Genomic DNA, 144,179 nt, shown 5'->3' on the forward strand with positions numbered 1-144,179 from the left:
GATGGCGCATCTATCAAGAGGGATACAGTCCCTCCAAGGTGAATCTGAATCCCTCAGATCACAAATAGCTGAAGCCAAAACAAACTGGAGACTCTTTCAAGTGAATGAGGAAGAACTGAAGCTGGCAATCAAAGAGGTTTTGAATGAAGGATCCCTACTTCCGCAAACGCAGAGACCAACAATACAAGGAGAAGCTGAAGCACAGAGGGAACAAGGAGGTGTCCAATATAAAGCAAAAATCATATTAGAGGACTCTAAAGTAGCTGGAGAACAAGTTCTAAGGGACACCGAAAATCACATGGAGTCTCTGAGTGAATGCTTGCTGAAGATCAAGGATAGATCTTCTCCAAGCCTGGGAGCCCAAAGGGATGGTGGTCACCTGGAACTGGGAAAGACGAGTGAACCCGAAATTGGTGCTCACTTGGAGGATGAGTCCAAAGGAGCTTTGAGGAACCTGGTTTATGGTGATAAGCTAAAGGCCTCCTTAGAAATCTTGGAAGGAGGAAGAAATCAAAAATGTACTTTCTCATCTGAAGTGGAGAAAACCACGGAAGACCTTACAGAACACCTTAAAAGTCTGCAGACTGAACAGGCATCCTTGCAGTCAGAAAATGCACAGCTACAAAGTGAGAATGAGACCCTACAGAAGAACTTGAAAGTCATGATGGAACGCTATCAAGAAAATACGATGAAACTGCACAGGAAATTAAGAGTGGAGGGAAACTACCGTGTGGAGCAAGAGGAGAAACTTTCCAAAGTCGAAGAAAAGATGAGCCATACAATAAAAGAGCTGGAGACCTACACAAAGAGAGCCCAATATCTTGAAGAACAATTGCAGAGTACCATTCATTCCTGTCTGGGGAAGATTATTTCCTCTGAGAAAGAAGCACATGCCAGTGAGTTGGCAGCTCGGATTGCTGAAAGAAACCTCAGCTATTTCAGGAAACAAAATGCACGCAACAGACAAAAATTAACTGAGAAGGAGCTGAGATTTGAACTTGTAGGAAAAGATCCCTATGATGCACTGGATGTTTCCAACTCAGCAATGGGCCATCACCAATAGGTCACCCTTCATCTGAAAGGAGACCTCCTCATTTTGAAAAGAGTGGTCCACTCACACTCTCACCTTTCACTCCAGTGGGAGGAGGAAGAGGGTCAAGGGGCCCTGGAGAATCCTCTGGACCATGCGACTAGCAGTAAAGGAAGAGAATCCAGCTGTCATAAGTTCACTGATTTTCAGAGAGCACCTTCTCAGACTGGGCCCCTCTCTCCTCCAGGGGAACAGGCCAGCAGGCTGATGATCCCTCCGCCAGGCCAACCATATTCTTCTGATGCACGTCTTCCTCTACAAAGGCAAGATAGGTTTTACTCAAATTGTGGTAGAGCATCGCGACCAGCAGAACACAGAATTCCTAATATGCCTCCTTTGGACTCTGATGTGCCTGATTCACCTCTCCATGCTGAAAACCAAGCAACTGGCTCTGGCTCTGTGTTGGCACCTTTCCCTCCAGTCAGAGGTGCCTTGTTTCCAGTTGACCCAAGGAGTCAGTTCCTGAGAAGAGGACCTTTTTTTTCCTCCACCTCTCCCAGGAAACTTGTCTGGGAACCTGGAGATTATTTTCCACCTGACCCGCCACCCACTCCATTTCCAATGTGATGTGTCTATGCAGGGAGGGGGTTTTCCTCACAATCTTCCCCCAACAGCTGGAATTCAGCCCTCTACACCCCCATTCTGAAAGTACAAGTGAGTTCCCTGAAGGGTTCCTTCCACCTGCAAATGAGCCTGTTACTCAACATCCAGAACCAAACAAGAAACCTCACGCTGTTGCTCTCTCTTCAAATGTAATTTGACTTATCTCTCATTTTTAGTTTTTAAGTAACTGCTTTTACTTCAGTGATTGACTGTACTTTGGCTCCAATTGAAGCTCAATGAAACAATAATTCTTAAGATAGTATTTTGTGAATAAAGATGGTTTACGTAGGAATCTTCTGAGTAAATTATTCCTATTTTATTTTATTCCAGAGAACAGCATTTAATCTGATGAAGCCACTCTTACATAAACAAGAATGGGAGTTCTAGGTACTTGTATTCTAGCTCATGGAAATATCTTTTAAACTCCCAACAAAGAAGTGTATTTAGTATGACTGTAGCAAATGTAAAGTGACTTTAGGCTTAATGAAGAATTGTCACTGATTTACAGACTGGTTGGGCATTTCAGCTAGTTTTTCCATATCGGAATAACTAGAGCATGGGAGGACTAAAGGAGAGAACACAACTAAACATGTCACGGAAACAGGAGATCTCAACTACAAAGAAAAATGAAGACCTCTTGTTTATATTGGTTGCTTAAAACATTACATAGCTCTTGAGATACCATATTTCCTACATTAGATTCAAGTGAGTTATGAACTCCCATTTTCACCCCATATACAGATTGCACAATCACATTGTTTACACATCCACATTTTTACAAAATGCCATATTAGTACCTGTTGTATTCTGCTACCTTTTCTAGCCTCTACTATCCCCCCTCTCCTGCCCTCCCATCTTCTCTCTCTATCCCATCTGCTGTAATTTAACCCTTGGGAATTGGAAACCACACTTTAAACTCACTCTCCTCCCCTTGTTCCCTTCTGTCAAATTACTCATCATCTTCTTCTATTTCTCCTCCTCCTCCTCCTCCTTATACCTTTAATTCATTCATCGTACACTCATGCTTTGGTTCATTCATTCCTTTCACATATGGTGTTGGGGACCAACTCAGGACCTTTGAAAGTGTGAAGCCAGCACTCTAGTGCTGAGCCAAAACCCCAGCACCTGTCTTTTTGATTTTATGACTGTTTATATGAAATTGAGAATCGCATTCTGCTATGGTTTACTGATATGTGGATTGACCTAGTCCTTGTTTTCTGGGAGACTTTTGGAAAATATACATGAATTATTAGGAGATTGAAATGAAGAAACAAAGAGGAAATTCCCCAATTTCTTATTCTTAGAGTCCATACTCTGACTCTGCCTACCTACTGTAAAAACTTTTAAACCCTTACTCCCCATTTCTATATCATTGCCAACAAGTGAACATTCACTGCCCTACAACAAACCAGAGAACTCACATTGAACAATGTTTCCCCAGTAGAGACCAAGACACAATACTTATTAAAAAAATACCCTAGTTATGAGTTAGCAGGTAAAGCTTTATTTGAGTGTTAAATGTGCTCTAATTATGTGTTTGTGTGTTTGTTGATGTGTGTGGTGTGTGGGTGTGTGTGCTTGTGTGTGAAACAAGCACTGAGGTGTAAAACAAATGCAGGATTGCAACGGCCTTCTTAAAAATAAGAAGCAACTTTATCACATTTGAAGCCCAGTGAAGAATCTGCCTGATACTTAACCTACTAGTAATTGAAATGTGAAAAATTCAGGCCTCGAAAAACAAAGCCAACATACATACTGAATCTAATCAGTCTGTCTCACCTGTTTTCTAATCACTCCTTTCAATAAACCTAAATTGCCAGCATAAAACATCAGTTGTTCTAAACGAGTGGACGGATGTCCCCTGTCATGGGCTGTGTAAAATACATGGACGATCCGGCACTGATTGTTATCTAGAATGACTTCTGCCTGAACTACTATTGGAGAATTGTTGCTGATATACTGCGGTTCTTATACCAGTAAACTGGAATGAAGGTAATTTCAGGCTGCAAAGGAATAAATTGATTTTACTAACTGGTTTTTGGAAAACACTGCCATGAAAAATTATCAATATGTTCATAAAGGCATCTACATGTCTCTTCACAAGGGTTTTACTTAATGGGGGAGGTGGTGAGGTCTGGATATAACTGAACTGTCCATTAGTAGGTAGAACAATATCATGGGAATCAGAGTGCACATTCCGGTTTGACCTCAATCTAGGTAACATGGATTCATCTCTGTGTAATAGGCCTGCTTCTGAAAAACACAATGTCGAGCTCCAAAAGCAGAACGATACTTTCAGAATACCATGTTATGTTTGTAAATACATAGACAGATAGATATACAGAAATCAAAAATCTGAAAACGGTCTGGAAGTGTACATTTCTATAACTTACAATGTCAGTAGTGGGGGATTAATAGCAGATCAAGAAGACTGTATCTGCATGAGAAATGGTTCAATTTTTGAAGGAGTTTTTTAAATGAAAATGGACAAAAAATTTAAAGGGTTACAGTAAGTGTTGAGGAGTGACTTGGCAAAAGGAGCACAGAGGTGAGAAAGAATTAAGTAGAGTTCAATAGAACCAGGTATAATTTCTGTACACATGACTCCATGAACAGGAGCAAAGGGGACACTTAAAGAAATCATAGGACTAAAGAGAGATCAGGAGGGTTTGTACTAGTCTAGAAATGCTGACCTGAAAACCAACTAAAGTTTCAACTCCTTCTTTTGAGGAACATTAGCTGTGCCGTGCTTTTCAAAAAGGACTTGTCATAACTGATTGATGCCCATGTTAGCAACTCTTCTGAAATTACGTTGAAAGTAGACTAATGTGAGAGTTTCTCTTTAGAGATAATTCAAATTACTTGCATAGGAAGTGGCAGCAGGTCTGGGGATGTTGTAGCTCAGTGGCAGTGACCTTGCCTAGCTTGGGGCTGGCCTGCCATGGACTTTCACCCCAAACACTTGCAAGAAAAGAAAAGGGAGGGAAGGGAGAGAGAAAGTTGGAAGGGAGGAAGGCAAAGTTGGAGGGATGGATGGAGGTATAAAAGAAGGAAGCAGAAAAGGAGAAAAACCAGGAAGGGGGGAAGGAAGCAAGGAAGGTAGGAAATAGGGAGAGCACAAGGGCAGAAAAAGGACTGAGTCACTCAAACAAAAGGCAAGGGACACAAAGACCAATATAGGCCATAAAAGCTGTTTGAACAGTTTAGTCAGCTTTAGAATCTGAGTGACATCAAACTGAATGTTATTGTGACTGGATGGAATCTTCCTACTAACCCCGCCTTGGCCTGGCCTAAACCAAATCAAGGGGTGGGTGGCAGGGAGAGGAATTCTCTCTGGCTGGAGTGGGAGGGACCTAAACATGTGGCACTTGAGGATGCACTGGGTAGGGAAGGGGACAAGACTCCCCTGATGGGCAGTTGAGACAACAAGGCTCCTGGGAGCCCTTGATCAGGGCTCCCACCGCCATACGCACACCACCCACCATACGCTCAGCCCCTGAAGGGGCTCACAGTGGTCTGCTCCGTTGCCTGGTTCAGGTTGGAGTTCCGGACCAAACACCTGAGTGTCCACAGCCTGTGTTGGCCTGCCTGGGCAGGCTGTGGTTGTGGTGGCAAGAGCCAAAGCTGTCTTGGCGTGATGGAGGAGCCAAGGGCTGCCTCTCAGCCATACTAGTGGGTGGTTCTGGAAGAAGCACCCAGGGTTGTGGCAGCATTGTCCGAAGACGTGAAGCCAGGCCATCTTCCTTATGGCTTTCCTTGGGAGTTGATGATGTGTACAGCTCTTGGATTTTTTGCTGTTCTCTCACTTGTCTGGAGAGCTTTTCAGTCGGTTAGTAGCAGGCTTTACGTGGGAAGAGAAAAAAGGCTGGCTCTAAATCTTGCTGGACTTATTGAGGCAAAATGTGGACTTCTTGATAAAGTGAGCCTTGTTGAAAAAGAACATAAAGGCTTAGACTCATCTTTAAAGGATTCCAGGGTTGAGAAGGGTTCAAGGGAAGCACAACAGCTGGAGGCAACCTACGAAAAGCTGCATAGGTCCGAATCCAGCCATGGCGTTGAAATGCTCTTTCTAGAAGAAGAGCCCAAAGCACAGAAGGCTAAACATGGTCAACAGGATGAAACGATGGCGCATCTATCAAGAGGGATACAGTCCCTCCAAGGTGAATCTGAATCCCTCAGATCACAAATAGCTGAAGCCAAAACAAACTGGAGACTCTTTCAAGTGAATGAGGAAGAACTGAAGCTGGCAATCAAAGAGGTTTTGAATGAAGGATCCCTACTTCCGCAAACGCAGAGACCAACAATACAAGGAGAAGCTGAAGCACAGAGGGAACAAGGAGGTGTCCAATATAAAGCAAAAATCATATTAGAGGACTCTAAAGTAGCTGGAGAACAAGTTCTAAGGGACACCGAAAATCACATGGAGTCTCTGAGTGAATGCTTGCTGAAGATCAAGGATAGATCTTCTCCAAGCCTGGGAGCCCAAAGGGATGGTGGTCACCTGGAACTGGGAAAGACGAGTGAACCCGAAATTGGTGCTCACTTGGAGGATGAGTCCAAAGGAGCTTTGAGGAACCTGGTTTATGGTGATAAGCTAAAGGCCTCCTTAGAAATCTTGGAAGGAGGAAGAAATCAAAAATGTACTTTCTCATCTGAAGTGGAGAAAACCACGGAAGACCTTACAGAACACCTTAAAAGTCTGCAGACTGAACAGGCATCCTTGCAGTCAGAAAATGCACAGCTACAAAGTGAGAATGAGACCCTACAGAAGAACTTGAAAGTCATGATGGAACGCTATCAAGAAAATACGATGAAACTGCACAGGAAATTAAGAGTGGAGGGAAACTACCGTGTGGAGCAAGAGGAGAAACTTTCCAAAGTCGAAGAAAAGATGAGCCATACAATAAAAGAGCTGGAGACCTACAGAAAGAGAGCCCAATATCTTGAAGAACAATTGCAGAGTACCATTCATTCCTGTCTGGGGAAGATTATTTCCTCTGAGAAAGAAGCACATGCCAGTGAGTTGGCAGCTCGGATTGCTGAAAGAAACCTCAGCTATTTCAGGAAACAAAATGCACGCAACAGACAAAAATTAACTGAGAAGGAGCTGAGATTTGAACTTGTAGGAAAAGATCCCTATGATGCACTGGATGTTTCCAACTCAGCAATGGGCCATCACCAATAGGTCACCCTTCATCTGAAAGGAGACCTCCTCATTTTGAAAAGAGTGGTCCACTCACACTCTCACCTTTCACTCCAGTGGGAGGAGGAAGAGGGTCAAGGGGCCCTGGAGAATCCTCTGGACCATGCGACTAGCAGTAAAGGAAGAGAATCCAGCTGTCATAAGTTCACTGATTTTCAGAGAGCACCTTCTCAGACTGGGCCCCTCTCTCCTCCAGGGGAACAGGCCAGCAGGCTGATGATCCCTCCGCCAGGCCAACCATATTCTTCTGATGCACGTCTTCCTCTACAAAGGCAAGATAGGTTTTACTCAAATTGTGGTAGAGCATCGCGACCAGCAGAACACAGAATTCCTAATATGCCTCCTTTGGACTCTGATGTGCCTGATTCACCTCTCCATGCTGAAAACCAAGCAACTGGCTCTGGCTCTGTGTTGGCACCTTTCCCTCCAGTCAGAGGTGCCTTGTTTCCAGTTGACCCAAGGAGTCAGTTCCTGAGAAGAGGACCTTTTTTTTCCTCCACCTCTCCCAGGAAACTTGTCTGGGAACCTGGAGATTATTTTCCACCTGACCCGCCACCCACTCCATTTCCAATGTGATGTGTCTATGCAGGGAGGGGGTTTTCCTCACAATCTTCCCCCAACAGCTGGAATTCAGCCCTCTACACCCCCATTCTGAAAGTACAAGTGAGTTCCCTGAAGGGTTCCTTCCACCTGCAAATGAGCCTGTTACTCAACATCCAGAACCAAACAAGAAACCTCACGCTGTTGCTCTCTCTTCAAATGTAATTTGACTTATCTCTCATTTTTAGTTTTTAAGTAACTGCTTTTACTTCAGTGATTGACTGTACTTTGGCTCCAATTGAAGCTCAATGAAACAATAATACTTAAGATAGTATTTTGTGAATAAAGATGGTTTACGTAGGAATCTTCTGAGTAAATTATTCCTATTTTATTTTATTCCAGAGAACAGCATTTAATCTGATGAAGCCACTCTTACATAAACAAGAATGGGAGTTCTAGGTACTTGTAATCTAGCTGATGGAAATATCTTTTAAACTCCCAACAAAGAAGTGTATTTAGTATGACTGTAGCAAATGTAAAGTGACTTTAGGCTTAATGAAGAATTGTCACTGATTTACAGACTGGTTGGGCATTTCAGCTAGTTTTTCCATATCGGAACAACTAGAGCATGGGAGGACTAAAGGAGAGAACACAACTAAACATGTCACGGAAACAGGAGATCTCAACTACAAAGAAAAATGAAGACCTCTTGTTTATATTGGTTGCTTAAAACATTACATAGCTCTTGAGATACCATATTTCCTACATTAGATTCAAGTGAGTTATGAACTCCCATTTTCACCCCATATACAGATTGCACAATCACATTGTTTACACATCCACATTTTTACAAAATGCCATATTAGTACCTGTTGTATTCTGCTACCTTTTCTAGCCTCTACTATCCCCCCTCTCCTGCCCTCCCATCTTCTCTCTCTATCCCATCTGCTGTAATTTAACCCTTGGGAATTGGAAACCACACTTTAAACTCACTCTCCTCCCCTTGTTCCCTTCTGTCAAATTACTCATCATCTTCTTCTATTTCTCCTCCTCCTCCTCCTCCTTATACCTTTAATTCATTCATCGTACACTCATGCTTTGGTTCATTCATTCCTTTCACATATGGTGTTGGGGACCAACTCAGGACCTTTGAAAGTGTGAAGCCAGCACTCTAGTGCTGAGCCAAAACCCCAGCACCTGTCTTTTTGATTTTATGACTGTTTATATGAAATTGAGAATCGCATTCTGCTATGGTTTACTGATATGTGGATTGACCTAGTCCTTGTTTTCTGGGAGACTTTTGGAAAATATACATGAATTATTAGGAGATTGAAATGAAGAAACAAAGAGGAAATTCCCCAATTTCTTATTCTTAGAGTCCATACTCTGACTCTGCCTACCTACTGTAAAAACTTTTAAACCCTTACTCCCCATTTCTATATCATTGCCAACAAGTGAACATTCACTGCCCTACAACAAACCAGAGAACTCACATTGAACAATGTTTCCCCAGTAGAGACCAAGACACAATACTTATTAAAAAAATACCCTAGTTATGAGTTAGCAGGTAAAGCTTTATTTGAGTGTTAAATGTGCTCTAATTTTGTGTTTGTGTGTTTGTTGATGTGTGTGGTGTGTGGGTGTGTGTGCTTGTGTGTGAAACAAGCACTGAGGTGTAAAACAAATGCAGGATTGCAACGGCCTTCTTAAAAATAAGAAGCAACTTTATCACATTTGAAGCCCAGTGAAGAATCTGCCTGATACTTAACCTACAAGTAATTGAAATGTGAAAAATTCAGGCCTCGAAAAACAAAGCCAACATACATACTGAATCTAATCAGTCTGTCTCACCTGTTTTCTAATCACTCCTTTCAATAAACCTAAATTGCCAGCATAAAACATCAGTTGTTCTAAACGAGTGGACGGATGTCCCCTGTCATGGGCTGTGTAAAATACATGGACGATCCGGCACTGATTGTTATCTAGAATGACTTCTGCCTGAACTACTATTGGAGAATTGTTGCTGATATACTGCGGTTCTTATACCAGTAAACTGGAATGAAGGTAATTTCAGGCTGCAAAGGAATAAATTGATTTTACTAACTGGTTTTTGGAAAACACTGCCATGAAAAATTATCAATATGTTCATAAAGGCATCTACATGTCTCTTCACAAGGGTTTTACTTAATGGGGGAGGTGGTGAGGTCTGGATATAACTGAACTGTCCATTAGTAGGTAGAACAATATCATGGGAATCAGAGTGCACATTCCGGTTTGACCTCAATCTAGGTAACATGGATTCATCTCTGTGTAATAGGCCTGCTTCTGAAAAACACAATGTCGAGCTCCAAAAGCAGAACGATACTTTCAGAATACCATGTTATGTTTGTAAATACATAGACAGATAGATATACAGAAATCAAAAATCTGAAAACGGTCTGGAAGTGTACATTTCTATAACTTACAATGTCAGTAGTGGGGGATTAATAGCAGATCAAGAAGACTGTATCTGCATGAGAAATGGTTCAATTTTTGAAGGAGTTTTTTAAATGAAAATGGACAAAAAATTTAAAGGGTTACAGTAAGTGTTGAGGAGTGACTTGGCAAAAGGAGCACAGAGGTGAGAAAGAATTAAGTAGAGTTCAATAGAACCAGGTATAATTTCTGTACACATGACTCCATGAACAGGAGCAAAGGGGACACTTAAAGAAATCATAGGACTAAAGAGAGATCAGGAGGGTTTGTACTAGTCTAGAAATGCTGACCTGAAAACCAACTAAAGTTTCAACTCCTTCTTTTGAGGAACATTAGCTGTGCCGTGCTTTTCAAAAAGGACTTGTCATAACTGATTGATGCCCATGTTAGCAACTCTTCTGAAATTACGTTGAAAGTAGACTAATGTGAGAGTTTCTCTTTAGAGATAATTCAAATTACTTGCATAGGAAGTGGCAGCAGGTCTGGGGATGTTGTAGCTCAGTGGCAGTGACCTTGCCTAGCTTGGGGCTGGCCTGCCATGGACTTTCACCCCAAACACTTGCAAGAAAAGAAAAGGGAGGGAAGGGAGAGAGAAAGTTGGAAGGGAGGAAGGCAAAGTTGGAGGGATGGATGGAGGTATAAAAGAAGGAAGCAGAAAAGGAGAAAAACCAGGAAGGGGGGAAGGAAGCAAGGAAGGTAGGAAATAGGGAGAGCACAAGGGCAGAAAAAGGACTGAGTCACTCAAACAAAAGGCAAGGGACACAAAGACCAATATAGGCCATAAAAGCTGTTTGAACAGTTTAGTCAGCTTTAGAATCTGAGTGACATCAAACTGAATGTTATTGTGACTGGATGGAATCTTCCTACTAACCCCGCCTTGGCCTGGCCTAAACCAAATCAAGGGGTGGGTGGCAGGGAGAGGAATTCTCTCTGGCTGGAGTGGGAGGGACCTAAACATGTGGCACTTGAGGATGCACTGGGTAGGGAAGGGGACAAGACTCCCCTGATGGGCAGTTGAGACAACAAGGCTCCTGGGAGCCCTTGATCAGGGCTCCCACCGCCATACGCACACCACCCACCATACGCTCAGCCCCTGAAGGGGCTCACAGTGGTCTGCTCCGTTGCCTGGTTCAGGTTGGAGTTCCGGACCAAACACCTGAGTGTCCACAGCCTGTGTTGGCCTGCCTGGGCAGGCTGTGGTTGTGGTGGCAAGAGCCAAAGCTGTCTTGGCGTGATGGAGGAGCCAAGGGCTGCCTCTCAGCCATACTAGTGGGTGGTTCTGGAAGAAGCACCCAGGGTTGTGGCAGCATTGTCCGAAGACATGAAGCCAGGCCATCTTCCTTATGGCTTTCCTTGGGAGTTGATGATGTGTACAGCTCTTGGATTTTTTGCTGTTCTCTCACTTGTCTGGAGAGCTTTTCAGTCGGTTAGTAGCAGGCTTTACGTGGGAAGAGAAAAAAGGCTGGCTCTAAATCTTGCTGGACTTATTGAGGCAAAATGTGGACTTCTTGATAAAGTGAGCCTTGTTGAAAAAGAACATAAAGGCTTAGACTCATCTTTAAAGGATTCCAGGGTTGAGAAGGGTTCAAGGGAAGCACAACAGCTGGAGGCAACCTACGAAAAGCTGCATAGGTCCGAATCCAGCCATGGCGTTGAAATGCTCTTTCTAGAAGAAGAGCCCAAAGCACAGAAGGCTAAACATGGTCAACAGGATGAAACGATGGCGCATCTATCAAGAGGGATACAGTCCCTCCAAGGTGAATCTGAATCCCTCAGATCACAAATAGCTGAAGCCAAAACAAACTGGAGACTCTTTCAAGTGAATGAGGAAGAACTGAAGCTGGCAATCAAAGAGGTTTTGAATGAAGGATCCCTACTTCCGCAAACGCAGAGACCAACAATACAAGGAGAAGCTGAAGCACAGAGGGAACAAGGAGGTGTCCAATATAAAGCAAAAATCATATTAGAGGACTCTAAAGTAGCTGGAGAACAAGTTCTAAGGGACACCGAAAATCACATGGAGTCTCTGAGTGAATGCTTGCTGAAGATCAAGGATAGATCTTCTCCAAGCCTGGGAGCCCAAAGGGATGGTGGTCACCTGGAACTGGGAAAGACGAGTGAACCCGAAATTGGTGCTCACTTGGAGGATGAGTCCAAAGGAGCTTTGAGGAACCTGGTTTATGGTGATAAGCTAAAGGCCTCCTTAGAAATCTTGGAAGGAGGAAGAAATCAAAAATGTACTTTCTCATCTGAAGTGGAGAAAACCACGGAAGACCTTACAGAACACCTTAAAAGTCTGCAGACTGAACAGGCATCCTTGCAGTCAGAAAATGCACAGCTACAAAGTGAGAATGAGACCCTACAGAAGAACTTGAAAGTCATGATGGAACGCTATCAAGAAAATACGATGAAACTGCACAGGAAATTAAGAGTGGAGGAAAACTACCGTGTGGAGCAAGAGGAGAAACTTTCCAAAGTCGAAGAAAAGATGAGCCATACAATAAAAGAGCTGGAGACCTACACAAAGAGAGCCCAATATCTTGAAGAACAATTGCAGAGTACCATTCATTCCTGTCTGGGGAAGATTATTTCCTCTGAGAAAGAAGCACATGCTAGTGAGTTGGCAGCTCGGATTCCTGAAAGAAACCTCAGCTATTTCAGGAAACAAAATGCACGCAACAGACAAAAATTAACTGAGAAGGAGCTGAGATTTGAACTTGTAGGAAAAGATCCCTATGATGCACTGGATGTTTCCAACTCAGCAATGGGCCATCACCAATAGGTCACCCTTCATCTGAAAGGAGACCTCCTCATTTTGAAAAGAGTGGTCCACTCACACTCTCACCTTTCACTCCAGTGGGAGGAGGAAGAGGGTCAAGGGGCCCTGGAGAATCCTCTGGACCATGCGACTAGCAGTAAAGGAAGAGAATCCAGCTGTCATAAGTTCACTGATTTTCAGAGAGCACCTTCTCAGACTGGGCCCCTCTCTCCTCCAGGGGAACAGGCCAGCAGGCTGATGATCCCTCCGCCAGGCCAACCATATTCTTCTGATGCACGTCTTCCTCTACAAAGGCAAGATAGGTTTTACTCAAATTGTGGTAGAGCATCGCGACCAGCAGAACACAGAATTCCTAATATGCCTCCTTTGGACTCTGATGTGCCTGATTCACCTCTCCATGCTGAAAACCAAGCAACTGGCTCTGGCTCTGTGTTGGCACCTTTCCCTCCAGTCAGAGGTGCCTTGTTTCCAGTTGACCCAAGGAGTCAGTTCCTGAGAAGAGGACCTTTTTTTTCCTCCACCTCTCCCAGGAAACTTGTCTGGGAACCTGGAGATTATTTTCCACCTGACCCGCCACCCACTCCATTTCCAATGTGATGTGTCTATGCAGGGAGGGGGTTTTCCTCACAATCTTCCCCCAACAGCTGGAATTCAGCCCTCTACACCCCCATTCTGAAAGTACAAGTGAGTTCCCTGAAGGGTTCCTTCCACCTGCAAATGAGCCTGTTACTCAACATCCAGAACCAAACAAGAAACCTCACGCTGTTGCTCTCTCTTCAAATGTAATTTGACTTATCTCTCATTTTTAGTTTTTAAGTAACTGCTTTTACTTCAGTGATTGACTGTACTTTGGCTCCAATTGAAGCTCAATGAAACAATAATACTTAAGATAGTATTTTGTGAATAAAGATGGTTTACGTAGGAATCTTCTGAGTAAATTATTCCTATTTTATTTTATTCCAGAGAACAGCATTTAATCTGATGAAGCCACTCTTACATAAACAAGAATGGGAGTTCTAGGTACTTGTAATCTAGCTGATGGAAATATCTTTTAAACTCCCAACAAAGAAGTGTATTTAGTATGACTGTAGCAAATGTAAAGTGACTTTAGGCTTAATGAAGAATTGTCACTGATTTACAGACTGGTTGGGCATTTCAGCTAGTTTTTCCATATCGGAATAACTAGAGCATGGGAGGACTAAAGGAGAGAACACAACTAAACATGTCACGGAAACAGGAGATCTCAACTACAAAGAAAAATGAAGACCTCTTGTTTATATTGGTTGCTTAAAACATTACATAGCTCTTGAGATACCATATTTCCTACATTAGATTCAAGTGAGTTATGAACTCCCATTTTCACCCCATATACAGATTGCACAATCACATTGTTTACACATCCACATTTTTACAAAATGCCATATTAGTACCTGTTGTATTCTGCTACCTTTTCTAGCCTCTACTATCCCCCCTCTCCTGCCCTCCCATCTTCTCTCTCTATCCCATCTGCTGTAATTTAACCCTTGGGAATTGGAAACCACACTTTAAACTCACTCTCCTCCCCTTGTTCCCTTCTGTCAAATTACTCATCATCTTCTTCTATTTCTCCTCCTCCTCCTCCTCCTTATACCTTTAATTCATTCATCGTACACTCATGCTTTGGTTCATTCATTCCTTTCACATATGGTGTTGGGGACCAACTCAGGACCTTTGAAAGTGTGAAGCCAGCACTCTAGTGCTGAGCCAAAACCCCAGCACCTGTCTTTTTGATTTTATGACTGTTTATATGAAATTGAGAATCGCATTCTGCTATGGTTTACTGATATGTGGATTGACCTAGTCCTTGTTTTCTGGGAGACTTTTGGAAAATATACATGAATTATTAGGAGATTGAAATGAAGAAACAAAGAGGAAATTCCCCAATTTCTTATTCTTAGAGTCCATACTCTGACTCTGCCTACCTACTGTAAAAACTTTTAAACCCTTACTCCCCATTTCTATATCATTGCCAACAAGTGAACATTCACTGCCCTACAACAAGCCAGAGAACTCACATTGAACAATGTTTCCCCAGTAGAGACCAAGACACAATACTTATTAAAAAAATACCCTAGTTATGAGTTAGCAGGTAAAGCTTTATTTGAGTGTTAAATGTGCTCTAATTATGTGTTTGTGTGTTTGTTGATGTGTGTGGTGTGTGGGTGTGTGTGCTTGTGTGTGAAACAAGCACTGAGGTGTAAAATAAATGCAGGATTGCAACGGCCTTCTTAAAAATAAGAAGCAACTTTATCACATTTGAAGCCCAGTGAAGAATCTGCCTGATACTTAACCTACAAGTAATTGAAATGTGAAAAATTCAGGCCTCGAAAAACAAAGCCAACATACATACTGAATCTAATCAGTCTGTCTCACCTGTTTTCTAATCACTCCTTTCAATAAACCTAAATTGCCAGCATAAAACATCAGTTGTTCTAAACGAGTGGACGGATGTCCCCTGTCATGGGCTGTGTAAAATACATGGACGATCCGGCACTGATTGTTATCTAGAATGACTTCTGCCTGAACTACTATTGGAGAATTGTTGCTGATATACTGCGGTTCTTATACCAGTAAACTGGAATGAAGGTAATTTCAGGCTGCAAAGGAATAAATTGATTTTACTAACTGGTTTTTGGAAAACACTGCCATGAAAAATTATCAATATGTTCATAAAGGCATCTACATGTCTCTTCACAAGGGTTTTACTTAATGGGGGAGGTGGTGAGGTCTGGATATAACTGAACTGTCCATTAGTAGGTAGAACAATATCATGGGAATCAGAGTGCACATTCCGGTTTGACCTCAATCTAGGTAACATGGATTCATCTCTGTGTAATAGGCCTGCTTCTGAAAAACACAATGTCGAGCTCCAAAAGCAGAACGATACTTTCAGAATACCATGTTATGTTTGTAAATACATAGACAGATAGATATACAGAAATCAAAAATCTGAAAACGGTCTGGAAGTGTACATTTCTATAACTTACAATGTCAGTAGTGGGGGATTAATAGCAGATCAAGAAGACTGTATCTGCATGAGAAATGGTTCAATTTTTGAAGGAGTTTTTTAAATGAAAATGGACAAAAAATTTAAAGGGTTACAGTAAGTGTTGAGGAGTGACTTGGCAAAAGGAGCACAGAGGTGAGAAAGAATTAAGTAGAGTTCAATAGAACCAGGTATAATTTCTGTACACATGACTCCATGAACAGGAGCAAAGGGGACACTTAAAGAAATCATTGGACTAAAGAGAGATCAGGAGGGTTTGTACTAGTCTAGAAATGCTGACCTGAAAACCAACTAAAGTTTCAACTCCTTCTTTTGAGGAACATTAGCTGTGCCGTGCTTTTCAAAAAGGACTTGTCATAACTGATTGATGCCCATGTTAGCAACTCTTCTGAAATTACGTTGAAAGTAGACTAATGTGAGAGTTTCTCTTTAGAGATAATTCAAATTACTTGCATAGGAAGTGGCAGCAGGTCTGGGGATGTTGTAGCTCAGTGGCAGTGACCTTGCCTAGCTTGGGGCTGGCCTGCCATGGACTTTCACCCCAAACACTTGCAAGAAAAGAAAAGGGAGGGAAGGGAGAGAGAAAGTTGGAAGGGAGGAAGGCAAAGTTGGAGGGATGGATGGAGGTATAAAAGAAGGAAGCAGAAAAGGAGAAAAACCAGGAAGGGGGGAAGGAAGCAAGGAAGGTAGGAAATAGGGAGAGCACAAGGGCAGAAAAAGGACTGAGTCACTCAAACAAAAGGCAAGGGACACAAAGACCAATATAGGCCATAAAAGCTGTTTGAACAGTTTAGTCAGCTTTAGAATCTGAGTGACATCAAACTGAATGTTATTGTGACTGGATGGAATCTTCCTACTAACCCCGCCTTGGCCTGGCCTAAACCAAATCAAGGGGTGGGTGGCAGGGAGAGGAATTCTCTCTGGCTGGAGTGGGAGGGACCTAAACATGTGGCACTTGAGGATGCACTGGGTAGGGAAGGGGACAAGACTCCCCTGATGGGCAGTTGAGACAACAAGGCTCCTGGGAGCCCTTGATCAGGGCTCCCACCGCCATACGCACACCACCCACCATACGCTCAGCCCCTGAAGGGGCTCACAGTGGTCTGCTCCGTTGCCTGGTTCAGGTTGGAGTTCCGGACCAAACACCTGAGTGTCCACAGCCTGTGTTGGCCTGCCTGGGCAGGCTGTGGTTGTGGTGGCAAGAGCCAAAGCTGTCTTGGCGTGATGGAGGAGCCAAGGGCTGCCTCTCAGCCATACTAGTGGGTGGTTCTGGAAGAAGCACCCAGGGTTGTGGCAGCATTGTCCGAAGACGTGAAGCCAGGCCATCTTCCTTATGGCTTTCCTTGGGAGTTGATGATGTGTACAGCTCTTGGATTTTTTGCTGTTCTCTCACTTGTCTGGAGAGCTTTTCAGTCGGTTAGTAGCAGGCTTTACGTGGGAAGAGAAAAAAGGCTGGCTCTAAATCTTGCTGGACTTATTGAGGCAAAATGTGGACTTCTTGATAAAGTGAGCCTTGTTGAAAAAGAACATAAAGGCTTAGACTCATCTTTAAAGGATTCCAGGGTTGAGAAGGGTTCAAGGGAAGCACAACAGCTGGAGGCAACCTACGAAAAGCTGCATAGGTCCGAATCCAGCCATGGCGTTGAAATGCTCTTTCTAGAAGAAGAGCCCAAAGCACAGAAGGCTAAACATGGTCAACAGGATGAAACGATGGCGCATCTATCAAGAGGGATACAGTCCCTCCAAGGTGAATCTGAATCCCTCAGATCACAAATAGCTGAAGCCAAAACAAACTGGAGACTCTTTCAAGTGAATGAGGAAGAACTGAAGCTGGCAATCAAAGAGGTTTTGAATGAAGGATCCCTACTTCCGCAAACGCAGAGACCAACAATACAAGGAGAAGCTGAAGCACAGAGGGAACAAGGAGGTGTCCAATATAAAGCAAAAATCATATTAGAGGACTCTAAAGTAGCTGGAGAACAAGTTCTAAGGGACACCGAAAATCACATGGAGTCTCTGAGTGAATGCTTGCTGAAGATCAAGGATAGATCTTCTCCAAGCCTGGGAGCCCAAAGGGATGGTGGTCACCTGGAACTGGGAAAGACGAGTGAACCCGAAATTGGTGCTCACTTGGAGGATGAGTCCAAAGGAGCTTTGAGGAACCTGGTTTATGGTGATAAGCTAAAGGCCTCCTTAGAAATCTTGGAAGGAGGAAGAAATCAAAAATGTACTTTCTCATCTGAAGTGGAGAAAACCACGGAAGACCTTACAGAACACCTTAAAAGTCTGCAGACTGAACAGGCATCCTTGCAGTCAGAAAATGCACAGCTACAAAGTGAGAATGAGACCCTACAGAAGAACTTGAAAGTCATGATGGAACGCTATCAAGAAAATACGATGAAACTGCACAGGAAATTAAGAGTGGAGGGAAACTACCGTGTGGAGCAAGAGGAGAAACTTTCCAAAGTCGAAGAAAAGATGAGCCATACAATAAAAGAGCTGGAGACCTACAGAAAGAGAGCCCAATATCTTGAAGAACAATTGCAGAGTACCATTCATTCCTGTCTGGGGAAGATTATTTCCTCTGAGAAAGAAGCACATGCCAGTGAGTTGGCAGCTCGGATTGCTGAAAGAAACCTCAGCTATTTCAGGAAACAAAATGCACGCAACAGACAAAAATTAACTGAGAAGGAGCTGAGATTTGAACTTGTAGGAAAAGATCCCTATGATGCACTGGATGTTTCCAACTCAGCAATGGGCCATCACCAATAGGTCACCCTTCATCTGAAAGGAGACCTCCTCATTTTGAAAAGAGTGGTCCACTCACACTCTCACCTTTCACTCCAGTGGGAGGAGGAAGAGGGTCAAGGGGCCCTGGAGAATCCTCTGGACCATGCGACTAGCAGTAAAGGAAGAGAATCCAGCTGTCATAAGTTCACTGATTTTCAGAGAGCACCTTCTCAGACTGGGCCCCTCTCTCCTCCAGGGGAACAGGCCAGCAGGCTGATGATCCCTCCGCCAGGCCAACCATATTCTTCTGATGCACGTCTTCCTCTACAAAGGCAAGATAGGTTTTACTCAAATTGTGGTAGAGCATCGCGACCAGCAGAACACAGAATTCCTAATATGCCTCCTTTGGACTCTGATGTGCCTGATTCACCTCTCCATGCTGAAAACCAAGCAACTGGCTCTGGCTCTGTGTTGGCACCTTTCCCTCCAGTCAGAGGTGCCTTGTTTCCAGTTGACCCAAGGAGTCAGTTCCTGAGAAGAGGACCTTTTTTTTTCCTCCACCTCTCCCAGGAAACTTGTCTGGGAACCTGGAGATTATTTTCCACCTGACCCGCCACCCACTCCATTTCCAATGTGATGTGTCTATGCAGGGAGGGGGTTTTCCTCACAATCTTCCCCCAACAGCTGGAATTCAGCCCTCTACACCCCCATTCTGAAAGTACAAGTGAGTTCCCTGAAGGGTTCCTTCCACCTGCAAATGAGCCTGTTACTCAACATCCAGAACCAAACAAGAAACCTCACGCTGTTGCTCTCTCTTCAAATGTAATTTGACTTATCTCTCATTTTTAGTTTTTAAGTAACTGCTTTTACTTCAGTGATTGACTGTACTTTGGCTCCAATTGAAGCTCAATGAAACAATAATTCTTAAGATAGTATTTTGTGAATAAAGATGGTTTACGTAGGAATCTTCTGAGTAAATTATTCCTATTTTATTTTATTCCAGAGAACAGCATTTAATCTGATGAAGCCACTCTTACATAAACAAGAATGGGAGTTCTAGGTACTTGTATTCTAGCTCATGGAAATATCTTTTAAACTCCCAACAAAGAAGTGTATTTAGTATGACTGTAGCAAATGTAAAGTGACTTTAGGCTTAATGAAGAATTGTCACTGATTTACAGACTGGTTGGGCATTTCAGCTAGTTTTTCCATATCGGAATAACTAGAGCATGGGAGGACTAAAGGAGAGAACACAACTAAACATGTCACGGAAACAGGAGATCTCAACTACAAAGAAAAATGAAGACCTCTTGTTTATATTGGTTGCTTAAAACATTACATAGCTCTTGAGATACCATATTTCCTACATTAGATTCAAGTGAGTTATGAACTCCCATTTTCACCCCATATACAGATTGCACAATCACATTGTTTACACATCCACATTTTTACAAAATGCCATATTAGTACCTGTTGTATTCTGCTACCTTTTCTAGCCTCTACTATCCCCCCTCTCCTGCCCTCCCATCTTCTCTCTCTATCCCATCTGCTGTAATTTAACCCTTGGGAATTGGAAACCACACTTTAAACTCACTCTCCTCCCCTTGTTCCCTTCTGTCAAATTACTCATCATCTTCTTCTATTTCTCCTCCTCCTCCTCCTCCTTATACCTTTAATTCATTCATCGTACACTCATGCTTTGGTTCATTCATTCCTTTCACATATGGTGTTGGGGACCAACTCAGGACCTTTGAAAGTGTGAAGCCAGCACTCTAGTGCTGAGCCAAAACCCCAGCACCTGTCTTTTTGATTTTATGACTGTTTATATGAAATTGAGAATCGCATTCTGCTATGGTTTACTGATATGTGGATTGACCTAGTCCTTGTTTTCTGGGAGACTTTTGGAAAATATACATGAATTATTAGGAGATTGAAATGAAGAAACAAAGAGGAAATTCCCCAATTTCTTATTCTTAGAGTCCATACTCTGACTCTGCCTACCTACTGTAAAAACTTTTAAACCCTTACTCCCCATTTCTATATCATTGCCAACAAGTGAACATTCACTGCCCTACAACAAGCCAGAGAACTCACATTGAACAATGTTTCCCCAGTAGAGACCAAGACACAATACTTATTAAAAAAATACCCTAGTTATGAGTTAGCAGGTAAAGCTTTATTTGAGTGTTAAATGTGCTCTAATTATGTGTTTGTGTGTTTGTTGATGTGTGTGGTGTGTGGGTGTGTGTGCTTGTGTGTGAAACAAGCACTGAGGTGTAAAATAAATGCAGGATTGCAACGGCCTTCTTAAAAATAAGAAGCAACTTTATCACATTTGAAGCCCAGTGAAGAATCTGCCTGATACTTAACCTACAAGTAATTGAAATGTGAAAAATTCAGGCCTCGAAAAACAAAGCCAACATACATACTGAATCTAATCAGTCTGTCTCACCTGTTTTCTAATCACTCCTTTCAATAAACCTAAATTGCCAGCATAAAACATCAGTTGTTCTAAACGAGTGGACGGATGTCCCCTGTCATGGGCTGTGTAAAATACATGGACGATCCGGCACTGATTGTTATCTAGAATGACTTCTGCCTGAACTACTATTGGAGAATTGTTGCTGATATACTGCGGTTCTTATACCAGTAAACTGGAATGAAGGTAATTTCAGGCTGCAAAGGAATAAATTGATTTTACTAACTGGTTTTTGGAAAACACTGCCATGAAAAATTATCAATATGTTCATAAAGGCATCTACATGTCTCTTCACAAGGGTTTTACTTAATGGGGGAGGTGGTGAGGTCTGGATATAACTGAACTGTCCATTAGTAGGTAGAACAATATCATGGGAATCAGAGTGCACATTCCGGTTTGACCTCAATCTAGGTAACATGGATTCATCTCTGTGTAATAGGCCTGCTTCTGAAAAACACAATGTCGAGCTCCAAAAGCAGAACGATACTTTCAGAATACCATGTTATGTTTGTAAATACATAGACAGATAGATATACAGAAATCAAAAATCTGAAAACGGTCTGGAAGTGTACATTTCTATAACTTACAATGTCAGTAGTGGGGGATTAATAGCAGATCAAGAAGACTGTATCTGCATGAGAAATGGTTCAATTTTTGAAGGAGTTTTTTAAATGAAAATGGACAAAAAATTTAAAGGGTTACAGTAAGTGTTGAGGAGTGACTTGGCAAAAGGAGCACAGAGGTGAGAAAGAATTAAGTAGAGTTCAATAGAACCAGGTATAATTTCTGTACACATGACTCCATGAACAGGAGCAAAGGGGACACTTAAAGAAATCATAGGACTAAAGAGAGATCAGGAGGGTTTGTACTAGTCTAGAAATGCTGACCTGAAAACCAACTAAAGTTTCAACTCCTTCTTTTGAGGAACATTAGCTGTGCCGTGCTTTTCAAAAAGGACTTGTCATAACTGATTGATGCCCATGTTAGCAACTCTTCTGAAATTACGTTGAAAGTAGACTAATGTGAGAGTTTCTCTTTAGAGATAATTCAAATTACTTGCATAGGAAGTGGCAGCAGGTCTGGGGATGTTGTAGCTCAGTGGCAGTGACCTTGCCTAGCTTGGGGCTGGCCTGCCATGGACTTTCACCCCAAACACTTGCAAGAAAAGAAAAGGGAGGGAAGGGAGAGAGAAAGTTGGAAGGGAGGAAGGCAAAGTTGGAGGGATGGATGGAGGTATAAAAGAAGGAAGCAGAAAAGGAGAAAAACCAGGAAGGGGGGAAGGAAGCAAGGAAGGTAGGAAATAGGGAGAGCACAAGGGCAGAAAAAGGACTGAGTCACTCAAACAAAAGGCAAGGGACACAAAGACCAATATAGGCCATAAAAGCTGTTTGAACAGTTTAGTCAGCTTTAGAATCTGAGTGACATCAAACTGAATGTTATTGTGACTGGATGGAATCTTCCTACTAACCCCGCCTTGGCCTGGCCTAAACCAAATCAAGGGGTGGGTGGCAGGGAGAGGAATTCTCTCTGGCTGGAGTGGGAGGGACCTAAACATGTGGCACTTGAGGATGCACTGGGTAGGGAAGGGGACAAGACTCCCCTGATGGGCAGTTGAGACAACAAGGCTCCTGGGAGCCCTTGATCAGGGCTCCCACCGCCATACGCACACCACCCACCATACGCTCAGCCCCTGAAGGGGCTCACAGTGGTCTGCTCCGTTGCCTGGTTCAGGTTGGAGTTCCGGACCAAACACCTGAGTGTCCACAGCCTGTGTTGGCCTGCCTGGGCAGGCTGTGGTTGTGGTGGCAAGAGCCAAAGCTGTCTTGGCGTGATGGAGGAGCCAAGGGCTGCCTCTCAGCCATACTAGTGGGTGGTTCTGGAAGAAGCACCCAGGGTTGTGGCAGCATTGTCCGAAGACGTGAAGCCAGGCCATCTTCCTTATGGCTTTCCTTGGGAGTTGATGATGTGTACAGCTCTTGGATTTTTTGCTGTTCTCTCACTTGTCTGGAGAGCTTTTCAGTCGGTTAGTAGCAGGCTTTACGTGGGAAGAGAAAAAAGGCTGGCTCTAAATCTTGCTGGACTTATTGAGGCAAAATGTGGACTTCTTGATAAAGTGAGCCTTGTTGAAAAAGAACATAAAGGCTTAGACTCATCTTTAAAGGATTCCAGGGTTGAGAAGGGTTCAAGGGAAGCACAACAGCTGGAGGCAACCTACGAAAAGCTGCATAGGTCCGAATCCAGCCATGGCGTTGAAATGCTCTTTCTAGAAGAAGAGCCCAAAGCACAGAAGGCTAAACATGGTCAACAGGATGAAACGATGGCGCATCTATCAAGAGGGATACAGTCCCTCCAAGGTGAATCTGAATCCCTCAGATCACAAATAGCTGAAGCCAAAACAAACTGGAGACTCTTTCAAGTGAATGAGGAAGAACTGAAGCTGGCAATCAAAGAGGTTTTGAATGAAGGATCCCTACTTCCGCAAACGCAGAGACCAACAATACAAGGAGAAGCTGAAGCACAGAGGGAACAAGGAGGTGTCCAATATAAAGCAAAAATCATATTAGAGGACTCTAAAGTAGCTGGAGAACAAGTTCTAAGGGACACCGAAAATCACATGGAGTCTCTGAGTGAATGCTTGCTGAAGATCAAGGATAGATCTTCTCCAAGCCTGGGAGCCCAAAGGGATGGTGGTCACCTGGAACTGGGAAAGACGAGTGAACCCGAAATTGGTGCTCACTTGGAGGATGAGTCCAAAGGAGCTTTGAGGAACCTGGTTTATGGTGATAAGCTAAAGGCCTCCTTAGAAATCTTGGAAGGAGGAAGAAATCAAAAATGTACTTTCTCATCTGAAGTGGAGAAAACCACGGAAGACCTTACAGAACACCTTAAAAGTCTGCAGACTGAACAGGCATCCTTGCAGTCAGAAAATGCACAGCTACAAAGTGAGAATGAGACCCTACAGAAGAACTTGAAAGTCATGATGGAACGCTATCAAGAAAATACGATGAAACTGCACAGGAAATTAAGAGTGGAGGGAAACTACCGTGTGGAGCAAGAGGAGAAACTTTCCAAAGTCGAAGAAAAGATGAGCCATACAATAAAAGAGCTGGAGACCTACAGAAAGAGAGCCCAATATCTTGAAGAACAATTGCAGAGTACCATTCATTCCTGTCTGGGGAAGATTATTTCCTCTGAGAAAGAAGCACATGCCAGTGAGTTGGCAGCTCGGATTGCTGAAAGAAACCTCAGCTATTTCAGGAAACAAAATGCACGCAACAGACAAAAATTAACTGAGAAGGAGCTGAGATTTGAACTTGTAGGAAAAGATCCCTATGATGCACTGGATGTTTCCAACTCAGCAATGGGCCATCACCAATAGGTCACCCTTCATCTGAAAGGAGACCTCCTCATTTTGAAAAGAGTGGTCCACTCACACTCTCACCTTTCACTCCAGTGGGAGGAGGAAGAGGGTCAAGGGGCCCTGGAGAATCCTCTGGACCATGCGACTAGCAGTAAAGGAAGAGAATCCAGCTGTCATAAGTTCACTGATTTTCAGAGAGCACCTTCTCAGACTGGGCCCCTCTCTCCTCCAGGGGAACAGGCCAGCAGGCTGATGATCCCTCCGCCAGGCCAACCATATTCTTCTGATGCACGTCTTCCTCTACAAAGGCAAGATAGGTTTTACTCAAATTGTGGTAGAGCATCGCGACCAGCAGAACACAGAATTCCTAATATGCCTCCTTTGGACTCTGATGTGCCTGATTCACCTCTCCATGCTGAAAACCAAGCAACTGGCTCTGGCTCTGTGTTGGCACCTTTCCCTCCAGTCAGAGGTGCCTTGTTTCCAGTTGACCCAAGGAGTCAGTTCCTGAGAAGAGGACCTTTTTTTTTCCTCCACCTCTCCCAGGAAACTTGTCTGGGAACCTGGAGATTATTTTCCACCTGACCCGCCACCCACTCCATTTCCAATGTGATGTGTCTATGCAGGGAGGGGGTTTTCCTCACAATCTTCCCCCAACAGCTGGAATTCAGCCCTCTACACCCCCATTCTGAAAGTACAAGTGAGTTCCCTGAAGGGTTCCTTCCACCTGCAAATGAGCCTGTTACTCAACATCCAGAACCAAACAAGAAACCTCACGCTGTTGCTCTCTCTTCAAATGTAATTTGACTTATCTCTCATTTTTAGTTTTTAAGTAACTGCTTTTACTTCAGTGATTGACTGTACTTTGGCTCCAATTGAAGCTCAATGAAACAATAATTCTTAAGATAGTATTTTGTGAATAAAGATGGTTTACGTAGGAATCTTCTGAGTAAATTATTCCTATTTTATTTTATTCCAGAGAACAGCATTTAATCTGATGAAGCCACTCTTACATAAACAAGAATGGGAGTTCTAGGTACTTGTATTCTAGCTCATGGAAATATCTTTTAAACTCCCAACAAAGAAGTGTATTTAGTATGACTGTAGCAAATGTAAAGTGACTTTAGGCTTAATGAAGAATTGTCACTGATTTACAGACTGGTTGGGCATTTCAGCTAGTTTTTCCATATCGGAATAACTAGAGCATGGGAGGACTAAAGGAGAGAACACAACTAAACATGTCACGGAAACAGGAGATCTCAACTACAAAGAAAAATGAAGACCTCTTGTTTATATTGGTTGCTTAAAACATTACATAGCTCTTGAGATACCATATTTCCTACATTAGATTCAAGTGAGTTATGAACTCCCATTTTCACCCCATATACAGATTGCACAATCACATTGTTTACACATCCACATTTTTACAAAATGCCATATTAGTACCTGTTGTATTCTGCTACCTTTTCTAGCCTCTACTATCCCCCCTCTCCTGCCCTCCCATCTTCTCTCTCTATCCCATCTGCTGTAATTTAACCCTTGGGAATTGGAAACCACACTTTAAACTCACTCTCCTCCCCTTGTTCCCTTCTGTCAAATTACTCATCATCTTCTTCTATTTCTCCTCCTCCTCCTCCTCCTTATACCTTTAATTCATTCATCGTACACTCATGCTTTGGTTCATTCATTCCTTTCACATATGGTGTTGGGGACCAACTCAGGACCTTTGAAAGTGTGAAGCCAGCACTCTAGTGCTGAGCCAAAACCCCAGCACCTGTCTTTTTGATTTTATGACTGTTTATATGAAATTGAGAATCGCATTCTGCTATGGTTTACTGATATGTGGATTGACCTAGTCCTTGTTTTCTGGGAGACTTTTGGAAAATATACATGAATTATTAGGAGATTGAAATGAAGAAACAAAGAGGAAATTCCCCAATTTCTTATTCTTAGAGTCCATACTCTGACTCTGCCTACCTACTGTAAAAACTTTTAAACCCTTACTCCCCATTTCTATATCATTGCCAACAAGTGAACATTCACTGCCCTACAACAAGCCAGAGAACTCACATTGAACAATGTTTCCCCAGTAGAGACCAAGACACAATACTTATTAAAAAAATACCCTAGTTATGAGTTAGCAGGTAAAGCTTTATTTGAGTGTTAAATGTGCTCTAATTATGTGTTTGTGTGTTTGTTGATGTGTGTGGTGTGTGGGTGTGTGTGCTTGTGTGTGAAACAAGCACTGAGGTGTAAAATAAATGCAGGATTGCAACGGCCTTCTTAAAAATAAGAAGCAACTTTATCACATTTGAAGCCCAGTGAAGAATCTGCCTGATACTTAACCTACAAGTAATTGAAATGTGAAAAATTCAGGCCTCGAAAAACAAAGCCAACATACATACTGAATCTAATCAGTCTGTCTCACCTGTTTTCTAATCACTCCTTTCAATAAACCTAAATTGCCAGCATAAAACATCAGTTGTTCTAAACGAGTGGACGGATGTCCCCTGTCATGGGCTGTGTAAAATACATGGACGATCCGGCACTGATTGTTATCTAGAATGACTTCTGCCTGAACTACTATTGGAGAATTGTTGCTGATATACTGCGGTTCTTATACCAGTAAACTGGAATGAAGGTAATTTCAGGCTGCAAAGGAATAAATTGATTTTACTAACTGGTTTTTGGAAAACACTGCCATGAAAAATTATCAATATGTTCATAAAGGCATCTACATGTCTCTTCACAAGGGTTTTACTTAATGGGGGAGGTGGTGAGGTCTGGATATAACTGAACTGTCCATTAGTAGGTAGAACAATATCATGGGAATCAGAGTGCACATTCCGGTTTGACCTCAATCTAGGTAACATGGATTCATCTCTGTGTAATAGGCCTGCTTCTGAAAAACACAATGTCGAGCTCCAAAAGCAGAACGATACTTTCAGAATACCATGTTATGTTTGTAAATACATAGACAGATAGATATACAGAAATCAAAAATCTGAAAACGGTCTGGAAGTGTACATTTCTATAACTTACAATGTCAGTAGTGGGGGATTAATAGCAGATCAAGAAGACTGTATCTGCATGAGAAATGGTTCAATTTTTGAAGGAGTTTTTTAAATGAAAATGGACAAAAAATTTAAAGGGTTACAGTAAGTGTTGAGGAGTGACTTGGCAAAAGGAGCACAGAGGTGAGAAAGAATTAAGTAGAGTTCAATAGAACCAGGTATAATTTCTGTACACATGACTCCATGAACAGGAGCAAAGGGGACACTTAAAGAAATCATAGGACTAAAGAGAGATCAGGAGGGTTTGTACTAGTCTAGAAATGCTGACCTGAAAACCAACTAAAGTTTCAACTCCTTCTTTTGAGGAACATTAGCTGTGCCGTGCTTTTCAAAAAGGACTTGTCATAACTGATTGATGCCCATGTTAGCAACTCTTCTGAAATTACGTTGAAAGTAGACTAATGTGAGAGTTTCTCTTTAGAGATAATTCAAATTACTTGCATAGGAAGTGGCAGCAGGTCTGGGGATGTTGTAGCTCAGTGGCAGTGACCTTGCCTAGCTTGGGGCTGGCCTGCCATGGACTTTCACCCCAAACACTTGCAAGAAAAGAAAAGGGAGGGAAGGGAGAGAGAAAGTTGGAAGGGAGGAAGGCAAAGTTGGAGGGATGGATGGAGGTATAAAAGAAGGAAGCAGAAAAGGAGAAAAACCAGGAAGGGGGGAAGGAAGCAAGGAAGGTAGGAAATAGGGAGAGCACAAGGGCAGAAAAAGGACTGAGTCACTCAAACAAAAGGCAAGGGACACAAAGACCAATATAGGCCATAAAAGCTGTTTGAACAGTTTAGTCAGCTTTAGAATCTGAGTGACATCAAACTGAATGTTATTGTGACTGGATGGAATCTTCCTACTAACCCCGCCTTGGCCTGGCCTAAACCAAATCAAGGGGTGGGTGGCAGGGAGAGGAATTCTCTCTGGCTGGAGTGGGAGGGACCTAAACATGTGGCACTTGAGGATGCACTGGGTAGGGAAGGGGACAAGACTCCCCTGATGGGCAGTTGAGACAACAAGGCTCCTGGGAGCCCTTGATCAGGGCTCCCACCGCCATACGCACACCACCCACCATACGCTCAGCCCCTGAAGGGGCTCACAGTGGTCTGCTCCGTTGCCTGGTTCAGGTTGGAGTTCCGGACCAAACACCTGAGTGTCCACAGCCTGTGTTGGCCTGCCTGGGCAGGCTGTGGTTGTGGTGGCAAGAGCCAAAGCTGTCTTGGCGTGATGGAGGAGCCAAGGGCTGCCTCTCAGCCATACTAGTGGGTGGTTCTGGAAGAAGCACCCAGGGTTGTGGCAGCATTGTCCGAAGACGTGAAGCCAGGCCATCTTCCTTATGGCTTTCCTTGGGAGTTGATGATGTGTACAGCTCTTGGATTTTTTGCTGTTCTCTCACTTGTCTGGAGAGCTTTTCAGTCAGTTAGTAGCAGGCTTTACGTGGGAAGAGAAAAAAGGCTGGCTCTAAATCTTGCTGGACTTATTGAGGCAAAATGTGGACTTCTTGATAAAGTGAGCCTTGTTGAAAAAGAACATAAAGGCTTAGACTCATCTTTAAAGGATTCCAGGGTTGAGAAGGGTTCAAGGGAAGCACAACAGCTGGAGGCAACCTACGAAAAGCTGCATAGGTCCGAATCCAGCCATGGCGTTGAAATGCTCTTTCTAGAAGAAGAGCCCAAAGCACAGAAGGCTAAACATGGTCAACAGGATGAAACGATGGCGCATCTATCAAGAGGGATACAGTCCCTCCAAGGTGAATCTGAATCCCTCAGATCACAAATAGCTGAAGCCAAAACAAACTGGAGACTCTTTCAAGTGAATGAGGAAGAACTGAAGCTGGCAATCAAAGAGGTTTTGAATGAAGGATCCCTACTTCCGCAAACGCAGAGACCAACAATACAAGGAGAAGCTGAAGCACAGAGGGAACAAGGAGGTGTCCAATATAAAGCAAAAATCATATTAGAGGACTCTAAAGTAGCTGGAGAACAAGTTCTAAGGGACACCGAAAATCACATGGAGTCTCTGAGTGAATGCTTGCTGAAGATCAAGGATAGATCTTCTCCAAGCCTGGGAGCCCAAAGGGATGGTGGTCACCTGGAACTGGGAAAGACGAGTGAACCCGAAATTGGTGCTCACTTGGAGGATGAGTCCAAAGGAGCTTTGAGGAACCTGGTTTATGGTGATAAGCTAAAGGCCTCCTTAGAAATCTTGGAAGGAGGAAGAAATCAAAAATGTACTTTCTCATCTGAAGTGGAGAAAACCACGGAAGACCTTACAGAACACCTTAAAAGTCTGCAGACTGAACAGGCATCCTTGCAGTCAGAAAATGCACAGCTACAAAGTGAGAATGAGACCCTACAGAAGAACTTGAAAGTCATGATGGAACGCTATCAAGAAAATACGATGAAACTGCACAGGAAATTAAGAGTGGAGGGAAACTACCGTGTGGAGCAAGAGGAGAAACTTTCCAAAGTCGAAGAAAAGATGAGCCATACAATAAAAGAGCTGGAGACCTACAGAAAGAGAGCCCAATATCTTGAAGAACAATTGCAGAGTACCATTCATTCCTGTCTGGGGAAGATTATTTCCTCTGAGAAAGAAGCACATGCCAGTGAGTTGGCAGCTCGGATTGCTGAAAGAAACCTCAGCTATTTCAGGAAACAAAATGCACGCAACAGACAAAAATTAACTGAGAAGGAGCTGAGATTTGAACTTGTAGGAAAAGATCCCTATGATGCACTGGATGTTTCCAACTCAGCAATGGGCCATCACCAATAGGTCACCCTTCATCTGAAAGGAGACCTCCTCATTTTGAAAAGAGTGGTCCACTCACACTCTCACCTTTCACTCCAGTGGGAGGAGGAAGAGGGTCAAGGGGCCCTGGAGAATCCTCTGGACCATGCGACTAGCAGTAAAGGAAGAGAATCCAGCTGTCATAAGTTCACTGATTTTCAGAGAGCACCTTCTCAGACTGGGCCCCTCTCTCCTCCAGGGGAACAGGCCAGCAGGCTGATGATCCCTCCGCCAGGCCAACCATATTCTTCTGATGCACGTCTTCCTCTACAAAGGCAAGATAGGTTTTACTCAAATTGTGGTAGAGCATCGCGACCAGCAGAACACAGAATTCCTAATATGCCTCCTTTGGACTCTGATGTGCCTGATTCACCTCTCCATGCTGAAAACCAAGCAACTGGCTCTGGCTCTGTGTTGGCACCTTTCCCTCCAGTCAGAGGTGCCTTGTTTCCAGTTGACCCAAGGAGTCAGTTCCTGAGAAGAGGACCTTTTTTTTTCCTCCACCTCTCCCAGGAAACTTGTCTGGGAACCTGGAGATTATTTTCCACCTGACCCGCCACCCACTCCATTTCCAATGTGATGTGTCTATGCAGGGAGGGGGTTTTCCTCACAATCTTCCCCCAACAGCTGGAATTCAGCCCTCTACACCCCCATTCTGAAAGTACAAGTGAGTTCCCTGAAGGGTTCCTTCCACCTGCAAATGAGCCTGTTACTCAACATCCAGAACCAAACAAGAAACCTCACGCTGTTGCTCTCTCTTCAAATGTAATTTGACTTATCTCTCATTTTTAGTTTTTAAGTAACTGCTTTTACTTCAGTGATTGACTGTACTTTGGCTCCAATTGAAGCTCAATGAAACAATAATTCTTAAGATAGTATTTTGTGAATAAAGATGGTTTACGTAGGAATCTTCTGAGTAAATTATTCCTATTTTATTTTATTCCAGAGAACAGCATTTAATCTGATGAAGCCACTCTTACATAAACAAGAATGGGAGTTCTAGGTACTTGTATTCTAGCTCATGGAAATATCTTTTAAACTCCCAACAAAGAAGTGTATTTAGTATGACTGTAGCAAATGTAAAGTGACTTTAGGCTTAATGAAGAATTGTCACTGATTTACAGACTGGTTGGGCATTTCAGCTAGTTTTTCCATATCGGAATAACTAGAGCATGGGAGGACTAAAGGAGAGAACACAACTAAACATGTCACGGAAACAGGAGATCTCAACTACAAAGAAAAATGAAGACCTCTTGTTTATATTGGTTGCTTAAAACATTACATAGCTCTTGAGATACCATATTTCCTACATTAGATTCAAGTGAGTTATGAACTCCCATTTTCACCCCATATACAGATTGCACAATCACATTGTTTACACATCCACATTTTTACAAAATGCCATATTAGTACCTGTTGTATTCTGCTACCTTTTCTAGCCTCTACTATCCCCCCTCTCCTGCCCTCCCATCTTCTCTCTCTATCCCATCTGCTGTAATTTAACCCTTGGGAATTGGAAACCACACTTTAAACTCACTCTCCTCCCCTTGTTCCCTTCTGTCAAATTACTCATCATCTTCTTCTATTTCTCCTCCTCCTCCTCCTCCTTATACCTTTAATTCATTCATCGTACACTCATGCTTTGGTTCATTCATTCCTTTCACATATGGTGTTGGGGACCAACTCAGGACCTTTGAAAGTGTGAAGCCAGCACTCTAGTGCTGAGCCAAAACCCCAGCACCTGTCTTTTTGATTTTATGACTGTTTATATGAAATTGAGAATCGCATTCTGCTATGGTTTACTGATATGTGGATTGACCTAGTCCTTGTTTTCTGGGAGACTTTTGGAAAATATACATGAATTATTAGGAGATTGAAATGAAGAAACAAAGAGGAAATTCCCCAATTTCTTATTCTTAGAGTCCATACTCTGACTCTGCCTACCTACTGTAAAAACTTTTAAACCCTTACTCCCCATTTCTATATCATTGCCAACAAGTGAACATTCACTGCCCTACAACAAGCCAGAGAACTCACATTGAACAATGTTTCCCCAGTAGAGACCAAGACACAATACTTATTAAAAAAATACCCTAGTTATGAGTTAGCAGGTAAAGCTTTATTTGAGTGTTAAATGTGCTCTAATTATGTGTTTGTGTGTTTGTTGATGTGTGTGGTGTGTGGGTGTGTGTGCTTGTGTGTGAAACAAGCACTGAGGTGTAAAATAAATGCAGGATTGCAACGGCCTTCTTAAAAATAAGAAGCAACTTTATCACATTTGAAGCCCAGTGAAGAATCTGCCTGATACTTAACCTACAAGTAATTGAAATGTGAAAAATTCAGGCCTCGAAAAACAAAGCCAACATACATACTGAATCTAATCAGTCTGTCTCACCTGTTTTCTAATCACTCCTTTCAATAAACCTAAATTGCCAGCATAAAACATCAGTTGTTCTAAACGAGTGGACGGATGTCCCCTGTCATGGGCTGTGTAAAATACATGGACGATCCGGCACTGATTGTTATCTAGAATGACTTCTGCCTGAACTACTATTGGAGAATTGTTGCTGATATACTGCGGTTCTTATACCAGTAAACTGGAATGAAGGTAATTTCAGGCTGCAAAGGAATAAATTGATTTTACTAACTGGTTTTTGGAAAACACTGCCATGAAAAATTATCAATATGTTCATAAAGGCATCTACATGTCTCTTCACAAGGGTTTTACTTAATGGGGGAGGTGGTGAGGTCTGGATATAACTGAACTGTCCATTAGTAGGTAGAACAATATCATGGGAATCAGAGTGCACATTCCGGTTTGACCTCAATCTAGGTAACATGGATTCATCTCTGTGTAATAGGCCTGCTTCTGAAAAACACAATGTCGAGCTCCAAAAGCAGAACGATACTTTCAGAATACCATGTTATGTTTGTAAATACATAGACAGATAGATATACAGAAATCAAAAATCTGAAAACGGTCTGGAAGTGTACATTTCTATAACTTACAATGTCAGTAGTGGGGGATTAATAGCAGATCAAGAAGACTGTATCTGCATGAGAAATGGTTCAATTTTTGAAGGAGTTTTTTAAATGAAAATGGACAAAAAATTTAAAGGGTTACAGTAAGTGTTGAGGAGTGACTTGGCAAAAGGAGCACAGAGGTGAGAAAGAATTAAGTAGAGTTCAATAGAACCAGGTATAATTTCTGTACACATGACTCCATGAACAGGAGCAAAGGGGACACTTAAAGAAATCATAGGACTAAAGAGAGATCAGGAGGGTTTGTACTAGTCTAGAAATGCTGACCTGAAAACCAACTAAAGTTTCAACTCCTTCTTTTGAGGAACATTAGCTGTGCCGTGCTTTTCAAAAAGGACTTGTCATAACTGATTGATGCCCATGTTAGCAACTCTTCTGAAATTACGTTGAAAGTAGACTAATGTGAGAGTTTCTCTTTAGAGATAATTCAAATTACTTGCATAGGAAGTGGCAGCAGGTCTGGGGATGTTGTAGCTCAGTGGCAGTGACCTTGCCTAGCTTGGGGCTGGCCTGCCATGGACTTTCACCCCAAACACTTGCAAGAAAAGAAAAGGGAGGGAAGGGAGAGAGAAAGTTGGAAGGGAGGAAGGCAAAGTTGGAGGGATGGATGGAGGTATAAAAGAAGGAAGCAGAAAAGGAGAAAAACCAGGAAGGGGGGAAGGAAGCAAGGAAGGTAGGAAATAGGGAGAGCACAAGGGCAGAAAAAGGACTGAGTCACTCAAACAAAAGGCAAGGGACACAAAGACCAATATAGGCCATAAAAGCTGTTTGAACAGTTTAGTCAGCTTTAGAATCTGAGTGACATCAAACTGAATGTTATTGTGACTGGATGGAATCTTCCTACTAACCCCGCCTTGGCCTGGCCTAAACCAAATCAAGGGGTGGGTGGCAGGGAGAGGAATTCTCTCTGGCTGGAGTGGGAGGGACCTAAACATGTGGCACTTGAGGATGCACTGGGTAGGGAAGGGGACAAGACTCCCCTGATGGGCAGTTGAGACAACAAGGCTCCTGGGAGCCCTTGATCAGGGCTCCCACCGCCATACGCACACCACCCACCATACGCTCAGCCCCTGAAGGGGCTCACAGTGGTCTGCTCCGTTGCCTGGTTCAGGTTGGAGTTCCGGACCAAACACCTGAGTGTCCACAGCCTGTGTTGGCCTGCCTGGGCAGGCTGTGGTTGTGGTGGCAAGAGCCAAAGCTGTCTTGGCGTGATGGAGGAGCCAAGGGCTGCCTCTCAGCCATACTAGTGGGTGGTTCTGGAAGAAGCACCCAGGGTTGTGGCAGCATTGTCCGAAGACATGAAGCCAGGCCATCTTCCTTATGGCTTTCCTTGGGAGTTGATGATGTGTACAGCTCTTGGATTTTTTGCTGTTCTCTCACTTGTCTGGAGAGCTTTTCAGTCGGTTAGTAGCAGGCTTTACGTGGGAAGAGAAAAAAGGCTGGCTCTAAATCTTGCTGGACTTATTGAGGCAAAATGTGGACTTCTTGATAAAGTGAGCCTTGTTGAAAAAGAACATAAAGGCTTAGACTCATCTTTAAAGGATTCCAGGGTTGAGAAGGGTTCAAGGGAAGCACAACAGCTGGAGGCAACCTACGAAAAGCTGCATAGGTCCGAATCCAGCCATGGCGTTGAAATGCTCTTTCTAGAAGAAGAGCCCAAAGCACAGAAGGCTAAACATGGTCAACAGGATGAAACGATGGCGCATCTATCAAGAGGGATACAGTCCCTCCAAGGTGAATCTGAATCCCTCAGATCACAAATAGCTGAAGCCAAAACAAACTGGAGACTCTTTCAAGTGAATGAGGAAGAACTGAAGCTGGCAATCAAAGAGGTTTTGAATGAAGGATCCCTACTTCCGCAAACGCAGAGACCAACAATACAAGGAGAAGCTGAAGCACAGAGGGAACAAGGAGGTGTCCAATATAAAGCAAAAATCATATTAGAGGACTCTAAAGTAGCTGGAGAACAAGTTCTAAGGGACACCGAAAATCACATGGAGTCTCTGAGTGAATGCTTGCTGAAGATCAAGGATAGATCTTCTCCAAGCCTGGGAGCCCAAAGGGATGGTGGTCACCTGGAACTGGGAAAGACGAGTGAACCCGAAATTGGTGCTCACTTGGAGGATGAGTCCAAAGGAGCTTTGAGGAACCTGGTTTATGGTGATAAGCTAAAGGCCTCCTTAGAAATCTTGGAAGGAGGAAGAAATCAAAAATGTACTTTCTCATCTGAAGTGGAGAAAACCACGGAAGACCTTACAGAACACCTTAAAAGTCTGCAGACTGAACAGGCATCCTTGCAGTCAGAAAATGCACAGCTACAAAGTGAGAATGAGACCCTACAGAAGAACTTGAAAGTCATGATGGAACGCTATCAAGAAAATACGATGAAACTGCACAGGAAATTAAGAGTGGAGGGAAACTACCGTGTGGAGCAAGAGGAGAAACTTTCCAAAGTCGAAGAAAAGATGAGCCATACAATAAAAGAGCTGGAGACCTACAGAAAGAGAGCCCAATATCTTGAAGAACAATTGCAGAGTACCATTCATTCCTGTCTGGGGAAGATTATTTCCTCTGAGAAAGAAGCACATGCCAGTGAGTTGGCAGCTCGGATTGCTGAAAGAAACCTCAGCTATTTCAGGAAACAAAATGCACGCAACAGACAAAAATTAACTGAGAAGGAGCTGAGATTTGAACTTGTAGGAAAAGATCCCTATGATGCACTGGATGTTTCCAACTCAGCAATGGGCCCTCACCAATAGGTCACCCTTCATCTGAAAGGAGACCTCCTCATTTTGAAAAGTCCACTCACACTCTCAACTTTCACTCCAGTGGGAGGAGGACGAGGGTCAAGGGTCCCTGGAGAATCCTCTGGTCCATGCGACTATAAAGCCCCAACTCTGGTTACTTCTTTAAATTGAAGAATGGATTATTGAACTAGAACTAACTTCAATGAAGTTGCTTTTGGGTCCTTATGAGGGTTACCTGGGGTAGGATTTTTTGTTGTTGTTTGTTTGTTTGTTTTCCCCAGTGCTGAGTATCAAATCCTGGGCCTCACACATGCCAAGCAAGATCTCTACCACTGAGCCACATCCCCAAGCTCTTGCTTTTTTGTTGTTGTTGTTGTTGTTATAATAAAAAGACTTAAGACAGATAGAAACTATTGTTGGATATATAACCTTACTGAATCCAAGAGTCAGATTATTTGTTAACAAATCTTTGAAAAGACCATTTTAGAAAGCAATTCAGGGCTTTCCTGTAGCAGGGCAGACACTAGATAAAGAAAACTGCTGAACAAAACAAGTAAAAAAAATCTGGATTAGAAACATAAAATTGTCTATTTAAGTGCTTCACTGGACTGGGAGGGAAAGAAGGATTCCCCAGAGGCCAAGAACAGAAAAGCAAAGTTCCTGGGAAACATTCTTCTGAGATAAGAGACCTTGAACTTGGGCTCCTGAGCTGTAGGGGTGCAGAGGGTGCTCATTGGTCATCCCCACACAAAGTTGAGACTCTATGTGCAAGAAGCAAGGAGAAATAAATCTAGAGTATTGACAGAAAGCAAACGAAAAGAGCTCTGGTCAAAGATAGGGAGTAAAAAACCTTCCCCTGAGCATTCGTAACAAGGCAACCTTCACCTTCCTGGGTGTGCAGTCTGCATTCTACCTGTAGGATCTTAAAATACTTTCAAAATAAGATTTAATATAAAGTAGAATGAGAGAGTTTAAGGTTGTGCCTTTTTACAAATTGAAATGCAATTCTTTAAAATCCTTTCTTTTCTTTATTATACTGGTACATTTAATTAAAAAATACATGAAAAAAAAACAGAAAATGTAGAAAAGAAAAAAAAACAGGAGCAGATTTCAACAAACTCTACATATTCTGAATTAATAAGAAATTGAAGAGTTTTAGGAACTGCAGGCAAGGAGTGCCATGGTAGCAAAATGCTTAAAGTTCACACAATTTAAAGAGTGACTTGTTTTAATTATTGGCCTGTTTTTATTTTAAATATTTTTTGGGGGCTTTCATATGAGAAAAAGGAAATGAAGCTATAGGGGGATACATTGGGACCAGGTGATGGTATTAACCTCATTAGCTTACTAAATTAATAACAATCAATAGTTTTTTAAACTGATATCAATATTCAAGCTCAGCGGGACTGATACTAGACTTTCCCTGGACTTAAGTCAAACAGTGAACACTGGGGCCTGGCGCAGTGGCACACACTGGTAATCCCAGTGGCTCAGGAGGCTGAGGCAGGGGAAAATCAAGTTAAAAGCCAATCACAGCATAAGTGTGGTGGTAAGCAACTCAGTGAGACCCTGTCTCTAAATAAAATACAAAAAAGGGTTTGGGATATGGCTCTGTGGTTGAATGCCTCTGAGACCAATCCCTGGTACCCTGCCAGAAAAAAAAAAACAAACAAACAAACAAAAAAAACACATTTGACATGGAAGATCTAAAAAGCTACTAGATAAATAGGCTAACGCATCAGATCCTGGTACGCACTGAGGTCACTAGGGGAGAAGTAACATAAAGGGAACAATTATCTTGACATATCAGTGTTTTCCTCTGACAGTCAACCTCAGTCTTCCAGATGTTCAAATTTGCTTTATTTGTCCAAAGGGAACCAAGGAAGTCCACAAAGCACATTGTTTAAATAGGCTCCACATTTTATCCAAATTGATTTGTCCCCTATCCCATTCTTTGCCTGATCTATATTTCTTCTTGGAAACATCCCTCCTATATAGTATATCAAGTGATTCAAGCACTGCCATAAATTTAGCTATTGAGAGACAAGGAGATGAGACTGACACTTACCAATGCCTAAATAATTAGTATCTGGATGATGGGAACAGGGCTTGGTAGTGAGACTGGAACTATTTTAAGTCTCTAATAAAGATATCTCAGCATGACTCCTTTCAAACTATGAAAATAGGTCTCTATAGAATTTTATTAACCATAAAGGCACTTCTTCCACACGTCAAAATTAATCTCATTTTTTCTGAAGGATGACTTCAATAGAAAGAGTCAGAGCTCATCTTCTTATTTCTAAGCCAGCCTATAATAAGTGGGAGGATGATTTTTCCTCTAACTAAAGGTACACTCACCAAAAACTGGTAAAAAATATATACTGCATTGAAATTTAAGAAATAACATAAAAAGGAGTATATCTTAAATTATAAACATTTTTGAGAGAATAGTTATTGGCTGCCTCCCCTGAATAAGTTCTCAACCTTGTTCCTTTTTAACAGGAACAAAAATTTCTAAGTCAAAAGGTCTGGCTGGAATTGAACTCTCCGAAGAATCCAAGGGTAGGATTATTAATCAACACTTATTGACATAAGCCTTGACTGGTTTATGTCAATACATCCTTCTCCCAGCCAGTGTGAATGGCCTTTTGGAGGAATTCTGGGGAAAAAAGTATCTTATCTTTTCTGTGGAAGCTGCCAAAAGAATACATTCTCCAATCTGCTGAAACAGAAAAAAAAAATGGAGCTTCTGTTTTACCACCAGCCTTTTGAAGTCATGAAGAATTCCAACCTTTAAATGGAAGATAAGATGGAGAAAAGCAAAAAGCACCCTAGTGACATGGGTAAACCACTAGATCAATCTATGCCTGAAGTCTTAACCGATCATGGAACTTCTTGGTTAAATAAACTGATGAGCTCCTCTTATTGTTGTAGTTAGTCTGAGCTGGGTTCTCTGTTATCTTGCAAACAAATGAATCCAGTCAATTATTAATGGAGGTTGAAACCTCCAAGGTAGGTAGGTTTCAAAAGTCCAGACTTGAATATAATTATCCAAGTATCTTAGAGATTCACAACTTAATTAGACAGTGTAGGGCATCTTACTCAACTGTAGCTTGGTGTTTTGTAAAGTTGAATCTATTATGAAGAAAAGATTTCTAACAATAACATGTAGAAAAATCTATTACTGATTCCAGAGTGCCAGATTTTGTTAAAAAGAATTCACTGTGGGAAGAGTGAAGGCTCATACCTCTCCATCCATGATAATGAATAGGCAATGAAAAAAGAAAGAAAAAAGACCAAGTATATTATTTCCTTCATTATCTTCATGGTAGCTTTCAAAGTCTCTATCACAAAATGTTAAATCCAAGAGCACAGTTGGCTGGTTGACAGAAAGATTGGTTGGTTGATTGGAAGATTTGAAAAAGAAAGATAGGGATTCACAGAAATAGTTTTTGCACATCCAAGTTAAAGCAAAGAATTCTTTCCCACTTTTCCTTCTGAACGCCAGCAAAAAAGCAGCACATGTAGAGATTTCCTCCATGTACTATCCACTTCTCCATTGGTCCATGTAGTGTCTACCCCCTGGCTCAGTTCCCCTTTCTTTCATGCACGTGGTAACACTGGATTCCCAACAGCCATGATTATTTACAACTAGTCTGTACTTACTGGCTTCTATTTATTGCACAAGGAAAAAACTCCTAGTCCAATGAGTCAACCAATATATTTTCTAGAAATTTGGATTTGAAACGAAGAGGTTGTCAAATTACTATGCCTACTGAAGCTGAACTGGAACATACAAAATCTATAGGACTGAGCAGGTAGGCTAGGAAATTAAGAAATCAAGTATTCAGTGGTATATTATAATAAGAAGAATTCAAAGAGCTATCAGTCACTCTGATAAGCCCTTTTTGCATATGTAACCTGCTTAACACTCAGAATTACCAGTGAGGAGACTACTGTTATGTCTCCTTTACAGATAAGCAGATGGAGTGGTTAAGCAAATTATCTAAGGCCAGAGGGCTAATGTCAGAGGAAAGGTTTAAATTTGAACCATGTGACTTTAGACCATTTGTTTTGAATTTCTAAGTCCCATCCCTGGTGTCATTTTGTGTCTGAGTTTCAGATATAGCTCAGTCTTTCAATTCTAAAAAACCAACTAGGTTTTGCTTTTTGTTTTGTAGACCTGGGGATTGAACCCAGAGGTGCTTTACCAATGAGCTACATCTCCAACCCTTTTTATTTTTATTTTGAGACAGGATCTCAGTAGATGGCTGAGGCTGATCTAGAACTTCCGATCTTTCTTCCTCAGCCTCCCAAATTGCTGGGATTACAGGAGTAATAAAATTTCTCTTTTCGCATGAGTTGGTTTCTGCTTGGAAAAAAAAAATGTCTTAAGGAGAACATTACTAACAATCAGGGATCCACATTTATAGTTCCCAGGAACTCAATAAGCAGTGAGTAAATGGGTAATCGAACATCACAGAGCTCCCTCTGCAGTGGGCTTCTGGGCATCTTAATTCACGAGGAATCTGGACTCTGTGTTGCTGAGCAATGCATCCTGTTTGTGCTCTGTATGCAGCAGATGCTCCGACCCTGGGCATTTTGATGGTAGGTGGATAATTTCCTGGAACTGAAAGCACAGACAATACCCTCCTCTGCAGGCTTGGCATTTTGAACTACAGATGTAGGGCTCAGTAGTTAGAATCCAGGGGGAAATTACATTGAGATTGAATTTTTGAAAAACAAAGCCATACTACTTATGGCAAGATTAAGTCAAGTCTGAGAATTGCGCTTTGATATCAAGCAAATCTGAATTCCAGCCCCGGCTAGTTCCACTCTGAACAGTTTTGTGACATTGCCCAAGCTTCTGAATATTTCTCTAAGTTTTAAGCATTTTTAAAATATTACCTTGGGAATTGAAAAAGTAACCCAAGAAAATTAAAACAAAACAAAACAAAAAAACTATATTTCCCCCAGAACTAATTGTCATTACATCTCAGCATATTTACCCCTCTGTGCCACTTTATTATTAGTATTAGTATTAGTATTAGTATTAGTATTAGTATTGCTTATTAGACTACTTGGTTAAAAAAATCACACAAAGCTGTTTATAAAAATGATACATGTTCATTACAAGGAATTCAAACAATGCAAAAATTAAAAGGAAGACTTATTTTTATCACCAGAATTCTGCCATCCATAAATTACTATTATTTATATTAGAAAATTACAGAAAATTTTCTAGGTAGATATGCACTGATAGAGGGGTGACCACATACATAATTCATGTTTGATAAATAGATTTAGATAGATGGATAGAAATATTTTGCTAAAATCTGATCTGCTTTAGATGGTTTTAAAAATAAAGGGTTAAATTTAAAAATTTGGCTTTCATTTAAAAAGAATAATATATTTTAAACAGTGAACTGCAAGGATACTAAAAGCACTAGTACTTTTAACTTCTAATTTTCCTCTGTTTTTTTTTTCTATTTTAAGTGCCCATATCCTGGCTGATGCTTATGCAAAATTTCTCACACTCCCCCTACAACTGGGTTGCTTCAATTTCAGAAAGAAGATCCAGAGATCATGCATGTTCTTAAAACTAATCAAATATGTAGAAAATAAAATTTTGTCATTTTAACCATTTTGAAGGATACAATTCAGTGGCACTTAGTATATTTACATATTGTGCAAACACCTTTATCTGAGTCCAAAACATTTCACTACCGCAAAAGAAGATTCTCTATAAGAATAATAAATTCCCTCCTCACTCTCTCCTTCCTCCTTTCTGACAACCATTAGTCGACTTTCTAGATTTGTCTATTATGAGCATTTTCTATAAATTGAATTATGCAATATGTGAGTTTTTTGACTGTCTTTTACTTAGCATTCTTTCAAAGTTCATCCATACTGGAGCTCATATCATTATTTCATCTATTTTATGGATGCATAATATTCCACTGGCATTTGCAAAAAAAGATCATGATGTCTTCACTCATCAAAAATGGGTTGATGGGTATACGATAAACAGAGAAGAAAACGACTGTCCACACAAAATACACAAATACATTGTGAAAAATATGGTGATGAGGGGATTATAATAGGGAAAAATTAAGTTGTTCTGCTAAACATAAAGATCCACAGGCTCTTGAAAATAAGCAGGCACAATGGAAGTAGAATATGATTAATGGTGAAATCAAAGATTCCCCAATAATCCATGAAATTCAACAAACACCAAGACACACTAGGTTTAGAAACAAAATTAAATTTCTTTGGCAGAGAGTCATGGCATACTGTGACTCTCTAAGGGGAAGTATAATAAACGGCTTTTCCCAATTGCGTATGACCAAATTTCTTCATCTCTAATCTTCTGCTTCCCCACTGTAAAATCATGATAAAAACGAGATAACAAATATAAAACCAACCTGAAAAGGAAACGGGTCACACACAGACAAGATGAAGTGGTCAGCACTCTGTGCTCTACCTTTGCCATGCAAACCGAGTGTGGTCTGGACATTCCTCATCTCCCCCTCAAAATGACACCACATGTCTGGAAGAAGAAGGTCCTCTCCTGATCTCAGATGGAAGAGCTTACCTTTTTTTTTCTTTGCTGCTAAAAATATCTTCTTGAGGCCCTCTTCTAGGGCTGCCATCTTAATGCCAGACAGGACATCGGAGCAATCATGGTGCTGAGCCACTACCAAGGCTAACTAGAAAGAACAACCATTAGATGGATGACATGAGACAGTTCCACTGTCAACTCAGTGACCTGCCATAGCCTTTTATGGACCACTTAGGCTTTGGCTCCATCCCCCCAGCCCCTTTTTTGGTTACAGAGATTGAACCCAGGGGTGCTTAACCACTAAGCCACATCTCCAGTCTTTATTTTTCATTTTGAGACAGGGTCTTGTTAAGTTGCTTAGGGCCTTACTAAATTGCCGAGGTTAGCTTTGAACTTGTGATCCTCCTGCCTCAGCCTCCTGAGCTGCTGGGATTACAGGTGTGTGTCACTGCACCGGGTGGCTCCATCTCTTTTGTATGCTCTGCTTGCACAGCAATGTGTGATTATGTACTCATCATAACTTGTATTTGTGGTAACGAGAATTTCTTCCTCTTTTCATGATATGTTAAAAACTGGAATCTAAAACTTGTACTTTCTAAATGTTCTCATAGGTAAAGAAAAATTACTCTTAGGAGTAGATAGGATTTTAGAGGTTCTCACGATCCAGTCCTCTGACACTAGAGTTAGGCTGCCTGCTTGTCCTGAGAACCATTTCTGTCTAGACAATCTCTATGAAAACAGATGCCAAAGATCCCCCACCTCCAACTAATGGGGGAAGCTGGAGAGTTCAGGGAGCTTCTGGAGCCAATGTGAGACACAACGTTCCACACCGTGAACAGTTTCCTGAGTAACTATATTCTGAAATTCTCATGCATGGACATTATGTTGTACACCCTCTGCCTTTTGTTCTTATTTTAGAAATTCCTGAATGAACCAATAAACCGGAAACCACTTTGTTGCTAGTCACACACACCACCAATATGAAGAGAATGAACCTCTTTCAGCGTGGTTTCTAAATTTCTTAAGTGTAAGTTTTGGTTCAAAATTTGGATGTGGAGGGGCTGGGGATGTGGCTCAAGCGGTAGCACGCTCGCCTGGCATGCGTGCAGCCCGGGTTCGATCCTCAGCACCACATAAAAACAAAGATGTTGTGTCCGCCGAAAACTAAAAAAATAAATATTAAAAAAATTCTCTCTCTTAAAAAAAAAAAATTTGCATGTGGACTCAGGTCTTGGAGAAAACTATTGGTGTGGTAAATAAATTCACTACAGGTATTCCAAATGACAGACAAGCAAGCAAGAGATACTTAAGGTGCAAAAGGAGGATTCTGATGTAAGCAGAGAAGTGTTGTACTGGTTCCTTTCCTCTGCCTGTGGCTGGCCAGCAAACACAATCTTTTACAGAAACTTTCATGTAATAAATGATGAAACCCCCAGAGTTTTGAGACATATTTTCTTACTCTTCAGTAAATGTTTACTGAGCATTTCCTAGGAGCCGATACTATGTGGGATACTAAGGATAAAAAAGTCCCTACACACGAAGGGGCCTGGAGTCTAGTCCAGGGGATGATAAGGAAGCAGGGGACAGCGCTTAGGGGCTGTGATACTCAGAAGGCTGGGGGATGGCGAAGTGGTGTGGGGGCCAACCTGCTTGTTATGGGATGGACCCTGCTCCCCCAAATCCATGTTTTGAATTTAGGGTACTCCCAGTACCCCAGAATGTAACTACACATGGACAAAAGCCTTAAAAAGATTTATACCGACAGTAGAATGAATTGCAGATAACTCTCCTATGTTCATACATGAACACATAACCAGTGTAACTCCACACCATGAACAACCACAAGAATGGGCAGTTACAGGGCTGGGGATGTGGCTCAAGCCGTAGCGTGCTCACCTGGCATGCGTGTGGCCCAGGTTCGATCCTCACCACCACATACAAACAAAGATGTTGTGTCTGCCGAAAAACTAAAAAATAAACATTAAAATTCTCTCTCTCTCTCTCTCTCTCTCTCTCTCTCTCTCTCTCTCTCTCTCTCTCTCCCTCTTAAAAAAAAGAGTGGGCAGTTACACTCCATATATGTATGACATGTCAAAATACATTCTGTCACGTAAAATAAAAAGAAAGAATGGAGATTACTAAGTTAAAATGAGGTTATTATGGTGGGCCCTAATCGAAACTGGCTTGTGTCCTCTGAAGAACACAGTGAGAAGGTGGTCATCTGCAAGTCAAGGAGAGAAGCCTCAGGAGAAACCCACCTACCGACACTCTAATCCTGGACTGGTGGCACCCAGAGCTCTGAGAACATACGTATCTAGGGTTAAGCTGAGTGCCAGTCTGAGGCACTGTTATGGCAGCCGTAGCAAACCACTCGCATACTAGAGATCTTGGCCAGCAGGGGCAGGAAAGGCTTTAAGAGAAATTATTGGGAGCCAAATGTTAGTTCTGATTAAAAGATGTGTTTTTGATTTTAAACTTACCAGATCTTGCCCTGTGTTTCTTGACTCTTTATCATCAATAGGGAATAAAAGGACACCTCCCAAACTCAAGTTTGAGATTAAAAAAAGAAAAAAGAACAAGAGAAAGAACACTCAGTCTCACATGGACCACTGAAGGAGAATTACTCCGAACCCTACTGTGCCTGCTTTTCCAAATCCAGTTAGGTCTAGGACCTTACCTCTGCCAGTCATTCGTAGCCTTTTCTCACTCCCCTGTTCTCCTGACCTCGGTCACCGCCTTAGCCAGGTTGTTATCTGCTTCCCTCCTGAATTTTTCATGTTCTGCTAACTCAGTATTCCCCAAACGTCACCAGCCAAGTGCCCTACAGGCAACGGAGAGGGAAAGCAAGTGCTAGAGGCATCCCTGGGTAGGGAGGTGTGGAGGACTTCTATGAGCCTGAAATGCCTTTGGAAGTCTTAGTGTTTGTCTCACAACATTCAAATTCTGCATTCTACTACGGCTACCTATTTGCATGTTTTCCTACCCCATACAAATCAAATCAAACTGACATTCTAGGCAGATGTGCTCCTTTAATTCTGGGCTCTACATAACCCAGTTTAAACTATATGTTTAAACTAAAAAGGTAGATATCTTGCACACCCAAATCTTTTAATTCTAAAATATTGGCTCTGCTACATCATTTTCTTTTTAATTTTTTTTTCTAGGTGACAATGGACCTTTATTTATTTATATGCAGTGCTGAGAATCGAACCCAGTGCCTCACATATGCTAGACAAGTGCTCCACCACTGAGCCCCAGCCCCAGCCCTGCTATGCCATTCTTTTGATCAGGCTTCCTGTATGTCTAGCCGTGATCCACTGGATGTTGTCCTACTTAGAACGTATCCCCTAGACAAGCCATGTATGGTCTTCAATGATGTGGCCAACCTTCCCTTTACAAGTGAACTCTGCTGTTCCTTGGCCTATGCCTGGCCCATGCGTGGGGACTGTGCAATGATTTGGGAACAGTAAATACTATAGGGATACCAAAAAGAATGTGAAACTGTTAGGCATCTCTTGCCATTCTATCTACCTATTCAAATTCAACCCATCTTCCCAGACCCCAGATAACTCTTACCATTCCAGGAAGCCTTGTTCCAGTTCCACCTACTCTGATCTAGGCTATTTAAATCCTTCTTCATGGGGCTGGAGCTATAGCTCAGTGGTAGAGCTTGCCTAGCATGCATGAGGCACTGGGTTCAATCTTCAGCACCACATAAAAATAAAAAAATAAAGTAAAGGCATTCTGTCCATCTACAACTACAAAAAAAGATTAAAAAATATAAATCCTTCTTCAGAAAAGAGTGTACACCTTCCAACTCCATTTTCTTACTGACCACTTTTACCTTAAATCTATACAACCAGGTGACAGTCCTCACATTCCTCAAAGTGCTCCAAGGTCATGTGACTGATCATGGGTTGAATCCAGTGGCCTTTTCCCAATTCTTTTTTTTTATTGGTTGTTCAAAACATTACAAATCTCTTGACATATCATACTTCATACATTAGATTAAAGTAAGTTATGAACTCCCATTTTTACCCTGTATACTAATTCAGAGTCTGACACTGTAAACCACTTTGCCTTCTTAATATTCTCTCTTCCCTTACAAAGGTTGAGCAGCATCCCTAATCCAGAAATCCCAAATCCTCCCAAATCCCAAATTTTTAACAGTGTTATGATGCCACAAGTGGAAAATTCCACATTGGACCTCATGTGATGCACAGTGCACTAAAAATAATGTATGAAACTACCTTCAGGCTATGTCCATTAGTTTTATGTGAAATATAAGTGAATTTTGTGTTTAGACCTGATCCCATTCCCAAAGTATCTCATTAAGGTATACAAAATATCCAGTTTTTAAAAAAATCTGAAATACTTCAATTTAAATAAGCAAAACCTTTACTTCAAAATACTACATTCTCAAGATTCTCTTATTTTTCTGAAAATTCTTACTGTCTCCTCTTCGCTCCAAAAGTTTTCCACATACTGTTCTCTGCCCTCTCATTTCTCCAACACGATTTCCAACAGGGACCTCAGTCGGCACCTCTGGCTCTGACTGCTCCTGGGTTCTCTGCACATTTCTGCTTTTGTTTTGAATCCTGCCAAGTCAAGATCTAGATCTGGGTTGGCTGTTTCAACACACACCAAACCCTTCTTTCAGCAATGTGTTTTACATCCTTATTTTTCTCTTTACTTTAGAGAACTGGGCAAAAGAATTAGGAAAACCAGTCTCTAAGATATCTGGAGGGCCCTTCTTTGTTGGACAAGGTCCCGAGACTGCTCAACCGCAGAAAATGACCTCAGTGATCATCTTACTCTTGCTGACATGTGGCAACCTTGCCACGTAAAGGTGGTGGCTTTTTCCCTTCTGTGTGACAAAGGACAATACTTCTTAGTCTTCTAAGTTCTCCTAGTCCCAAACAGCCTTATTTCTGTCTCCAAGGAGTGTTGTACCCAGGCTCTGCTGACCTCATAATCCACCTAGCACAAACCTGACCCACCACCCACCAGTTTTAATAGTGTGTTGCATTTCTCTCCTATAGCTCTCTGACATTTTTATGGGATATTCCCTTATGAAGATGACATGAGTTGGATGAAACAATCTTTATTCTAATACTTGAAGATGCAGCAATTGACATTTTTCAAAATACCTACATTATCTTCACTGTAGTCCCACAGGGTAGGAGTGACAAAGTATGTACCTTACAGATGAGAAAACAGGCAGAGAGATGACAGAATTAAGATACCAATTGGTTCTCCTAAGTCTTCTTGAGGGCTAGCTAACCCCAATACCATCCTGAGTGTCTTTTCCTGTCTTATTCCATTGTTCTGTTTCTTACCTTTCATTTTTCCTGCCAGCTCATATTTTTTTCTTGGCTCAGCTGATCGTGCTTCCAGAGCCGTGACTAAGCCACCTCTGCCCCAGCGGCCAGAGTCATCTGGCGGAAGAAAGAAAATTTTCATCTGTAAGAGGCAAAGTCAAGCCCACAATTTAGAAAAACAAAATCACACAAGATAGGCTTGTAGAAGAATGATTTTTTCAAAGGGAAGGAACGATATATCTGATCTCCTAAGAGAATCATAGTTGGATTCCCAAATATGTTCAGGTTTTCTGAAAGATACACCTGGTCATCATAACAGAAAGGCAGCTCAAAAATGAGTGTTAAGAAGAAGCAGAAATCTCTGGTGGGTCTATAACTCTGGAGAGTGGAGAGTGGATGGAACACGGCAGTGACAAGCACTGTTAATACCACAGCATACAACTCCCGTTTTACAAGCAAGGAAGAGAAAATGTTGAATGACTCATTCAAGCTCACACTAATGAAGCTGGGTGGCACCTGATATTTATACTCATTCACACCACAACTACTCATGTACCTGTACCACACGTCAGACGACATTCTAGGTATGGGGTGATACAGTGAGCACACATGCACACACACAGTCCTCTTCCATTAAGCTTATATTCTAATGCAACGAGACGGTCAAAGACACACGTTAATACACCAGGAGGGAATAAAGGTTAAGTAGTGTAGAAATAGGACAGGGTAACAGAGGCAACATACAGACTGTTTTACAAGCAGACATTTGAACAATGCTTGATGGAATTATTTGGGAAAGTAGGGTTCCTGGCAGAGGATACAGAACATGCAAAGGTTGTCAGGGGAACACACAGGGAGTTTCTCAGAGAATACAGTTTTCTTCTAAAATGCAGCCTTATTTCACCCTCTTAAAAAATTTGTGCAGAGGATGAGACAGATATTGTCCCATTAACATAGATTAGGAGGCTGACACTCAGGGAGAGTGGGTAACTTAACCAGGTAAACCGAAGAGCTGATTCTATAAGCCATGCATTTCTGGCCACATGGCAGTGCACTGGGACCAGCCCTTAAGCCATGACTGTGCCTCATCCTCTCCCTTTCTTGGCACCATGAAGACGAGGCACCCTCCCTGTCCCACACCACTTGTCGTACCTACACAATGCACAATGAAGGCGTCCTCAGCCTGGGCCTGAGGGTGTGTGATGTCACCGATGACGTACTTGATGGAGGCTGGGTCTGGGTCTTCGCAGCCTAGCTTGGCAGCACCCCTGTCTTCCTCATCCTCCAGGTCTTCAGGCTCACTCTCCTCAGAGGGCAGGCAGAAGGACTGGTAGTTGTTGGACTACCACCAAGCCACCCTTCAATAGGCCAGAGAGAAGAGAAAAGTGACCTCTCCTTTGAGCACATTCTGCACTGCTATTCCAAATAGTAACTGCCAAGTGAGATGCAATCACAAACTCACCGACTGAAGTTTTCTGCTCAACTGTGAATAAACAAGTTTTAGTGATCAGCCCAACTGTCTCTTTATTACACTTCAATACTGAGCAGCCACCAAATGTCCCTGTTTTTAAGTACATGACTAAAAGGGACTGTTCAAATAAACAATTCCTTGTCAACTATAATAAAATTTTTAGAATTTCTTGTTTCTCTGCTTTAGGTACTCAAGACTTCTCACTAAAGTGGACTCAACGTTAAAGCTGAATCTTTGAAAAAGTGTTCTGTGGAGTCAGGCATGGTGGTGCACACCTGCGATCCTAGCTACTCCGGAAGCTGAGGCAAGAGAATCACAAGTTAGAGGCCAGCTGGATAACTCAGTGAGAGCTGGCTCAAAATGAAAAATAAAAAGAACTGGGGAAGTAGATCATGGTAGAGTGTCCCAGGTTCAATCCCTAATCCCAAAAAAAAAAAAGTATTCTGTTACCAACAAGAACTACCAGGTTGATACTTTTTTGAATTTTTAAGTGATGTTCAATTGTGGAATCCTTTGCCAACTGTGATCCTCAGCTTGGTTAGTAACACAGACATACTTTTTTTCCATCAAAAATATATTAAGGGCTTGGGGATATGGCTCAAGCAGTAACGCGCTTGCCTGGCATGCACAAGGCGCTGGGCTCGATCCTCAGCACCACATAAAAATAAAGATGCTGTATCCACCAAAAACTAAAAAATAAATATTTAAAAATTCTCTCTCTCTCTTAAAAAAATATTAAATTTCCCATATGAATATCCTTCCCTTCTCCACAATCCAGCAGAGGAGACGAGACCTACGTAACTGGAAACCACAGTACTTTATGGACATACTTTTTCTTATGTTCAGCCTCTTCCTTTGCCCTCTTCTTTTCCTCTATTATCCCTTTCTCTTGGCTGCTGCTTCTTGTCTTCTTTTCTGTCTTTCCTCCAGTTCTTCTGGGCTCAGAATCTGCTTCCTTTTGGTGGACCCCTCCACTAGGCCTGGGATAAGAACCTGTGGGAAAGACAGGACCACAGCCCAGAAGGTCAGAGACGTCCTATCCTCTCACATCTCCTTCACCCTGAAGCACACTCTACAGAGGTGACTCGCGTGGGATCTCACAGAGCACAGCATCCCTGTGTGGTGGGCACTGGCCGCCAGGTAATCCAATTTAACATTCATATTTTGCATTGCACTGGCACGGCGCGCAAAGCACTAGCATGGCTGCTAGTCATTTTGATTCATCTCATTAGTAATAAGGTGCTTACTTTTTTCTTTGATTGAAAGCATACACCGTAGGATGGCATTTAAAGTTTAAATAATTTTAACACGAATCTTTCTACAAATGTACAATTCCTTTTAATACAGTATTTTAGCATGATTATCTTAATGATAGCTAACATTTAGAAAATACATTTTAAGCACAAAATACTGTGAACATTACATGTATCGGTTATGATTGCCATCATCTCTTAATGAAACAGGGTCATGATTATCAACAGCAGGATATGGTATTTTGATGTAACATGGTGATCCCTTTAGGGTGGCTAGAAGAGGGACAGGCCTACTTTTACCTGTATTAAATGGTATAATATACTCAGCTTGTTAATGTTTTTTATACTATATTTTTATGTAGGGTTCAGTTAATTTGCTATATTTTAACAGACACTTATTTCTTAACAAATCATCCTAAGATATAATTTTTTGGAATTATGATTTCACAAAAATTAACAGCTCTTACAATGCCTTTATTTCGGAGTAACCGGCCTTCTTGACTTGTTTTCTCCAAAAGGGTTTTCTGAAGATTCACCAGTTGTTCAAATGATTTTCTGTCTTCCTTACTGGCCTCTTTAGAATAATCTTTACCTTCGAATAAGTACATATGGCTTTCTAAGAACATAAAACACAAAGTGAGAAATGTTAAGACATTGAAAGACAGGTTAATGCTATTCAAAGCAATAACTAGGTGAATAAGAGAATAGCCCTTACTCTGAAGGGCAAAGACCAGCTTGTGATGAAGGCATTCCATTTCCTGTTGCACTACACTGATAAGTTTGGGTTCTACACATGTTCACTTTTCAAAGGACAGAGCATTGGCTTAAAACCCTTTTGGGTCTATCCAAGATGATATGGGAATCTCTGCTGGATCCTCTACCCTGCTGAGTCTCAAATCACTCATTCATTCCACAACTATTCCCAGTGTAAATCTCACTGACTTTTAAGAACCGCTAATAAAATCTCTACTTTTTAATCCCAAACACACTTTTAATACTCTTTTTTCCCTTTTTCTATAATATTAAAAGGAACAAGTGGCAATTCTATGAAAAAATGAAAAAAAAATCACAAAAAAATAATCCCTTGGATTTATAATATTCTTTACAGATCTCACAAAGCATCTTCATGTTTTTTACATCAATCATGTTATAGCTAACCCCACTTATGAAAGGGGAAACTGAGACTCACACAGGGATTAAATGGTTCCAACTCTTTCTGCTACAAAATGAACATGGCAGGTTTTTCTAATTCTAAGATCAATGTGTTCTTTTCAGTAGATTAGTGTGTATGGAAAAGTAGAAAAAAGCTTGCAAATAATCATGGCAAAAACAATAAGAACAGTAGTATAATCTTTTTTCTTTCTTTAATTTTTGCAGTGCTGGGGATCAAACCCAGGGACTCACAAATGCTAGGCAAGAGCTCTAACACTGAGCGGCACCCCCAGCCAATAGAATATTCTTAAGTAGCACTTTATGCTATCAGAGCAATTTCACATCTAGTATCACATTTGATTTTTGCAGCTGTGTAAAAGAGTAAAGCAGACATTAATAGCACCATTTTACAGATGAAGACACTAAGGCCCAATGAGGCTAGGTGGTCTGCCAAGATCATGAATCAAGTGATAACCAGGCAAGACTAGTAAACACAGACAGGTAGAATAATAAGTCAAAAGTAAAATGTATGTAATAGCACATGTTACCAAATAATGTATTTTCACAGCATTATGAAATCAGCTACAAGTATGTTTTCCCCAGAGAGTATGAAAGCAAAACATTTTCATTCTCAAGAGATCAACTGCTTCACACTTGTACCCAAATCTAACCAGCCATAATTCTAATTGGCATTTGCTAATTAAATCAGCAGGGGGCTCTCAAAGAGGCACTCTATCAACAAGTAGAAAAAACATAAAGGGCTGAGAAGTTTCAATTATGATCAACATTATGTAGTATCATACTGCATGAAATTCTCAGCTTACCATATAACTGTGCTTTTTAAAAAACTTGGCATTAAAGATAAAGCTACCTTACTTTATACTTAATTGTGAATGGGCTGCTCTAACTACTCCTCTTTCATATTCCTTTGTTATTTTTAACCATGCTTTATGTCTTCACTCTGTTTTGAAGAGGCAGCTGGAGCCCACAGGTCTAGACCCTCATGTGGGTCCTGCCAGAGGAACCATCTACCACAAAGAGAATCAAGACAGTCATCGAAGACAACATTCCAAATTTTAATCCAACTAGAGAATCCAACAGTTAAACTGTCTGCAAAAATGTAATTTTTTGTAGGTAGACTGAGATATATAATTATCTTTCTGAAAACACTGTAATTTTATTTTGTTCTAGTAAATAAAGTCAATCTAGATGAGTATAGAAAAGGGTGGAAACTTGGTACTAAGGTAATCAAATACAACTTAAAAATATGACCACACACATATCTATTTTTTCTCTCACCTGAAACAGCTAAAGGACAATACACAGATTTCTAAAAAGATATGAGGCAATGGTAGATGAAACAGTGCATGAATTCTTTGTAAGATAAAAAGTGGATAAGAAGAGAACAACAGATTCAGAAGAGCTGTGGAACCAAAACACTGGTATCTAGCTGGGGCTGACTGCAGGAACCCTTTCAGTCCTCCAAAAACTCAGACGCACAAGCACAGGCACCACAGTATGGAGGAACAGAGAGGATCCGCACACTAAACACCAGGAGCACCATGAGCCCTCAGCTCCCTGTCTTTCCAATTTAAACAAACAATTTCACTGTAATGGTATAGGACTCGTCTTAGGATATGATGAGTTGTCCAGTGAAATCTTCAAATCTGGCTGTCTGAAAAGCTCCCCCAGTGCAAAAGCTGGCTTGCTAACCAGTGCTGTTGGCATGAGGCCCAAAGGCCACCCACCTGTTCACAACAGAGCTGCCTGTCAGCTTTGGGGCATTTCACCAGCACCCTGATCAGACAGGACACCAGATGTTTCAGGTAAACTGCTAACAAGAACAAGAGACTCCAAAACAAAATTTTTAAAAAGAAGAGGAAGAAGGAAAAGCAAATGGAGCAAAAAGAGATAATACAGTGGGCAGGGTAACACTTTTTGAAAAGATATAATAAATATCCTCCCTGAGATATATTTTAAAAAGCTACAATAAATGTCCTCAGGGAGGATATTATATCCTTGAAATGGGAATAGGATACGACTAAAACAACAAGCTGAGAACAAGAAAGAGTTCTTGAAGAATATAAATGTGATACTATCATAACAAATTTTTAAGATAAAACACAAGAAAAGTCCAAGAACTATGTTCTGTAAAATAATGCCAGTTGCCTAGATTTTTAATTCTCCATATATTCCATAAAAACCACACCAGTCAACAAGGATAATCAAACCTCCCCTAATCTAAGCCTACCAAAAAATTAGGAGTCGGGAACTACTATAAACTTCCACTTGAAGGTAAACAGAGAATGAACATCCCAAACCAGCTGAGCTCTGAAGCCCTCACTGGTCTGGGGAGGCAGACGGAATCTGCACAGGAGCAGGACAGTGGAGCTCTAGCAGTGCCAGACAGATAAAGTTCATCCTCCATAATGAGGTCACCCCAGGAAGGGAGAGCAATGAGGACATCTGAGATTGGTAGTTCAGAGCAGTGGCTGGTTAGGAATTCAAAGGAAGGGCTGGAAGGAGATGCAGTCAGACATCTGGGGGCGCTCTGCTCTCGGGTGATAAAGAGGTAATGCAGACAGCCTTCGACAGTCTATGGCAGGGAGAAAGAGAGAAGCAATGGGAGAAAATTCAGAAGGACAAAACCAAAAGCCTCGCCCAGCCCCTTCCCTACCAGTAAAGGAAGCACCCTACTGAAGCCATTGTGCTTCTCTGTATTGATGGGAGAAAGAACTCTTTTTCTTGGGCGGGGTGGGGTGGGGTGGGGAGGGAGGTACTGGGGATTGAACTCAGGGGCATGAGCCACCGAGCCACACCCCAGCCCTATTTTGTATTTAATAGAGACAGGTTCCCACTGAGTGCCTCACTTTTGCTGAGGCTGGATTTGAACTCACGATCCTCAGCTTCTGGAGTCACCGGGATTACAGGTGTGCACCACTGTGCCAGGCTAGAAGGAACTCTTGAATTAAGAAGGTCAGTAAGGGTGAAAAATCTATATAATGAAAATTACAGAACCCTAAAGAAAGAAATCAAAAAAGACCTTAGAAGATAGAAAGATCTACCTTGCTCTTGGATAGGCAGAATTAATATTATCAAAATGACCATACTTCCAAAAGCGCTATACAGATTTAATACAATTCCAACCAAAATCCCAATGATATTCCTCATAGAAATAGAAAAAAAACAATCACAAAATTCATCTGGAAAAATAAGAGACCCAGAATAGCTAAAGCAATCCTTAGCAGGAAGAGTGAAGCAGGTGGCATCACTATACCAGACCTTAAACTATACTACAGAGCAATAGTAACAAAAACAGCATGGTATTGGCACCAAAACAGACTGATAGACCAATGGTACAGAACAGAGGACACAGAGACTAACCCACAAAACTACAATTATCTTATATTAGAAAAAGGTACCAAAAACATGCACTAGAGAAAAGATAGCATCTTCAACAAATGGTGCTGGGAGAACTGGAAATCCATATGCAACAAAATGAAATTAAACCCCTATCTCTCACCATGCACAAAACTCAACTCAAAATGGATCAAGGACCTAGGAATAAAACCAGAGACTCTGCGTTTAATAGAAGAAAAAGTAGACCCTAATCTCCATCATGTGGGCTTAGGCTCCAACTTCCTTAATAAGACTCTTTTGGTGCCAGAATTAAAATCAGGAATCAATAAATGGGATGGACTCAAACTAAAAAGTTTTTTCTCAGCAAAAGAAACAAATCTGTGAGGTGAATAGAGAGCCTACATCTTGGGAGCAAATCTTTACCCCTCACACATCAGATAGAGCACTAATCTCTAGGGTATATAAAGAACCTCAAAAGCTAAACACCAAAAAAACAAATAACCCAATCAATAAATGGGCCAAGGACCTGAACAGACACTTCTCAGAAGATAATATACAATCAGTCAACAAATACATGAAAAAATGTTCATCATTACTAGCAATTAGAGAGATGCAAATCAAAACCACTCTAAGTGTTGCAGTCTGATAGGACTGCAAATTGGTGCAGCCAATATTGAAAGCAGTATGGAGATTACTTGGAAAATTGGGAATGGAACCACCATCTGACCCAGCTGTCCCTCTCCTCCATCTATACCCAAAGGACTTAAAAACAGCATACTACAGGACACAGCTGCATCAATATTTATAGCAGCACAATTCACAATAGCTAAACTGTGGAACCAACTTAGATGCCCTTCAATAGATGAATGGATTAAAAACTGTGGTGTATGTGTGCGTGTGTGTGTGTATGTATACACACACACACACATAATGGAATATTACTCAGCAATAAAAGAAAATAAAATCATGGCATTTTCAGGTAAATGAATGGAGTTAGAAAAGATAATGCTAAGTTAGCCAATCCCCCAAAACCAAATGCCGAATATTTTCTTTGATATAAGGAGGCTGATTCATAGTGGGATAGAGAGTGGGAGATGGGAGTAACAACAAGCTCTAGATAGGGCAGAGGGATTGGAGGGGAAGGGAGGAGGCATGAGATTATTAATGATGGTGGAATGTGATAATTATTATCCAAATTACAGGTATGAATACACGAACTGGGTGTGAATATACTGTGTATACAATCAGAGATATGAAAAATTGTGCTCTATATGTATAATAAGAATTATAATGCATTCTGCTGTCATATATGAATAAAAAAATTTTAAAAAAGATCAGTAAAAGCCCTCTCACACCATCCCATATTGACTCCCTGTTGCTGATACAGGAGAACAGACATTTTAAAAATGATCATGAGAAAAAGAAAAAACAAAACAAAACCCCTTTCAAGTCTGAAATTCAAATATTTCAGAACAGAAAATGGACAAAAAGATAAATATTGGGGCTAAGGCTGTAGTTCAGTGGCAGAGTGCTTGCTCAGCATGTGTGAGGCACTGGGCTCGATCCTTAACCACCACATTAAAAAAATAAAAAAAGGGCATGCTATCTATCTACAACTTAAAAAAAAAATTCGGGAAAAAAGAAAAAGGAAGACAAAATGATCTCCTACACCTCATGGGTCTTTTTTTTTAATATTTATTTTTTTAGTTGAAGTTGGACACAATGCCTTTATTTTACTTCTGTTTTTATGTGGTGCTGAGGATCGAACCCAGGCCCTTGCACATGCGAGGTGAGTGCTCTACCGCTGAGCCACGACCCCAGCCCCCACCTCATGGGTCTTAAAAGACCTAAAGCACATGACATAGTCAGTACTGTTGATGAACACAATAAATGTCCATAAATATTAGTTGCAATTTAAAAAACATTCTACTATTGAGAAAAGGAATCACTGTGCAAAGCACCATCATAAAGATAGCAGGTTTCACCAAATAAACTTCAAAGAAGATGTCTGCGTCAAGGGAGAAAAGGTTCAAATTTAATCCTTGAGACTGACAGGACCATAAACATTAATATCATTCCTTGGATTCAAAGTCCAGCTTCAAGGGAACAACGATTACTCTGGCAGTTCTTGGACCAGGAAGCCTTAAGAATGTCACAGATGACTACAGGGCTGGGTAGGAAGAGAGGTCCCCGGGGCAGGACACAGGACTTCCCATGGGGATGCATCTCACTCACACCCTAGCTTGAGGTGACGGAGTCATTGGCTCACCTAAGCCCAACTCACTTCCTTCCTCCTGCTCTCTGATCCCTCCTCCAGCTGCAGGCAGGGCACCAGAGGCCCACTGGCCATTTTCTGTCTCTCCCAGGATGGACTCCAGGTCTACCTCCTCCAGGATGCTCCCCTCAGAAGAGAGCAGTTTATCCAAGCCGAATTTCAGTATTTCACTCAACTTGAATGAAGAAAACGAGAGATCCAGTTAGTTCTCATGAAAACACAGGTGAGGATGTGTGACTCGCTAAGTGTCTAAATGACCCCCTGACGGACTTTCTTCTCTTCCATCACAAATGACACCTGCCAGGCTGTTCTGGAGTTGGATGAGGAATAAGCAGAGAGGTGATGAATGATGATCAGAGATGTTGACTTTGACAATTATTTACGATACCAAAAAAACTTTTTGGCCTCCAATTTTTTTTGAGGAGTGGGGGCAGATAAGATGATCCCCAGCATCTTCTCTAGCACTCTCACCAGCATTTTCTACAGGCACTTCCAGTAGTCGAGAGAAGTCAGAGACCCTGCTGGCTACCTTCTTACCTCTCCCACTGCCAAACTAACCCTAAAGAGAAGGTGCCACTGAACACCTCATCTCACCATGAGCTGCCACCTGTCCTTGCCAAGCCACTTTGCTACTACAGTGCTTTACGGTACCCACTTTGGCAAAACCATGACCACCCTGATCACCAGACCCCAAGCCTTTCTCAATTTCAATCTCCCTGGACAGTCCTGGGGCACTCCCCATCCTGCCCTCTTGCTCCCACTAGGGGACAGACTCAGCCTACTTCCTACGGCTGCAGGAACCAGACTCTTAGATATGTTACCTGGCTTCACTTGCTACCTGCAACTCTCCGCCTCCCTAAGTACTCTCTCTTAGGAATTCTGAACCAATTGGGATCCACATCATGGGACTTCATTTTCATTCTGCCCTTTTAGATTTGGTTAGTTATCTCTAGATTGCCTATTCTGTAATTTGGAAACTTCAGCTTGAAAATACCTGAGATGAAAACTATGACAAAAACTAAGCAAAACCACACCTGATATATTTATATTTAACCTTGGTGTACCTATATTTATAACCAAGCCAAATGGCTTTGGCATTTAGTACCCAAAACAGAAGAAAGCCAAGTATTCATGATGAGGCTCAGTCCATACTGGGACCCTTCCCCCTTCCACTCCTTGGACTAAGTCTCCTGGCTTCCCTCGCTACTGCTCACTCACAAAGTGTCTTTAAGGAACTACCCATTTTTTAAATGAAAACCACTTTATTACAGTAACTAAGAGCATGTAGTTGGAAGTTAAAGAGTGCTCGGATTACAGTCATGAACCTGATGTTTGGAAAATTTCTTAAGATGGAGATAAAGACGTCTATCTCATTTTTTTGTTATTCTTCTTCTGAAACAACTGGAAAAAAGTGCGCGTCACACATGCTTAGCACACAGTAAGCATTCAATAAGTGCTCACCGCATCTTTATCTGCTCTCTGTTTCTGCTGTGTTCTCCTGGTAAGACAAGGAACCTGCTTTCCTTTTTCAGGCCTTCACTGCTCTATACTGCTTAGATCTGTCAAACCAGAACCACGTCTTTTACTATTAGATTCTTTTAATAACTTAAAAAAATGTCCTGTTGTATTTTGAGACAAGGCAGTGAGTTATCACCCTTGTTCTTGGCAACCATAAATAACTCACAGTCTGGTGGCGAGGAAAGAATCAAGACAGAACCAGAATGTGATTTCTTGCCATGGCCTGGGCAGGAAGTCCCACCAAGGTCCTCTCCCACAGCCAATAGTTTGTACTGGCCCAAGGATCTGGTCCCATGGCAAAGTTTGTGCCTGTGCATTTCACAATGATGTGCTAGCAGCCAATGTCACAGGGAAACCCCTGATTGAATGCCTGGAGCTCCCTCCACTGGGGAAGCGTCGAGCATCTGAGAATTCATCTCCTCTAACTCCTGATGCCTGTGCCTTCACAACAGCCCATGATGAGCTCCTCCCCCAAGGTCCTGTGAAGAAGTGTATTTAGACACCTACAGTGTACACGTACCTCTCTCTCAAGCCTTCACCTTCCATTTGAAATTGCCTCTTCAATAGTGTGAAAATAAAATGCACAGCCTGCCCGGCCACCATGACAGATGAGCATGCAGAAGACTCAAAACAGAAAAGGCCAAAGACTCCACAGTTACTCTCTAAGATAAACAAAAATCAAGCAAACAAACAAAACCTAGGGTTCTTCTTTCAGGTTCTAGTACCCCCAAATCTGTGACCCTTTCCTGCAGGTCAATGACTCCCTAACAAAAACAGCACCATCCCTGTCTCCAATGCTGATGTGTAAAGATACATATGTGAGAAAATTGACATTTTTAACTCATGCATGGGCTAGTTGTGAATTTGATAATTCTGCTTGTGATACTGTGTAATTTTTCCCCTTTCACATACCTCTTGAATTTTTTGTTTGATAAGCTGATCCTTTTAAGGCCTGGTTTTTCTTGCAAACTTTTCTAATTCCTTTCTCTTCTGAGTCTCCCTCTAACAATAATTTATATTGATTTTTAATACAAACTCTGTTGACTAAAGCCTACATTATTTTCATCTTTCTAATTTCTATCCCTATCTTCCTACTTTCTACTCTCATCTTTCAGGCTTAAAGGCTTAAAGCCATCTTTGAACTTGCTCTCTCTCACTGCCTGCCTCAAAACAAGAGCCAACTCCTGTCATTTCTCTGCAGTTTCCTACAGCAGACCTTCCCACAGCTACTACCTTTTGTCAGACATTTATTACTCTCTTCATGCCTGAATCATGCTAGATACTAGGGGTTGATCTCTCTGCATCTAATCCCTCAAAAGGACCTGGGGTATATTATAATATAGGTTCAATTTTATTTCAAAGGCCTCCTACCAAAAGAGAGCTCTCTAGAATATTCTAAGCCAGCATTTGACTCCCATCTAATTTTTCCATCTTCAAGCAAACTAACTCTAGTGCTTTCACCCCTATGTCCTATGGCATAATTTTGAATTCCTAATCTTGTTCACTCATCTCTGAGTATGGAATGAGTACTGTAAGTCACTACTCAAAGGGTCTGGGATTAAGGAGGAGGTATGGAACTAATCATCACGGATTTTAAAAAAAAAGGAAGAAGAAAAAAGAACTTAAAACAAATTCTCTCTGAGGTAACTCGTGGCACACTCATCTTTAGAAGCCATGAAGAGATTAATCCATGATGTTCAGTTTCATGCTCAAAGTCATATATCCAATAAGGGATAAGATGTGAATTTCAATCCAAGTTAGATGGTTCAAAGCTCATTCTCTTTATTCTATTTTCTCTGCCTTTAAATGCCACCCTCAGTTTTAGCTAGTATGGCACCTTGCATGTAGTTAGGTACTAAGAAGGTGAGAATTAGGCCAATGAAAAAATGTGTAATTTGCAACAATGAGTGGTTAATGCTGGTCCTTTTTATTTGCATTCTCATCCACAGAGAGTGCTGGTTATAAATCATGAGACTCTAAAAAGAACACATTTTACCTGGAGGTCAGTATCAGCCAAAGGTTTCTGGGCTCCCAGAGTAAAATGGCCTCTTTCTATGTTCGTGTTGGTGAGCTGCAGTTTGGAGGCTGCTTTCCTATAAACTATTTCTTCCACGGTGTCTTGGCCAATCAGCCGGATCACTTCCACAGCCCTGTACGGGAGTCAAATGAGAGCAGTGTTATGAGTCTGCAAAGCTGGGGAAAAAAGCATGCCAGGAAGATACACCTAAAAGGAAGCAGAACCAAATGCCACACTCAGGGAACAATGAAAAGGACACTGCTCATTGGGACCTGAGCATTTGTTAGAGAAATCTGGCCTCAACTTCTTTCTGAACTTTTCCCCAAAAGAGTAAGAGGAAGGAAGATGAAGTGACCACTATTGGGCCTACATCTGTAGCCAGGATAACCCCTGGCAGGCATGTTACCTCAAGTCAAAGGGTAGCTGAACACAACTTTGTTTCCTCTTTGTGGTACTGGGAACCCAACCCAGGGGAGCTTTACCATGAAGTTATATCCTAGCCTTAAAAAAAAGTTTTGAGACAGGGTTTAGGTAAGTTGCAAGGTTGGCTTTAAACTTGATCTTCCAGCTTGAGTCTCCCATGCTGATAATGATTACAGGCATGTGCACCCACTGGCTTTAACTTCATTTTTAAACTGAATTAGGATCTATCATGAGAAACATGAACTAAATAAATTCTAAGTTTTTTCTAATCATTTTGGAATTTAACTGTGCAACAAAGTGAGTCTGAACTGATCATGTGACCACTGATCCCCCAACATGACTCTACAAGCCAGCAGCACATTGGGGTTCAAACCCAGTGGTCTCTCAACTCCAACGTGGCACTGTTGTCAGGACTACCCTGTCCACCTTTCTCCCCAATGCACAGCTGCAAGCCAACAGAGCAGAAAGGTGCCAATGTCTAACTCACTCACTTGTTCTGGCCAATTCAGTGAGCTCTGGCAGCTGCCTGCAAGTCATTTTGAGGGTTAATATCACTGTCAAAAAAAAATAACAGTATCTGCTACTGTTAAGTTCATGCCAACTCCACCTAAAAACCATACAAAAAAGGAGCATGATCAGCAACACACAAATAAGGAACTAGAAACACACAAGGGAGGACTGGGTCATCCTGAAAATCTGAAATCAGTCCAACTGACTGGCTTCATCCTTCAAACTGACATTTCTGCCCCCAAATTCAGGTTTTGACCACCCTACAGTGGTCAAAGTGCTACCTCACCTTTCATTGTGTGAACTGGGAAAATTTAATTATCAACTATAACAGAAAGAGAGGTAAGCAAAAGAAAAGAATGCTTAAGTTAATTGCGTGAAGCCATTTAATATTTGTTTGAAAACCTTGATTGGATTTTGCTTCAGTCTGTGAATAAGGACACAAGTTCTTTCAGAAAACAGCTCCAAAAATAAGAGGTCTGGGGGCTGCAGTTATAGCTCAGTGACAGAACACAAGTGATAGAACACGTGAGGCACTGGGTTCCTTCCTCATCACCACATAAAAATAAATGAAATAAAGGTATCATCTGTTATGGTTTAGATGTGGTGTCCTCCAAAAGCTCACATGTGAGACAATGCAAGAAGGTTTGGAGGAGAAATGACTGGAAAATTGCTTTAACCTAATCAGTGAATGAATGCCTAATGGGATTAACTGAGTGGTAACTGGGGCAGGTGGGTGTGGCTGGAGGAAGGGGTTCACCAGGCACATGGCTAAGGGGTATATATTTTGTATCTGGACAGTGGAGTCTCTCTCTCTGCTTTCTGATCACGATGTGAGCTGCTGCCCTCAGTCACACACTCCTGCCATGATGCTGCCTCCCCTGGAGCTCCAAGGAATGGAGTTGGCCTTCTATGGACTAAGACCTCTGAAACCATGAGCCCTCCAATAAACTTTCCTCCTCCACAGTTGGTTCTGGTCACAGAGGTGAAAAAGCTGACTAAAACAGTGCCCATCTACAACTAAAAATATATCTTAAAACAATGAGAGGTCTGCAGTGGGCAGTACGAAATGCACATGACCACACTTGCAGCTTCAACAAGGTAGGAGGACCTGACGCTAGCTATGAGAAGAGCAGATGATACCTGACTCTGACTGGAGAAAACCTGATAGTGTCTTCCTGTACTGGTTTCCACACTGATCAAAGAAGATGTCGTAAAATCAGTTCAAGACAAGAACACTCAATGCAACAACTCTCTGGTCTTTCTCCAATGGTGCAGGAAAAGGCCAAAAGAGCACTTTGGGTTCAGGAATTTTAAGAAGCAAACCAAAGGCTTCTCTTTGATTAATGTGGAAACTGTACAGAACACACTCTAGCTAGGGTCATTGGAGCTCATTGCTAAATCAAGCCTAAAAGGGCTTGTTCCAAGAACTGAACGAAGGGTTCCTTCCCACAAGGACTACTAACTCCTGTCTGGATGTAAGACAAGCCAGGCAGGAACATTCTCATTGAAGTCTTCCTATAAAATCAAAGTTGGAATAAAGAAATACTAATGATTGAATACGGAGACAGGCTAAGTTATACCCAATAATAAGACCTACACTTCTACTTTACTACTGCCAAGTACTGCTCACAGCACTTTACATGTGTTGACTCTTTTAACCCTCACAACAACCCTGTGCCCTTGCTAGCACTATTCTCATTTTGCAGATGCTGAAATGGAAACAGCTAGATTCAGGGATTTATTTGAAGTTGCACCACTAGAAGATGAAACAGTCAGGATTCCATCCCGTATTCCAGAATCTGAGGTCATTACTCCTGGGACACAGACAGGGTCTCACAGTGTTGCCCAGGCCAGCCTTGAACTCCTGGGCTCAAGCCATCCTCCTGCCTCAGCCTCCTGAGTAGCTGGGACTATAGGCATGCACTACTGTGCCAGGCTCCAGAACCTTTTTATCCACTGTATGCTAACTATCGAGGCAGTCATCTCATTTGAAAATCTATTTGTGTTCCATAAGAATTATCTTTCTCTTGAGTTAATAGTGGCTAGTGCAGCCCTTGTTCACCAAAGATGATATTTTAAGCTGCATTTAGTTGTTTGGGACATATTCCTAAGCTATCGCTGGCATCTGCCGGCAATATGTGGTAACAACCTCGTGGAAAGCTGGAAGGAAACACTGAATGAAAATGCGGCACATCTATAGCTGCAACATGACGGCACGTATGACAGTCAGTGTGTGGAAAAGGCTAATGTCCAGGATGGCTTCAGCTCCTAGATAATCTACTCTAAGGCCTCCAAGGAGATTAATTAATTTTAGATGTTTCCAACATTTGCTTTCTAAATATGAAAAATGAAATCTTAAACGCATAAATGGAATTCCTCTCCCAACACTGACCATGCCTTTGACCAGATCCTTTGAGCTTCCCCTAAGACTAATCATGAGACAACGGGACTGAATGACAGGGTGTGGTATATGACCTGGGAAGAGACTGGACCAAAGGAATCTGATTGTATCTTATTATTGGCTTTAAGAGAGAGGTAAGACACACACTGGAGAAATGATCTCCTGATACTCAAGGATCATATCTAACACTTCTTTTATAGACCCATATAGTACAAAGCACTTACTAAGTGCTTTCTACATAAGGGTGACCTTTTGTTCCATAAGGACATTAATCTCTCTTTCATCAAGGACACCATTCCTGTTTGTGTTCCTATATCTATTCCATCAGGATTACCATCAAAAAAATAAGATCATGAACTTAGATTATGAATTCAAAATTAATTTAGGGCTTTTTGATTCAGAATGTAAGAAAAATTCCAATTCCCCAAACTAATTTCAAATTATTTAATACTATATGAAAGCAACTGGCAAAACACCACAAGTGTCATTTATTTATGATTAAGTCATATGGACAATACCATAATAATCATAAATAGCTGTCAGTTTCACTCTAGTCACATTTTAAACAACAAATCTTTATTAAACTTTATAACACTCTTCCAGAGGTACTCCTGGAGGAAGGGAAACTAGAAAAGAGATTATCTTATTTTCCAAATTCATGGCTGGGAAAGAGAATAAATGAATGTGAATAAAACTTTCCCTAAAATTAAAAACAAAACAAAACAGGACATTCCCGGTCAGTGGTCTAAGTGGATTAGAATTACTTTCCAACAGGCCCAGGTTTCAGCCTCACTTCTCACGATGACAGCTTTACAGGTTGAACAGAAAAGAGCTCCACAAGAGAAGTCCAGTACTAGGCCACGTAAGTGCCTCGATTCTCTCCTTTTCAATACTCCTTGGTAAGAACCTCACCTTTCAGAGAATGAGGGGAAAACGTACCAGTGGTGGGATGCCTGTCTGCTTCCTCAACACCCCTGGGCTTACCTGCCCTGGTGCTCAGGAGAAAAATAAAGATGGGCTGCTGTCCAAAGTTCTTGATGGCCAGGTGTCTCTCTTCGCTTCTCACAGAACCTTCCACATGCTCATAGCTGTAGCCTTTACACAGAGAAGACAACAACCACACACAGGTCCTTACTCTTTGCAAGGACTCTTAGGAAATAAAATAATTGAGTCATTCCTAAGCCAATGCCTATTTGTCCTTTCCAACCCAAGCCTGCCCTACTTTCAATAAAGCCCAAGGGAAAGATCTCAACTGTTTGATAACTTGATCTTGTTTCTTATTTTATGTGGTACTGAGGATTCAAACCAGTGCCTCTCACATGCCAGGTAAGGGCTCTACCACTGAGCCACAACCCCAGTCTGAAAGATCTAAATTTAGGGAAACAATTCATCACTTCACCAAAAAAAAAATCACCATAACACACTATCCTGGGTTTTAAAAACACAGGCAGCCAAAGTCTTTGGCATTTGCAGAGTTAATATTTGGTTTTGACTCTTCCCAGGCCACCCTAAATATCCACATGCTGGCAGTTGGTGCCTGCTGAGACACAATCCTGACTTAGGCAAGCAGTAAGACAAGCACTTGGGAGCCTGCCTGATGACCCAGCACCTACTTTTCAGTGAAGCTCTAGGGCTCTCCACTTGTCACCACGCATCAGGTCAGGAAGGGAAATTGCAATCTCAAGTCATGTTTTGGCACTCGAGATTCCTCAATGTGCCAGTAGCTGAAGTGTCCAGTTACTGCAGTACTTGGGGGGCATCAAGTAGATCTGAGAGACCACTCTCAACTAAACTTTAAAACAGTTATTTCTGAGGCTGATAATCTCCCACAGGCTCAAAAATCAACCTCTGTTCAAGCTTTGTCCCATTATCCCACATCAATTTTATTATATATTAAGCAGAGTTCTCAAGTAACTGCCTACATTCCCTACTGTCGCAGAAATAATTGCTCTTACCCTCCCCCTGCTTGATTTGTGAAATCTCCATACTATCAATCTTCATTTTCTTACTAATCCTGAATAAGTACATAACTGCTGAACTGTCGAGAGACACTGCAAGTGTTTGTCACTGAAACTCGACTCACACATTTTTGAAGCCACTCAACATTTTCACATCTGCTCCATACCCATCACCTGTATCACCTGGTGAGAATGTGGGTGTTACTTCTGCCCATGCGTCTCTACCCTGCTGTCGATCCTTGCTTCACACACCACTGTCCACTCTCCTCAGCCTTTTCACCTTCTTGTCTTTAACCTTTTCCTCGGTAACCTTCCCACACCCCTTATGATTCTCAGATGATGTAGTGGCCAAGGGGAGTCACCTTTGTAGTCCATATAGTCCTGGAGAATATCCAACATCTGGGTCATCTGAGAGAAGAGTAAGATGCGATGGCCCCTGGCAAGAAGAAGAAAAGGAGAAACTGCCAACTCTAGTAGTGTTTAGGGGGAGTGACCCTCAGGCAAAATCTACCAAAGAGGACAACTTTACACATAAGGGAAATGCTAAAGTAAAAATATCAATGTCCTGTAACTTTCTCAGAAACTCTGAATACTTTATACAAGAAAACAAAGTGCCTCCACATGTAGCGGCATTCCTCAGAGCAGTCCCAGGGCACCTGTCAATTCACCAGGGAGTGTGGAAGCCCTGGCGTAACCAAGGAGCCTCTTTCTGGAATATTACACTTCACTCAATGAAAACAGAAGTTTCATTTCAATAGAAAAATAAATACACATGTGAAGAGTAAAGGCAAAGTTCAAATATGTGTGCACCCGTTCCCCAAGATCCTGAAGAGCTACAGAAGGCTATCTACTGCTATTCCCACTTGGCGGTACAAGTCATTACCATCTAGAAAAGTCGAGAAGCATGTTAGAGAAGCAATCCCCCATGGTACACAAGAAACTTACATATAGAGAGTGAAGAAAGGAAAGGAAAATTCAAAATAATGTAAAAGGAACAAAGTCAAGGTGACTGCCTTTCTTATCAGACATTGTTTTAAATTTGCCTGAACAAATAAGGACAATGCTGTTAAAACAACATTCTTTTTAAGAAACTAAACTTACCTTAAGGCTGCCAGGAGAGTAAGACCAAGAGTTGGGGAGAACATTGGCCAGACTCTAGCCCCAAATTGTTGGAAAAAGCACTGAGTTTGAAGGTGAGTACGTCAATTCTTATCTCTCTCTGCCACTTATTACCTATATGACATTGGGCATGACCTTTCGAGGTCATTAAAAACTTGGACGGAAGGTATCTATAGGTTCTTCTCCATCTCTAACACACACACTTATGGTATATACGTCAAAGGCCATAAAATACAGTAAGACGTGTAATTATAATTTTTAACAATTTTTTATATTTACGTGTTAGTCATAGTTGAACACAATACCTTTATTTTATTTTTTCAATTTCTTTAGTTGTAGATGGACACAATAACTTTGTTTTATTTATTTATATTCTTGTATGTGGTGCTGAAGATCTAATCTTCTGCCTCACCGTGAGGCGAGTGCTTAGTCACTGAGCTATTTATTTATTTTTGTGTGGTGCTGAGGATTGGACCCAGGGCCTTGCATGTGCTAGCTAGGCAAGCATTCGACCACTGAGCCACAATGCCAGCCCCAAGACATGCAATTATTTAATTTGCAAAAGACTGGGCAATTTTGAAAAATCTGAAGTTTTAGATTAGTTCAGGCCACACCTGGGGCATTCATCCTAAAGGCACAATTCTGAAATTCTTGAGTCTCTGGTCTAGACTCCCCCTTTCCTGTGGTGATGAAGATGTACATGCTGGATACCAGGCTGTCTAACACTAAACAAATGTCATCTTCTGATACCCAACTTGCATTTCTGGGAAAGAGTATTCCCCAACTACGCCTTGAGTTTAAATCAAATCCCAAAGATTAACAAGACCCAATGTTTACTCAACCTTTATTATGTGTCAGTTCAACTCAAGGAAGCAGCAGGCAATTTTAATAGAAATGCTCCAGGAGTGCTCTCTACCACTGAGCTATGTCTAAACCTACTTATTATTATTTTGAGACAGGGACTGGCTAAATTGCTGAGGCTGGCCTCACACTTGGTGATCATTTTGCCTCATCCTTCAGAGTCAACTGGGACTACAGGTGTGAGTCACCTTGCTGTCTTACTTTTAGATGGAACCAGGGCCTCCTTAGTGTGTCTGTTCCACCACACAGCTATATCTCTAGACAGCCTGATTATGTTAACTTTTTTTCATTTAATTAAGATGTTTTCTGCCAGATTTCTCTGCTCTGTTTTTCTATATAATCGACATTCTATGGAAAGACACATTAAAACTATCTTATTCTTCAAAAAAGAAATGCTCAATGTTGACTCGTCCTTGTGGATGCAACCAACATAGTTGGACTGATGAGGTGAACACACACTGATCAACAAGGTAGCAGAGTAAGGCAGGGCTTGCCAAGTCCTGGACTGGAATCCTAAATGCTGTAGGAATTCAGGAAAGAAAGGATAAAAGTGGAGGAGTAGGGTTGGATGAGATGGAATCGGGGGTGGGTGTACAGTTGCAGAGAAAGTAGGCCTTGAATTCCAGGCTTCTAAAAAAAAGGGAACTTGAATCAGTCTCAAGAATCAGTAAGTTCCTCATTATTCAGGTTTGAACCAGTCACTCCCTAGAGCAGTACATGTCAACCTATTCCAACCTGGAATGCAGGAATGCCAGCAGCTTATCCAGCAGGTGAAGTTTCCCTGCTAGCCTCAATCAGGTGGTCTCCAACTTCAAAAGGCTCTGGCTCCACACCTGGAAAGCAGAGAGCCCAATCCTAATTGTGTGCCCTGAGTCAGGGCAAAGTTCTTGAGTAGAAAACCCAATAGGTAGCCCACAGCAAGAGAGCCCAAGCTCTTTCTAATGCAGTAGGCCCTTCAGTCTCACCTATTCAAGGCATTTTGTAATTATTTGCTTAATACCACCTGCAGAGCCTGGCACATCCAAAAAGTCTAATAAATATTTATCTAAGAAACAAACTCACTCTTTAGGAAACTGAGGGAAAGGAAGATGCCAGAGATCAAGAAGATCCACAAAGGAAATTCTAAGGCTCTCACTCTAGATAAGGAATCAAGAAAGAGGCTTAGGTGTGTATAAAAGCGATTCTCAAGATACAGGCAGCAGTCAGAATATTATGGAAGATGTCCTTCAAAATCTATGTTCCTAATGCCCCTCCTCCCTTAAAAAAAAAGTTCTAATGTGCACTTGATTAAAGTTCTGTTAAACTTTTAAACAGCTCATAATGGTACTTGGCAAAGACTCCTTAAAACAAGTACAGCATGTAAGTGACATCGCGTTGTATTACATGAGTATTCACTAGGGTTACTAAATGCAATCTATCTGCGGAGTCAAACATGTTATGACCTACATGGGGGAATTAACGGGAGTATCTCGGTAAACACATTCATTCAAAGAGTTAGAGAAACCAGAATTATTTATAGTATCAGGCCTCAATGCTACAAGCAAGCAGCAAGATTTACACTGACACAATGTCTGTTCATAAACTTTGCAATATATCAGAGTCAAGATATCAAGATTTCTAGATGTTTCTGGATAGTAAGCCATGGACAGTCCAATATAAAAAGGGATTCTGTAAATTTTTGAGAAACAGGGCTGGGAATGTGGGTCACCAGCAGAACGTTTGCCTAGCATGCATGAAGCCCTGGGTCAATCCCCAGCATTTCCAAAAGAAAAAGGAAAAACACTGAGAAACAGATAAGAACACGGAGGAGAAGAGACTAATGAAGGAAGAAAAACAGCGACAACAGATATCAGGCCAAGCAAGGTCAACCTCTGAGCTGACATTAACAAGAACTTACACCAGCAGAATTAAGTAATGTGGAAAAGTCACATCCTATGCATGTGTATTATTTTAAATATAGAGTACCAACTCTTGGGAAGGACACATAATCAAGGGTCCCTAAAAAGAAAGCAAAGAGGACAGCAGAGATAGAGGATGCCCTACCAGGCAGGGGATAACAATATTTGAAACTAATAAAAATGATTATATCTTCAGTAAAAACTCTAAACACTGCAACTTTTAGGCCAATAAATATTAAATACATAATCCAGGTCTAAGATTTTCCTCTAAATTTAAGTGATTTATTATAGGATGAGGACCAAATTTTGATTATCTCAGAAATTAACAAGTGTGGTCTCATGAATGAGCAAACTTTCAGGTCAACAAGGAGAAGGTACTTCACATTTCATTGGCTTCTCAGAAACAAGGGCAGCTCCAGGCCACAATGATCTTTCTCATCTACTTTGCCAAATGATACAAGAGATCAAGAGAAGGGAATGCAATCAAGTGTATAATACTAAAAATACAACAGATGAGAGACTGAAGGCAATATGCTGTAAGAAATTGGTCTCTTCATGACTCCATGTGAACGGTAAGTTTCTAAATAGATAAATTGGGGGAGGCGTAAGGTATATCCAATGCATCTGCAACTGCAGACAGGAGTATAAGATCTTTATTTGTAAAAAAAAAAAAAAAGAGAAAAATTAAAAGCACTCAAAAGAGAGTTGAAACATCTCCAAAAATAAAATGCATTTTATTGGGGTAGGGTCTGACTCATTTGATAACAAGAGAAAGGAATAGTAATTAGCCATATTAAATACTACTTTTGTCATTGCCCTCCAAAACAGGTTTATTTAGCTCTGCAGAAGTCTGACTACAAAAGTTTTAATTTATGAGATGGACATCATTATCCGAAGTACTTGTATGAAGACACGAATGGTGTGACTCTACTTTGTGTACAACCAGAGATAGGAACAATTGTGCTCTATATGGGTAATGTGAATTGTAATGCATTCTGCTGTCATATATTACAAATTAGAACGAATAATAATAATCATAATGTTTCCATTTAGTTGGCTCTGTATAGACTAGTCTAAGTGGTTTTAAAGGGGAGTTAGAGGGGAGAAGGAATGGTGGACAGATGGGTATAGGATTTCTGAGCCAGGAAACCCGCTCTGCATTATACTATAGGGTGGAAACATGCCATCGCCTGTTGTTCCAACTCACAGGACACGCAACAGCGAGTGAATCCAGCATTACGGACTCTGGTGACACTGAGCTGCCAACGTAGGTTCATTAGTTTTAACATCTCTCTTCAGGGAGAGGCTGAGAATGGGGGAAGCTAGGCTTGTAAAGGGGCAGGGGATATATGGGAACTCTCTGTACCTTCTATTCAATTTTGTTGTAAACCTAACTTACTCTAAAAAATAAAGTCTATTAAAAAAGGAAGGGGTGTGTGTAAAAACGAAGACTATCCTTTGAGTTTACCTCTGAGAGTGTCTTATGCAGCAGAGAGCTTTGGCTTTTCAATATGTGGGCTTCATCCACAACAAGAAAACTCCAGGAGAAGCTATGAGAGAAAATACAAACTTTCAGTTTCGTGTAGCTCAAACATATTTCACAACCACATCTTACTATACAATTATGACGTGTTAGAAAGACTAACAGCCCACTCTGTTAGAAGCATACCTGGCATCGTGACCTTCCTATCTTGAAAGGTTACTACCATGTGCTTTGTTTTCCCCTCAGATGAGAAAGATCTATGCAGAAAGTAAGGAGCCAGAGACAGAAATGAAAGGATACATTTATCATATTGTACTATGTACCAGACATTGCGCTTGTGGCTTTATGTGCAATTTAATCCAAAGAATAAGACAAGTAACCATAATTGTGCCAACAAGGACACTAAAACTCTGAAAGGCTAGGTAACTAGGTCAAGATCATAAGGGCAGAGCAGATATTCAAACCCATAAGAAAAATCAAGAGACAGTGATGTCACAGCTAAAGGAGTAGGACTTTAAAATGGGAGAGTGGTGAACAGGATCACGGAGATGTCCACGATGATGTAGCCACTGGACTTGTTAATGTGGAGGTCACTGGAGGCTGCTGCCACAGCATGTTTATAGTATAATATGTCATGAGAGCAATTTCTCAAGAAGTTTCAGTCCTAGAATCATATTTTTAACAGATGCTACTGGTGGAAAGCTGTTAAAAAATCCAAAATATGGAAAAAGATTGGATGATATTCTAGATGCATTAACTTAAAATAGCAAAAAATGAAAATAAACTATCTAATAATAGGTGATAAAATGATAAATAGTAGCTGCAAAATACAATAATGAAAAAGGTATAAATATTGAATATCCTTTTAAAAATGGGAAAATCATGCAAAAGATAAAGTGGGCGTTTTAAGACTTTTAAGTTTTTAATTTTATTGGTAAACATTATGGAATCCCACTGCATTATTTTTGCACTTGTAAAACTAAGTGTGTCAAACAAAAAAGTGGGTAAGGAAGGACAATACTTGACAAATTAAAACAAACGTCTGTGTAAAGGCTGGCCTACAAAAAGGAAGCCTTCTTTCCAATACCACGACAGACACTACAGACATACAGGAAGATAATCAGAAATGATGTTGAAAACTTGTACTCCAATAAAATAGAAAACCTCAAAGGCATCGACAAATTTCTAGAGTCATATGATTTGCCTAAATTAAGTCAGGATGAAATACACAATTTAAACAGATCAATTTCAAATCATGATGGGCTGGAGATGTGGCTCAAGTGGTATCGCGCTCGCCTGGCTTGCATGTGGCCCGGGTTCGATCCTCAGCACCATATACAAACAAAGATGTTGTGTCTGCCGAGAACTGAAAAATAAATATTAAAATTCTCTCCCTCTCTCTTTAAAAAAAAAAAATTTCAAATGACGAAATAGAAGATACTATCAGAAGTCTACCAACCAAGAAAAGCCAAGGACTGGATAGATACACAGCCAAGTTCTACAAGACCTTTAAAGAAGAACTAATACCAATACTCTTAATTTATTTCAGGAAACAGAAAAAGAGGGAGCACTTCCAAACTCATTTTATGAGGCCAATATCACCCTGATTCCAAAACCAGGCAAAGACATATCAAAAAAAGAAAACTTCAGACGAGTATCTCTAATGAACAAGATACAAAAATTCTCATAAAATTCTGGCAAATGGAATACAAAAACATCAAAAAGATTGTGCACCATGATCAAGTGGGATTCATCCCAGGGATGCAAGGTTGGTTCAACATAACAGAAATCAATAAATGTAAGTCATCACATCAATAGACTTAAAGATAAGAATCATATGATCATCTCAATAGGTGCAGAAAAAGCATATGACAAAATACAGCACTCCTTCATGTTCAAAACACTAGAAAAACTAAAGATAACAGGAACATATCTCAAAATCATAAAGGCTCTCTACGCTAAGCCCCAGGCCAACATCATTCTAAATGAAGAAAAATTGAAGGCATTCCCTCTAAAAGCTGGAACAAGACAGGGATGCCCCCTTTTACCACTTCTATTTAACACAGTACATGAAACACTGGCCAGAGCAATTAGACGAAAAAAAAACAAAAGGGATACATATAGAAAAACAACTCAAATTGGCATTATTTGATGATGATACGATTCAACACCTAGAAGACCCTAAAAGTTCCACCAAAAAACTTCCAGAACTAGTAAATAAATGAATGTAGCAGGATACAAAATCAACACCCATAAGTCAAAAGCATTTCTGTATATCAGTGACAAAGCCTCTGGAAAGAAATGAGAAAAACTATCTCATTCACAATAACCTCAAAACCTGAACAACAAAAATAAAACAAAAGCAAAACAAAACAAAAACCCCAGAACACACACAAAAAAACTTGGGAATCCACTTAAGGAAAGAGGTAAAAGATCTGTATAAAGAAAATTATAGAACCCTAAAGAAAGAAATCAAAGAAAGCCTTAGAAGATGGAAAGATCTACCTCACTCTAGGATAGGCAGAATTAATATTTTATCAAAATGACCATACTACCAAAATCAGTATACAGATTTAATGCAATTCCAATCAAAATCCCAATGGCATTCCTCATAGAAACAAAAAAGCAATCATGAAATTCATCTGCTAAGATAAGAGACCCAGAATAGCTAAAGCAATCCTTAGCAGGAAGAGTGAAGCAGGGGGAATCACTATACCAGACCTTAAACTATACTACAGAGCAATAGTAACAAAAACAACATGGTATTGGCACCAAAACAGACTGGTAGACCAGAATAGAGGGCACAGAGACTAAGCCACAAAATTGCAATTATCTGATATTAGACAAAGGTGCCAAAAACACACACTGGAGAAAAGATAAACTCTTCAACAAATGGTGCTGGTAAAACTGAAAATCCACGTGCAAAATGAAATAAACCCCTATCTCTCACCGTGCACAAAACTCGAGTCAAAATGGATCAAGGACCTGGGAATAAAACCAGAGACCCTGATCTAATAGAAGAAAAAGTAGGCCCTAACTTCCTTAATAAGACTCCTTTGGTGCCAGAATTAAAATCAAGAATCAATAAATGGGGCAGATTCAAACTAAAAAGTTTCTTCTCAGCAAAAGAAACAATTTGTGAGAGTGTACATCTTGGGAGCAAATCTTTACCCCTCACATATTAGACAGAGCACTAATCCTTAGGGTATATAAAGAACTCAAAAAGCTAAACACTAAAATAAATAAATAGATAACCAACCCAATCAATAAATAGGCCAAGGAACTGAACAGACACTTCTCAGAAGATGATATACAATCAGTCAACAAATATATGAAAAAAATGTTCATCATCGCTAGCAATTAGAGACATAAAAACCATAAGTACTCTAAGATTTCATCTCACTCCAATCAGAATGGCAGCTATTATGGATACAAACAACAATAAGTGCTGGCGAGGATGTGGGGGAAAAGGGACACTGCTGGTGGGACTGCAATTGGTGTAGCCAATATGGAAAGCAGTATGGAGATTCCTTGGAAAGCTGGGAATGGAACTACCATCCGACCCAGCTATCCCACACCTCAGTCTATACTCAAAGGACTTAAAAACAGCATACTACAGGAACACAGCCACATCAATGTTTATAGCAGCACAATTCACAATAGTTAAACTGTGGAGCCAACCTAGATGCCCTTCAGTAGATGAATGGATTAAAAAATATGGGAAACATACACAATGAAATATTACTCAGCAATAAAAGAGAATAAAATCATGGCATTTGCAGATAAATGGATGGAGCTGGAGAATAATGCTAAGTGAAGTTAGCCAATCCCAAAAATCCAAATGCTGAATGTTTTCTTTGATATAAGGAGGCTGATTCTTAGTGGGGTAGGGAGGGAGAGCATTGGAGGAATAGACGAACTCCAGATAGGGCAGAGGGATGGGAGGGGAAGGGAGGGGGCATGGGGTTAGAAATGATGATAGAATGTGATGAACACTATTATCCAAAGTACACATATGAAGACATGAATGGTGTGAATATACTGTGTAAACAACCAGAGATATGAAAAAAAACATGCTCTATATATGTTATATAAATTGCAATGCATTCTGCTGTCATATATAAATAAAAAAACTAATATAAAGAAAGATTATTAACCCATAATGAATGTGTTGGTCAGCTTTCTGCTACTGTGACAAGTAGCTGAGATAATGAGTTTATAAAGAGAAAAGTTTTACTCTGGCTCACAAATTTGGAGGGTCAGTCCACCATCAGCTGGCCCCCTTGCTGTTAAGCACATCATGGCAGAAGGGCATGGCAGAGGAAGCCAGCTATCTCAAGGCTGGGACATAGAGAGCAAAGAAGAGAAGAGGCTGGATCCCTGCTACCCATTCCAAGGACACACCCTCAATGAATGACCAGAAGACATCCCATGAGGGCTCACCTTTCAAAGGTTCCACACACTTTCACCAGTTTCATGCTGGGGACCAAGACTTTAACATATGAGCCTTTGGGAGATATATAGGATCCAAACTATAGCAGTGAATCTCAGTAAGTACTAGATGTTAATAATATCATCTTCTTCCTCACTTTTACTCAACTCTTTTTTAAGCATCTATCATTTTTCCCTCTTATTTAAATCATTTAATAAATAAGTTTGCACAGTTCTTGTATCCCACAAGCAGTGTAAGAGGAATTTTTGATGGAAGGAATTAAATGTGGGAAATATGATCACAGAGGCTCACAGTATAGGCGGTGGGCAGGTTAATAAGCACACTGGCACTCTACCTACTGGTGAGTACATGCCACCCTTTGCCTTTGTTTCTGTTTGTCTGCATTTGCTACAAGACTACACACCCCTGAAAGTCAAGGTCAATGTCTTAATCTTCTCTATCCCTATGGCCTCATCTGGATCAATAAATATTCAATAAATATTTGCAGAAAAACAACAACAAAGGAAGCCTTCCTCCTTAGGCTACAGAGAAAATTGAGAGGAAGAGAGCCAGAGACAGACACTCAGCTAATGAGAGTGGAGTAGGAGAAGACTGAACTGGGGATCCAAAGAGAGGGCAGGAAGTGCAAGGAGAGCACTGGGCAGAATAAGCAGGGAATATATTTAGGATTATAAGGAGACAGGGTTCCCACGAGGTTGGACGGTGGTTATGACATAGGTGGTGAGCGTCCATAATATAGTTCCACTCAAAACAGACTAGGTCTGATTCCTTTGGAAGGACTAGACACAGATATGTATATACACAAACATCTAAAAATGCTTATTTAACGCAAAAGACTAAGTGAAGTGGATTTTGGTTCAATGAGTGAAAGTGGATGGAATCACTCATCAAAGGAAATTAAAGACTGTTTCCCAGAAACGAAAGTAGAGGGAATTCCAACACAAGAATGGAGAGTCCAACAAGGGAACTCCTGATCATCTCGATCCAAGATTTCACAAGCCTACTGCCTGTTGTCCAAAAGATTTCAATATTTCATGGTGATAACATACAACTTAAAAATGGCCTTCATAAACCTCTTGGGTGCAGATTTTATCACATTGCCTATTTTCAGAATGTAAAATATAGCAATGGAGAAATATAACATTAACAAACATACTAAAAGAAACAACTATGTTGTTGGGATTCTTGCTATGAGTCAATATTATAAATGTCCCTTTATTACTAAGGCTCTTAAATCCACCCAGAAATGCATTCAGACCAGACTGAAATATAAAAATGTGTTTCTGCTGAATAAGGTGACATTTCAGTGCTTCTACATACTTAGAGAAGCTTCTCTTAAAAACACGGTCCAGGGACTGGGGCTGTGGCTCATCAGTAGAGCACTCGCCTAGCATGTGCGAGGCCCTGGGTTTGATCCTCAACACTACATAAAACTAAATAAATAAAATAAAGGTATTGTGTCCAACTACAACTAAAAAAAAATAAACATAAAAAAAGAGGCCCAAAGCACCAAGTGCTGGGTTTGAATGTCTGCTCTGCCTTACTTGGATTCTTAATCTCTTAATATCCTTTTTTGTAAAATTCGAATAATAATCCCTGCCTACTAGGATTTTCATGAAACCAAAATGGGACAATTTACATAAAGTACCCAAGAACATTTATGTCCCAATCTTATTACCTTCTGAGACCAGCCAGATAGTACCGTGTTTCATGAATATCTTTGTACTCCTCATCCCTCTACTGTACAGACCATGGGGCAGCTCTATGATTTACTTTCCTGGTTATTACCAGTAACTCCCTTTCCATGGAGAGACTTTAAAACAAGACAAGTTGGATATTAAGAAGACAAAAAGAGCTGGGGTAAGGACTGAGTGGTAGAGCAGTTGGGAGGCCCTCAGCTTAATGCCCAGAACCATAAAATGAAATGACATGAAATAACGTGACACGACATAAAAATAATAAAGTAAAAAGAAAGAAAAAGAGGGAACACATCATATGCTCATTTAAATGTAAATTAAGTAAAAAAAAATACTGGATGGAATCATAAAATCTTGGGCCCAGTCTTCAAAATAAGAGTAAAACAGAAACTCATTTACAACAATCTGGATGAGGAAAAAGTATTTAAAATATTGGTAAGGCCCTTTAAGAACAAAACCTTCTGAGTATGAAAGATGCACACAGGGCACGATGGGGCACACCTACAATGACAACTACTTGGAAAGCTGGAGGATTGCAAATTTGAGTTCCATCCCAACGACCTGGTGAGACTATCTCAAAATAAACAATGAAAAGGGCTGGGCATGCAGCTCAGTGGTAAATGACCTGAGTTCAATCCCCAGTACCAAGACATAGTTAAATGGACAAATTACAAGTATACTTCAAACTTCTTTTCCAAATAGTCAGTTCTATAGCACTGACTGCTACCTGGTAATTGCCAGGAAAAGGCTCCTATTCTACAGTAAGATCTCAAGCAGCAGTCCTCACAGGTGTCTGTGCAGTTACAGTGTAAAGAATCCAGTGTCCAGGCTGGATGCAGTGCCCCACCTGTGATCCTGGAGACTCTGGGAGCTGAGGCGGGAGGATCACAAATTCAAGGCATTCCTTGGCAACTTAGAAAGACCCTGTCTCAAAATTTAAAAAATTAATAAATAAAAAGGACTGGAGATGTTGCTCAGTGGTAGAGTACTCCTGGGTTCAATCCCCAGTACCAAAATAAAACCAAAAAACAACAATAAAAATCTGCTAGTAATAAAAATCTCTAGTAATCTGCTAAACACCAACCATGTAGATCTAATCTCAGTTGTCACAATAGTCATCCAAAGTAAGAAAGGTAACTACCCCCAGTTTACAGATGAGGACACTGAAGTTGATGGAAATTAAGAAACCAACCCAATAACACATAGCTAATGAGTAGAGGTTAGATCACAGAATTCCCACCATGCCTGCCTATACATCAACAGGACCCAAAGACGACAGACCAGACATATCAGGAAAGAGGCCAAGTATCAAAAAGTGTAAGACAAGACAAGACTTCCACAAATTCAGCACAGTTTCTGACAGGGTACAGTATACTCACGATTTTAGGAATGGTGCATCTTTCAAGCAAATCTGAAAAATTAAGGAAGACACATTAAAAAGACTGGTATTGCTGGGCATGGTGGCCCACACCTGAATCCCAGCAGCTTCTGGAGACTCAGGCAGGAAGGCGGCAGGCGCAAAGCCAGCCTCAGCAACTTACTGAGACTCTGTCTTCAAAAATAAAAAAGGCTGAGGATTGGTTCAGTGGTTAAGTACCCTTAGGTTCAATCCTTGGTAACAAAAGAAAAAAAGTTAGAATTAAAAAAATAAAGACTGGTATTGATAAATTCTGATTATTAATAATCTAGTTTCTTATTTCTTGTTAACTCTCTTAAACCAGAGGATCTAAGCCTTTAACTTGTTTACTAAGTTAAAAACTAAGCACAATTTCTAAGTAGCACTATCACACAAACAGACAGAAGTTATGGTTAAGTAGAAGGCCTTACAGTTGCCCAGTCTTACTCAGATAAGGATTTAAAACAAGACTGAAACTAGGCATCCTGCATTCCTATCCCCCGGTTATCAGACATGATGCCTCTGTACATGAAACCCTCTGCCCTGCTGCCTGCCTCCTCCTGTTCATCAACAAAGAGGCAGCTAAAGTGCCAATTTCTGGGAAGCTTTCCCCTTAATCCACAAGTAGAGAGGGAAATATGTCTAGCTACCTTGAAGCACAGTGATTCTGCACTTCGTTTGGTCACAGTCCCTCTTTGACAATGTGATGAAGGTGGATGTCCTCCTAGAAAAATGTGTGCTCTCAAAAAAAAGTCAATATAATTCAGTGGGTTCTACAACTTCTAAGAACCCAGGTTAGGAGAAACGAATGAATACCTCACAGGTGGTCAGCAGCACATGAAAACGTGACTTCTGTTTTAGGTCTTGCTGAAGATGGGCTCTTTCCTCCTTGTCCCCTGCATATGTTACACAAGAAAGACCTGGAGCAAATCTAAATCCAAGAAAAGAAGCAGATGACCAAAATGCCACAACTATGAGATGGTGTGTGCATGTCATGGCCGGACTGCAGTGTGCAGACGCCATTCATTAGGTGCTGGTCACAGAACCGTACCTAGAATAATGGTTAGACCTCAGGGTAAGGTCTGTGTTAAGCAGGGAGAAGGATCAGGTCTAAGAGGGTCTCATGCTAACTAAAAATGCAATAATGTTTCTCACTTTAGTTACTTCCTATGTTACTATGAGAAGGACAGTTTCTCCTTTACATCAGCAAAATTTACTGAGAATAAGTACTAGCCTTTAAATTGTAGAAGGGTAACAGTAACACCCACTGGATCCTCCCCCATCAGACCTTGTGTCTTGCCTACACTGTTTCAGTTCAACCTTTCTGGAATAAAATCATTGAATATGACAAGATTTTGCTTCATGATCTTTTATCCATCATCTAGAAAAATATCTTCACATAAACAATACAAGTTCAGCTACATCTACTCTGTACCTTTCCATTTCTTCTTTCCAGTTGTTCAAAACAGACAGAGGACTGAGAATCAGAAATGGTCCTTCATCATTTAACCTTCCCGTCAAGTAAATGAGGAGAGCAATCCTCTGAAACAAAGCAGGCAGTTTTGATCACCTTTCCAGGAGACACAACCATAAAGTTCCTACAACCATAGGCAGAGAACACAAACTGTTATACAAGATTTGCTTTATAAAGAAATTCCGTACAATCTTCCTCATATTAGGAAACTAGCACGTTCTTAGAAGTTCTTAGAACGACATCAGGTAAGCTGAGTGACTTTGCTAAGGAAATTGATGGTGTTCAATTACCTTAGGAGTTAACGAGCAATGAGGCTCAATATTTATGTAACTGAACCAAAAGGAAAAACGTCAGGAAAGAACAGAAATCAATGAAACCAATACACCTGTTGGAAAACAGCAGTAGTACTTTGAAAATATAAAGCCAGAAGTGCTAAGATCTGACAGCAAAGAGTACATGCACATCACGGCCTTGGCCCTTGGCTCGGCTGTTCTGATGAGAGTGCTTTGCTTCCTCCCCAACTTTCTCCCTCCTTCTATAATCATTTAGAGGGTGCCTTCTACTGGCTCAAGTTCTAAGCTCAAGTTATATGTGAACAAAACAGATACAACCTTTGGTCTTTCATAATGGGTGCATTATAATCATACTGTATAGCGGGATCCATATGCCATAGATGTACATGCATATATCTACAACACGCATTCAAATGCACAAAACAGACAATAATTCATTCTCACAAGAAGTATGAGTATGAAATGAAACTTTGCAAAGCCAAATGTGCATACTTCGGGACATGTTTGAGTACACTTATGTCTCTAAAGTTGCTCTCAACAAACAAAAACACGTGAAGAGCTTGCATCCCCAAATACTGTGCTATTTCTGAGGAAAAATATGCCCTAAGGATCAAATTCAAAATCCTGAGAAAACTATAGGCTCAAAAGTGTTCACATCAAAATTAATTTAAGTAACCCAAAAAAGGGGGAATTCATGATTCCTCATCAATAGGACGTTAAGCAAATTATAAATTCTCGATGGCATACTATGCGGCCAGTTGAATGATTTTGAATATAATAAAATGCAAAACTATAGTGCCAATGTTACATTAATGAATAGAAATCATATGGGCTAGATGTGCACTGTAACGTCAATGATGTAAAACATACCTTGCTGCTTATGGCTGTGGTTAGAATGCTGTGATGACAGAGTGGCAGTTCATTGTTTTTGACACAATCATATTAATCTTAAAAAGGAAATGATTTTCTCATTTAACTATCCCAGCCCAAAGTGTGCCCAGAGCATCCCTCTAATAAGTGGCTTAACTGGATTAAAACCATTCTGTTGAATGCTCGCTGGGGATGCAATTTAGAGAAAGTTTGTCTTTACTACCACAAATCAGAAGTGTCTACCAAATAAATTCAGAGTCACTAGTGAATTTTATCAAACATCTAAAATGGAAATGAGAACAATTTTACATAAGCTCTTGCTGAAAATTGAAGAGGAACACTTTTCAATATATTCTATGAGGCCAGCTTTACCCAAATACTAAAACCAGACAAAATTAGTATAAAAAAGAATATCACAAAACAATATCCTTCATAATGTAGATGCAAAATTTCTAAACATACTTTTACCAAAACAGACTTGGAGTTGGTACATTTTTAGAGAATTTAAAGTAGAGGTGGAAAGGCAAAGGACAAGTGGAATTTGCTGGCTCTCTGTGAAGTCAGTAGGACAATTTCAATGACTGAGACAAAGGAGATTATAGGGAGGATACCTCCAGGAAACTGATTTTTAGTTTCATAGTTCTTGTACAGGAATATACCAGAAACATATTTGTTTGCCCAAGAGAGAGAAGTGATGAATCTCAGGGGACCTTATATAAGTGGTCGCATTGTTTCTGAATAATGCCAAGATTGATGAGGTACATCTACCTAAGTAAAGGACGCTTCAACATATGATCAGAGTAGCCTATGTGCACCGCTGCTCCAGCTTAAAGTTTATATATATATATATATATATATATATATATATATATATATATATATATATATATATATACACACACACACATATATATGGTTAGAGTCGGACGGGACAGTTGAACTTCTAAAAAGATTATGAGACCCTTGCTCATTCTCTCCAGTGACCACTGGTGAAACTTTCCTGGGATTGAAAAATTTTTATCTTCCTGATTTCTGATCAAGCTGCCTCTGACATATATCACGATTGTACCCGGATATCTTTTATATCCTTCAGATAAGTAAGTGATTAACCCAAGAGGTGTTATGACTGAATTTTCCATTAATCCAAGGCCATGTGTCAACCCAGGGCAGTATTTCTTATTATCCTGGCAGAAGCATCAATTTCAACACTCCACCATTGATCACTAGATCAATGCCCGAGGGGGCCACATCTGATTCTCCCCTTTTAAGGTCAGAGAGTCTAAGTTTTATTTTGGAAAACATACGGTACTTCCTCCATATTTCTCTATCACTGTAGAAAAATGGGCAGCAGCCTGACCCCAACCCACCCCCACTGAGAAAGAGAGAGTAATATTAGAAGCAATACAGTTAACTTCATATAGTGTTACTAAGGAGCACAGTCAATTTAGTCCTTGGGCAAGTATACATGCTTTACACAGAGAAAAACCCTAAACCTGGGCCCAATAACTGCACTTGTAACTCAAGTAACTTTTCTTACAGACACATGTCAATGCTCATATAAAGGTAATGACATAGTTAATAACTACCCCCACAACTAAAAAAATCAATCCCAAGGTTGTGATCTCTTAAAAGTTAAGCATTTCACATTCTAGTATATACATACATACACACACACATACACCCTCACACACACACATATATAACAGCACTTAAAGATGGTATTAAGCCAGGTGTGGTGGCACATGCCTATAATCCCATTGGCTCCGGAGGCTAAGGCAGGAGGATCATGAGTTCAAAGCCAACCTCAGCAATTTAGGGAGGCACTAAGCAACTAAGTGAGACACTGTCTTCAAATAAAATACAAAAAAGGGCTGGATGTATGGTAAAGTTTTTAAGTACACCTGAGTTCAATCTGGGGTACCCCCCCAAAAAAAAAGATGGAAATGAGTTGTGGGGAGGTGTTTCAGTGTAGGTAAACAGTGCTTCTTCCACAGTAACATACCTGGCAATTCTTACCAAGGCCCATCTCATCTCCCAGGATGCAGCCATTTTGACAGTGGAATCGCTGGGCTAGCCAGTTGACTCCCTCCAGTTGATAAGGGCGTAAATAAATTCCTAGAAATAAAAAATATAGCAAAACCAGAGAGCAAACATTTCAGCACATATGTGGGCTAAGCTCTAAGGCTTTGAATGAAGAACATGGCTTACATTCCCTTAATGTCAAACTTTATTGGCTATATCTTTTATTGGGACGTTCCATGTATACAAACATTAGCGGATTTCCAAATTTCTTTTTGGGCAGACTTGGGTTACCATTCAAAGCCCTGAAATAGCCTGTCACTGTTATATAATCTTCTTGATCGATGAGAAACTCAGCCTGGGATCTGTTCTGTAATACCCAGTCTCAAGCCACTGTCCTTTCCTGGAAATAAGTATTCCTGGAAGTGATGCGACAAACAACACATGGACTGTTCATATGCTTGCTTAATGGCACTCATCTAAATCTGCCATTCCTGCTATATTGTCCCTTAAAGAAAAGGGGGACAGTAAAACACCATGATCCTGAATGCTCCCTTTCTGTTTATAAAAACCTAGCAAAATTAAGGGACCAATGAGATCAAGCCTAGGCTGGAAAGTCCAGATAAATATCATCTTGGAGGACACTGGCTTCTCTCTGCACACTGGGCACTAGGGCAAGTTAGTGTTATCTGTAAAAAGCTACTTTCTTGCATGTATGCTGGTCATACACACAAACTAAAGTTGACGTCACTGCTTCCTCAGTCTAACATGTAAGCCTCCTCCCTGAATGGGGCTGGGCAGAGAACTGAGGGCTCTGTGGAAAAGATACATGTCACTTGTTTGGCCAGAGCCACCAGGCAAAACACCAGGAGCAAGAGAGGTACTGCTTGGAGAAGCACCTTCAGGGACACAGGTGCTATCTGTTCAGTCTGTTGCCACGGAACTCTTCCTGGAGCCGTCATTGATCTGTTAGAAGCTTTCCCCGATAAACCATGTCTCCCATGCTGTCTCCAGCACCTTCTTTGGCCTCCCCACAACCTAGTACAACTGGGCTGTGGACTGCCCCTGCTAAAGGACAAAATGAAAACAGGACTACACTGTGCACCAACAGAGAAGCAGGGTTAAGAATGGAGACGCTGCTACATAAAGGGTGTTTAAAACTGAACAAGGATGGCAAGAGACTATCAATATTTACATTATATATATTTATAATTATATCTATATCCTCATAAATAATAAGTAAAAATAAAGATATATATTTTAAAAAGTAAAAGGTTGAAGTGGTGGATAAAGAGTGACCCTCAAAGAGTTCATGCACAGACCTCAGAATCAGTGAATGTTACCTTACTTGGCAAAAAGGAGTCCACAGCCATGACTAAGGTTGAGGGTCTGGAGATGGGGAGACCATACTGAGTTATCCTGAATTACCCAATCTAATCACTCACACCTTTAGAAAATAGACCCTTCACCAGATGCGATCAGGAGGAGGTGACTATCATGAGGCAGTCCAGGTACCCCCGCCCAAAAGACCCTGCCATGATTAACCTTCTCCTCTTGTGAGATCAGGATGCCTTGCAGTTTGAACCTTCCTCTTGTTCTAAATGATCTGTTGGCTCTCCAGAGTCAGGCCTCTGTCTAAAACTCCAGTCAATATCTGGGCTATGATATTCTACAGAAGCTTTGCAAGATATTATCATTGGGGAAACTGAGGAAGGTTCCATGGGATCTCTTTTTTTTAAAACTGCAGGTGAATCTATAATTAGTTTAAAATAACATGTTTAATTAAAATGATATGAAACTATACAAAGATAACAGTATTTAATACTTAGAAGATGACTGCAAAAGGAAAAAAAATCATCCAAAAAGAAGTCAGAAAGAAAAGGATTTAATATAGGGAATCAGCTCACCATAAAATTTTTTGTTGGAAGGGCTGGAAAAGCAGCCCCTGGTTTAGCTTCCTGGTACAACTGCTGGATAACTATCAGAACTGGCTCATTCAGGTGATATCACCTCCAGGACCAGGAATCCAGGAACCGACGAAAAGCGTATGCTATTTCCCCAAATGTTTCACAAAGAACACACACTGCTGCTGGAATCAGGAAAAGAAGATTCTTGACCCACCCACAGTTTCCCTACATATCCACCTACTTTAACGAACAGGAGGGCCAGTCGCCGCCCCCCCCCCCCCCCCCCCCCGCGCTACCGTTCCCCGTCTTCCCACACCGCCTGGTGGTGGACGCCCGACTACTCCCCCCAAGGCTCCCTGCGACCCCCGCCTCCGCCCACCCTCCTCACCCACCTCCTCACCCACCTCCGCATCCCCCGTCACTGCGGCAGACCAGCCTGCCCACAGGCCCCTCTCCACCCGTCCTCCACTCTGAGGGAAGCGGCACTGCGCCTCGTTTCCCGAGAGCCACGGAGCCCTAGAGGCAGGAGCAGGCCGAGCGCTCTCCACGGAGAAGCGCCGCACTCCGGGCGGGAACCTCGGGCGCCCCGCCCCCCCCCCTCGTCCTGCCGTGCCCACTCCGCCTCGTTTCCCGAGAGCCACGGAGCCCTAGAGGCAGGAGCGGGCCGAGCGCTCTCCATGGAGAAGCGCCACACTCCGGGCGGGAACCTCGGGCGCCCCGCCCCCCCCCGCCCCGCCCTGCCCGTCCTGCCGTGCCCACTGCGCCTCGTTTCCCGAGAGCCACGGAGACCTAGAGGCAGGAGCGGGCCGAGCGCTCTCCACGGAGAAGCGCCGCACTCCGGGCGGGAACCTCGGGCGCCCCGCCACCCCCCCCCCCGCCCCCCCCTCCCCCCGCCCGTCCTGCCATGCCCACTGCGCCTCGTTTCCCGAGAGCCACGGAGCCCTAGAGGCAGGAGCGGGCCGAGTGCTCTCCACGGAGAAGCGCCGCACTCCGGGTGGGAACCTCGGGCGCCACGCCCCCCCCCCCCCCCCCCGCCCGTCCTGCCGTGCCCACTGCGCCTCGTTTCCCGAGAGCCACGGAGCCCTAGAGGCAGGAGCGGGCCGAGCGCTCTCCACGGAGAAGCGCCGCACTCCGGGCGGGAACCTCGGGCGCCACGCCCCCCCCGCCCCCCCCTCCCCCCGCCCGTCCTGCCGTGCCCACTGCGCCTCGTTTCCCGAGAGCCACGGAGCCCTAGAGGCAGGAGCGGGCCGAGCGCTCTCCACGGAGAAGCGCCGCACTCCGGGCGGGAACCTCGGGCGCCACGCCCCCCCCGCCCCCCCCTCCCCCCGCCCGTCCTGCCGTGCCCACTGCGCCTCCTTTCCCGAGAGCCACGGAGCCCTAGAGGCAGGAGCGGCCGAGCGCTCTCCACGGAGAAGCGCCGCACTCCGGGAGGGAACCTCGGGCGCCACGCCCCCCCCCCCCCGCCCGTCCTGCCGTGCCCACTGCGCCTCGTTTCCCGAGAGCCACGGAGCCCTAGAGGCAGGAGCGGGCCGAGCGCTCTCCACGGAGAAGCGCCACACTCCGGGCGGGAACCTCGGGCGCCACGCCCCCCCCGCCCCCCCCTCCCCCCGCCCGTCCTGCCGTGCCCACTGCGCCTCGTTTCCCGAGAGCCACGGAGCCCTAGAGGCAGGAGCGGGCCGAGCGCTCTCCACGGAGAAGCGCCGCACTCCGGGCGGGAACCTCGGGCGCCACGCCCCCCCCCCCGCCCCCCCCTCCCCCCGCCCGTCCTGCCGTGCCCACTGCGCCTCGTTTCCCGAGAGCCACGGAGCCCTAGAGGCAGGAGCGGGCCGAGTGCTCTCCACGGAAAAGCGCCGCACTCCGGGTGGGAACCTCGGGCGCCACGCCCCCCCCCCCCCCCCCCCCCGCCCGTCCTGCCGTGCCCACTGCGCCTCGTTTCCCGAGAGCCACGGAGCCCTAGAGGCAGGAGCGGGCCGAGCGCTCTCCACGGAGAAGCGCCGCACTCCGGGAGGGAACCTCGGGCGCCACGCCCCCCCCCCCCCCGCCCGTCCTGCCGTGCCCACTGCGCCTCGTTTCCCGAGAGCCACGGAGCCCTAGAGGCAGGAGCGGGCCGAGCGCTCTCCACGGAGAAGCGCCGCACTCCAGGCGGGAACCTCGGGCGCCACGCCCCCCCCCGCCCCCCCTCCCCCCGCCCGTCCTGCCGTGCCCACTGCGCCTCGTTTCCCGAGAGCCACGGAGCCCTAGAGGCAGGAGCGGGCCGAGCGCTCTCCACGGAGAAGCGCCGCACTCCGGGTGGGAACCTCGGGCGCCACGCCCCCCCCCCCCCCGCCCGTCCTGCCGTGCCCACTGCGCCTCGTTTCCCGAGAGCCACGGAGCCCTAGAGGCAGGAGCGGGCCGAGCGCTCTCCACGGAGAAGCGCCGCACTCCGGGCGGGAACCTCGGGCGCCACGCCCCCCCCCGCCCGTCCTGCCGTGCCCACTGCGCCTCGTTTCCGAGAGCCACGGAGCCCTAGAGGCAGGAGCGGGCCGAGCGCTCTCCACGGAGAAGGGCCGCACTCCGGGTGGGAACCTCGGGCGCCCCGCCCCCCCCCCCCCGCCCGTCCTGCCGTGCCCTCGCCTGCTCCACCAACTGATGGCGAGGAATGGGGAATGGGAGGCCGGCGAAGGTCGCTGCGGCTGCTCCCCGAGGGCAGTACAGGACCCGACTGACCGCTCAGAGCGGGCCCGAACGCCGCGGGAAGGACCAACCGTCGGCCAGCCACCTGCGGCGCGCGCAGGCTCCCAGAGTCAAGGGGGCGGTGCGTCTTCCCAGTCCAACCGCAGCGCCACCCGCACAGCCGGACCGCCTGGACCCGAGCTTCGCGCCCCACCGGGCAAGTTTCCTTGCCCACCGCCCGGCTACCCGGAAGTACCCCGCGCCGAGCTGCGCCCACCGCAGGAGCGCCCACCCACTACCGGCGGAGGGGAAGCCCCGGCTCGCGGAAAGCTGGTGTGCACGAGGTGGCGCATCTGGGCGGCCCTTCTCCTGCAGCCCACTTACCTGTCAGGCCGCACTGCCTGTCAGCTCCTGCACCCACGTCCTCACCGCCTCGGGTATGCCCTTCGCCTGGAAGGCTACGACGAAACCCGGCACGCTACCCTCCATCTGGCTGCGAGAGGCTCCGCCCCCCACGCCATGCGTGCGCAGCCTTTCCTGTGAGCCGCGGAGGACCCTGGGAGCGCCGCTCAGGGCTGTGGGAGCGCCGCGCAGCCGCCAGGGGACGCCCGCTGAGGGCGTCTATTGCGAACTGCTGGAAGTCCGCATCCAGGTCAGTGTTGGAATTCTTGGCTGGAGCCATGGGTGGCTACTCTGCTCTCAGGAGTCAGCTCAATTCTGTTGACTCTAGCAGTAAGTTGGGCGAGACTCTGAAGCCCCCTGAGCTGTTCCCTGTTAGCTGTAAGCGAAAGCCTCCAAATGTTGCTGCCGCCAAGGGCATTTCAAGGACGCTATGAGAGTAGGTAGATTGCCCACTGGGTTAGCTTCAGGGTGACCAGCCTCAGTTCTGGGTGATCCCGTGATGTAGTTTACCACTAGCACAAATATTATCATAACCTCAAAGTCACTGCATTTACCCCCATACCTCCTAGGTGCTGCCCTAGGAGCTGATACATTGGGTCGCCCCCTCTGGACCTTTAGGAAACTCACGAGCGTTCCACTGTAGGTATGGCTCTTGGACCGAGGAGTATCAGGAATACAGCAAAGACCCGACCAGCAGAAATACCGCCTGCTGGGTCCCAAGGTCATCCATCAGCAGCAAGGGGCACGGCTGGCTGGCGGTCCACGTTAACAGCACCAGCAGGACAGCTGCCATCAGACCCTTTGATCAGCTGTTGGGGTGCAAGGCATCGGTAAGACAGACTCTGCCCAGAGTGGCCCACATCACTGCATGGCAGGGTCTCAGCGCTGCAGGGGTGGGACTATGTTTGTGCTGCTGACAGTGGCAGGTGGCTCAGTGGGAACACTGCTGCAGATTTGGGTTGCATGACTTTTGTGCTATGGGGACTGGCCCTGGATGTTGCAGGATGTCTGACCACATTCCCAGACACTGCTCAGGAGATGCTGTCAATACCCCTGTTGGAGATGAGGATCAGGCCCTAGTTTTCCTGGTGTTAAAGAGGAAACGCCCCCAAGCTTAGAAAATGAGTTTTATTTAAGAAAGAGACAGGCACAGCTGAAGAGAAGGGACCCCAGAGCTGGGAGTCCAGGGAACTGAGCGTGTCTTGCTCTTTGACAGACCCCAGAACCCCCACTACCATCTCGGGCTCCTCCATGTAGGTGCCCAAGGGCAGGCGGGGACGGGAGCACAGGAGGAGTCCTGAGCTATCTATCCACTGAGCAGCAGTAGTGGGAGCCCAGAGTTTAGCTAATCACTGAGCCACCTCCCCAGCCCTTTTTATTTTTTATTGTGAGACAGGGTCTTGGTAAGTGGCTTAGGACCACCTCACCAGGTTGCTGAGGCTGGGTTTGAACTTGAGATCCTCCTGCCTCACCCTCCCCAGCTGCTGGGATGACAGGCGTGCACCACACTGCTCACTTTCTGGGTAGAAAAATGGCCCCCAATTATAGGAGGAATTCATGCGTATGTAGGTGACACTGGGAGATGACTTAAGCATGAGAGACTGTAACAGAACGTATCAGTTTGGGCATTCAGGAGACAGGTTGTGAGAAGAGAAGGTCTGGGGATGGCGTTCTACTATAGTGTCACTGGGAAAGGATTTATTTGGGGGAGAAGGATTCATGTTTTGGCTCCTTCCCAAAGAATGTCATTTTTTAGGCTTGATGGATGGTTCCTTCCCAGGGACTCTCCTGTCACTAGGAAAGGATGTGTTGGGAAAGGATCAATGATATCAATGGGTCACCTTCTTCCTCCTTCCCTCTCCCCAGGCCACACTGTGTGGGGGTTGTCATTTCCATATCTTTCATTTGGAACTCTACCTGGCATAAATGTTCCATAAAGACACAGACTTGTTATTCACAGGGCAGGATTTGGTTGTGAGACACCTGCCATCAAACGGGAGCCTAAATCCGGCCCCAGAATCGGACCCTTTGCTATTCCCTTCAATGGTACATTTCCTGTGCAACCCCCCAAACGTCCCTTTTATGAAAATAGGCAATAAAAGATTCCGACAGAGACCTAAAAAGCAAACGATAATGGGAAAATGGTTCTGAGCTGGTGCAGGCGGCAGGAATTTATTTTATGACCAAGTCCTGGGATTGCTAAAAGAATGAAGCAGTTTCTTGGTTGAGAACGTTCTGCTTTAGGGAAGGGCTGACTTTGAAGCCATCAGATCCCATTCTGAGTGTGTCTCTATGATCTGTTCATTGTGAGATCTCAGTCCTAGAATCTGGGACAAGGATGTGCATGTGGAAGTACTTTATTTCCAGGGACCTTACAATGGAGTCATGCCCTGAGCCAGGGCATTGGTGGGGGGAATTCATCCATGTAATTCTTTTTTTTTTTTGGTACTGGGGACTGAACTGAGGTGCACTTGACCACTGAGTCTCATCCCCAGCCCTTTGTTGTATTTTATTTAGAGATGGTTCTTGCTGAGTTGCTTAGGGCCTCGCTTTTGCTGAAGCTACCTTTGAACTTGTGATCCTCCTGCCTCAGCCTCCCAAGCTGTTGGGATCACAGGCATCCAGCCATCCAAGCAATTCTGTCAGTCGCAATCTCTTCAGTTTACAAGAAGGGTCTCTTTTTCACACCACTACAATGCAGGAGTCCTAAGGAAGTCACAATCTTCCTGTGGCTTGAGATGAGCTGATTCAGATCTAATGATAAAGCCGGGTGCAGTGGTGCATGCCTGTCATCCTAGCAGCTCAGGAGGCTGAGGCAGGAGGATCACAAGTTCAAAGCCAGCCTCAGCAAAAGCAAGGCGCTAAGTAACTCAGTGAGACCCTGTCTCTAAATAAAACACAAAATAGGGCTGGGGAGGTGGCTCAGGGCTCAGTGGTCGAGTGCCCCTGAGTTCAGTCCCCACAAAAAAAGAAAGATCTACTGGTAAATCTTGAATGCCTGGAAAGGTGTGGGTGGATTGGAGTCAATTGGCCCTGATCACCAACTCATGTCACTGACCTCTCCTTCTCTAACCAGCTCGAGAGAATCCGCCAACCAATGTCACAGCCCAGATCCAGGTCTCTCCATCCGATGGGACAAACCCATTTCCGCCTTTCCACAGCACTGCTTTGATTATGAAGTGAAGATACACAACACAAAGAAGAATTATTTGCAGGTAATTCCTCAGAGGGTCCCAGAAGTCCATAACAAATATTCATTGTATAAACATTGAACAATTTTTTTTTCTCCATTGGCTGCTCTGGTTATAGCTGGATATGAACAAGGTCAAATACATCTACCCAGGTGTTATGGAAATCAACCAAACCTTACAAGCCTTTTGTTCTTCTTATGGATGAAAATAATCCCCGGGGTCAGATGAAACCTCATGGGTACTGGTGTAGGGAAAATGTAAAATGTCATGGCTCGGTTGAAAGCAGAAACGTCAGTGTTCCAAGACCTAGAGCCATGGTTTTGGCTGTGTTAGATCCCATCTCAGCCCAAAGCTACAGGCAGCCCAGGTGCCATCGATGGATGACAACACACCCAAGATGTGGTGTGTACATACAGTGGAAGGTGTCACACAGCCTGGGTTTATTTACTTGTTAATTTTTATTTTTGGGGGGGCATTAGGGATTGAACCCAGGGTGTTAACCACTGAGCCATATCCCCAGCCCTTTTTAATATTTTATTTAGAGGCAAAGTCTCACCAAGTTGCTTAGGGTCTTGCTAAGTTGCTGAGGCTGGTCTTGAACTTGGTATCCTCCGGCCTCAACCTCCTGAGCACTCAAGTTCTCAGAACAAACCAGAGCTATTGCTCATGATTCAACCTGAGCTTGTGCACGGAGCTACATCCCAGCCCAGAGGGCCAGTTTTGCAAGATGAGAAGCATGGGAAGATGGACTGTATTTAAAACTGCTGATCTGTACACTTAAAAATGCAGCAGATGGTCAATTTTATATTGAATGTATCTTACCGCAGTTTTAAAAAACACATACGGGGTACAATGGCATGTGCCTGTCATTCTGGCTACTTGGGAGGCTGAGGCAGGAGGATCGCAACTTCGAGGCCAGCCTAGGCAATGTAAGTTGATCCCATCTCAGAAAAATAATAAAACAAAAATGAAAACCTCCCACCTCATTAAACTGCCAACATTTCTTGAGGATAGATTACATGTCAAGCTTTGTAATTTTATCTTATCCTCACAATAACTCTTGGGTAATTACCATTCTTTTTGGAGTGGCAAGACCTGGAAAAAGACAGTCTTGCTCACAGTCACCGAGCTAGAGCAAAACACAGGGGTGGCAGGCTTCCAACACGTGTCTCACTGATAACAGAAAAAGTAAATGCAGAGCAATGAGATTTCATCAATATATTTTTTGTGGGGTACCAGGGATTGAACTGAGGCGCACTCGACCACTGAGGCACCTCCCCAGTCCTATTTTGCATTTTATTTAGAGACAGGGTCTCACTGAGTTGCTTAGCACCTCGCTTTTGCTGAGCCTGTCCTGCCTGCATTTTTTTTTTTTTTTTTTTTTGGTAAATGGTGAGAGGCTTTGCAGGCCATTCATTTTTCTATCAAAATTACTCAGAATTAAAGTGGCCACAGTGTCAACAAATGGGTAAGACTGCTTCCCATACGGCTTTATCTGTGGACACGAAAATTTCCATTTCATGTGGTTTTCATGTATCATGAAACAAGACTCTTCTTTGGAGATTTTCCAGCCACTGAAAAATACCTAAGCCGCTGAGTGAGGTGGTGCACACCTGTAAGCCCAGGGGTTTGGGAGCCCGAAGCTAGAGAATGGAAAGTTTAAGTCTCTGCAAATTAGCAAGACCCTAAAGCAACTTAGGAAGACCCTGTCTCAACATTAAAAATTTTTAAAAATGCTGGGATATGGCTGGGTTGTCTATCACCTCTGGGATCCATCCACTGTACTAAACCCCCTCTCCATAGAAACCTCCAAAACGTAGCAGGTCATAGTTTGTAGGTCATTCAAAATCAGGTGGCAGATGAGTTTGCAGACACCAGAATGGGCAGCCCTTGTGACGTTGTTTAGGATTCAGGATGCAGAGGGAGAAGGCCACGGAGCCTATTCACACTGGTAGAGGCTCCTCTGGTCTTTGCATCTGAAACATCAATTGGGCCCCTACGGGAGCTCCTGGACTTAGCATGGATGGCCAGATGTCTTTGAGTGACTTCCTGAACACTGGGTCACTTTATTTCTACAGGACCCCTCAAGCTGGTCATCGACATACCTTATGGGTTTTGAGATTCTTACAAGACTTTTTTCCCCCATTTAGATCGAAAGGATCACAACCAATGCATTTGTCTCCGTCATTGACCATCTCTCCAAGTACTCCATTCAAGTGAGGGCGGCCGTGAGTCCCGCCTGCAGGACAGCCGGGCTCTGGAGTGAGTGGACTCCACCTATCTATGTGGGTGAGTCTCTGAGAACTTGGGGTGGGGTGTCTTGGAACGGTTTTGCGTCTCTGCTGGGTCACATCTCCTATGACTCCACCGATAGTTCCATCAGAGGTGGCTTTTCCAGGAAGCCAGCCAAGCCTGGGTGTCCACCCGGTCCCCAGAGCAAGCCCTTCTCATGAGTCCTACCTGTTGTCTTGCTTGGAAGCCTCTGTTCCTCCTTCTCTCCAAAGGCTTGAACTTTTTCAGCTAAGTGTACATCTACAAGCTGCTCAAAGAAAAAAGAGCTCAACTGCCTTTTACGAAGCTTACCCCAAGTACAGTGTCCTGCAAAAAAACTTAGTACCATATGATGGTCAGATTATCAGGGATGACACTGCACCTATCTTATTCAGATTCCCTTGGCTTTATATGCATTAATGTGTTCAGTTCTATGCAATTTCAGCACATGTTGAACTGCAAGTGTCAATATGTATCTTTACAGAGATCCAAAGTGTATCATTAGTCAGGATACAGGACAGCGCATTTCTAGGATTCCTGATGCTGTTCCCCCATCTCCATTTTTCTTTGGTACTGAGGATGAAACTCAGGGGTATTTAATCACTGAGCCACATCCCCAGCACTTTTTTATATTTTATCTGGGTGCACAGTTTCACCAAGTTGCTAAGTGCATCATTAAGTTGCTGAGGCTGGCCTCCAACTTTCCATCCTCCTGCCTCAGCCTCCAGACTCACTGTGATTAAGGTGCATGCCCCTGGGAGAGGCTCCTCTTGCCAATTTTATAACCGCACCCAATCTCTCTGTCTCCCTCCACCTTTCCCAGCAACCACTCATCTGTTCTCCAGCTCTGTGATGTTCCCATACCTAATTCTGAATTTATAATGCAGTTCTTTTTCTTCAAAAATGACTCTGAAATTGAGTGATCTTCAGAAAATCTAGATCCCTCCCTGAGCCTTCTCTCTCATGGACAGAAGATCTGAATTTCTGGGTATTTCTTGAGCACCTGTGTTGCTCTGGTCAAATTGGCTAGTTTTTGTGGCAAGTAAAAATGACCATCTTTTCTGTTAGTGGGGTCTTTGAAAGGTCACAGACATTAGATGGTGGCTGTGCATGAAGTGCACATTCCCAGGCCCTCCCAGTTAAGAAGCAGCTGTAATGTCTCACAGGACAGCCGGGTTCTGGAGTGAGTGGACTCCACCTATCTATGTGATTAACCTGGTTGAGGGTCTACGGGAGCAGGGAGGGTGGGAATAACCCAGGAGTGCCCCACTGAATGCCGGGGTTGAACACCCAACCTCTGCACACACGTATCCTTGAACACACTGGTCTCTCTGCGGGACAACAGGAAGCAACTCCAACCTGTCTGCCTCTTGGGGTTTTGTGAAATACAGCAACCAGAGCAGGCCACAGGTATGGGAGGTTATTTGCCAGACACAGTGCTAAATGACTCTCTTGCATTATCTCAATTAATTCCCTGCACCAACCTGTTTTGCCAGAAAATTTAGGTCACTTGCAAGTGGCAGGAAGAAATGGGGCTCATCCCTAGGCTGGTGCAAGCACCCCATCTCTTAGACCCCTGGTGTGGGGTGTCAATATCCTACAAGGCGCCAGGTGCTGTGGAAGTGAAAGACCCGTGTAAGAGATCTTGGTGGCTAACTCCGTGGTCATGGCTGGTCATGGTGTGGCATGGCTGCTGGAAGAGTGGATTTAAGATTTCTTTTGGGAATGGCAAAAAAAAAAAATACTATGTAGATTTTTACAGATGGTGGTACATGTCTGTCATCCCTCTGGTTCAAGAGGCTGAGGCAGGAGGATCACAAGTTCAAGGCCAGCTTCAGCAATTTAGCAGCCCTAAGCAACTTAGTGAGACATTGTCTCAAATTAAGAAAAAAAATGGTGGGGGTTGCGGCTGGGGATGTGGCTCAGTGGTTAAGCACCTCGGAATTCAATTCCTGGTTACCCCTCCACCCTGCACCCCCAAAATCTGCTCTGTATTCCATTCACTTCACTACAGAGTGCCCTTGAGGCAGTGACCCATTAGACCCTGAGAATGGGAGTCAGACCTAAGGCCTATCAGGTAGACTTCCACGGAAGACCAGGGAAGGGGAACACTGTTTAGAGTCAGAGGAGCCTGGATCCCATAAAAATTGTGCAGTGCGCAACACACATGGCCTTATGTTGTGGCCCTGACATCACTAGAGGGCTCGGAGAGCAAGCAGGAGCCTTCCAGAGGAGAGGGAACTGAAAGTGGGGTAAGAGGAACTGAGAACACACCACATCACCTGCTGCAGGGTTCTGCTGAGCCTCAGCACCCCCCTCTCTGTGCCCCCAGGTTGACCTACCTACGCTGACCCCAGTGCAAAAGGGACTTCCCTCCACCCTGCTTCGTGTCCCCAGATAAAAAACTCACTGTGGGGCCTGAAAAAGAAACACACAGAAGAACCACGCCTCAGCAAGGCTTTTGAACAAGATGATTCATTTTGTCAGATGCCTGGGGTGGGGGCTTCATTTTTATTCCTCGAATTCACAAGGTTTCCATTTTTAAAGTGTTTTCTGTGACTTCCCACGGGCACCAAGCTCGGTGGCCCCATTGATATTTCTAAGCACCTTCCTAACACCACCACGTAGGCTGTTGCAGACAGACAGACAGATGTGAGCTCCTTCCCCAGCCCTCTTAGATTTTATTTTGAATGCTGCCCAAGGAATTTCAAAGCACCATGCTAGAGACCAAGAGCAAGGTGGTGGCTAAGAATCCACTTAGGATTTGGGAAGGGGTGCGATGTGAAGCTGTCATCCCAGTTGACCAGAGCGTGGGCCATCTAGGTGTTAGCCAGGGCTCTGACCATGTCCAGATCTCCCACCCAAGTTAGAAGGGACCAAAGATAATACGGTGAAGCAGGTACTCAGAGGCTGCCTAGGTACAGTGTTCAGGAGGATTCTGAGGATGAATGTTGATCCGAGGGCATGGAGATCATTAGAGAGGACCGAGTGGGGACTCAGCCCGTCCAACCAAACCCCTCTTGGCCTGTGTCGTCAGCTGTGACTCAGAGTCCCTTCCCCCTGTCACCAATCCTGTTTCTCCGCCCCCGCATCACCCCTCCTTGAATCTGCTGAGCGGCGAAGGGGATCCGGACGGAGGGTTCATTTTAAGCTGATTTTGAATTTGTCCCTCACTGGCCACTTTAGGGCCCTCTTGCCATTACGTCCTGGTCCTAGGCAATGGCTGGCTAGTGCAGATCTCAGCTCATTACGAGTCCCTGCCCCCTGCACCCCACCCCCAGGTGTCCCTCTTGGATGGGTAGCATCTCACCCATTTCACCGACAGCCACCCCTTTCATGAAGACGAGGTTAGACTGTCTCAGCCCCAGGGGCGTTTTCACGTTGTCCTGGGGTCACCTGCTTTCACTTTTCCAGCAGTGTCTTGTCACTGTGTCAATTCAGAGGTCCCCAGGTCTTACGGCAGATGTTGAGTTTGCAGAATTTGGGGGGAAAGGCCAGGAGGAGGCCAAGAGGGGCCCTCCTGCCCTGGGTCCCTTCGGCTTCCCCTCTCCTGTTGGCACCACAGTGTGACAACTGCAGAGGCAAGGGCTGGTGCAGATCAGCAGGCGGGGGGACGAGGACGGCAGCTCCAGGACCTGGGTGCCAGGCACAGTAAAGCCGAGGAGATGTATTTCATGGCCTCACGGGGGACTCTGGGTTCTGCAAGTGGGGGATGTTGGCTGGGCTGGGTCTGGTGAGGCCACTTCCTTTCCCCAGGCTCCTGTGGTTTCCAGGCTGGGTAGACCCCCGCATGGCAGCCCCACCATTTGTTCACTACAGTGTGTGTGGGGGGCTACCTGTGATTTTTTTATTTTTTATTTTTTGGTACTAAGGATGGAACCCAGGGGTGCTTAACCACGGAGCCCCCTCCCCAGCCCTTTATTATATTTTATTTAGATACAGGGATCTTGCTGAGTTGCTTGGGGCCTCACTAAGTTGCTGAGGCTGGCTCTGAACTCGGGATCCTCCCAGCTCTTGATCTGCTCAGCCTCCGTCCTGCCAAGCAGCAGGGCCAAGTTCCTGGACCTCTTCCGGCTCCTCTGACCCACCTGTTCCTCTCCAGTTCTCCTCCACGTTCATTTGAATGCAGATCCCTGCAGGATAAGACCATCCTCGCCTCCCGTCCGCTGTGCATTTTTGTTGAGGATTCTGACAACACTCCGATTTAGGTCATGCTCCAAGGATTTGCCTTGAGGCTTGAATGCTGCCTGGGCATTGAGCATCTACTACGTGGGTTCCGTGCCAAGCCCTTTACACACATCCACCCCCCATCTCCATTTTGCAAAGTGAGAGATAGACTGATACCCTGCTTGGCCACCTCCAAAGCAAAAGGTGAAACCTGGATGGAACCCCTGCACCCTTGCTGTCACTTTGGTTTGATGATCGCACCCCTGCAGCTGCCTTTGGGGATTGGCAGAGGCGATACATCAGCTGATCCCACAGGGAAGGGAGCTGCAGGTTCAGGACCTGCAGAAGGTGTGATGCCCTCGCTGCCGTGAGGCCTTTGCCTACAGAGAAAGAAATGGCCCCAAGCCTAGCCTTCCTGGGGGGTAACTCATACAGGGGCTCTCCAGCCCTTTGTAAAGGCCCCAGGCTCCAGTCGCCATCACTTCTCCAGATTTCACTTCACCTGAGCCATTTCTCCAGGTGAACAGGACTGTGTGCCTTTTGGGGGTGGTGACCTCCACCCTCTGCTCACTCCTGTTGTCTTTTTGGGGGGCTCCAGCTGGGGCCCATGCTGCACTGGAGAGCCCAGGCACCTCGGGGTCACCTTGCGCCTTGCACTGGGAACCCAGGATCTCCTGAGAGCCACCACAGCTTCGCCCTTCCACCAAGGAAAGCTGGTTGAACCCAGCATCCCGGATGAGCACATTGAATTCTGTCCATGACTCAGCCCTCTTGGGGCCTAATGAACGTCTCTAGAACCAAGTGAGCAAGAGGGACTTGCAGGGCAAGAGGGGCTGCAGCGTCCAGTCACAAGTGGCTTCACCAGGTCCCGCACCAGCCAGGAGCAGAGCTGGCACTCACTAGTCCAACCCTGGGGACTTCCTGGCCCCTGGATGCCATCCCACCCCACATCCACCCCCAGGCCACAGAACAATAGAATTTCCACCCTTTGGATCATCTGCAAAGTTGAGATGTCAAAAATACAGGAGATCGAGGTCCCCAGAAACCCAGACAGCAGGGTTCCCCAAATGCTCCAAGTTGGGGTTCCCAAATGCTCTAAGTTGGCCACGTGTGCAGAGTGTCCAGGAACCAAATGGTCAATCCCGAGGGCTGATGCCCCTCAGGACAGGCTGTGCAACTCCCTCTTTCTGGAACTCATCTTGACATCAACACAAGGCACTGCCCAGCGACTTTTTAAAAAGAAGCATCTGTGGCTGCGATTTCAGGGGAGGGAAGAGTAAAGATTCTTTAGAGAAAAGATTCAAGTTACCTGGAAATTGTGAACAGTTCTGGGACTGAACCCAGGAACGTGTGCATGAAATAGTTCTTTAAAGAAAAAAGATCTACAAGGCCAAAGACTCCAAAATTCCAAGTAAGGATGTGAGATGTAGGATAAAGAGAAACACTGGATCCTCAAGGAAACACTCAAAAGCCACTGAGATGAAGAAAACTTAGCTGCCTGTCAATCTGGGCCTGGGCCCTTGTAAATGGAGGTAAATAGGCAAATGCAGGGAAAATGGGTATGAAATTGTGCAGCTCCGTCCTGAACCCACCTCCTGTCCTGCCCTGATAGAGCCCTTTGATAAATATGGAGTGCCCAGCCCAAACCAGGGCCTCTCGTTCTTGAGACAGTGCATATTCTCCCCTCCATGTGCATCAACCTTCCTAAATGAACCTTTCTGTGCCTTTGTGTGGCTTGCACAGAAATTCTCTTCTGTCACTTATGTCGAGAACCCTGCTGGTATTGAGTTGAGCTCCTGTCTCCTCTGGGAACTTCCTGGAACCTTCTCTGCAGACATCTATTCTCTCGTGACATGTTCGAAGGGCTCTCCCAACTCTTAGGCTGCTGAAATCCTTCATCCTCATGACCAGCATAGCTATACCATTGGTGGGGCCTGCTCTCCTTATTCTCCCTCAGCAACACCATAAGACGTGCCCAGTTCATTTATTTATAGTTAACTCACTTATTTATAGCCCCTGACTCTCAATTCTTTGTTCATTAGGAAATAACTGGAAATAGCAGGTGATTGACAAGTCAGATGGTGAGTGCTCTTCCTGCACTAACTGTACCTGCCAACATATTTGGTCTTTGCAAGGAAGCTGACCTGGTTGTGTTCTTGGTTATGTCCTTTCCAGGCTGCATGTGAGTAGACCCTGCTGGAATCAGGCCAGCGGCCATAACCCCCTTGCCAAACTCCCCCCAAGCACTCACGCATGGTACCTTAACGTACATGGATAACATTGTTCTTTTCTGATGGAATGAAATGAAATCAGGGGCCTCGATCTCTTTGCAAATAAGGGGAGAATCTTTGCTTATCAAAGGGATAGCTGAACTCAATAACCCGAGAGTGGTTTAACTGAAAAGATCTTTGTAATCATGCTCACAAAACAACAGTGCTATTATCAGGACTTGGCTAGTGGGTGTTACACAATGTGAGCCACATATGTGGCCGTGTGTGTGTGTGTGAGCCTGATAATATTTACAACACTGCTTCTTCTTTCTATAGGACCCCCAACTTTCTCTGTCCGCTGAACCTAGTTGTAAACAGGCTACCTTTCTTCTGGATTGACAGACTCGGTACAGAACTCGCATCCGCGCTGACGAGTCCAGCATCTCTGGATAGACTCATTAGGGTTCTTGCCTAATGAGCAAGAGAGGGGGATGGTTTATGTTGAGGGAACAAGGTGGAAGCCGAATTCCTTTTTTCAGACAAGAAGAGTGGGACAAGGTGTGAGACAGTATTGGAGGTGACGCTGTGAATTCACCCCAGTTGCTCTTTAGCTATGGGCAAGTGTGGTCAAGCTTGGGGTCATTGGGGCGCTTCATCTGCAGAACTGAATCCTACCACTGATGAGCATGGGTGAGATTTGGAAAAATAAAAGGTCGAGCCTCTCCGAGGGTGTTCTCCCTAATTTTAAAAACCAAGGCTAATGCACACAGAACATTTCAAAATGAAAGCTTTTTTTTTTCCCCAACAGGATGGCTATCTTTTTTTATTTGTTCTAAGTAGTTACACTTGACAGTAGAATGCATTTTGACACATTGTATACAAATGGAGCATAACTTCTCATTCCTCTGGCTGTACATGGTGCAGAGTTCTACCAGTCTGTGATCATGTGTATATAGGGTAAAGATGTCTGTCTCATCCCACCATTCTTCCCACCCCCACCGCCCGACCCCTCCCCTGACTCCCTTCTACAAAATCCAATCTTCCTTTACTCTTTCTTACCCTATTTTATTTTATTTTTTGATGCAAACTTGGGTTGGGCTGTTCTCAGCTTTGCAAAAACACTCAAGTGAATTTCATCTATGGGAGGTTTTATTTTATTTATTTATTTTTGGGGAGGTATCAGGGATTGAACTTGGGGGCACTCGACTACCGAGCCACATCCCCAGCCCTATGTCATATTTTATTTAGAGACAGGGTCTCACTGAGTGTTGTTTAGCACCTCGTTTTTGCTGAGGCTGGCTTTGAACTCACGATTCTCGTGCCTCAGCCTCCTGAGCCGCTGGGATGAGAGGCATGTGCCACCAAACCTGGTTTATAGGCACTTTTTGATCTAGACATGGAACTGTGCATCCTGCAGGGTCAAGAGGAAAGGCCTGGGAGAAGACTTAAATTAAAAGATAAGATAAAAGATAAGGTAATAGTTGCAAATATCCAGGGGTCACGGGATGAGCAGAGAGGGCCAGCTGAAATTACAAAGAGGGAGAAGGAACATTTGCGTAGCAGAACCCACAGTTGTGTTTAAAGGAGGACTCGACCTTTGACAGACTGAAATCCAGAAAGGAGGTTACGAAGACTTGACTTGGGAGAAAAATATTCAAGAATCCTTTGGCTTTGGCTTTGAAGACATCACCAGGGATTGGTTTGGGCAAATGAGGCAGCCCAAATCCTTTAGTCTAGGAACTCGGGCTGGAAGAGGAAGGAAGAGGCATGATAGGTTTGAGGACGTGGCCAAGCCAAACCACGGCTTCTTCAAGACAGGACCTCTGTGAATATCCGAAAGCAGAAGGTAAGAGATCGGCGCTTTGGGGAAGTACAAGAGGAACCTCAATCAGAGTCCCCAGAAACCCTCAAAGCAAGAGATGAGGTGGCGAGGAGTCACGGGCGCCCAATCTAAAGACACTTCTCTCTCTTGGTCCTTGATTTTTTTTTCTTTTTTGTTTTTCTTTCTGGTTTTAAGTCATCTGGGGTTTTGGGAAGTCTTAGTCTATTTACACAGCCTGGAACTCTCCACCTGTATATGCATTTCACATTTTATAGACCAAGTCAAGGGCAAACTGAGGATTGGAGGCTTCTTCTCCCCGGGCACTCAGAACCCCACCACACCTGGGCTCAGGTGTCCCAATATCCTGTGTTGTTATTGACCTCCTGCAGTTTTTTCCACCTGTTCTCTTCACCACTGTGTCCCAGGACCTTGGACAGTGCCCCAGACATCTAAGGAGGCTCCTAAATCCTTGTTAAATGGATGGATGATGAAGGAGAGGTCGTTGCCACAGAAAGGAACCTGCTGTGTTCAGGGACCTAACTCAGGGTTCATAGAGGCATTTTAGCAACCATGCACACCCCTCTGCTGCCTTTGTTGTTTGTACTGGAAATTGAACCCAGGGCTGCCCCATGGCTGAGCTGTGCATATGCCCAGTCTTTTTTTTTCCCCTAAGACAGAATCTTGCTAAGTCACTGAGACTGCCCTCAAACTCAAAATCCTCCTTCCTCAGTCCCTTAGACACAGGTGTGCACCACCCACCACATCGACTAAGGACATCGATTCTTTAAATACCACTTAGAGAATGGCCTTGGGTTTTTCTTGAACACATTCCCAGTACCTTACCAAAAAAAAAAAAAAAAAAAAAAAAGATTCACACACCCCAAAGCTATCATTGAAACCCCCAAGTGTCTGTCCCTGGAATGTGGATTAGGAACACATTTAGATGGAGACTAAGATGCACGCCAAATGCTTACTGCACGGACCAATGGTCATTTCCGTCTGCTCTCCTATCTGTAAAGTGGGAATATGGGTAAAGGAGGCTTTGAGGGGAATCTAGATCATAAAGCACTTACAGCCGAGTCTGAGACCACTGTGTCAACTACAAATATGCTCTCTTACTCCCTCCACAAGTTCTGTTTTCGACTTTGTAAAAAATGCTTTTACAATGAGTTTGCTAATTGTGAACTAATTGTGGGCTTTTCCATCAAAAAAATCTGACTCCTCGAGTGGATGGGTTCCAGGTGCAGGCGGATGGGACTCCGCAAGTCCTTGCCGAATGAATCAATAATGCATTGCGATTAAAAGTGGCCTCACTGCTATTTCATTTCATTTCACCCTCTTGGCCACTGCAGGACTATGATCATCTCAGTCTCAGGAAGGTGAAGCCACCTGCCCAGCATTACCCACCACTTTACCACTCACACCCCAGCTTCCTGATGCCCCAAGCCTCAACCTTCCTCCTATCTACCTCTGATCCCTAACTCGGATCTTTCTCTCTTTTTCCCCTCCACCAGGAAGCGAGATGCGGAAGCCCCTGATGGAATGGCTCCTCATCCTGCTCATGGTGACCGCCTGCTTCGCTGTGTTGATCTGCCCGCTGCTCTGCAGGATGTAGGTCTTCTGTCTCTGCATCCATCAGACACAGGGTGTTAGCTATCAGGTCGAATTGATAGTATTTCTTTTTGTTTCTGGGTGACCTTTCTGAGGTCAGCAGAGACCAAATAGATAGCGAGATGCATCAGCAGGCCTCACTCAGACACTGGACAGAACACCTCGTGGCCCTTGGCCACTGCCCACACTCTCAGATTCCTCAATGACCTCCTCATTTCTGTGAAGCTTTTGACCTGGGTGTTCTAGCCTTCCCATTCAGTGCTAACTGGGCTTTTATTTTATTTATTTTTATTTTTTTGCTATGGGTCTTTGATAACCCACCAAGTCCCAAATTTTCAATTCTGCAATGAAATCAACACAGGTGCAATGAAACAGAGTGCTAACCATACTCATATATAGGTATTCAAATGCTCTCACCAATCACCTATTACTTTTCTCCAAGGAATGGAGCACCAAATACCTACCATTTCTATGGCATACGCCTCAACGGTGAAGTGCTTCCTTCCACCACCTGGCCCCAAGGGGCTGGTGGCTCTTAGGTCCAACACAGATCCTGGAAATGCCATGCAGACCCAGCAACTTGCAATTGGCTCCAGACCCCTCTCCATCCCTGGTAGCACTCTGTAGGATACAGTACCCTTCCGAGGCTTGATGGCATGTTCTGTCTCAGCCCTTTCATAACTCAGAAAATGAACTTCATGTGAAACAGCTTTACTGTCCTAAATGTTCTATCCAAATGGCGTCTCTGGGCTGGGGCCAGGTGAATGGCAGTCACAGGAAGGGAAAAGCAAGCAAGCCATGTCCGGGCGTGAGCATCGCAGGGAACATGCTAGATATGAAGGACACAGTGTCAGGACCCAGCCTAGCGACATGCACCCATGTCCCCTCTCCTCTGGAAGTCTGGATCGGCAAATTTTTGGTATTTTTTCATACTAGGGATTGAACCCAGGGACACTTAACCCATGAGCCCCCTCCCCAGCCCTTTGAATATTTTATTTAGAGACAGGGTCTCACTGAGGTGCTGAGGGCCTGACTTTGGTGGAGGCTGGCTTGGAACTCTCGATCCTCCTGCCTCAGCCTTCCGAGCTTCTGGGATCACAGGTGTTCACCACCGTGCCCGTCGTGGGTCAGCCCACCCTGGATTTTGAGTTGATCCATCATCCAGTCCTGGGACTGACGAGGTCAACTCTCAGAGTAGATATGGAGGGACAAGAGAGACACCCGTGCTCACTGGCTCCTTCCTTTATTCTGTTTTCAGATGTCACTTGTGGGCCAGGTTGTTTCCACCTGTTCCAGCCCCGAAAAGTCACATCAAAGATCTCCTGTTGACCGCTCACTGTGAGGTAAGCCTGAAGGTCTCGAGAGGCATCGTGAGCACCCAGGGTGCAGCCCCTGGGGAACCACCGCTGAGCTCTTGGCTTTCTATATGATAAGGCAGGGGTTTCCCCCAGGAGGCCAGGGGATGGTCATTGGAATGGTCTTGTTTGGCTGATTTGGGTTGGACATGTTCACTGCTGTCTCACTAAGGTCCCACCCCATGATGAGCGCCCTGGCCTGCCCAGGCAAGCTCTGTACCGCTGAGCCACAACCTCAGCCCATAATCTTCAGATGGACACCTCCTTTCCCCAGGTGAAGTTATCTCGGCATCTTTGTGGTGAATCACTTTTCTATTACACGGTTGCACTCTATCTTTGACTCCATTGACCTCCCTGTCTGTTTTCAAGAGGAAGAGAGAGAATGGTGTGGTCTGGTGCGATCAGCCCTGTGGCCTACATTCCTAACCACAGTGCTCATGGGGCTGGCCACAGCTAAATGACACCTGGCAGGGACCCAACCTCTATCTCCAAAGGCAAAAGCCCTCTGTCCTACTCTTGGGGCCTCTGCTACAAGAACAAGGGGACCCACCAGCGTTACTGGCAGTGACCACCAAGAAGTGACCGGCTAGTGAGAAGGAAACCCTCTACTTTCAATTCTGCTGCTGTCCCTCTGTGTCCGCGGGGCATTTGCTCCAAGGCTCACTGTGGATTGCAGAAGCCACAGATGTTCAAATCCTTTATATAAAAGGGGGCGGTATTTGCACAGAACCTGTGCGCATCCTTTCAAGCCTAATGCCTGATCTTGTGCAACTGCTGGGTAGAAAACGGTCTCACTGCGCTCTTCAGGGAGAAACGACAAAGAAAGCCAAGTTCATACAGGTTCAGGACAGATGCAGGTTGTTTTTTAAAAATTTTTCTCAAATATTTTTGTTCTGGAGTTGGTTGGACCTGCAGATGCAGGATTCAGGGATTCTAGAGGACCGACGATGGTACCTGGCACAGAGCTCGGTTCTGGGTGCCCAACGACTGGGAACTTGGGGGATCTCTGCCACCTCACAGCCCTGGTTAAGCAAGGGCTTGCTCAGACCTCATTTAGAAACGGGAACATTCAAGAGACAGTGAAGCAAGGAGATCAGGTGCCCTTACAAGGTGAAAAAATCAGGGGGCACTTATTTAAGAAAATAGACAGACAGACAGACAAAATTATGGTGAGCTTTTAATTTATTGGAGTCTGCTTTCTATCTAACCAGGGAGTTGCTCCCCGAGCGAGCTCAACTGTAAACCTTTAAATTAGGGGAGGCTGTATGTGGGGTAAGAGGAGGAGGAGAGGGCCATCCACTCTTAGAAGGTTCCAGACTTTCCAATTATCTGCATAATGTTGGAGCCCAAACTGTGCATATCAAATGTCCAAATTGAGGGGAATATTGTAACGGACAGTGGAAGAAAATGAGCGATCACAAAACCAAAGAACATATATCCATATTTAAAATAGCACATTATGTTACAGAGGAAGAAAGAAATTTGCAAAACCTCTGGATGGCTGGGGTATACACTGCATGCTTAGCGAGGATGAGACTTGGGGTTCGATCCCCAGCACCAAAAATAAGGAAAACTGGGCAGCCCTATGACTTAGTCACAAAAAATGTACAGAATGCTTGATGCATATCAAACGCTTTAGGAGAGACAGAGGTGGGTGACGGGTAGGTTTTATTTTACTCTTCTTCCTACTTTGTTTCTTCAACAGTCACTCTATTTTTATTTTTTAAAATCACTTGAATCATGAAGAGTTTGGAAAGATGAGGCGTTTCTGCTCCTTTTGCAGAAAGCAGGTTCCAGTGCCACAGAGACGGAAGTCATAAGTTTCGTGGAAGGGCTTGGATGTGAGGTCTTGGAAAATTCCGTGTTCTGATGCCTTGGAGCCTTCTTGGAAGGACTTGCATCATGTTCTGGGCCATGAGAACAGGGACGGCTGCTTCTTCCGCGAAGACGTGGTCAACATTTAAGGAGCCCTCAGCAGGGCGAAAGGGGCTCACGCCTCTAATCCCAGCGGCTTGGGAGGCTGAGGCAGGAGGATCCAAGCTTGAGGCCAGCCTCCGAAACTAAGCGAGGCCCGAAGCAACTTAGCGAGACCTTGCCTCAAAAGAAAATAACAACACTCAGCTGAAAAATCTCAGAAAGAAAGCAGAGTACACCGGCCTACAGAAAATCACGAATCCGGATTCAGAGAACTGTCTTTCCCATAGCAGTCAGGAGCTGCCCATTCTTGAGGGCTTTTTTCTTGGAGTTCTAGAATCCCTTTTGCTCAAGGAGCCAGCATGTGTGGTGAGAGACAGAACCAAACAGACTGTCTCAAGCCCCAGCGGCCTGATCCAGGGACCATCCTTTGAGGCAAACTGATGTGAAAACATCACCCTGCTCTTGAAGGTAGCATTAATATTCTGGAAATATCAAGGAAGTATCTCTGTCACCTTGGCAAGCCTACTTGGCCTCTAGTCACCTTATCAATGCCCCATTCAACAGAGGCACTCACCGAGGTTCAGAGAGGCCCTTAGGCAGAAAAATGGCATAGTGAGGAGGTGAATGCCAGGTTCAGGTGACCCCAGGAAGAGCCCATGGGGTGGGGGGAGATGAGACCTGCTGTAGGGAGCAGGAAGGCCGAGCCTAGGGTTATGCTGTAGTCATTTACCAAGGGTTTGCCCCCCGCCGTCTGACCCAGGATCCCTGGAATGTGTCCAGAAAACTATTTTTAATAAACACCTTAGATCAGGAGTTGTAAGCAAGCGTCAGCTGGGCACCGTGGTGTACACCTGTCATCCCATGGACTCGGGAGGCTGAGGCAGGAGGATCGCGAGTTCAAGGCCAGCCTCAGCAATCAGGGAGACCTCGTCTGAAAATAAAAAGGGCCGGGGATGTGGCTCCATGGTAGAGCGCCCCTGGGTTCAATGGCTAGTACCACAATATGTAAATAAATAAAGCATCAGAGTCACCTGGAGGGACATTAAAATCCTGATGACCAGGTCCCATCCTCAGGTCTGAAGGAAGAGGTCTGGGACAGGCTCTGACAATTTGCACTGCCCACCAGCTCCCCGGTGTCCCTCGTGCTGTGGGTCTTGGGATCACATTTGGGAGATTCGCTGCCCTGGGTGACTCTGTGCCTCACCCACGTTGAATGTGGACTTCAGGCCTGTGCACCCAGAAGCACCCAGGAGCCAGACAACTGAAGCTGTGGGGGACCTTCTCTGAACAGGCAGGCACTGGGACATGAGAGCCACAGTGCCCAGCCTTCCCAAGGCTGCAGAGAACTGGGACCCCTCGAGGGGATTGATAAAGTCCCCGGGGCCCTCACTAAAACAGGTGAGTGTCAGACACGTGGGGTCTCCTACATCCAGAACCCAGCTACAGCTCCTCAGGGGATGCAGTGGTTTTCAGATAAGTGATGTCGTTATCTCTTGCGACCAACGATGTCCTAACCACCCTGGGTTCAGGCCCTCACAGAGGAAGTGGCTGGGGCCTCGCCAAAGGGTATGGTTTAGGGGAGACGGGCAAATCAAGGCAGGAAGAACACAGGACTCAGACCTGCGAGCACCCCACCGTCCTCAATTTGAGGCAGTTGGTGCTGGACATAACCCTCTCCTTTCACTCTCTCTATTAAACGTTTTGTTTACTATCATGCGTTTCACTCAAATTCTTCCTGGTGAAGTCACAAGGACCTGCCCCCCGCTCCCCCCCACCCTGGCAGCCCCCCCAGCCCCATAACCACCTCCCTGGGAAGCCTTCAGAAGCAAAGCTGGTGGACACTATCTCTGGATTCTCCTTCTGGGCCTCCATGCCAGCCTCAGAGCGGGTACCCACGGGAGGAGACTGCTCCCCACTAGACTGTGAGCTCTCAGCACCCAGTGCACAGGAGAAATGCATCTTTTTTTTTAATCCTCGGTTCCCAGAACAGGTCCGGGCACCGGGGCACATTCCTGTAAGCCCAGCGGCTCAGGAGGCTGAGGCAGGAGGATCGCAAATTCGAAGTCAGCCTCAGCCACTTGGCAAGACCCTGAGAAACTTAGCAAAGACCCTGTCCCTCAGTGAAATATTTTTCCAAAGGGGTTGGGGGTGTGGCTCAGTGGTGAAGTGCCTCTGAGTTCTATCCCCAATACCCCTCCAAATTGCTGTATGTATAACAGGGGTCAGACTTCAGAAGTGGCTAACTTTGGGGGGGCCTACTCTGTTCCCAGTTTACCTTTTGAATATAGCACTTACTGTTTATTTAAAATGGGCAGATTTTTCTTGTTCTTCTCCTTCTCCCCAACAAGATTAGAGAGACAGGGCTCTCTTTTCCTACCCTAGTTAATTGTCCTTGGACACACTGGCCACAGGAAGGGCTTATCTGCCAGAGGATGTAAGAAGTAAATATCTTAAATACATTCAGGGTGCCCTGGGACCCCCACCCCCGCTTTACAGCCACAGGATCAGAACCAACCCAGGTCTCTCTCCAAAACATCCTTTGCAAGACTCCAGCCCAGCCCCTTTCCTTGAACTTGAAATTGGATGCACATCACGGCAGGAGTGTGCATGTAGGGTTGCAGGGGGTGGGGGTGCTGAAGTTCCCAATTGCTAACACTTGAAGCCCCTGAGCCCCCCTGAAATGCCGGGGGGGGGGGGCTCAAGCTATTTATGCAGCCCAGGGAAGAATGCACTTGGGCAAAGAACGTCCTGATTAAAAATCCAAACATTTTTCTGATGAGACTTGTCTGTGGCAGGACCATCTGTTAGTGGAATTCATAAACCCCTGGTGCTCATTTGTTCAAGAAAAAGTCGATTTCTGGAAGCGAGAACAGGGCACTGAAAACACTCTTTGATGGGGGCCCAGGTAAAAAGCTTTATGGCCTAAGGATCTCTGTGACCTGTGACTCTGTAGCCCTGTGTGCATCTACTGCCTGTGAACCAAGTTCCAGGACGCTGCAGACTTCTCTAGAATTTCATATTGAACTACCATCTTATTTTCTCTCAGTCACCCTTGGCTTTAGGTAATAGATGTGAATGTGAACGTGATTTAGATGAGAAATGTTTAGCACGAATGGCAGTGAATTGTCCAAACACTGAAGAGAGACACTTTTCTGTTTTTTTTTTTCCTTCTTCTCCTTGTCTGTGCACATTATTGTCTGACCTCTGGGCTGGGAGTGGTGCAGTAGCCTCTGACCTGAACTGACCTACTTGAGTCTTTTCTTTCTGTTCAGGACACATCTGCTGGTCACCCATGCACACCTGTCCTCCGACCCGCCAGGAGCTGCTTCTGGGAATATACCCCAAATAATGGAACGCAGAGTATCGAGTAGATATCTATACACTCATGTTCTTAGCAGCATTACTCACAATAGCTGGAAGACAGAAATGATCCAAATGTCCATCAATGGGTGAATGAATAAAACAAAATGTGCTGATTCATACAATGGAATATTATTCAGCCTTAAAAAGGAAGTAAATTCTCCTACATGCTGCAACACAGATGAACCTCGAAGACATTATGCTAAGTAAAATAAGCCAGACTCAGAAGGACAAGTATTGTATGCTCCCGCTTATACGAAGCCCCTAGAGTAGTCAAGGTTATAGACAGAAGGTAGAACAGTGGTTGCCAGGATTCAGAGGAAACGAAGAATGGAGAGTTATTGTTTGATGAAAATGTCTAGATTTCTGTGTCTATGTTCATCAAGGATGCTGGCCTCTGATTTCCTTCTCTTGTATTGTCCTTGTTCGCTGTTGGTGTCAGGGTGGCGCTGGTTCTATAAAATGAGTTGGGTAATTTTTCCCTCTGTGTAATCCATTTGGGCTGATATAATAAAATTACCTAGATTCAGTAATGTTGTACAATAGAAATTCAGAATTCACAGTTCTGCAGCAGAGAAGTCCAAAATCAAAGCTCCAGCAGATTCAGCATCTGGTGAGAGAACAGACCACCTCAAAGCCGGACCTCCTTTGGTGTTGAAGGAACAGATGCTCCTTCAGCTTCTCACAAGGTCCTGCTCCCACTGAGGAGGGCCAAGCCCTGGTGGCCCAATCGATCCCAGAGGTCTCCATCTGATGTATCACATGAGGGGTCCAGTGTTGACGCAGGGGAAACACCAACAGCCAGCCACTGCACCCTCTTCCTCTTCTCTTTTTTTTTTTTGGAAAGAGTCTGAGAAGGGTCATCATCAGTCCTCATCAGACTGTAAGCTCCGGTGGAGTCCAGCAGTGCAGCTCTTGGGTTCTCTTTTTGACGGGGTGTTTCTGTCACTCCCATCTTCTCCCTCATCATTGGGCTGCTGGGATCTCTGTGGCCTCGTGGTCCGGTCTTCTCGACTGTATTCACAGTGTCCTCAGGTCGTCTGATTTGCGGCATGTGTGACTGTCACAGTCCTCCCGTTATCCGTTGTGCTCCTGTGGATCAGTTGTGATAAGGCCTCTTCCACTCCTTATCTCTCTTCTCTTAGTGAATCTGCTAAGGGTCTGTCGACTTTATCAGCTCTTAGTTTCATTGTCTTCTCTGGTGTTTTCTGGTGTCTACTTCATGTATTACTAGTTTATTTTCTCCTTCTTCTTCTCCATCTTTGGGCTTAGTTCTTTTCCTTTTCCAGTTTCTTCAGTTGTGAGTTGGGTTGTTTAAGTGGGTCTCCCTCTCTTGGACCAAGCCACTTACTACTGTGAACTTTTAGAGTGCGCCCGGGGCACTGAAGACCGCTGGCGTGTCGGGTGCCCATTTTGGATGGTCTCCGATATTTTGCAACATCCCCTTTCACTTTCCCCTTTGACCTATTGGTTGTTGGGGAGCGTGCGCTTCACTTTCCATGTACTTGAGGTTTTTCTGAAATCCTCCTATTACTGATCACTGGTGTCATGATGACAGAGCCAGAAAAGACACTTTATGTGACACTTCAGTCTTCTTACATTTGTCAACCCTAACATACGATTCACCCTAGAGAACGTTCCACATGAGAAGAAAGTTGTCCGGCTGCTCTTGGTAGAATGTTCTACACACATCTATCAGGTCTATTTGGCCTAAGTGTAGTTCAGATCCAATATTTCCCTGTTGACTTTCCGTCTCAATGATTCATCCATTATTGGAAATGGGTGTTGAAGTCTCCTACTATCACTGTATGCAGCTACTTCCCTCCTCAGACCTTTTGTTACTTGCGTTATGTATTTAGGTGCTTGATGTCAGGTGCACGTTTTGTACAACTGTTACATCCTCTGGAAGAATTGATTCCTCCATCACTACAGAATGACCACCTTGTTCTCTATTTTTACAGTTTTTACTTATCGTCTCTCTTACCTGATGTGGGTAGAGCAGCTCATGTACGCACGCACCTTTGGTGTCCATTTGCATGAGTATCTTCTTCCAACCACCATTTTCAACCCATGCGTGTGTAATGGTGGAGGAGTCTCTGGGAGGCAGCATATTGTTGAGTACTGTCTTCTTATTCATTCAGCCATTTCAATTGGATAATTTAGTCATTTACATCCAAGGTAATTATTAATAGGTAAGGACTTACACTGTCACCTGTGGGTTGTTCTGTGGATCTTTCCCTGCCTCTCTTGCTATCTTCTGTTGTGATTAAATGATTTTCTCTAGTAGTATGCTTTATTCCTTACAACCCCATACATTTTTGCTTTGTGGTTACCACGCGGCTTTTATAGAACATCTTAGAACAGGCCACTCTAAGCCAATATTAATGTTGATCACAAAAAAATACGACCACACTTTTACTTCACAATACCCATTCTGTTTTCAGTGTTATAACTTACGTTTCATATTGCATATCCAATAGCAAATAGTTGTATCAATTATCATCTTAATAGTTTTGTCTTTTAACCTTCATACTCAAGACATGGTTTATTCACTGTTCACTTAGTTTTATCAGGGAGTTTCACACTTTCATATGTTTTCGTGTTATGACTTTCCTTATTTGAAGAACTCCCTAACGTCCCTTGTAAGACAGGTCTTGTGATGAATGACCTCAGCTTTTGTTGCCGGAGAAAGTCTTTATTTCTTTTTTATTTTTTGGTAACCGGGGATGGAACCCAGAGGCACTTTACCACTGAGCTACATCCCCAGACTTATTTTTTATTTAGAGATAGGGCCTCACTAATTTGCTGAGGGTCTCACTAAATTGTTGAGGCTGTCTCAAAATCATGATCCTCCTGCCTCAGCCTCCTGAGTCACTGGGATTACAGGCACGCACACCAGGCCCTCCTTCGTTTCTGAAGAACAGCTTTGCTGGGTACAGTGTTCTCTGTGGGCAGTTTAGTTCTGGCAGCATTTTGAACACATAACCCCACTCGCCTTGTCCTGGGACGTCTCCTTTGGAAACCCACGATAGCCCTTGGGAAGGCCTTTTTGGGTCATCTTCTCCTTTTCTCACTGCTTTCAGGACCCTCTTTTTGTCTTTGATTTTTTTTTAATATTTTTTATACCTTCACTTTATTTATTTATTTTTAGGTGGTGCTGAGGATGGAGCCCAGGGCCTCGCCGTGCCACATGAGTGCTCTGCTGCTGTGCCTGAGCCCAGCCCTGGTCTTTATTTATTGGCAGAGTGATTATAAACAACACGTCTGGGTGTACTCCAGTCAACGGATCAGGAATACCACTTAAAGGGAGATTAAGATGGTCAGGTGCCTGTACCTGGCTTCTAGTTAATCATGGTGAACTGCCTGGAGGAGCTCTTTGACAGGCTGTGTTATAGAAATTTCCCCAGGTGCCCATTTGGGTGTCTGAAGCAGAGTCCCAGTGGGCAGAACCCATAGGATGTCCTCTTGGATCCTGCCAGATGCTCTGGTTGCTGTGCAGACAAAACAGTTACCATGACAACACCCCCACACACACACACCACACACACACACACACACACACACACACCCCACCCGCAAGTTTTTGCATTTCTCCTTTTCCAATAAGTACCAAGGTATTCTAGGGACAGGCGAGCATAGATCTCTGGACAAAATGTCCTCTGCTCCAGGAAGGGGGAGAGGGAAGGGGGGAGTGAATATGAGAGTACATTATGATTGAATGACCCTTAATCAGTATAAATGCATGTGTGTTTGCTCTGGGTTAAAATGTGTCCTTTTGGTTATGTGTCAATGCATGTATCGGCACGGATCACGCAAAGGGGTGGCTCACCAGTTATCATCCTTTTATTTTCCTGTTCTCCCCTTCCCCGCTTTGGCTGCCCCTATGCTGGAAGAGTGGTCCCGCTCTTTGCGAGGGGAAGTGCTGAGTCACGGCTCCAGCTGGGTTTCTGTCTCCCATCCTCCATCTCCATTCTTCCTCTGGCTCTCTAGACTCTGGGCCTTCTTCACCACCTCATCACCAGCCTGGACTCACCTCCCCCAGGTTCACTCCTGGGCAGTAAAGAAAAGTCATCTTATCCTGTTTCTACACGTACTCTTTTCTCCCTTTGCCTCCCCAAAAGACCATTTTGGAAAAAACAGAACTCTGACCAAGTTTGACCCAGGAGAATAATTCTTACGTGTTTTCGTGTTGATCCTCCTACAGTCCCTCACAGCTAATCGGATTAAAGTAGTGGCTCATGCTTTGGGGCATGGTAAGGAAGGTGAGATTTAAGTTAACACCATTCCTTAAGGCCTTTTTCTCATTCTGGGTCCACAGTACCAGACCACAGATTCCAGGAGGGGTGTGTGTGTGTGCGCGCGCGCGCGTGCGTGCGTGTGTGTGTGTGTGTGTGTGTGTGTGTAGGTGTAGGTGTTATGTGTGGGTTGGGGGCAGTATTTAGAGACTTCCGGAGGGCAGGATGTATGCGGGTCTGCCTGGGCTCTGCCGTCTCCATATCACTCCCTTTAGGCTCCTCTAACTCAGAAATTTCAATCAAGTCTCGCTAACTAGTTCCAAATTAGAGAACCAGGATTGTTTCTCCCTTGCCAGAAGTGGGAGAGTAGAGAGGCGGCCCTGCTTTCTCAGTCTGGTTACTATTGCGACAGCCGCGGAGTGACCCAAGTGATCCTCCCTCCCTCCTCCGAAACCAGGAGAGATGACGGCACTGCGCTGACTGCGCCAAATTCCAGCCAATGGGTGGCTGCTCCCGCCTTCTCTTCCGCCAGCTCCCCCCCCCCCAGCTCGATTCACAAATCTGGATTGAGGATTTCCGGCTCCAGGCCGGGTGCTAAAGCTCTGGGCTGAAGACGGGTGAAAGCCGAGTCTTGATCTCTCAGGAGGGCAAGTGGAAAGCGACATTGCTGGGGTCTCGGGCCAGACTTCTGTAACTCGCCATCAAAATACCTTACATCCTATTTCTAAATTATCCAGAAGATCTAGTAGCGACCGAGTCCCCAACTCTTCCTGCCCATACAAGTCCCCACCCGCCCAAACGTGCCTGTCAGCACCACGGACAGCGAACCTGAGGCCTGGTCTTGGCCAACCCCTCCTGGTTCTCTCTTTGGTTCCTCTAGGCCACGGTGGTGATCGGGGTTAGAGCCTCAAGAGCTCTGTTGAAGCCAGGCCTCCTTGAGCCATTGGAACAATAACCAGAGCACTTAGCCATTTGCCATGCAGCTGAGCAGGGATCTCAAGCCAAAAGCTCATTTTCCCTCTTGTTCCAATGCTGAAAAATAGCTTTCGTCTCCTCTTTTCATCTCTGTGCCTCCCTGACTCAGGGTCTGAGTTGGAAGCAGGGATGGGCCTCCCAAGACTGCCCTGGGTGGGCTTGTAACCAAAGCAGCCTCCAAGCTGCCCAGTAGTGGTGAGGGTTGGACACATGTGGGGGTGTGGGTGGGGTGGGGTAGCTGAATGTAGCCATCAGGCCCCACCTGGGAACAGTGAACACGGACCTAACTGGACTCTAGATCCACTATATGGTAGGGAAAGAGGAAAAGCAGCAATAGTGACTAGTTAATTCTTCCTCAAGGGGTCACCTCATGGAAGGAAAACGACTTCTACTGTCCTTACCTCTTGTCTCTAAGTGGCCTGGGCATTTATGAGGAGCTAGTTTGACAAGATGGAGGCTGGGTTGGGAATTGTGGATTCAGCCTCAACCCTTGGCTAACCCACTTTACTCTGTAAAATTGAAGCTGATGTGGGAGGGGTCAAGCAGGTAGCAGCTCTCAGGAACTTGATCTTCCCCAGTAGACCCCTATATCTGGTCCTCCTGCTCTACCAGTGACAGTTCCATTTCCGCTTGCGTTCCCTCCCTCCAGGGGCCCAAAGAAAGGCCGGCGCAAAACCATGTGCAGGCGCTTCCAGGGCTTTATAGTTCTCTCCGGGATAGACGGACAGACAGACAGTGCGGCCCGCGCCGTCGGCCCGCATCATTGGCACCTTGGACACGGCCCCAGGCCCAACCCAGTTCCTGGTACTCTCCCGGGAAGATTCCGGTCCCTCCCCAGCTCAGCACCTCGGACAGTTCTCGGCCCAACAACCCCCCTCCCCCCTCCCTCCGGAAACAGTGAAATAAATTAAAAGGGGAGAGGGATAACAAGAAACCTAAGGATAAGGAAGAGGGACGCCCCTCCCTCAAAATAGTAGAGTTTTCTTTCTCTTGCCGCCCGCCCACTTGAGGCCATCGCCGCCGGGGTGTTCTCGCAGGTTGATTTTGCCCCCAATCTCAGCCTCCTGAAAGAAGCCAGCAGTCCCTCCACGCCCCCATCCCCCGCCAACTCCCGGCATGCAACACGTTGGAAAAGGTGGGGAGAGGCGGTGGGGGTGGGGCAAGGGACCATTCTGGTGGTTGTCTGGTCGCCTGGGACTGCAGTTTCTTGTCGCACCTCAGTTGGTCCAAATTAAAAACTAACAGTCCCTTTGATCTGGGGAGGGGGATAAGGGGTCTCAGGGGAAGAATTGCAAGATGATACAAGCAGAGGGGGAAGGCAAACAGGAGGGGAAATAGTCACACATGACAGGAGCAAGGAGAAAGAGATCCAGAAGGGAAGATGGGGACACAGGTGCAGGAGGAAAAACCGGGGGCAATGGGGGTACAGTCAGGCACGGGGGTAAGGTGGAGATGGAAACACACACCCAAGGAACGGTGAATGCAAAGGGAGAGGGAGAGATGAAAGTGCAGACAGGAGGAAAGATGAAGACACAGAAAGAAGGTGAAGAAATGCGGGGGGGGGGGGGGACAGGAGAGATGGACTTACAGACACGCACGGCAGGGAAGGGGGAAACCCGGCAGAAATGAAGAGATAAGGACACTGACAGATGGAAAGGATGAGGCTGGGGTGCCCTTCCAGTGTTCATCCCCCATTCCCAGCCCACGCCCAGCAAATCCAGACACCATGGCCTCTGGTGTCCTAGCCTCCACCTTCCCCTGCGGGACAGGAGCGGCTCCTCCTCCGCCCAGCCCAGAGTGGCGGTAACACCGGCGGTGGCTTGAGAGTCCCGGGGGCGGGAGAGAGGGGGGTCCGAGTTTGTGTCGGAGACTTGGGCGGGGGGCGGGCACGGCCCCTGGGTATCCCTAGCGGTCCAAGTTCATAGTCCAGTGCTTGGCTCCGGCCGCGCAGCTGTCCCTGGCGGCCGAGGAAGCTGCGGGCGCGCTCCTACTCGGTGGACCCCCGGCGCCGGCGGCAGCTTCGCCCTCGTTCTTGAGGTCTTGAAAGACTTGCGTGAAGAAGTGGGGGTCGGCGTTGAGCCGCAGCATCTGCGGGCTGAGCCGCTGGATGAGGCGCAGGCAACGCTGCCAGAAGCGCTCCTTGTCAGGCTCCACGAGGAAGGGCTTGAGTGGGTAGGAAATCTCGTTGCCCATGTAGGAGTAGGCGAGGTAGAGGCAGGTGAGGAAGGCGGCCTGCAGCTCGGCTGCCGACGCCAGCTCGTCCCCTCGCAGGGACTCGCGGCACAGCAGGTACACGAACACCAGGTTGGCGGGTGTAATGAAGGCCTGGTCTTGCCAGCCCTGCAGCAGCAGCGAGCGGTCCACGCCGCGGAACCAGCCCACCAGCTCGCCAGGGCTCAGCTCTTTGAGGCGGTAGCAGCGTAGGCACACAAAATCGCCCAGGCAGCGGAGCAGCTCGCCTGTGGACGCCTGCACGATGACCCTCCGCGGCGAGCCACCAGGCACCGGCGGCGCCGCCTGCGGAGCTGGGGGTGGTGGCGGCGGCGGCTTTCCTCCACCCGAGCCTGGCGGCGGGGCTGCAGCGCTGCCCCCCGACGGTGGCTCGCAGGTGGCAGCAGCCGCGGGCACTGTGGGCACTGGCACAGCCAGGGGCTTGGTGGTGCCACCGCCGTCGGGGGCGTCCCGGCCCTTGCGGAGAAGGTTCTCGCGGTTGCATTGTTGGACTAGAGGGTCAGGACCGGTGGACGCTGGCTTGGGCGTCACCTTCTTGCTGCCTTTCTTCTTCTTGGCAGATGCGGCCACCAGGCGCTTCCAGGTGAGCGCCGAGATGAGCACGGACGGACGCTTGAGCCGACTCTCGCCTTTGCCGCCCTTGCCCACTGGCGGCGCCCCGTAGCCCCCCAGCGCCTCGTCCCCCGAGGGCGGCGCCTTCTTTTTCTCCTCCGGCAACCCGCCGGGCCTCCGGCCCTTGGCCGAGGAGGCAGGGGAAAGCGACAGCACCGTGCCCATCCTGCAGAGCGGGGCCGGCGCCCGGGCCCCGGCGGGAACCGCGGGCGGCGCCGCTGCTGCTGCAGCCCCGGGGGACCCGGCGGTGGGGGGCCTAGCCCCGGCCCGCGCGCGCGGACAGGCGGGGGAAGGAGCTGCTTTGCTGTTCGGCGGCGGCTGCTCAGAGTCTGAGCTGCACCAGCTGCAGCGTCAGCCCCACCCCTTAGGCCCCTTCTTTCGCCCCGCCGCGCCCCGCCTCACGCAGCCAATCCTCACCGAGCTGCCCTTCTGATCGGCAGCTCCTCTGACCAATAGGATATCAGATATCAATCTCAAATCCCGCCTTAGCTCCCACCCTCTGTCCTGGGTCCTTTCCTTTCACTCGAAGGGGAAAAGTGGGTAAGGGGCAGGAGGTGGCCTTCGTTCGAGGGTCCCTCTCTGGGTCAGAGGTAGGGCGTGGGGAGAATGGTTGCTCCCACCACCTTCTCCAAATCCTAGGGCGGTGGATCAGCTTGTTTTGATGCGCTGGATTCGCGGTAGCAGAGAAGCCATGGGAACAGTCTTCTCTTTCCCCGCCCCCATCTATGTGTAGGAGGGCAGCGTGGCAGAGAGTGCCCTCATCCAGAGGCGCAGGTCCCAGCTCCTTGGCACTGCACTGGTTTCTCCAATCTGGCCGTCGGGTCGATTCAGCGCCCCCCGCCGCCACTACGAAGGACTGTCAGCAGGCACATTATTGCTCTGCCTGTGAGGGGGTGTTGGCCGATGATGAGACTTCCTGCAGGTCAGAGTCTGCCTTCTTGGGGGTCTTTGCTTCAGGGGAGCAAGACCCTCAGAATATGTCCCTGCAGCTGAGCCTGTGGCTGTGGTCCCTGGGCAGCTCGTCTTGCCTGGTTGTCCCCACCAGCACACACTGATTCACATTTGGGTGGGTGATGGATGATTGATCCCTGGGGAAACGCTGAAAATTGGGATCAGGCTTGGACAGTGGACATGGCTTCCTGTGTGGAAGGAGGCCTAAGAGGGTTGGTCAACCTCCAGTCCAGTCCAGATTGAGGTGGGTTTTCATCCTGCTGCACAGGCCCTGCTGCCTAACTTCCAGCTGCAGGCTGATTGGTTAGGTCCTACCCTTTTCTGTCTCGGGTCTGTCTGTTCCCTCCTCAGTGCCCACCAGATCTTTGTCCAGGAATTTGGACTTTCTGGGCCTTACCTGCAGGTCCTGAGCCCAGCTAGCTCTATGTGCCTTGTAGCACCTGTCTCCTGGTCTGCTCTCTGTAGCTTCCCAACACAGGAGTCTTCTATTTTCTTAAATGGCCTTGTAGGTGGGTATGAGCCTGATGGGGAGAGAAGACTGTCTACAGGGTAAAATCCTCAGAACTGTCCCTGGAGTTGTCTCCATGTGCTTCATGAACCCACACAGCTCCAAGGATCCATTGCTATGAAGATCAGTTTGTGCACACATTCGTGTGTGTGTGTGTGTGTGTGTGTGTGTGTGTGTGTGTTTCATTCTAGATAGGCTTTTTCAGAATCCTTGTGGGCTGCAGGTCCAACCACCAGAAGCCCCAGCTTTTCTCATCAATTTCCCGGCCCCTACTCATTCACACCCTGCTGGAATCCTGCAGCCTGGCTATCTTGACTACCATGGTCACACTCAGACTTGTACCTCCTCCCTGACTCAGTACCCAGTGTGTATCTTCTCAACAGGATTGCTCCTGCTCTCTTGGATCTGATTTTTATTCTCTTGCAGCCCAAGCTGGCCTGCTCAATCTCTTATTCTCTCCACAGTTGTAGGGAAATGTTCCTTCTTTTCAACTCCTGTAATTGGCCCCACTTCCTCCTACAAGGCCTTCTGAGTCAGCCTTTATCTGACACCCAAGGAACAGTTGGCTCACCGGTAGTTAAGGACAGGCCCCACAGAGACTGAGTTGCGCTGGCGGAAACACTGGGCACGTGAATCTGAATGGCACGTGGGCCCTCCCAGCACTGCTCCCAGGAGTCCCTCATTGACGTAAGGCCTTTTGCTGGTAATGTTTAGAACAAGATCTTCCCTGCAACACCACCGACATCACCACTCCAGGCCCTGTTGTGACCTCCTATTGTTCTCTTGATCAGGATCAAGAACTGCCTCCTCTGCTTCAGGATCCCTAGACCATGTAGTTCCAGGGGTCTCACTCCTTCTCACTCTTTGCCTTGCCCTGCCTCAGACCCTCTTTCTGCCTCACACACAATGCCTCTCTCCTCAATCTCTGAGCTCCTGCTCTGGCCAGAACTCTCTCTCAGATTACCACCCTGCCTTCTGTCAAGTTCTTGAAATCCCGGTTTCTCCAGGGAGTCTTTCTAGAGTTATTGGAGGGGACCAAATGCTCTGACTTCAGCCTCTACAACCTCTTACACTCAGCAGCAGCTGCTACCTAACAACCTGATTATGGGCTAGACTCTGGTTTCTATTTCAAGATGTGCAAGATGAATATGGATAGAATTTTTTGGAGGGGGTGGGTATGGGGTATTGAACCTGGGGTGCTTACCATTGAACTATACCCCCAAAATAATAATTAAAAAATAATAATTAAAAAAATGACTGGGGGTATGGTAATTAAATAATTAATTTAATTAAATAATTTTAAAAAATTGCTTAGGGCCTCACTAAGTTGTTGAGGTTGGCCTCCAATTTGTGATCCTTTTGCCTCAGTCTCCTGGGTCACTGGAATAGAATTTTAAAAGACAAACTAATTAAAACAGATCCACAAAGAGCAATAGTATTGCTCTTATATGTAAGCTGCAGGCTCTAATGGATGAGCTGGAAGGAGTTTTTACTTCTACAAGGTGGAGACCAAAGGAGATAAAGGTAGTGAAACCAGGAAGACTTCATGGAGCAGGTGGAATTTACAGAAGGGCAATGACTTCCCTGCCACATCTGCCAATCTGCCAGTGTTTTTTTTTTTTTTTTTTTTTTTAGTTGTAGTTGGACATAATACCTTATTTTTATGTGGTGCTGAGGATCAAACCCAGGGTAGCACTCGTGCACATGTAGGCAAGTGCTCTATTGCTGAGCCACAACCCCCCTCCCGCCAGTGTGCTTTTTTGGTTGAGTTATATTTAAGGTCTGTATGCTGTGATTTCCCCCTATGTGTTAGTGTCTGGATGTTGCTTCTTGTCCGTTTCCTGCATGCTCTTCAGGGATGGGCTGGCTATGTCAGACTCCCTTAGATGGGAAAGCTCCTGAGGCCTGGCTCCCTGTCTGTCCCCTTGTCTCTTCAGGTTATCTAGAACAGCACCCTGTCCAGATTACTGGTTGTTTCTGAGGCTCAAGGCAACAACTGCAGGCCCAGACCAGGAGCTGAAAGGCCCGGACTGAGGTGATAGCAGTACAGGGTTTATCGTTGAAGATCACCACCAGCTTCACCTTAGATGATCCCCTCACATTCCTGCCTGGGTAATGAGCCCTGATTTTAAGGGAATGTCTCCAGGCAGCCCAGCCCGGCTCTTCCTTCCTCTGGCACTGCCTTCCTTCCTCTCTTTAGGGCCATAGTCTAGGGGGTGGGAGAAGGAATTTTAGTCCACTGCTACCCAGTTGTATGACCTTGAGGAAGTCATTTCAGTTCTCTGAGCCTCTGTTTCTTCATATTAAAATGCAAAGACTCTATACATTTTAGTTTTATTATCAGACAAAAATGAATATTAAAAGAATAAAATAACATTTCAGGAATTGAACTGAAAGAGGATTCCTAAAGTCTCTCCCAATTCTATGATTTGGATTCTAAGTTGAATCTAGCCTACCAATCTGTTTGGCTCTCTAGCTCCAACCCTGTCTGGCTCTCCCTGATCTGTCTCTGTCTGACAGGCTCAGTCTTTGTGTGCACAGCATCCTTGTGAGGCCTGCACTTCTGCAGTTCAACCCAGGTGATGAGAGGGAACGTAGCTCTGGCTCTTAGTAATGGAAATCTTCCCAGGTCCCTCCAGGCTTTAGAGGAGCCCTAAAAGATAGGTAGGCACAGGAGGGAAGGCTGAGGTCCAGGGTCTTCCCATAGACATCAAAGCTGGAGACCCCAGGTTTTGGTCATTTGGTATGCTGAGTCTCCAGGGGCCTCTACAGAGTCAAATGGAAACACAGAATCTTAAAGCAGCCAGGATGGAGACCCAGCCTGGGCATCTGATGCTTGGATCCTACTTCCCAACCCTCACCAGCTCTGTGGCTCCTCACCCCTAACCCTAACCCTCAGTTCCTGAGATGTGCAAAGGGGAGGTATGCACCAGCCCTGGTCTCCCTCCCTCTCCTGAGAACCTTACCGCAGGAGAGCTGGGTAGGTAGGTGGAGGGGAGTAGAACCCCTCCGTAGGTAAAAGGAGGGTGGGGAGAGGGGTGATCAAAGAGATGATACCGACAAAGGAGGTGCCACTAACTGTGGGCAAGGAGACCCCACCCACATTCTCACTTCTTTCCTTGCAAATAGCAAGCTCCTTGCTAGAAGGACTTAATTAAGGAGCCCAAACACAGATTCTTTGAAACAGGGAATAGGGTCAGGAACCAGGAGGAATGCCATGCCCCAGGGCAGAAAGAAGGGATCAAGCAATGCTAAGACGGTAGAGGTCGCAGAATGAAGGGATGAAGGGAACAGAAACAATAGAGGTGAGCTGGAGGCTCCTTTTCTCTGCCACGAGTTGATTCCTTCCTTGATGAACAGGGGAGCTATGTCTCCCTTCTAGTTTTCCATACCAGTCCTCATCTCTGACCTTCCTCCTCAGCTGCCCAGCTCCTGCCTCCACCTTCCTTGGCTGCCCCTGAGAACAGCTTTCTCTGTCTAATCCTCCCAGCCTTTCTCAGTTCACCTTCTCCTGCCAGCACCAAGCCTCTTTTTGGCCTCCTCCCCTTCGCCCCATGCTCCAAGCATCACCCTCACTCCATATCCTCACTGGTGCCCAGGATAGCACTACAGATGTAGGAGCAGATCAAGAAGGGCGGGGGTGGGGGCTGTTGCTCGGCTGAGATATTCTTAGCCTGTCTGGGGGCTGGAGCTGGAATCAGCGTTTCCATCTCAACCAGGCAGGTGGCTGCCAGAGATTGCCGCTATGACTGGGTCTTTCTCTAGTGCCCTCATGTCACATGTCCCTTACCCTGTCCAGATTCTGCACTGTGAGCACAGACTCTCAGAGACACCTGCTTTCCCACCCTCGTGTCCTGGGCTAGGAGGTTGCTTCTGTGCCTGACCTATACCAAGAAGGTCTGTAAACCTGGCTCCCGAAGATTCTTGGGGAAAGAGACCTTCAGAACTCCAGTTCTGTGCCCTAAAGCCACACAGATATCTCTTCTCTGCTCCAAGGACCATTTTTGTCTGCCTCCAGCAACCTCTAGAGAGTACTTGGTCCCTAGACTCAGACATAAATCATAGGGATATTTCTTATTTTGATTTACACGATTCATTCCTGAGAGGGACTTATCCCTGGGACTGAACAAGAGGCTGACTGGTCCAGATTCCTTCATTATCAAAGGGATAATGTCTGTCTTTTTTTTTTTGTACTGGGAATTGAACCCAGAGGAACTCAACCACTAAGCCACATCCCTATCCCTTTTTTATATTTACTAGAGATAGGGCCTCACTAAGTTGCTGAGGCTGGCCTCAAACTTGCAATCCTCCTGCCTCAGCCTCCCAAGTTGCTATGATTACAGGTGTGTGCCACCACACCAGGCTGAAGAAATCTTACAAATAGCACAGGAAATGTTTGTTATTTTAAAAGAGACAGTGTGAAGGTTCATAGTTGTCTTCTGGAGTCACTCAGGTCTGGGTTCCAATCCACTCCCTCCATTTAGGAGCTGTGGCCTTTAAGCAAATTTCTTAATTTCTCTGAGGTCTGTAAAAGTAGACCATCAACAAAGGGTTATTGTAAGATTTTGTTTAATCTTACAATGTTGGAACAATGCTTGTATATTCCATGAGTATGATGCTTCGTATTCAAGCATCATACTATACTGTTAGTATTTTTACAGAACCGGAAAGGTTTGCTTGACTGCACTGGCAGTAAGTTTTTATTTTTGATTTTTCTTTCATCAAAACATTCTTCATTAAATAGCCAGGGTGGTACTATCATTTCTTTTTGTTTCGTTCTTTTTTTTTTTTAAGAGAGAGAGAGAGAGAGAGAATTTTTTAATATTTATTTTTTAGTTTTTGGCAGACACAACATTATTTATTTATTTGTATGTGGTGCTGAGGATTGAACCCAGCGCCATGCACATGCCAGGCGAGTGCGCTACCGCTTGAGCCACATCCCCAGCCCTTTTTTTGTTCTTGAGACCCAAATTTACAGCTGTTACTTCTACTTAGCTACTGTGCTGGTACCACTGCAACTCAGACTGTTTGGGGTGGGGTGGGGTGGTTGTTTGATTTGATTCCTGAGGTCATGAAGACTTTACAGTGTCTCAGAAACGCATCCCTTTCTCTGGTCCCACTGCAGGCCTCATTAATTTTGTGACCCTCTGAGTGCCTTTTCTGTGCCAGGCACTGTACTGGCCCCATGTTCTGATTCCACCTTTCAGGAAGAATTCTCTGGCTACTCATTCCAGAAAAGACTCCCTGTCTCCCTAAAGATTCCTTGGGGAGTCAGCTCTGTTTCTCAAGACCTTGGAGGGAAAAAAATTTGCAAAATTATAAAATTCATATGAACAAATATTATTTGAGAAACTATAACCTACAAGGTCCTGAGTGGTGGCTAAGTGGTGGGAACCCAAAAAGGTGGGAGGTAGGGCTCCAGCCTCCAAAGAATGTACAACCTCCAAAGAATGAGCACTAGAGATATGAAAAATGATAATAAGTAGTAATAAAATGATCAGCACCCTAGGATCAGTTACAGAGGATGGGATTTGACGCCACCACTAATCCTACCCACCCCCCCTCCACCTTCCATCATCGCAGCTAATCCATCTCCAGCTTGTCCTAAATTCTCATGCACAGGGAATTAACATCAATTTTCAACTTAGGTCCAGTTCCTCCACCTAGCACTGGGTCCTCTCAAGTCCACATCCTTCCTTGTCTAACCCAAGGTGATGTTAAGCACCTTTTCCAATGTAGAGTCCTCAGCAGCTTCCCCTCACAGTGACAGATTCCTACCTCCTGAGATAGGAATTAATGAGTAATTCCTTGAGTGAATAGCCCTGGTGGGCCTGCAGCTTAGTGCTTCAACATCTTTGTCATTTAGGAGCCATCTCTGTTTACCTCTTATTTGTCCAGGATTAGGGGCAGGTGTAGAGTGGGATTTGAAACAGGTTCATTAATTTACGCTTGCCTCTCCCTGGTTTCAAAATATAAAGACTATTCTTGGGCTGGAGATGTAGCTCAGTTGGTAGAGTGCTTGCTGCCTAAGCACAAGACCCTCGGTTCAATCCCCAGTACCAACACCACCAAAAAAAAAAAAAAAAAAAAAAAGACTATTCTTTATGTCGACCTCCTTTGAGTAAAAAGCATTGCTAATTTAGTAAACTAGAGTTCCACACATACTTGCTTTTGATTTTGAGTAGGGAACAGAGAAAAAATTGTCCACTAGATTAATGGCTTCTAAACCTTTTTGCCTAGCAGAACCACATGGGGAATTTTGAGACTATATAATTTCTGACTCTACTTCAGTTGGGTAGAATCATGATTTCTTTGGGTAGGTTCAAAATGGAATTACTGTAAGAAAAAATCAAGAGAAAAATGACTGTAGCCCACCTGTCTTTCTAGAGAGTACCACCCGTGGCTACTGGCCAAGAAGCCAGCTCCCCCATCCCCTACACACACACACTTCATGGTAAAAATATCTTGATTTGTCTTTAGGAAACCACTTCCCTCACACTCTCAATCCATGTAGTTTACATGGGGTTCATCCCTCCCTAAATCTAAAGGTAAATTCAAAATGACCAAATCTCATCCTGATCTCTCTCAACGATTCAGGAATGAGCTGGCAGTCCAAACCAGTCCAGTGAGACTCAGTTCTTCAAGTTTTTCTAGAACAGTTGGAAAAGAGATGTTTTCCTTCCTCTGAGGTGGCTGAGCTAATGAGAGGAAAGTCTTGAGTTGCTCACTGTCTTACTCCCCTGAAGTAATGCACAGGAAATACAGAGTCAGCTGCCGGGTTGTGGCTGTAGCAAGACACACCCATTTCTGTGACTGAGCGCCTCAGCACCCAGCTGGGAAGTGTAACTCAGTCACCTGTAAGGTTGGCGTCCCACAGTCAGCAGATAGAGGGTCAGTTTCCCAGCATGATTTTAGCCTCTGGATCCAGCTGAACCTGATAGAGTTGTATGAGCCAGTAAATAACTCCCAGACTTTTTCTTTCCTAAGATTAAGGTAATTTGAGTTGCAAATATGATACTTGGAAGCAAAAATATCCTAGGAGAATTTCCTGCCTGAAAACTTTCCTCTGGAAATCCACCTGTAACTTCAGAGAAGTGTGTTTGGACTCAATGTCTGAGAAAGGGGTCCCTTACATCCAGCTGTCAGGATGTAAGCTAGAGGAGGCACTCTTAACTGCCACTTGGGTTCTGATTCTAGACCCATTTACTGTTAAATTCCTCTGACTTCCCTGTCCAAACCATAGCTGATCCAAACCATAATTCTTCATCTGATCCTGGTGACCCTTCCTCAAAAGTAAAAGCTTTGGCAGAGAAAAGTCATTTCCCCCCAGCCTGTACAAAGGTCAGGTCTTCCTCTGGGCTGCCACCAGGTCACATTCCTCAGGATTAGCTCCTCCCAAGAATGAAATTTGATGCTTCACCTTCCAGCCTACTTCTGAATCACATTTACCCACAACCACTGGAAGAGGCGACTGTGGTAACACAGTGGCCATTGTTATTCTCAGGGGTATTAGCACAGTGTCTCTTGGGGGAGGGGCAGGGGTGGGCTTGAACTTCAAGCTGTTCCAGAGTTCTTGTTGTCTAAGAATCCAGGACTCCTTGTCTGGACTGCCTTTGGGAGCTTCCTCAGGGAAGTTGCTGGGCTTCTATCAAATTCAATTACCCCATACAACATGGTTTGTTTCTATCTTCTTTTTAAAAATGCCAAGCTGTTTTTCTTTCAAGTAGTTTGTGGATATTCTGCAATATCCACAAATCCTGTCCCACTCTGTGGAATTCCACAGGTAGTTGGGAATTACTACAGTTTGGATTTAACTGTCCCTCAAAGGCCCATTTATTAGACTTAATCCCCAAAGCGGGAGTATTGAAAGGTAGTGAAAATTTTGTTGGGTCCACTTTGTTTTTTGTTTGTTTTTGGTGCTGGGGATCGAACCCAGGGCCTTCTGCATTAAAGGCAAGCACTCTACAAACTGAGCTACATCCCCAGCCCCTGTTGGGTCCATTTTGGACCCTACAGACCAACCCACCTGCCAGTTGGAACAGCATAGAGTGACCTCACTTGATGCTAGTAGAAGAGAAAAATTGCTCAGTCAAATCCTGTCAAATTCTGAACCACAAGTTGTAAGACCCAAAAAAGGTGGTTCATGTTTATAGCAGCAAAATTCACAATAGCCAAACTATGGGACCAGCCTTGGTGCCCATCAGTGGATGAAATGATAAATAAAATGTGGTGTATATTCACATGGAGTTTTATTCAGTCATAAAGAATAATGAAATTGTCATTTGAAGGAAAATCAATGGAACTTGAGAACATTAGTTAATAAGCCAAATTTAGAAAGTCAAGGGTCGTTATGTTTTCTTTTATATATGGAAACTAAAGAAGAAAAGGAAAAGTGGGGGTTAAGGGGATCTCATGAAAATCAAAGAGATCTGTAGAGTAAAAAGACCAGGGAGAGGGGGGAGGGGAGGAAAAGGGAAATATTGGGGACTGGTATTGGCCAACTTATATTGTTATATTGTGTACAAATATGTAACAAAATCCCACCATTATGTACAACTATAATGTATCGATAGAAATATGGAAAAAAGGACTGGGGCTGTAGTTCAGTAGTAGAGTGCTTACCTGGAATGCATGAGCCCTGGCCTAGATTCCCAGTGCCACAAAGAAATAAAGAAATTAAAAGGTGGTGGTTGTTTTGAACTACTGAATTTGAGGCAATTTCATATGCAGAAATAGATAACCAGAACAGCATATCTGTCACTCACCTTTCCTTCACTATAACAAAATTACTGAGATAATTACCTTTAAAGAGAAAAGATTTGTTTACCTATCTATTTTGGTAGTGCTAGGGACTTGTGCATATGAGGCAAGCTGTATCCCCAATCTCCCTCAGAAAAGGTTTATTATGATTCACAGTTTGGGAGGTCCCAGTCCACACTGATTGACTCATTACTCTAGCCTATGGTGAGAGTGTGTGATGGAGTAAAACCACTCACCTCATCATCCAGGATGCAAAAAAGAAGAGGTAGTGCTCTACCCTCAAGGAATTCATGGCTAGAACCTGTATGATGACAGCAAAGGAAGGTCCTCATGGGTCAGACTTCATTCCTTCTGGAAGAGGATTGTGCTCCTTGATTCACATAACCACACTCCAAATAAACACTTTCCCAAGTCCAGAATGATTACAGCTTCCTTAGTCTTATTATTTATTTTTATAGTACAAAGAACTTTTTTATTTGACCAGTTTGAGAGTAAGTTGCTAACATGATGCCCAGTAACCCCACAAATATTCTAGTGTACATTTCCCAACCCTGTTTAGACTGCTATAGTAAAACACCAGAAACTAGATGGCTTATAAATAACAGAAATTTATTTCTCATTATTCTGGAGGCTGAGAAGTCTTATGATCTGTCACCACATTCCATATCTATGAGGGCCCTCTTTCTTTTTATTTATTTAGCTGTTGATAGACTTTATTTTATTTATTTACATGTGGTGCTGAGAATCGAACCCAGTGCCTCACACATACCAGGCAAGTGCACTACCACTGAGCCCCAACCCCAGCTCCAGCCCCGGTGGGCCCTCTTTCAATTTTTCACTGTAACTTCACATGGCAGAAGGAACAGGGGAACTTTCTGAGGCCCCTCTTATAAGAACACTCATCTTATTTGTGAAGACTCCATTCTCATGACCTAATCATCTCCCAAAGACACTACCCACTATTACAATTTCAACATGTAAATTCTGGGGAGGGACATAAACATTTAGTTCATTGCAAAGACTTTTTTTTTTAAGCTAATCACCAGGCAACCATTAAAAATCAGGAAATGAATGTTTTCCCTTAATATTTTACTTAGAGACAGGGTCTCTGTTGTTTGTGATACTAGGGATTGAACCCAAGGATGCTTTTACCACTGAACTACATAACCAGCTCTTTAATGTTTTAAAATATGAATCAAGGTCTCACTAAGTTGCTGAGGCCTGCTGTCTCAAATTTGTAAACTTCCTGCCTTAGTCTTCTGAGTTGCTGGGATTATAGCATGCTCTATTACATGAGCTTTTTTTGGTGATTTTAACTTTGATGAAGACGGTATCTGCTAGCTTTTCAACCATAACATTACTCTTTTTCCTTTGAGACATGTAATATCCCATTTCCCCATAAAATTTTGAGTTTAAATTAATTTATTTATATCATATGAATTTATGGATTCCTATTTTATACAATGTGCTATAATCTGTTACTATCTTTATTTCAGTGTTCAAAATTGTACCATATTTGACCACTGGAGCTCTTTCAAGCTAGTTTCCATGTCCCTTGGACAAAATGAATACAATTCTTTGAGTACTTCTTTATTTTCTGGTATAGCAAGGTATTCCAGGCTTATGATTTTCCCGTCTCAGATCTGGAACCAACCGTTTCTCTGAAGAAGTCGGGCTCCTGTTAGGAAAGAAGGATTTAGAAAATAAGATCTGGGAGTTAGATGTATCCATTGTCATAGACATGTTGCTGCTGCTAGTAAATATTACTGAGAAAAATATCAAAGGAACCCTAAATAGATGGAGGAAAAAATATGTTAATGGACTGTAAAACTCAAAGACTATTATTTTTCCCAAATTTATCAGAGATTAAATGCAATCCTAACTAAAGCCCCAGTAGATGTTTCAATAGAAATTGACAGTCTGATTCTAAAATTTGTCTGGGGGTCAAGGGTGAAAATAACAAATATGATATTGAAGAAAAAGAAGGCATAGTATTTACACGTGTTATATTGGTTCACAGAAAGACAAATGGAGACAAAAGAGTCCACGAACAGACCCCAGAATTTATGGTGACTTGGTTTATGATAAAGGTGCTGCTTAAGTGTGTTGGGGAAAGATTATTTTTATCTTTTTCAACAAGTGGTACTGAAGCAATTGTAAATTTCATTTTTTTCCTGTGTGTATTTTTTTTTTAATTTTGAGACATGTCTAAATTACTCAGAGTGATCTCAAATTTGCAACCCCCCTGCTCCTAAGTGGCTGGGATTAACAGGCATGCACCACCATGCCCAGCATGTAAATTTTAATCTCTATCTTATACCATACACAAAAATTAATTTTATAAGGGTCATGGACTGATAAAAGCTTTTTGTTTTGTTTTTGTAGTGCTAGGATCAAAATCAGAGTTTCACACTTGCTACCACTGAGCTACATCCTCAGCTCTGAATAAATCTTCTTGAGGATAATGGAGGATATTTTCATGATTGGGGTAGCAAAGACTACTTGAATAGGACATGAAATCACTAACAATAGAGATAATGATTGACAAATTGACTATACTAAAATTAACTTCTCTTTATCAAAAGTCACAATTGAGAGAGTAAAAGGAAACCCAAAGGAAAAGAAGAAATGTTACATATGGACTCACTCCAGGTTAAGGATATAAAAAAGAATTACAGAGTTATAAAAAGAATAAATCAGGAAGACAACTCAACTTTTAAAATGAGTAAGAGACTTGAACAATTTTATAGATGGAGTGTATAAATGGCCATTAAGGTGTTTTTTTTTTTGGTTTGTTTGTTTTGCGGGGATTACACCCAGGGCCTTCCTTGCACATGCTAGGTAGGTGCTCTACCACTGAGCTACACCCAGCATCCACTATTAAGTTTTTGGAAAGGTAAAAATCAATAAATATCAGGAACAATGTAAATTAAAACCTATTTAAAAAGCTAGAATAAAAATGACAGAAAATATCAAGTATTGATGAAAATATGAGCAATAATAACCCTCCCACACTGATGGTGGGGGTGTAATTTAATACAAGCACTGTGGAAACTTTTCAGTATTCATTTATGCTGAACATATGTGACCCGGCATTTTCACCTGTAGGTTTATTCCCAACAGAAATGCACATATTTTCCCCATAAGACATCTATTAGGAGGTGCTTAGCAGGGATATTTGAAATAGCCCCTACTAGAAGTTACTCTGATACGAGTTATATTAGTTCTCTACTGTGGCATAAAAATCACTCTGAAACTAAGTAATCTAAAACAATACACATTTTTTTTTTAATCTGATAGTCTCTGAAATCAGGAATCTGAGAAAGGCTTAGATGGATGGTTCTGCTTCAGGGTCTCTTGTGAGTTTACAATGGTTATGATGAAAGGGCTGTAGTCTTCTGAAGACCTGATTGCCCTTGAGTCCAAGGTCATTATGTGGCTATGGGCAGGAGGTCTTGGTTCCTTGCTGTGGTTGGACTGAAGACTCAGATCCTCAATATAAGCCTCCATGGTATCCATGCTTTGATTTTCTCCTTCAAGAATTTTTACTTACCATGTGATGGGTCTTACTAGCCTAGCTTCAGTATTTATAATTTTCTTTCTTTGAATCCTCTCTTCAAAAGTTTCATTTCCATTTTTAGTATTTTCCTCCTTCACTCACCTTCTATTCTTCTTAAGACATTATCTACTGTGCTAATTCACTCTAATGTTCTTCCAATTTGGCTTTCCATTTTGAATCACTTTTGCTTTCATTTCTAATTGTTTTCTGATTTCTGTCCACCTTGTTATAAGGTTTTTCTTACTTTTGTTGTTTTTTTCATGTCTTGTATTATTTATCATGTCTCTTATCTTCTTTTCAAATAGTTAAGGTTAGAGTTTTTATCTGCTCTATGAGCATGTCTTTCTGTGCCTGTGGGGTATTATTGTTCTGCTTCTTTTATTTTTTGGTACTGGGGATTGAAACCTAGGAGGACTTAATCACTGAGCCACATCCCCAGACCCTCCCTCCCCATTTTTTTTTATATTTTACTAGAAACAGAGTCTCACTGAGTTGCTTAGGGCTTCACTAAATCGCTAAGGCTGGCTTTGAACATGCAATCCTCCTGCCTCAGCCTCCCAAGCCCCTGGGATTACAGGCATGCGCCACTACACCTGACTGTTCTGCTTCTTATTCTTTTATAATAATTTACTCTGTGATTTGGCCTCATGCTTTTCTATTGCTTACTTTTACATGAAATTAATTTTCTTGAACTTTAAAGGGAGATGCAGTTCTGGGCAGCTTTTCTAACTTCAAGGTGTTCCCTCTTCTGTTATTTTCATGTAGTAATGAAAATCATGACAGCATGTTTTCTGAAAGTTTTTGGTTCTGCTTCTCTCTCCATTTCCATTTGGGCCTTGTCTTTTGTCTTTTGTGTCTCTGTCTTGCTCAATTCTAATTTTCTTCCTTGCAGTTTCTTTTCAGTATGGAATCCTGTCCTGGAGATAGCCCTGACAGTCAATGTTGAGAGTTCACGAGGGCTAGAGTGCTGCATTTCTTTTAGCTCTTACTGCAAGATGCTGCATTAGCCCACAACTGGATTAGGCCAAACCTTGCTTGATTTCTGCTGCTTTCTCAATTTGACCCGTGAACACCTATTGGTCACTTCTATGTTTTCCTGTTCTTGGTTCCATCAGAAGCCCTCTGCTTTCTTCTGCAGATAGCAGTACCATGCAGGTCTTTTTGCCTTATGCTTGCTTGTTTGTATTTTGGAGTTCCTAGTTACCTTCCATCTAATTAGCTTGTAAATGTTATCCATGGGGTTTAGTTTTGCTATCTTGTTGTTGTTTATTTTTACATAGGGATTTAGAGCAATGCACTCTGCTATGGCTGTCTTTACAGAATTCCAATGTTCTTGTGGATGGTGGTTAATTGTGTTCACTCTGTAAAAATCCATTTAGCAGGGCCCTTCACATTTGTACACCTTGGTCTCTATATAGGATAAATCAACAGAAAATTAACCCCCTGTTAGGATTCTCCAGCATAATATCTATCTACCTGTACACACACACACACACACACACACACACACACACATATATGGAGAGACAGAGAAAGGTTTATTGTGAATTGACTCATGTAATTTTGGAGGCCGAAAAGTCCATAATCACCAGGGTAAGTCATTAGGCTGGAGACTCAGGAAAGAGCCAATTGGCAGTTCAGGTTTGAAGGCAGTCTTTTTTTTTTTAAGAGAGAGTGAGAGAGGGAGAGAGAGAGAGAGAATTTTAATATTTATTTTTTAGTTATCGGTGGACACAACATCTTTGTGTGTATGTGGTGCTGAGGATCGAACCCCGGCCACACGCATGCCAGGCGAGCGCTGCTACCGCTTGAGCCACATCCCCAGCCTGGCAGTCTTAAAATTAATCATCACACTCCAGACACACGAAAAAAGAACTCTAGCCCATTAAGTCCCAAGTTTTCAATTCTGCAAATATTACAATGTCACAGCTGCACTGAAATAGGTTAAGATCTGTTTCTCAATTTGTTTTCTTAGTTGCTCCACATCTGGGTCAAGCAGACAAAAGGGGTTAAATTGGGTTTATAAAGGCAAGTTAGAGATACCTAGTAACTTGTCCAAGTTCACACAACTACAAAGTAGTGGATCTGATAATAAAACTTAGCTCTCCCTGAGGCAAGAATCCATGTTCTTCCCTCTTCACTATGAAAAAGATGTTCTAATGGGGTCTGGTCACAGCTTCATGGCAACTTTGTATATCCTAGATGCTATCCTCTTCAGTGGGTGGCTGCAAGGGCTTCTGACTTATCTTGCTGCATTTACCCTGCATACAGCAGTCAGAGTGAGATGGAAATCTGATTCTGTCAACTAGAACAATTCAATGGTATGTCATTAAAAATACAGGTTGATTTAAAAGGCCAAAAATAGTGACTCAAATAAGTTAGAAGTTTACCAATGTGTCACGTATGGTTTAATAGTTCAGGACTGCTATACTGCTCCATGGTGAGAGGGATCCAGTTCCCCTCTATCTTGATGCTTCACCATCCTCAATATAGGCTTCCTTCTCATCATGATCTAGAATGGCCCCTCCAGCCCCTAACATCATGTCTGCATTCCAGCAATGATTAGAGAATTGGAGGAATGAAAAGCTGCCCTTAGTTCTGTTCACAGCCCTTTGGTCAAAACTTAGTCACATGGGCTAACCTATATGCAAAGGAAACTGGGAAATGGTCTTTATTTGGGTAATCATGTGCTAGGCCAAACTCTAGGATTCTAATACTAAAAAATATATAAGAAAAAGTGACTACTAGGGGATAAGTTACAATCTATACTACAAATTACAAAAATATTTGACCTAGCCTCTGTGGCTCCAGCTTATGCCCCAACCTCACCCCTCTCCAGACTCCCTGTACTCACTTTTCTCCAACCACATTGGCCTTCTTCCCTGAATACTCTGGTCTCCTGATAATCTATGCTCCCTGTAACCACAGTTGTATGAACTGTTCCTTCTGCCTGGAATGCTCTTTTCCTACATCACCTAGTTAACTCCCACTCAATCTTCAGATGTCAGCTCAAATGTCATTTTTGTCAGGTAGGCCTTCTCTGATCCCCACTCTAGATAATTTTTCTTAACCACTCTTACCACAAATCTTTCCTCTGTAATATCTTTCCTTGGCTAAAGTGTAATTTTACACCTATTTAGTACTTACTTAGCTAATTGTCCTCTACACCATAAGTCAATAAAGGCTTTGCTCACTGTTGTATCCCTAGCACCTTACAGAGTGTAAGTAAGGGACAAATATTTGTTTTTCTTGAATGAATGAACAATAGTCCTTAAAATTTTCTGGATAACACTGACAGAACAATTTCATCAGTGTAAACAAGGTCTGAGACCACATGGCTTGATCCAGAGAGTTCTCAGCTTTCAGGCCTCTACGGTCAGTCTGGATTGTCTGAGTCCTCCTGTGGGCAGAGAGTGGGTTGTGTGAATTCCACATTATAAGGCTTGATTCTACAGTCTATTGAATTGCTCTCTTGCTCCCTGACTGCAAATACATTCTTCCAAGCTTTTAGTTTTTTCTCTGATGAGCTTGTATTAAAAAAAGAAGCAGCAGCAATGGCTACCCAGGTGTGGTGGCACTTGCCTATGATTCTAGTTGCTCAAGAGGCTGAGGCAGGATCACAAATTTGAGGCCAGCCTGCTCAATTTAGTGAGACCCTGTCTCAAAATAAAAAATAAAAAGAACTAGAAATGTAGCTCAATGGTGGAACATCCCTGGGTTCAATCACCAGTACCAAAAAAGGAGAAGCTGCCAGACAGGTTGAAAGCTGCCAAATTGCACCCCTAAACAGAAACTCCAAAAGTGCATCATGTGAATGTTTGGCTGCCTGGGGGTTCAGAGTTCAAAATACTGAGAGGAATTGGATTGGACAAAGAGGAAAAAATGGAAGGGAGGAGGGATGGGAAGAGGAAAGACAGTAGAATGAATAGGACAAAATTTTCCAATGTTCATATATGAATACACCACCAGTGAAATTCCATGTTAGGTACAACCACAAGAATGGGATCCTAATTAGAACATGATAAACTCCATGTATGTGTAATATGTCAAAATATACTCTACTGTCATGTATATCTAAAAAGAAGAAATTAAAAATAATACTGAGAGGAGAAGCACTTTAAGAATCCACTGGAACTGGGTGTGGTCGTACATCCCTATAATCCCAGCAACTTAGGAGGCTGAGGCAGGAAGATCACAAGTTCAAAGCCAGCCTCAGCAAGTTAGTGGGCACTAAGCAACTAAGCAACAACACAAAATACCACTCCTCAGCACAATAATTCCATTTGAATTATTTTCAACCATTTCTGGCAAAAGCCTTGCAAAAACAAATGACCCCTCTCCAACGGGCAAAGGTTTAGAATTCATATCCACAATTCCTTGTTAAGTTTCTTAAATATAGATCTCCATGCTGTGACCACTATGTGACCTTGCCTTCCACTCCAGTCCCCAACCACAGCTATTAGATTATGATGGGACACCTACTTAATAAACAATCTGGAAGTGAGCCAGTGGCCTATGCATATTGGTTAAATGAATGGAATGAATGGCTAACTATGAGATGGCCTGGGACAAATGCTTTCTCCAACTGAATCAATCAGATTTGCTCTCTTATAGAGCTGAAATTGAGACACAGAAGTCTGAAATTGATGAGAGACCGAGAAACCAACTAACTACACAAAAAAATAGCAGAACACATAGGTTCTGAGGCCACAGGGAAACAGAAGCTCAGGAATAAGTAAAATCAACGAACAAAAATATTCAGGGAAGAGGCTGAAGGGGTTGGCTATCAGCGGGAGGAATAGGACAATCTAAGAAAGAAATACTTGAGTGCTGAGTCACCATAATGGCAGGGAATGGAAGCACCTCTGAACATGAGGGGATGACAATATAGCCTGATCATAAATTTGAGCTCATGTCCAAAACTACTTTAGTTCTTGAATTATGTCCCAGGCCATGTAAGGATTATCTGCTCTTGTGAAATGTATGTTGAACTTCCTTCTCGTGTATACCCTTATGATAAACTGCTATCATCAGAATAAAACTATGGGGTTGGAGGATCTCCATCCCTTACAATCTGAGGACCCTAACCCACACAGGATTTAAGAAGACCATCCAGGGCTGGGTTTATAGCTCCAGTTGGTAGAGTGCTTGCCTTGCATGCACAGGGCCTGGGTTCAATCCCCAGCACCAAAAAAAAAAAAAAAAAAAAGAAGAAGACCATCCAAAGAATATGCTTGTCATTCACTTGACAAATTACCTATACTGAATTATGCAACACACTAGTGTAGGAATCCCTAAATGATCCACAATATTAAGGATAATATTGACCATGGAAAACAATTACAGTACAGCACAATAACTGATAAAACAACTTGACCCAAGATGCAAGGGTAGAGGTAGGATCCCAGAAAACTTCTTAGAGGAGTCAGCATGAGCTGAGACTTCAGGGTGATTAAGTCTTAGTTATAAAACAAGGAGCATGTTGAGAACAGGAAGAAAGAAAAGTATAAGCAAAGGCACAGAGCTCTGAAATGACTGAGTGTTTAGGAAGCTGTGAATACATGATTTTATATGCTAAGCAGAAAGATTTAAAACCCAGGAATGGAGCTCTGCTTCAGGCTCTGATAAAGTAGCTAGTATAAGAATAACCATCCCACAGAAAACAAATATTAAAGCTACACAAAATGTAAAACACAGATGTTCGGAGAGCAACCAAGGCAACCAGCATCTGTAGGACCAAATTCCCAGAGAGAAGCAAAATGTAGAAAGGATGGAAAGCATTGGAAAGGTAAATTTTGAAGGTATATTTTATTGAATCATGATTTTTAGGAATAACAGAAATGATCTATTGTGAGGTTTATAACATATTAGTAAAAACACTTGTCAACAACAGCATGGAACCCTGGAGTGTGCCAAGCAGAATTAAAGTACTTCAACTGTCTAGAAAGGGCACAAGTACTAATTTTAAGGAGATTAAGTCAAGGATGCATGTTGTATCTAGGGTAATAAACTAATCATAAAATATATAACCAAAGTTATAAAGGAGAAAAGAGAAATAACCAGAAAAAATACTGATTGAAAAGGAAGCAAGAAAGAGTAAAAAGAAAAAACAAATGAGACAAATAGTAAAATGGAATATTTTAAACACTGGAGTATCAGAAATTACAATAATATAAATCAAATAACTACTTCAACTAAAACACAAAGGTTATCAGACTAGACAAGAAACAAAATAACTACATGCTGCTTGTAAGAGTCATACTTTACAAGAGACTCAGAAAGGTTAAAAGTAAAAGGGTGTTTTTCAGGCTGAGGATAAAGCTCAGTTGGTAAACTGTTTGTCTCCCATGCACAAGGCCCTGGGTTTGATCCCCAGCATCACAAGGAAAAAAAGGGGGGGGTATTTGTTTGTTTGTTTGTTTTTTTGCAGGGTGGGGTGGGAGAGGGTGTAGTACCAGGGATTGAACTCAGGGGCACTCAACCACTGAGCCACATCCCCAGCACTAATCTGTATTTTTTTTTTTTTAGAGACAGGGTCTCACTGAGTTGTTTAGTGCCTCCCTTTTGCTGAGGCTGGCTTTGAACTCTGATCCTCCTGCCTCAGCATCCAGAGTCAATGAGATTACACGCATGTGCCACCACACCCAACTAAAAGGGTGTTTTTGAAAAACATGAAAGCATCAAAAACAGGCTAATATGTATCTGCACTGATGTAGACTTTAAGAAAAAATATATTATTAGTGTTAGAGACATTTCATAATGATGAAAGTGAAATTTTAATAGAAAAATATAAAACTCAACCAAATATGCAATTAAAAACATAGCCTCAAAACACATATAGTAAAAACTGACAGAGTTAGAAGGAGAAATTTTCATAACTGAAAAATTTTAATACAGCTCTGTCAATAACTGACACAGTAAGCAAACAAAAACCATTAGCACAAGGAGATTTTGAAAAATATGATTAACAAAACTGACTTAAATGACATATGCTTATTACACCAACAGCTAAAAACTACATATTCTTTACAAGCGCATATTGAACATTTATTAAAATAGACTATTTTAAGTTTTACCCAACTTTTGATATACCATATATTAGCACTTAGCTTGAAGTACCATGGTGATTTCTTCTTTGACCCATGAAGTTCTATTTTGTTGTTGTTTTTTAAATAAGTGTATTTCCTAATTTCCAAATATTTGGTGATATTTCTGGTTATTTTTTTTTATTGATTTCTAGCTTAATTGGTCAAAAATTTCTATCCCTATAAATTTGTTGAGATTTCCTTCATGGTCTATCTTAAAATAAGACTTAAAAGGATCAAACTGTTTCAAAGCAACTTGACTGTATCCCAGAACAAAGATCAAACATAATTAAAGGAATAAAAAAATCATTCAGCATCCAAAAAAGTAAAATTCTCAATGTTTGGCACAATGTTTAATTAGAGATCACCTGGTGTTATGGTTTGACTCTTCAATGTCCCCAAAGGCCCATACTAACTGCTTAGTCACCAGCCTGTGGTGCCTTTGGGAGGTGGTGAAATCTTTAGGATGTAGAGCCTAGTGGAAGAAAGTTGGTCATTGGGGTCATACTCTTGAAGGAGATATTATAACCCTGATGCCTTCTTTCTTTGTTTCCTGGATGCCATGGGATAAGCAGCTTTGCTCTACCGCATGCTCCTATTAATGATATACCTACTGTTTTGCCACAGGTCCAAAAACAACAGTGCCAACTGACCATGGGCTGAATCCTCTGAAACCATGAGCCAAAATATATCTTTCCTCATTATTAGCTAATTATCTCAGGTATTTTGTCACAGCAATGGAAAGTTAACACATCTGAGTTACAAAGAAGCAGAAAATTACCACCTATAAGGAGGAGAAAAATCAGTGAAAACCAACACAGGACTGACACAGATGTTAAGATTACTCAACAAGAATATTAAAACAAGGGCTGGGGATGTGGCTCAAGCGGTAGCGCGCTCGCCTGGCATGCGTGCGGCCCGGGTTTGATCCTCAGCGCCACATGCAAACAAAGATGTTGTGTCCCTTTTGTGACTAGGGAAAGCAGATGATAATGATTTTAATGGAGAATATGGCAGGATGATTGGTTCTGAACTTTCCTACTGGATAGTTATCATTATTTTCTAATTTATCCTCCCTTCTCATCTGAAATCTTAAGTTCCTAGAATGTGATCATTTAAGTTATTTTTATTTTTTTCTGTTATATATTATTCCTACTTCCGTGATCATGATGGATTTATCTGTAATTCGGGTGTTTAGGAACCTAATGGCTACCAGGACCTTGTTATTCATGACTCAGTGGTTTTCTAAAATGGAATTATATTTATTTTCATGAAATTTGGGTGAATTTTTAAAATTATCTACAAAATGGACTTCAAAATATCCTGCCACCTTAACAGTATTTTCTTGTGTTAATTTAATCAGTTAATTTTGCAAAATGAGAATCATGTGTGACACATCCGGTTTATCTTCTTGTGGTCTCATGGTCATAATAAGGAGAGAGTGAGTTTAATTTCTCTTGTATTTGGTTTGCTAGGTGGTATCATAATAATGATCTGATTTTAGTATTGTTGAAAATAATGATTATGATTCCATAATGGCCAACTGGAAATTGCCATATTTTCACATGTTGCTTATGCAAAATTATTATTCTGAGTAGTGATCGCTTCCCTGTCTCAGTGTAGAAGTGCCTGTGTTTTTATTTATTGCTCAGATCAAAGACCAAAACATTTTCTTAAATATATTTTGTGTAATATTTTATTTGTATACAGTGCTGTTGGTGATATATTTAACTAGACCATGATATTTTAAGTGTTAAGGTGTAACATATGTTAAATAAAGCTAATGGTTATTTTTGAGAAAAAAAAAAGATGTTGTGTCCGCAGAGAACTAAGATAAATAAATATTAAAAAATTCTCTCTAAAAAAAAAAAAAAGAATATTAAAACAAGCCAGGCTGGGTGATGCATGCCTCTAATCCCAGAAGCTAGGGAGTATGAGGCAGGAGGGTCATGAGTTCAAGCTAGCCTCAGAAATTTAGTGAGGCCCTAAGCAATTTGGTGAGATCCTGTCTCTAAATAAAAATATAAAAAGGGATAGGGATATGGCTCAGTGGTTAAACATCCCTGGGTTCAATCCCTGGTAATTATATATGTGTATTTGTGTGTGTGTGTGTGTGTGTGTGTGTGTGTGTGTGTGTGTAATATATAATTAAATAATTATGATATATATTAAAACATTTATTATAATTGTATTCCATATGTTTAAAAGTTAACTAGGACCAGGGTTGGTGATACACACTTGTAAACCCAGCAACTTGGGAGGCTGAGGCAGAAGGATCACAAATTTGAGGTAAGCTGCAGCAACTTAGCAAGGCCCTCAGCAACTTGGCAAGAATCTGTCTCAAAATAAAAAATGAAAAAAGCTGGGGATGTAGCTTAGTGGTAAAATGACACTGGGCTCAATATCCAGTACCAAAAAATAAATAAATAAAATAAAATAAAATAAAAATAAAAAAATTTAAAAAAGTTAAGTAGACACATGAAATTAGCAGATTAAACATTATCAAAGAAAAGACTAGTGAACTTGAAGACATACACTGTGATAAGATGTGCTATAAATCCTACAGAACCACTAAAATGACAAAAATAATTACAGCTAATAAACCAGTGAAGGAAATAAAGTAGAATAAAAAAATTCAATCCAAAAGAAGGTAGAAAAAGGAAATGGGAACAAGTAGGAAAAATAGAAAACAAATAGCAAGGTAATAACAAATCTAACATTATTTTTTAAGTATATATTAAAAGCAATTGAATTAATTAAATGGCATAGATTGTCACTCTGAATTTTATTAAAAGACTCAACTGTATTTTACTTAAAGGAAAAACAAACAGGTTAAAGTAAAAAACAAAGATACACATGCTAACACTAAAAGAAATTCAGAATGATTATATTAGATAAAATAGATTTCAGGAAAAAAAATGTAATTAGGAATAAAGAATACAATTTTATAATTATAAAGGAGTCAATTTACCAAAAGAATGTAACAGTCCCAAATGTTTATGCATCTAAAATCATTTTTAAGACACATGATGCAAAAAAATGAAAGAACTGCAAGGGGAAATAGACAAATCCACAGTAATATTCAGAGATTTAATATCCCTCTCTCAATATATGATAGAAAAGCAGGCAAGAAATTCATGAAGCTACAAAAGATATAAACAATATTATCAATCAACTTGATCTAATTAACATTTATTAATTATAAAAAACAGCAGCATATATATTCTTTTCAAATACACATGGAATGATTACCAATATAGGCCATACTTTGGGCCTAAGACAATTAAAATTGTATTAAAATTATTTTTCGTGGTACTGGGGTTAAATCCAGGGGCATTCTACCCCTGAGATATACCCCCAGTCTTTTTTATTTGAGACAAGATCTCACTAACTTGCCTAGGCTGACCTTGAACTTGTGATCCTTCTGCTTCAGCTTCCCAAGTAATTGGGATTACAGGCATACACTTCCACACCAAGAATGTTAAAATTATTACTAAAATTATTCAAGTCTTTTTTCAACAGAATTAGATTAGATACCATTAACAGAAAGCTCTTAGAAATTTCCCAAATATTTGAAAATTAAATAACATGCTTCTAAATAGCTTGGGGGACATCTAAATAAATCAAAAGGGAAGTTAAAAAGTATTCTAAATTGAATAAAATAAAACATATCAACACATTTGGGGTGCTGCTAAAAGCAACACTTAAAGAGAAATGCATAGCACTTAGAACCTATAGTAGGAAAAAAGAAAGGTCTCAAATTGATGATCTAAGCTTCTAGCTTAAGAAACCATGAAAAGAATAAGTAAACTGAAAATAGAAAAGGAAATATTAAATATCAAAGTAGAAATCAATATGGTTTTAAAATAAAGAATTTTTAAAATTCAAATCCAATAGACTCAAAATAGATCCAATTTTAAATTCAATAGAAAAATTTAAAAATAGAGAAAAATAAAAATAAAAAACAATAGAGAAATGCAATGAAGCTAAAAATTATTTCTTTCAATAAAATTGATAAACTTTCCTAGCCAAACTGGCTAGGAAAAATAAAAATAGAAAAGACATAAATTTCAAACATTAGAAATAAAAGAGATGGTATTAAAATAGATTTTAAAATATTAAAGATTAATAAAGGAATTTAATTAGCAACATTATGCTAATAAGATTGACAATTTAGACAAAATGGGCATATTCCTTGAAGCATATCATTCACCAAAGTTCTCTCAAGAAGAAATAGAAGATCAGTGCAGCCCTATTGCTGTTCAAGAAACTGAATATGTAGCTAAAAACCGTCCCACAACTCCAAGACCAGATGGCATCACTAGTGAGTTCCACCAACATTTAAAGGAAGAAATATCACCAATTCTACACAAACTCTTCTAGACAATAACTTGATAGGAGCTGGGTAACCAACTGTTTCCCTGTGGGACCAAGTTCAAGTACCTCCTTGGGATGTGATCTAAAAATCACACCCTTGCTTTATTTTATTTTATTTTTTTTAACACATTCCATGACTGGCATTCTTCACTTCCTTCCTGCTCTCTCCTGGGAGCACTCCCTTAATAAATCACTTGCATACTAATCCTTGCCTCAATTCTATTTCTTGGAAATCTGATCAAAGACAGGCAATGCCCAGATTTCAGGTTTGGGGCAACAGGTTGAGAAAGAA

The 144,179-nt window shown here is 43.6% G+C and overlaps 1 protein-coding gene and 2 pseudogenes across 1 annotated transcript; 1 reads left to right on the plus strand and 2 right to left on the minus strand.

Annotated features, from left to right (window-relative positions):
* Positions 1-37,682: 37,682 nt before the first annotated feature.
* LOC143410770 (chromodomain-helicase-DNA-binding protein 1-like) lies at positions 37,683-88,969 on the minus strand (annotated as a pseudogene).
* A 365-nt stretch (positions 88,970-89,334) lies between these two features.
* LOC143410771 (interleukin-5 receptor subunit alpha-like) lies at positions 89,335-107,186 on the plus strand (annotated as a pseudogene).
* A 10,522-nt stretch (positions 107,187-117,708) lies between these two features.
* On the minus strand, positions 117,709-118,812 carry LOC143642297 (cyclin-dependent kinase 5 activator 2-like). Its single transcript, XM_077110622.1, has one exon. It carries the CDS (start codon positions 118,810-118,812, stop codon positions 117,709-117,711), a length of 1,104 nt encoding a protein of 367 aa, XP_076966737.1.
* Positions 118,813-144,179: the final 25,367 nt, after the last annotated feature.

This window comes from Callospermophilus lateralis, chromosome 11 (genome assembly GCF_048772815.1).
Source record: "Callospermophilus lateralis isolate mCalLat2 chromosome 11, mCalLat2.hap1, whole genome shotgun sequence".
Taxonomy (NCBI): Eukaryota; Metazoa; Chordata; class Mammalia; order Rodentia; family Sciuridae; genus Callospermophilus; species Callospermophilus lateralis.

Coding starts and splice junctions, on each gene's coding strand:
- LOC143642297 (XM_077110622.1), bottom strand. CDS start 118,812: ATGGGCACGGTGCTGTCGCTTTCCCCTGCCTCCTCGGCCAAGGGCCGG.